Source organism: Leucoraja erinacea, chromosome 5 (assembly GCF_028641065.1).
Source record: "Leucoraja erinacea ecotype New England chromosome 5, Leri_hhj_1, whole genome shotgun sequence".
Taxonomy (NCBI): Eukaryota; Metazoa; Chordata; class Chondrichthyes; order Rajiformes; family Rajidae; genus Leucoraja; species Leucoraja erinaceus.
In genome coordinates, this window is record NC_073381.1 from 66365539 (window position 1) to 66509717 (window position 144179).

General features: G+C 41.8%; 1 pseudogene; it reads left to right on the plus strand.

The window, feature by feature from the left end:
* The first annotated feature begins 11189 nt into the window (after nt 1-11189).
* On the plus strand, nt 11190-98506 carry LOC129697667 (dynein heavy chain-like; annotated as a pseudogene).
* Nucleotides 98507-144179: the final 45673 nt, after the last annotated feature.

Here is a 144179-nt window from a genome sequence, read left to right on the forward strand (position 1 = left end):
ATCTTTAAGCATATTGTACCTAACCTGATGAATGTCAGCTGCCACTTGTTTTTTGTTTTATTTCGGATGTCCAACATATGCATTTCTCTAGGTTTGTTTTGAGGCAATGGGTATGTTTGGGCATAAAAGGTACCTTTCAGAAAGAAACATTCTAAACCTTTGCTCAGCAAGTTATGCTTATCCTTAAAAAAAGACCCAATGTGCTGGAGTAACTCAGCAATACAAAATGATAGAACTTTATTTATCCCAGGAGGGCAATTGATTTGCCAACAGTCATAAAACACAATATACATGAAACATGAAATTAAAGTGATGAGTGGAAAGGATTGGGGATGTGCAAAGATTGAGGGGGGGGGGGGAGGAAGGGAAAGAGGAGTCAGTCTACCCCACAACGGAAGGGGAGGAGTTGTACAGTTTGATAGGCACGGGGAAAAAGGATCTCCTGTGGCATTCCGTAGATAGATCACATTTCTGGTCGAGACTCGATTATTTTCAGATTATGGTAATCCTTACATACCTACTGATAACAGATTTGGTTTAGTGCAGCTCATCAGGTAATTTGGAACATTTGAATAAAAATGATTTTGGGAGAAGCCCAAAATATATCAGCATATTCAAACCCTCATCCTCTATAATCTTGATCGCAGCCGTAATGCTGCGTGGGCGGATTAAATGCCTCCCACAGAGTTTGAGGAGGAAGCAAATGATCTAATTTTGTATCCAGCGGCAGGAGTTTGGGAGCAGGTTCTGCTCCCTGCCTATCAGACCCTTGGGACAACTGGAGAAAGAAATATGAGGGAAGTAATTACCTTAAAATATGGCTGCTTAAATGAATGTAATAAAGGGTAATGTAATGAAACTCCTTTCTCTGGAGAGTTTCACTCTGTTTTACTTCAGTGCCATGTTAGCCTCTGAATCCAGATTTAGACTTTTTAAATTATACAAGTGTGAAGCAAAACCTCTTTGCGCTGACATTACAGATGGAATATTTGCGCATCATCTGAATAAGATTTAGCTTTGATGAAATGTTATATTCTTTTGTGATATCTTTAAGTCGGACTATAGCTATTACTATGAAGAACTTTTAGATAGAATTGAATAATTACTTTAGAACTAGAACAACAGAGTCCATTTGTCATTATAATGCGACAAGGTAGACATCTGAATCAGTGATTATTTTAGGGCACTCTGCATACCCTTAAACTTAAATGATCTGCTCTTGAACGGAATGAACATTTATCAGCGGTCTACTTTGTCCTTCAGCTTCTGGAGAACTTTCAAGTTGAAAGAAGTAATCAGCACATCTGAAGGGTTCTCAATCAGAACTATAATCTAATCATGGCAATAAAAGTTATCTAGCCCTTAGTCGTTTGTGAATGGTTTGCAATTTTCCATTAATAAATCTTTTTAAATGGAATTAGAAAATCATTACCTACAGTAAATAGACAAGTAAGCCCACAAATTAATATCATTGACCAGAAACATTAGCTTTGTTGCTCTCTCCATAGATAGTGTTTGACCTGCTAAGTATTTCCTGCATTTTATTTTTTTATTTTAGATTTCCAGTTGCAGTATTTTTTTCTTTTTTGAAATAAATGCATCCTTCCTCTGCAGTAGACGTAACCCAGGAATTTCTCCAATTTATAAAAATGATATATTCACCTCAACAAATTTAAAATGACATCTGACTTTTCAATGTATGAAGTTCCCCAATAATTACTCTTTGCGCAACATTTTGAAACCATGATTATTGCAGCACAGGCCTCCATGATTCCCTGCAGGGCAAAATAGAAGAAACATAAACTGACAGCAACCACATGAACCTTGAACTAATGTTGACAGATGTTGAAGCAGCATCTGCTACTGCAGTGGCTTTAATTTCCTCTGTGTACTATTTTTAGTACTCTGATTAACCAGTTCCTTTTAAGAATCTGTCTCTGCTATTTGGACATTGTTATTAAGCCATGATGGTTCCTGGTATTGGCAGTGTTTGTACCAATTGGCAATTATGAATCTCTATGCCTCCTTCAAGATGACGTTGCCACTGAAAAGACAAAAAAAACATTTTTTTTAAATCATTCCATCAATTTAAATTGCCAAAAAGCAACAAGACACACAATTACATAAAAAATTGACATAAACATCTGCCACAGCAGCCCCTCCACATACCCCACTGTGATGGAAGGCAATAATAAAGTCTTATCTTCTTTCTTCCTTTCCTCCCGCAGTTGGGGGAGTCGAACCATCCGCAGCCAGCGATCGAGATCCCTCGTCGGGGCGGTCTAAGCTCACGCTTCGTGGCGGTCAAAACTCCTGCGGCTTGGAGTTCCTGAATTTGGTCCCTAAATATGGACCGCGAGCTTCACGATGTTAAAGTCCGCAGCTCCCACAAGTTGGAGCACCAAAGGCTGACCCCTGGCAAAGGGATCGCCTGCTCCAAGTTGTTAAAGTCCACAGACTCCCTGGTTTGGAGCTCTAGATGTCCCAGCAAGAGGCCACCAGCTCTACGGTGTTCGGCCGCAGTGCAGGCGGAGATACAACACGGAAAAAGTTCCATCTCTGTCGAGGAAAGGGATTTAAAAAAAGTTTCCGTCTTCCACAATCATCTATCATGAACAGATCTACAAAATCATATTTCTACAATGCTACGGCTGCACAGGACTGATGATTACTAAGCCAAGAATAAATCTCACTTATCAATAACTTTCAGCTACTACTCTTGCAAGTCCCCAAATCACTTGGTGGCTGAAACCCCATTTATAGCAATGCCTTTCATAAGTTCAAAGGAGCAGAATTAGGCCATTCTGCCCATTGAGACTACTCCACCATTCAATAATTTATCTTTCCCTCTCAACCCCATTCGCCTGTCTTCTCCCCATAATCTTTGACACCCTTACTAATCAAGAATCTGTCAATCTCTGGTTTAAAACTACCCAATGACTTGGCCTCCACAGCCGTCTGTGGCAGCTTGTGATGTAGAAGTGCAAAGGTGAAGCAAATCATTGTGTTGCTGAAGTATAAATTATGAATTTCTAACAACCAAACAAAATCATTTCAATTCATGGGTTTCATACAGATTCAAGCTGGTGTAAATGTTTGTCCACCGTGACTCTCCAAAAGCAATATCACTTACTTAGTTGAGAAAGACACAAAATGCTGGAGTAACTCATTGGGACAGGCAGCATCCCTGGAGAGAAGGAATGAGTTACATTTCAGGTCGAGACCCTTCTTCGGGCCAAAAATGTCATCCATTCCTTCGCTCCAGAGATGCTGTCTGACCCGTTGCGTTACACCATCATTTTGTGTCTATCTTCAGTGTAATCTGCAGTGATCTACATATGTAATCTGCATCTGCAGTTCCTTCCTGCACATTCTTACTTAGTTGTGTGTTTAGGCAGTGACAAAAGAGGCAAATGTAACTTTATAGTGTTATTGGTAAGTTAGATTCTTTATCTCTTATAAACTTCAACCGAACAGAGAGGATTGAAGCTTATTTGCAGGGGGACAATAGTGAAGGAGCGGCTTTGGTCATAGCCTCACTAATAAGCTGATGCAGTATTTGACTGATACATATTTAAAATTGGAAATGCAAAAATAAGTTTTGGTAGGTGTCTAAAACATGTGACATTCAATCACCAGTTGGTTCTTACTTCTATAACACACAGCATATCTTGGTTATTTAATAAAAAGAATTTACTTGCTTTACTTTCTTTGACACTATTGTCATGCCCATCATGATAAAAAAAAACCCTAATGAACTAATGTGGAATTTCGAAGGTACACAAAAAAGCTGGAGAAACTCAGCGGGTGCAGCAGCATCTATGGAGCGAAGGAAATAGGCAACGTTTCGGGCCGAAACCCTTCTGGAATTTCTCTTGTTTAGAAAAATGTACTGCTGTTTATAAATCAACAACATTGAAGAGGCCTTGCAAGTTAGTATCTTGGAAAGTGCATCACAAAGTTTAATTAAAACCCAGAGATTCAGGTGACTTTGAAAAAAATATTTTCTCTTATGACACCCTATGAACAACATTTTAATGTTGATTACTTTCTTTAGTTAATTTCTTCCTATATTATACATTCATATATGCGCACATATGTTTATATGTTATAAAAATGTGTACCTTGCTTTTTGTATATATTGGAATTAATATCAGAAAAAAATTAAATTCTTCATTAAACATAATTAAATAGTATTAAAATGAAAATCTTTTTTTTTAACATAACCTACACTATATGCTAATTAATACCTATCACCAGATGCGTTTAGTGCTATAATTTAATATCTGGTTTCAGGTGTTTGTAATCGGCTCGAAGTCGCCTGTCATGAATTATGTCTTCTTCTCTGCTCCATGATAAATTAATACGTCCTATACATTAATTTATTTTTGAACATCATCGCTTTATCAATATAATCAATGTTTCTAATTAATTGCAATGGAATACGTGTGATGTTCATCCACTCTGCAGTGGTGTGTGGTAGTTCTAAATATAATGTAGTCAACAACAAAACCTAAATACCACGAATAGAAATCAAAACAATACATGCTGAATCAAATCTTGCTGTTATTAGATATCTAAATGTGCAGCATAAGTTACATTAAGCCATATTAAAAAAATGTAGATGCTAGGAATCTCAAATAAAGCCAGAAAATGCAGGACAAACACAGCAGGTCATGTAGCATCTGTGGAAAGAGAAAGAGTTACTATTTTAAATCTGAAACCCTTCATCAGAACTGGGAAAGAGAGAAAACTGAAGAATGCTCCCGATCCGAAATGTCACCTATCCATGTTCCCCAGGGATGCTGTCTGACCTGTTGAGTTACTCCAGCACTTTGTGTCCTTCTGTGTAAACCTACATTTGCGGTTCCTTGTTTCTACAAGAGAGAAAACAAATTGGCCTACATCGCAAATGCGGGTGGTCGGTGGGGATCAATGGTGGAAGGAAGAGGCGGTTACATTATTTCACCCTATTAGAGGTTTTCTTGCTTCTCCTTTTTCAAATGAACCCCACCCCCTAATGATTCAAGCTTGTACTGTATGCCAGCAAGTTGTGGACCTGCCTAAATGACCTATTTTGCCTTACTCCTTTGAGAACCCATGGTATCAAAGGGCAGATACTGGCATGGATGGCAGGTTGACTGGATGGCAGAAGACAAAGTGGCAATATCGGATGCTTTTTCTAGTTGTCTGCCAGTGACTAGCCGAGTTCCGCAAGGGTCGGTGCTGGGGCCGCTACTCTTCACGTTGTATATTAATGATTTGGACGAGGGGATTGAAGGCTTTGTGGCAAAATTTGTGGATAATATTAAAATAGGTGGAGGGTCAGGTAGTGTAGAGAAAGAAGGGACACTGTAAAAGGAATTGGACAGATTGGGACAGTGGGTAAAGAAGTGGCAGATGGAATATAGTGTAGCAAAGTGTGGAGTCATGCATTTTTGTAGTAGGAACAAAGACGTAGACTATTTTCTAATTGTGGTGAGAATCCAGAAATCGGAGGTGCAAAGGGACTTAGGAGTGCTGGTGCAGGATAGTTAATCTGCAAGTTGAATCGGTAGTAAAGAGAGCAAACTCACTGCTAGCATTTATTTCAAGACGGCTTGTCTATAAAAACAGGGATGTAATGTTGAGGTTCTATAAGGAGCTGGTAAGCCTGCATTTGGTATATTGTGAGCAATGTTGGGCACCAAATCTGAGGAAGGATGTGCTGGCTCTGGAGAGAGTCCAGAGGAAGTTGACTAGAATGATCCCAGGAATGAGTAAGTTAACTTATGATGAGCGTTTGTCGGCACTGGGATTGTACTCGCTGGAGTTTAGAAGAATGGGGGTGGACCTCATTGAAACATACAGAATAGTGAAATACTTGGATAGTGTGAATGTGGAGAGGATGTTTCCACTATTGGGAGAGTCTCGGACTAGAGGTCATAGCCTCAGAATTAAATGACGTTATTTTAGGAAGGAGATGAGGAGAAATGTCTTTAGTGAGAGGGTGGTAATCTGTGGAATTCTTTGCCACAGAAGGCTGTGGAGACCATTTAGAAGTTTGAACTTTCATTGATGCAACCAAGTATTTTTTGAAGAAAATCACCACAGGAAAATGAAGAAATGGAATCAAGAAATTGTCATGGCACAGAAGGCACCTTTTGGCTCATCAAGTCAATCCCAGCTTCTTACAAAGCAAATCTGTTAGAACCATTATCCCATTCTTATCCTATGCTCATGAAATAACATCAGGGACATAAATCTGGCTCAGATATATTTACAACATATTAAGGATTGACACAGTGCTGATTATTTCTTGACATAATTTGTGCCTGCTTCTGAATACCTTATAATCTTGTAACATTTTCCTATTATAGACACAAAGTACTAGCATCATTCAACGGTGTCTACCTTTGATTTTTCCAGCATCTGCAGTTCTTTCTTAAGCATAATTGAACGGGTCAGGTGCCCTTTATGGACGACTATCTGCATACCTTGGGTGTGAAAGCAAAGAATGTCACAGTGACAATAAAGTATTCATTCATTCAGACAGCCTAGCCTCTCTGGAGAAAAATGATGTGACATTTCGGGTCGGGACCCTTCTTCAGACTGGCCAGACCAACCTATGTAATTCCAACCCAATGCGTGGAGAAGGGTCCCGACCCAAAATGTCACTCATCCTTTTTCTCCAGAGATGATGCCTGACTCGCTGATTTATGCCAGCACTTTGTGTCTATCTTTTGCATAAACCAGCATGTGATTGTAGACTTTAGGAGAGCTCCCGCTCCCCTCCCCCCACTCACCATCAACAACACAACAGTCACATCTGTGGAATCATTCAAGTTCCTTGGAGCCATCATCTCCAGGGACATTAAATGGGAGGCCAAATAGAGGATGTACTTCCTGTGGCAGCTGAGAAAACACAATCTGCCACAAGCAATGATGGTCCAGTTTTATACTGCCATCATAGAGCCTGTCCTCACCTTCTCCATCATGGTCTGGTTTGGGTTAGCCACCAAGCATGACATCCGGAGGCTGCAGCGCATCGTTCGATCAGCCGAGTAGGTTGTTGGCTGGAACCTTCCCCCCATTGATGAACTGTATAGAAGTGAGATCGACCGATTGACCAAATGGTGCCAGCACAATAACCTGGCTCTCAACACCAGCAAAACCAAGGCACTGATTGTGGACTTCGGAAGGGGTAGGATGGGGACCCACAGTTCCATTTATATCAATGGGTCGATGGTGGAAAGGGTCAAGAACTTCAAATTCCTGGGCATGCATATTTCTGAAGATCTCTCCTGGTCCCAGAACACTGATGCAATCATAAAGAAAGCATATCATAGCCTCTACTTCCTGAGAAGATTACGGAGAGTCGGTTTGTCAAGAAGGACTCTCTCTAACTTCTACAGGTGCACAGTGGAGAGCATGCTGACCGGTTGCTTCATGGCTTGGTTCGACAACCTGAGCACCCAGGAGCGGAAAAGGCTGCAAAAAGTTGTAAACACTGCCCAGTCCATCATCGGCTCTGACCTCCCTACCATCGAGGGGATCTATCGCAGGCGCTGCCTCCAAAAGGCTGGTAGTATCATCAAGGACCCACACCATCCTGGCGACATACTCATCTCTCCGCTGCCATCAGGTAGAAGGTACAGGAGCCTGAAATCTGCAACATCCAGGTTCAGGAATAGCTACTTCCCCACAGCCTATGCACTTTATCTGTGTATTTATGTGTGTATATATATATTCTATTGTATATGGTCACACTGATCTGATCTGACCTGTATTTATGCCTAAAATCTTCTGTCGTGCTACAGCAAGCAAAAATTTCATTGTCCTATTTGGGACACATGACTATAAACTCTCTTGACTTGACTCTTGTGCACTGCGAGGGCTAGGAAGCAAGCGGGTAAGATCATCTCTGACCCATCTCACCCTGGCCACAAACTCTTTGAACCACTTCCCTCTGGAAGGTGACTCCGGACTGTCAAAGCTGCCACAGCCAGACATAAAAACAGCTTATTTTCCACGAGCAGTAGCTCTACTCAACAACCAAAGGTCTGTAGCCTCCTTTTGCTCTGGTATTCTATTTCATTCATCACATGTTTAAATGATAATGTTTTATTCTTAATTGTTTACTGCATATTGTGTTGTTACTTGCGAGCAAAGCACCAAGGCAAATTCCTTGTATGTATACATACTTGGATAATAAAATGTATTCAATTCAATTCAATTCAATGTGCATTTCTTTGTTTCAACGTTTTCCTATTATTTGTTTTAAATGTTTGATAATAGGGATAGTGACCGAATCTAGCGACTGAAAGATACAGAATCTGCTTGGATCACAACCTACTTTGGTTTTCGTGTGAATTGGGCGTGCATGGAGGTTGTTGTCCTGAGATACAATGGTTCAGTGGTTCAATAGTACTGTATTGTCACATGTTCCTTGGTACAGTGAGATTCTTTGTTTGCATATAATTCAGTAAAATCTTACTATACACAAGCACAATCATACCTCAGTACAAGTGTGTAAGAATAGTAGGGTACACTGAGGCAGTACACAAGTGGCACCATGTTTCCAATGCCATCCTGCATACTTTAAGTTTCAACGGTCTAGGGCCCTGTACAACTGCAGAAGGACCTCTTTGCTCCTATACTCAACTCCTCTTGTTATGAAGGCCAACATGCCATACGCTTTCTTCACTGCCTGCTTTACCTGCATGCTTACTTGCAGTGACTGATGACAAGGACCCCCCAGATCTCATTGTACTTCCCCTTTTCCCAACTTGACACCATTCAGACAATAATATGCCATCCTGTTTTTGCCACCAAAGTGGATAACCTTACATTTATCCACATTAAACTGCAGCTGCCATGCATCTGCCCACTCACCCAATTTGTCCGTCACCTTGCATCCTCATAGCATCCTCCTCACAGTTCACAATGCCTCCCAGCTTTGTGTCATCTGCAAATTTGCTAGTTACTTTTAATCCCTTCATCTAAATCATTAATGTATATCGTAAATAGCTGCAGTCCCAGCACCGAGCCTTGCAGTACCCCACTAGTCACTGCCTGCCATTCTGAAAGGCATCCATTAATCCCTACTCTTTGTTTCCTGTCTACCAACCAATTTTCTATCCATGTCAGTATCCTACCACAATCCCATGTGCTCTAATCTTGCCCACTAATCTCCTATGTGGGACCTTATCAAATACTTTCTAAAAGTCCAGGCACACGACATCCATTGGCTCTCCCTTGTCCATTTTCCGAGTTACATCCACAAAATATTCCAGAAGATTAGTCAAGCATGATTTCCCCTTCGTAAATCCATGCTGACTTGGCCCAATCCTGTTACCGCTATGCAAATGTGCCGCTATTTCATCTTTTATAATTGACCAGCATAAACTCCATAATGCTCCAGTTTGAGCAGAAACCTCAATTATATTGCTGAATTCCCAAAGCAGAGAATTATGCACAAGATGGATAAAGACATGATTTTGAACCTTCTGTTACTAGCCTATATATCTTCTATCAAATAAACCAATGTTAACATATGAAATAATAGGAAGAATCTCACATGTAGACTTTCATAACTGTCAAGAATGATTTCAATTGTCCTTATTTTCTCATGATCTTTTCTCTTTAGAAATATTGAAGTGAGAAATCTTGATATCATGGACTCTAATATTTTCCTACACTGGGACGTTGATGTGGGATGAAGCACTGCCAGACAATAAGCAACATAATCAAATGTAAAGATCCCTTGATGTATCTCATTCTACAATAGCCACGATGAAGATATCTGTGTCTGACACCACTGATCCATTTGCTTCTTCTGTTTCAAGGCTCCAAGCGAGTTCTGATTTATGGTCACTTTTATACAATACTCAAACCCAATGAGTTAAGGCACATTACATCCAATTTTCATGGAAATAAAAAGGTTTGTCGTGAGAAGCCTTTTCATCTCAGTGGGCTCTTGGACTTGAATCTATAATCAGGGTGTAATAATAAGTATCTTGTCTGCCTCACAGGATGGTGAAGTACTTGTAATAAAGCAATATTATAACATATGTTATAGACTTTCTTCTGTTTGAAAATCTTCTTTACTTGTTGCAAAATAAGTTAAGAAATTCTAGGCTCTTCAGTATTGTTCCTTGTCATTTTTATATTTATAAAATGTTAAAAGTTACACCGCAGCTTCTGAACAAATGTGTTTAGATAGTAATAGAAAATGCTATTTTGCACCAGAATAGCAATGTGAAGAATTGCTGCCATCAACTCAGGGCTACACAAGCACTTAATGTGAAGAGGGCTACTCCATCTTCACTTCCATACAATTCCTTTGAAACAAGAATTGCTGCCAAGGGGCCAACAGTATTAAAGTATGGCAACCTGAATCAATATCGACTTCACATATCAAGACAAGGCAATTTCACAAATAGCTCTATTTTTTAAGGAATTGTGTCATCCAAAGTGGAGAATAATAATACTGAAGATGAGGACAATGAAACGGGAGACTAAATCTCCCTTTGGATTTTCTGTATGTACAATAAGTTACTGTAATGGTTGCTTCTCATTATCTCTGTATTTCAAACCATCTACTCCTTGCGTTGGATACAAATAAGGTCATGATACAGGAACAACATAAAATGAAGACTTTCCTTTTTTTCCATTTCCCTTTACCTATTATCTGTGCCTTGTTCTTTTATTCCAGCACAACGTGTTCTGAAAGGAAAATCCGATTCTCTTATCATTGTAGACCTGGCTTCTGTTTGAGCATAATCAGCAGATCTATTTGAATTATGAAGCTTTCTCATGATTTTAACTTTTAGGTCCTCAGAGCGAGAAGAACTGCTTCCAACTTTCGGTAAAGTCTGGAAGACAGATTTGTGTTTTGTTATGTTTTGATTCCACTCTCGGATACCTCCACCGAGGCCTGCACCCGGTATATGGCAGCCCACTTGATCACCCGGTTCAGGGTGCCATCCGACATAACCACGGACCGAGGGGCCCAGCTCACCTCTTCCTTGTGGTCGGCCCTGGCACAGCTCTATGGCGCCCGGCTGCACCAGACGGCCGCCTATCACCCGCAGGCTAATGGGCTGGTCGAAAGGTTCCATCGGCACCTTAAGTCAGCGCTGAAGGCCCAGCTTACGGGTCCTGACTGGGTGGACCAGCTGCCCTGGGTCTTTCTGGGTATCCGTTCCATGCCTAAGGAGGATTTGGCTGCTTCCTCGGCTGAGCTCGTGTATGGCTTGGCCTTGCCTGGGGTTTTCCTGCCTGCCGCCCGGGGACAGGAGGTTTCAGCCCCGGCGTTGCTGGCCGGCCTTTGTGAACGGATGCGCATGTTGGCTCCCGTTCCCACTTCCAGGCATGGGTTGTCCGCGGTACGTGTGCCCGCGGTGCTCCAACTGTGTGCCTATGTTTACATCCGCAGGGACGTTCACCGCTCGCCACTGCAGCAGGTCTATGAAGTAGGTATGTTACAATACTTACCTTCAGCGGCGCTGCAGTTCTGCCACTGGCCGTGTGCGCGACTTTGGCGCCTTTGAGAGGGGGGTGGGATTAAAATGCCGTTTTCTCCTACCTGTCGGAGGCGAACTTTCTCAGCCTGTTCAGCTGCTGAAGAAAAATTGATCCGACATCCGTTCTCTGAAGTTTTGTTAAAACATCGCTGGACAATTTAATGGCTGGAGTAAAATAAATATCGACTTCTAACGCCGTCACCACCTACAACGGGATGGATCTCCCGTACGGGACAAATAAAGGTAAGCCGTTTATTTAACATATAAACTTGCTTCTTAGGATTACTTTAATCCAAGTTTTATGATGCAAAAAGGTGATTTAGGCCACATACGAACCGGCAGTGTTTTTCCTGCTGATATGGGGTTTCAATTCACCGCAAATGCAACATTCCAATTGTCGGGTCCTTGAGGGCCTGAGCTATAGGGAGAGGCCAGGCAGGTAAGGACTTTATTCCATGGAACACAGGAGGTTAAAGTGTGGTCTATTAGAGGCGTGCAAAATCATGAGTGGTATTGATAAGGTGAATACGTAGAGGATATTTCTCCCCCCAGGTTAGGGTAATCAAGAACTGGAGGAGATAAGTTTAAGATGAAAGGGGACAGCCACACCAACTGCAACAAGACCTTCCTATTCTCTATCCTCACGTCCCCCCCCCCCCCCCCCCCCCCCCCCCCCCCCCCCCCCACACCCATGTTTTTCCCAAAGACCACAAGCGCCATTTCCTTTTGTAACAATAACAGTGGACGGTAGATTTTGTGGCTTTACGGCGCTGCGACCCGGGTTCAATTTCCGACTACAGGTGCTGTCCGATACGGGATTTGGATCGCTCTCAAAAAAAACTAAAGCCACCAAAGTTCAACAAAATCCCACTCGCAAGATGATTTAAATGGCAATTAATTTACGGGAATTAAACACAAAATTCCTTCCATTTGGCCTATAAATTAATGACAATGAGAATTAAAAATCATTGTTATATTGTGAATTCTTGTGTGAATGTTATTTGGACACTTAGGCTATATACCGCCTCCTGCCCCCCACTGATGGAACGCTCCTCCGTTGGAGTCGAGTGGGGGACAGGTTTCTTCAAGAGCCTCTTTTTGTTCATGTTCATGTCTATGAAAACAAAGCAGAAGGCTCCCCTTGCCAACGAAAAGCCGACCTCAGAGTAACTTACTTGACGGTCCGTCTTTTAAACTGTAGCGGGACCGCCTGACTCCCGCGGCTGTTGCACTGCTGAACGCAATGCCGCGCATGCGTGCTGAGCGGCCTCTTCATGTAGTCACTCACGTGACTCCGAAGTAAAATGTCAAAAGCCCAAATATACCCTTAAGGGACATATCAAATAATCTAACTTATTTTAATTGGCATAAAGAAGTCAAAAAGAGCACAAACCAACTCTATTTGGAGTCCAATTATTCTCTCCTCAGATGATGCCTGATTTGTTGATTGTTTCCTGAATTTTCTGCTTTTGTTCCATTTGTGACTCATTCAGTGATCCTGTGCATCAGTGGATCAGTTAAATAACCAGCATTGAAAGAGCAGTGAGCTGAGTATTTTCTATGACTCTGTAATGAATGCTCTTCTATTATTAGTGAGCTGAAGTGTTTGCTTCCATTTTATGTCCTTGATTAAGATGCCGAATATAATGGAAATATACCTAAATGAACGCAGCCTAATTTATTTGTGCTTGTGTCAGGTTTTTGATTTTCCCTTTATTGCATCCATTTGTAACTGGAGCATCAGACACTCCATGCGACGCATTCTATCTTTATATGCTTCGACTGCTTTTTTTGGTACAGTGTTTTGGAGCCTTGTTAAAAGATTTACTTGCATTTTTATACTCCTTATGTGCATAGTGTATGTCAAAGCACTTCATAGATTATAACTTCTACTTGCTATAATTTTACAAAAGTCATGACTAATTTTCTTTGTACAGCAGAATTCCATAAATTACATCGATATAAAAAATGAGATAATTTGATCAGTAATAATTTAATTGGGTTTATAGGCAGATTGGCTTGGTAAAATTGTAAATTGTCCCTAGTATGTATAGGATAGTGTTAGTATATGGTGATCTCTGATTGGCGAGAACTCTGTGGGCTGAAGGACCTGTTTCCATGCTGTATCTCTAAACTAAATTAAAATAAACTAAACGCATTACATTGATGAATAAATGTCATCTGAGAGTCCAGGAAGGGCCCTCATGCACACTTCCTCTGAAATGTCAGTCACATTATGTGCTCAGATCCCAGGAGTAGAATTTGAATCCACATCCTACTGAAGGCAGAAAGTTCATTCGAAAAAGTGGACCTTTTTTTGTTTTATTCCTTAATGCAATTTTGTTCTTCATGTGCCTGGAATTCATTGTTAAAATAACATTTCAGATTTGTGTTTTTGTACTAGAAATCTTTCTTTTCATATTTGTCAGGCTCTTCAAAAAATGAGCCTCATCTCCCTCAGGGCCAAATAGTGCTGAATCTTTACTGTCGAGGGTTTGAATAATGAACACTTGATAGTATTTGGATCCACCTATGATTCTGTTGGATTGGGAAAGGCAGAAAGCCTTTATACTTTATCAAAGTCTCAGACAAATTTATTGAGCAAATAATTGTATGGATGGATTGATGGAAAATTGCACTCGATCGATTGATGGAAATTTGAGCTTGTAATTAGAATATCAAAAATAACAAAAGGTCTTTCCACAAAATGATGTTCAATGTAAAATTAACTCATGAAAGATTGCATTGTACTACATGTGATGGATCAATGCTTTAGTTTGGTTTAGTTTAGAGATACAGCATGGAAACAGGCCCTTCGATCCACAGAGTCCATGCTGGCTAGTGTTCACCGTACACTAGCACTATCCCATTCACTAGGGACAATTTACAATTTGTCAGCCAATTAACCTACAAACATGTATGTCTTTGTAACGTGTGAGGAAACCATGGCTCCAGGAGAAAACTCACGTTGTCATGGGGAAAACAGAAAAACTCCGTACATACAGCACCCATGGTCAGGATCAAACCTAGATCTCTGACACTTTGTGAGGCAGCAACTCTAACACTGTGCCACCATGCAGCCCTTGGCCCACCCTATTACAGAAAACGTCAGAATGACTTCTGATGGTGCCACACTGCTCAAGAACCTTTCCAATTATTTTGTAGATTTCCCTGAAAGCAAATAATGAAACCATTTTATAAACCTTTATAAATCTGTAAATCAAATTCATATATACCTTAAAAGTGTGCTAAATATATAATCTTTGCTGTGTTTTATTGGGATCATTTTAAAGTTGAGTACTGTCATTTAATTTCCCTGGATGAGTGTTAGATATTCTTCCATTCCATGGGAATGACCCACAAGCATATACTAGGAAAGTACTTTGAAGTGATTATCAATAAAGCCACATTAACATTCGTGATTCACTGTGATTCACTGTGCATTTAGTTTAGTTTAGTTTAGATGAGTTTAGTTTAGTTTAGAGATACAGCGTGGAAACAGGCCCTTCGACCCACCGAGCCCACACTGACCAACGATCCCGGCACATTAACACTAACCTTTGTACACTAGGGACAATGTTTCACATTAACGCTAATTACCCACAAGCCTGTACATTTTTGGAGTGTGGGAGGAAACCAGAAATCTCAGAGAAAACCCAAGGAGGTCACAGGGAGATTGTAAAACCTCTGTACAGGCAACACCCGTAGTCAGGATCAAACCCAGGTCCATGGCACCGTAAGGCAGTAGTTCTACCGCTGAGCCACCATGCCTCCAATTCTTCGTGGCCCGGTGTAATTGATAACAATCAGTGATCAAAAGATGCCATGACTCCAGAGCCATGAGACCAGCAGCCTGAACTTCCTTCAAAGCTGTTGGAGGTGACCCCAAAGACTGTGGGTGGCATCTAATTAATGCAGCGGTCCAAGAGCTGCCCGCTCACCTCAGAAGAAGAAGGATTATTTATTTCTATAGTTGATCCTGAAATGTTGTTTCCCAGTATACCACTAGGAATATTGAAAGAGCAAACTACCAGACTCAGAAACAGCTTCTTCCCCTCTGTTATAACGCTTCTGAAGAGTCTTTGAGTAAACTAGAGCATTGATTGATTTGCCTCTATCCCATTGCAGATATTGGACTTTGTCTACTATTGAACTATTGGACCTCTGTATCTTCCTCCTTTGCTCTACTTATTGTACTGGAGTTAGATTGAATTTATGCATGGTATTATCTGATCTGATCGGATAGCTGCAAAGCTATCTATCTAATTGGTTTTCACTATACCTCAATGTACGTGACAATGATAAGCCTAAACATAAAAGGCCTCAATGCCTTGCAGAACAATTGCATGCATGTGGGTGCTGCACTGCCCAGTGTTCTCTGACATTACAATCCTCTGGGTGGCCAGGTAACGTGCTTTGCCGTAAGACTTATTACATGTGCCTAGATCATTGGAATAACTTTGGCATTTCCAGAAGATTGACCAAGTTGTTTGGACGTTTATTTCAGTGAGATCTTGCTGGCCTGGTCTCCCGACCCAGAACAGTTGCATGCAATTTACCATACTAATACTTACCTACTTTGCTGGCCCAAAGCACCAATGTTGTGCTGGAGTTGCTCTAATCGTGAGATCTCTCATGGTGAAGAGTGGAAACCGCATCGCCTAAACTGCTTTGCAAGCATTGACGGCCACTAAAGTTCTACCCCCAGCTTCAGCCGGCTGTGAAAGCTGTGAGCATCATTTGGCAGTGACATTCAATGATAACTAAAAATGATCAAGCTTCAAGAAAACAGTTATAAATTATATTATTCTTTAAACTTGACTACATTGCTTTAGAGATATAGCACGGAAACAGGCCCTGTGGCCCACCGAGTCTGTGCCGACCAGCGATCACCCCGTACACTAGCACTATCCTACACGCGAGAGCCAATTTACAATTTGCAGAAGCCAATTATCCTACAAACCGGTACATCTTTGCAGTGTGGGAGGAAACCGGAGCACCGGGTGAAAACCGACACAGCCGCAAGGAGAATGTACAAACTCTGTAGTGATAGCAGCTGTAGTCAGGATCAAACCAGGGTCTCTGGCACGTAAGGCAGAAAATATACTACTGTGCCATTGTGCCACCCCACAACTGGCTCTGCTGGCAAAGTTTGTCAAGAGAAAAGTAGTAACACCTATAACACATCAATAATTTAAAAAATACATTATCAGCTTGACACTTTTCTTATGAAAGATCTCACTACCCCAGTTGCCCCTCGATCTGTAGCCTTATCATCCTGGTTGGGGTCAGTGGAGCTTTGGGCTCCACACTGGATCTAAAGTGGCATTGAACTGAGTGTTGATGCCCCAATGTAAAAGCTGCAGTCTCCCCAAGACTAAGCTCTCCTGGAGCAAAAACAGGTGTTTAAATGATCAAAATTCAGGGATTTTGTGTTTTTTACACCACATTTAGTTTAGTTTAGTTTAGAGATACAGCTCAGAAACAGGCCCTTGCCAACCAGCGATCCCCATATATTAACACTATCGTGCACACACTAGGAACAATTTTTACATTTACAAAGCCAATTTACTCACATACCTGCACGTCTTTGGAGTGTGGGAGGAAACCAAAGATCTGGGAGAAAATCAACGCGGTCACGGGGAGAACGTACAAATTCCGTACATAAGCACCTGTAGTCGGGATTGAACCCGGGTCTCTGGCGCTGCAAGCGATGTAAGGCAGCACTGTATTGGTGCGCCACCGTGCCACCCTGAAACTCCCAGATTTGTTTCCATTTAAAAGTAGATAACTCCATTGTGGCAAAATCTTTCCCACGCAGTGAGTTTTCAATGTTAGCTTTTCTTTTACAGTCTAAGACATTGATCAGGCTTGGCATTGTTTTCAGTCTATCTAAGAAGATTGCTGGAGACTGTGGGTGATCTGGAGACTGATAGGATGTACTCAACACTTGTGATTTGCAAGATGATTACATGATACTGATCTGGTGAGGGGCCCATTAACTTCATGCAATGGCTGTATAATGTTTGTTTGTGGAGGGAAAAAAACCTTTGGGTTTAAGCACAGTGGTGTTGGGAGTCAACTTGAAATGTAGCAGACTATGATGCCCAGCATATTGAAGATCATAAGAAAGACCTGAGGCTATCAAAGAGTTTTGCTCTTTGATGTTTAAGTGTACTTTTGAAGATTTTTATCCCCATCAGATAGAATGCATTAGGCTGTAAAACAAAATGGCTTATTACCTTGTGATCGTGGCCTAAATCAAAACTATTTTAATGTTAATTCTTAGTTTACTGTGAGGACAAAAGATCCCATACATTCAGAAATTAATTCAGAGATGCTGGAAGCTGCCATCAATGTTAATGTACAAAGAGCAAAGTGTCTTCTGATCTGGGGACAATGACAGAATTGCCATTTAATAAATATTTATTATTAAAACTTTCGGACTAGACTTTAGGAGAGCTCCCCCTCTCCTCCTCCCACTCACCATCAACAACACCACAATCACATCTGTGGAGTAATTTAAGTTCCTTGGAACCATCATCTCCAGGGACCTTAAATGGGGCGGCTACCATCGACTCCACAGTCTACAAAGGCCCTATAGAGGATGTACTTCCTGCGGCAGCTGAGAAAACACAATCTGCCACAGGCAATAATGGTCCAGTTTTATACTGCCATCACAGGGTTTGTCCTCACCTTATCCATCATGGTCTAGTTTGGCTCAGTCACCAAGCATGACAATCGGAGTCTGCAGCGCATCGTTCGATCAGCAGAGAAGGTTATTGGCTGCAACCTTCCCTCACTCGACGAACTGTACACTGCAAGGACCAGGAAGAGAGTGGGTAAGACCATCTCTGACCCCTCTCAACCTGGCCGTCAACTCTTTGATAGGGAGAATACTGATGTTCCTTCCTGAGCCCCCATTCGCTGTGATGGTATTTCAGTCTCAGTCACAGAGGCCGATGTCAGGAAATCCTTCAGAGGGTGAACCCTCGAAAAGCGCCTGGACCTGATGGTATACCCGGTTGTGTTCTAAAAATCTGTGCGGACCAACTGGCTGGAGTTTTTACGGATATTTTCAACCTCTCACTTCTGAGGTCTGAGGTCCCCGCCTGCTTTAACAGGGCATCAATTATACCAGTGCCCAAGAAGAGTAAGGTGACGTGCCTCAATGACTATCGACCAGTGGCACTAACGCTGGTGGTGGTGAAGTGCTTTGAGAGGTTGGTCATGGCGTAAATCAACTCCTACCTCGATAAAAACCTGGACCCACTGCAGTTCGCCTACCGCCACAACAGATCTCACTGGTGGATGCGATCTCACTGGGCCTCCACTCTGCTCTGGACCACTTGGACAACAAAAACTCATATGTCAGGCTGTTATTCATTGATTACAGCTCAGCATTTAACATAATCATCCCCTCCAAGCTGGTTACCAAACTCGCAGAACTGGGTCTCTGTGCATCCCTCTGTAATTGGATCCTCGACTTCCTCATTCACAGACCCCAGTCTGTTCATATTGGTGGAAATGTGTCAGCCTCGATAACAATCAGCACGGGAGCAACTCAAGGCTATGTGCTCAGCCCCCTGCTGTACTCACTCTATACTCATGACTGTGTAGCCGGATATAGTGCAAACTCCATCATCAAGTTCGCCGATGACACCACTGTTGTGGGACAAATCACTGATGGGGATGAGTCAGAGTGTAGAAGTGAGATCGAGCGACTGTCCATATGGTGCCAGCACAATAACCTGGCCCTCAACACCAGCAAAACCAAGGAACTGATTGTGGACTTTGGAAGGAGTAGGATGGGGACCCACAGTCCCGTTTATATCAATGGGTCGATGGTTGAAAGTGTCAAGAGCTTCAAATTCCTGGGCGTGCACATCTCTGAAGATCTTTCCTGGTCCGAGAACACTGATGCTATTATTAAGAAAGCACATCAGCACCTCTACTTCCTGAGAAGATTACGGAGAGTCAGTTTGTCAAGGAGGACTCTCTCTAACTTCTACAGGTGCACAGTAGAGAGCATGCTGACCAGTTGCATCGTGGCTTGGTTCGACAACTTGAGCGCCCTGGAGAGGAAAAGACTACAAAAAGTAGTAAACACTGCCCAGTCCATCATCGGCTCTGACCTCCCTTCCATCGAGGGGATCTATCACAGTGGCTGCCTCAAAAAGGCTGGCAGTATCATCATGGACCCACACGATCCTGGCCACACACTCATCTCCCCACTACCTTCAGGTAGAAGGTACAGGAGCCTGAAGACTGCAATGACCAGGTTCTGGAATAGCTACTTCCCCACAGCCATCAGGTTATTAAACTTGGCTCAGACAAAACTCTGAACATTAATAACCCATTATCTGTTATTTGCACTTCATCAGTTTATTTATTCATGTGTGTATATACTTATACTATGGTATATGGACACACTGATCTGTTCTGTAGTCATGCCTACTATGTTCTGTTGTGCTGAAGCAAAGCAAGAATCCCTATCAGGGACACATGACAATAAACTTTCTTGAATCTTGAATCTTTGAAGTACTTCACTCTGGAAGGCGACTCCGGACTGTCAAAGCCTCCACAGCCAAATGTAAAAACAGCTTTTTTTTGCAGGAGCAGTTGCTCTACTCAATAGCCAAACGTCTATAGCCTCTTTGTGCTCTGATATATTATTTCATTCTTCACATGTTTAAATTATAATGTTTAATTTTTAATTGTCTACTGTATATCGTGTTGTTACTTGTGAGCAAAGCGCCAAGGCAAATTCCTTGTATGTACATCATTAAAATATCCCATAATTAGTCCTTCAAAGAATCTTTAGATCAAAGTTTACTGGGATGTTGACATAGACAAATCATCTTTGAAACCCCATTGCAGATTTTCAGTTAAAGTGCATGCATTCCATGAAGGCTGCAGATTTAATGTGACACACACAGACTACGTTGCACAAACGTCTATGGGGGATCATTGAGCTACAACTAGACAAGCATGCAAATATTGAGATAGACACAAAATGCTGGAGTAACTCCATGGTGGCATATGGCACTGCGGTAGAGTTACTGCCTTACAGTGCTTGCATTGCCGGACACCTGGGTTCGATCCCGACTACAGGTGCAGTCTGTATGGTGTTTGTGCGATCTCCCCGTGACCACGCTGGTTTTTTTCCGCGATCTTAGGTTTCCTCCCATACTCTAATGACGTATAGGTTTGTAGCTTAATTGGCTTTCTATAAACTAGTGTGTGTAGGATGGTGTTAATATGCGGAGATTCCTGGGCGGTGTGTATTCAGCTGGAAAGGCAGCATCTCTAGAGAGAAGGAATGGGTGACGTTTCGGGTCAAGACCCTTCTTCAGACGTATTGCACTATATATGCAAATTCACAGATGTAAACATACATACAGACTGTAAACCAGGTACTAAAAAGACCAGACACACACATTACACTACATAAACACATGTGTGCACTCATATTATCATGCATATATGCACAGACCTCTCCCCCACCACCTATTCACATGTAAATATCCATACAATATATGATTTCTATATTTCTTAGCATTGAAAGGTCAGAAATATTTTTTTCCTATTTTACCAACAACATGTATGTAATTTTCTAGCCCAAAACATGTTTTAAATATTCTCTGTATCACAAACAAATTAGATATTCATCAGTAGCTTTTCAAGGTTGGGGTTCTGCAATTATTTTAAACAGTAGATTTTTCTATATATTACAAAGGTATGGTTATAAACATGTGGCCACCAAATTGGACTAATGCTAATGGAAAAATTAAGCAAAACACAAAGTGCAGGAGAAACTCAGCGGCTCAGGTAGTCACCCTGGAGGGAATGGATAGACGATGCTTCTGGTTGAGTCTGCAGAAGGGTGGTGATCCAAAACAATGCCTATCCACTCCCTCTGACCTGCTGAGTTACTCCACCTCTTTGGGTTTTGCTCAAGATCCCAGCATTTGCAGATCCTTGTGCCTCAATTTCACTGATGGGACTCAGTTATCAGTTCAGCGGGAAAGGAGCCTTTATGTGGAGCCTTTAGGAGGTAATATGTGTGATTGACGATCTGCAGGGAGCAAATAGTCCTAAGATTATTCACCCTGTCTGTGGTGAAAGATTGGTGGAAAGCCTTGGAAAATTGATGCAATTGCAGTTTTTGCTCTTAAATTATGAGAGGGAAAAAAATGTGAGGATTTCCAGACACATACCATACAATACAGCTGAAAGATAATAAATCCTACTAGCTCCTGAGATATAAATATAATTTTTGGAGAAGAAGCCGATTGTAGTTAGCATACAAAATACTGTAGTCACAAAATGTAGTCATAGAAAGGTTGTTTCCCATTTGTGTGGGCATTAGACAGATAGAAGATAGATTGAATCTTTATTTGCCACGCGACCAGGGTTGGTGGTATTTGGGTTCAGTACATGATGGTTACACTGTTTTAGTCACATTAACATAGAAACATAGAAACATAGAAACATAGAAATTAGGTGCAGGAGTAGGCCATTCGGCCCTTCGAGCCTGCACCGCCATTCAATATGATCATGGCTGATCATCCAACTCAGTATCCCGTACCTGCCTTCTCTCCATACCCCCTGATCCCCTTAGCCACAAGGGCCTCATCTAACTCCCTCTTAAATATAGCCAATGAACTGGCCTCAACTACCCTCTGTGGCAGAGAGTTCCAGAGATTCACCACTCTCTGTGTGAAAAAAGTTCTTCTCATCTCGGTTTTAAAGGATTTCTCCTTTATCCTTAAGCTGTGACCCCTTGTCCTGGACTTCCCTAACATCGGGAACAATCTTCCTGCATCTAGCCTGTCCAACCCCTTATGAATTTTGTAAGTTTCTATAAGATCCCCTCTCAATCTTCTAAATTCTAGAGAGTATAAACCAAGTCTATCCAGTCTTTCTTCATAAGACAGTCCTGACATCCCAGGGATCAGTCTGGTGAACCGCCTCTGCACTCCCTCTATGGCAATAATGTCCTTCCTCAGATTTGGAGACCAAAACTGTACGCAATACTCCAGGTGTGGTCTCACCAAGACCCTGTACAACTGCAGTAGAACCTCTCTGCTCCTATACTCAAATCCTTTTGCAATGATAGCTAACATACCATTCGCTTTCTTTACTGCCTGCTGCACCTGCATGCCTACCTTCAATGACTGGTGTACCATGACACCCAGGTCTCGCTGCATCTCCCCCTTTCCCAATCGGCCACCATTTAGATAATAGTCTGCTTTCCTGTTTTTGCCACCAAAATGGATAACCTCACATTTATCCACATTATACTGCATCTGCCAAACATTTGCCCACTCACCCAGCCTATCCAAGTCACCCTGCAGTCTCCTAGCATCCTCCTCACAGCTAACACTGCCCCCCAGCTTAGTGTCATCCGCAAACTTGGAGATATTGCCTTCAATTCCCTCATCCAGATCATTAATATATATTGTAAATAGCTGGGGTCCCAGTACTGAGTACTTAGTGCTAACACTAATATCAACACAGATCACAGTAATAAAGTGCATCCATACCACATCACAAATCACAAATCTCACCAACAAAACATAGAGCAAAAGAACAGACAAAGACCATAGACAAAACACTATATACATCAAAAGTCCTTAGTATTGTCTGTTATTGGAGGGAATTGAGTGTTCTTATTGCTGAGGGGAAGAAACTGTTTTTAAAGCGGGTGGATTTTGTAGCAAGTGACCAGAGGCGCCTCCCTGAAGGGAGAGACTGGAATGAGATTAGTCTTAGATTAGGATTAGTTCCATGACCAGATTAATTAAACTGTCTGAAGATTCCTGAAAAGCCCTTTATATCTCTTGAATAACTTCTAATAATAATGCAAGTTATTTTAAAACGCCAGTCAAAAATTAGTTGCCAAAGAGCAGAGCATGTGTTGAAGCCTGGCTTTATCAGATTTATTCAGAAATCCCTGGAACTACCAATTTAAAGGTAAGCTTTATTATAATCTTGCAGCAACTAGCAGGTGGCCTGTTCCACGATGCGAGTTCACCCAAGAGCTCTCCAGTGTTAAATAAAAATCAAACTCGTGGTACCTCATCATAAGTATTTGTTTACTCTTGGAAAATTTTCACACTGTTGATAAACGTCACGAGTTTCCGCGTTTCCCAAGTACCTGCTGTTCGCATTACGAGCCGCTACGAGACATCCATGAGCTCCAACGTACCCGCTACGTACATTCTATGTACTTACCATGAGTTTGATTTTTTTTTAAACTCGGGAGAGCTCTTGGGTGAACTCGCATCGTGGGACAGGCCCTTTAAAGGAGTAATGATTTTTTTACACCATTGAACTATTAACATACTACATGTTTATTCCCAAAGCACCTGGTACATAATCCATCTGTAACATTCACTGTCGGCCTTCAATTTTTGTAAAGGACCAACACCAACTCACCTCCTGTTCAAAAGGACCACAGATTACACTAACAGAGAATGTTTCACAAATTTAAGATACACAACCCTGCTTCTCTTTTTAAAACAAACATATGTTTTATTTTCCAATGAACAAGTGAAGGATGAATTTAGTCTCACTACAGATTTACAAATTATTGTAGGTCATCTCAGGGTATTAATCACCCTCCTCCTCTACCTTCAGAAGGAGCAGTCTCTCTTCTGAACATATGTGGACCATTATGATCAACAGAACACATCTTCTGGAGTACTGATTACTGCTGTTTTAAGAGATGTTGCTGCAGGTGCTGATCTCACTCATGACTGCTGTTGTTATTATTGGTGCTATTGAATGCTTTGATGATTATTGTATGCCAAGAAAATAATCTTCATCATAATCCAGATGCCACTGTACTTTGAACCCCCTATTCTATTGGGAACTGACAGAATTGTATGTGAGTTTTTAATAATCTTGTTTATGTTCCACCATGATAAAAAGGTTTGATTGCAATAAAATCTTAATACCGTCTTTATAAGGAAACTAGACTAAGTGGGACCCGTTGGGTCCCAGCATCACACGAGAGGGCTGGTCCCCGAACGTAATATTCCACCTCTTCACCAATTCCAATATTGGTGGCCCGTGGGGGGGGGGGGGGGGGGGGGGGGGGGGGGGGCTTTCTGGAGCGTTAGTATGGGTGTTGTGGGCTGAATGGACTGGTTTCCAGTGGGTTAGTATGGGCATTGTGGGCCGAATGGATTCTTGGGCTGGCAGCTCAGCCACTCAAGCCTGTTGTGCTGGCAGCTCACTCACTCATGGCTGATGGGCTGGCAGTTGACTCACGGCTATTCCTTGAAATTCCATTTTAAGCAGGGTGCAAGGCCACCAAATTCAAGTGCAGTTTCTTACCACTTCAAGCAGGGTGCAAGGCCACCAAATTCAAGTACAGTTTCATACCATTTCAAGGAGGGTGCAAGGACACTAAAGACAGCGAGTCATGACCTCTCTCCCTCCTCCATCTTGCAGAGACTGAGCCACGCCCACACTTCTGGGTTTTAAAGTCCCCCCCCCTCCCACCAGAAGGGGCATGACCTTCACGGCATGATTGAGAGGAGAGAGAATCTCAACATTTTAATGCACTAATAACTCTTATTTTTCATCGATGGGAAAAATCCTCAGCACCTGATGAGCGGAGGGAGACTCTGAGTAAGATGGCCAAAAAATCACAGCCGTACGTGGTAGATTATTTTCTTAAATCAATATAAAGAGCAAACAGAAAATGGTCAAGATTAGACTTACAATTACATAGAAGGCAAGGCAACTTTAATTAGGCAAGGCAACTTTAATTAGGGAAGGCAACTTTAATTAGGTAACACAGCTTTAGCATTTCCAAACCAAAGGCAATACAGCTTTAGCATTTCCAAACCAAAGGCAATACAGCTTTAGCATTTCCAAACCAAAGGCAACATAGCATTAGCATTTCCACACCAAAGGCAACACAGCTTTAGCATTTCCAAACAAAGGCAACACAGCTTTAGCATTTCCAAACCAAATGCAACACAGCTTTAGTATTTCCAAACTATATTTTCAAACCATATTAAGGGCACTGACAGGTCAGTAAAAACCACTCACAGTTTAGTAAACATGTGTTCAATGTTATTCACAGCTCAGACTGAGAGATGTGACCCTGTCGCTCCCCCATCCTCTTGTCCTGCGCAGCGGAGGGGGACTCTGAGTAAGATGGCCAAGAATCACAGCGGTAAGTGGCAGCGTTTTTTCTAAAATCAATATACAGAACAACAGGAAGTGGTCAAGATCAGACTTTTAGTAATATAGGTATAACAGTCACTTTTCCTCCATTTTCAAAAAGGATCTTCCCTGCCGTGGTTGTATCCCAATTTGCAGTCCCTTATACTTTCACTCAGATGGTGGTGGGTATATGGAATTAGCTTCCAAATAAGATAGTTGAGGCAGGTACTAGTTTAGTTCAGTTTAGTTTAGTTTACTGCCAGGTGTATCAAGGTACAGTGAAAAGCTTTTTTGTTGCATGGTATCTAGTCAGCGGAAAAACTATACATGATTACAATCAATCTGTCCACAGTGTACAGATACTGGATGAAGGGAATAACGTTTAGTCTAGATAACGTCCATAATGTGGGCATAAGTGAATATCATGGTGGTGCAGCAGTATAGTTGCTGCCTTACAGCGCCAGAGCCCTGGGTCCCGGGTTTGATCCTAACCACAGGTGTTGTCTGTACAGAGTATGTACGTTCGCCCTGCGAGGGCTTTCTCCGTGTATTCCGGTTCCCTCCCACACTACAAAGACGTACAGGTTTATAGGTTAATTGGTTTGCTGTAAATGTAAATTGTCCCTAGTATGCGTAGAATATTGTTAATGTGCAGGGATCGCTGGTCAGTGCGGACTCAGTGGGCCGAAGGGCCTGTTTCCGCACTTATCTCTAAACAAAACTAAACTAAACTAAATGTCTAAGATAGGCTGGGAGTCTCTAATGAGGTAAATGATTGGTCGGGACTGCACTCTAGTTGGTGATAGGATGGTTCACTTGTCAGATAACGGCTGGGAAGAAACTGTCCCTGAATCTGAAGGTATTCGTTTTCACAATTCCAAACCTCTTTTTTGGACAATTACATGAATAGGAAATATTTAGATGGATATGGTCCAAACACAGGCAGGTGGGACTAGTGTAGATGAGGCATCATGGTTGTCAAGGGCAAGTTGGGCCGAAGGGCCTGTTTCCAAGCTGTATGACTCTATGACTGTGACTCTTGTGTAACACATAATAGTAAAAATAATGGATATAAAAAGAAATACAACTTTTTTATAATATTTGCAAGGACGAACTATTAATTATGTACATGTTTATTCTCAAAGCTCTTTGTGCCTACTCAGACTGATTAGTAGTTAAATTATTGGAAAGCAGGTAAACCACATGACTCTCCTGCCCCACAGGATCATGGGTCACTCCAAATGTTTTGTACGTTTGAATATATACTGCATTACTGTATTTAGTAATTTTGAGATGTGAGCGATTCTCACCAAAGCAGCTTTAAGTAATTAATTAAATCTAGAATAAATGTACGGCATTAGTTTGGATATGGATTTGTGCCTGGAAGGTCATGTTTGACTAATCTTCTTGAATTTTTTGAAGAGGTTACTAGGGAAATTGACGAGGGTAAAGCAGTGGATGTTGTATATATGGACTTTAGTAAGACCTTTGACAAGGTTCCTCATGGAAGGTTGGTTAAGAAGGTTCAACTGTTGGGTATAAATGCAGGAATAGCAAGATGGATTCAACAGTGGCTGAATGGGAGAAGCCAGAGGGTAATGGTGGATGGCTGTTTATCGGGTTGGAGGCAGGTGACTAGTGGGGTGCCTCAGGGATCTGTGTTGGGTCCTTTGTTGTTTGTCATGTACATCAATGATCTGGATGAAGGTGTGGTAAATTGGATTAGTAAGTATGCAGATGATACCAAGATAGGGGGTGTTGTGGATAATGAAGAGGATTTCCAAAGTCTACAGAGTGATTTAGGCCATTTGGAAAAAATGGGCTGAAAGATGGCAGATGGAGTTTAATGCTGATAAATGTGAGGTGCTACACCTTGGCAGGACAAATCAAAATAGGACGTACATGGTAAATGGTAGGGAATTGAAGAATACAGTTGAACAGAGGGATCTGGGTATAACCGTGCATAGTTCCTTGAAGGTGGAATCTCATATAGATAGGGTGGTAAAGACAGCTTTTGGTATGCTAGCCTTTATAAATCAGAGCATTGAGTATAGAAGCTGGGATGTAATGTTAAAATTGTACAAGGCATTGGTGAGACCAAATCTGGAGTATGGTGTACAATTTTGGTCGCCAAATTATAGGAAGGATGTCAACAAAATAGAGAGAGTACAGAGGAGATTTACTAGAATGTTGCCAGGGTTTCAACAACTAAGTTACAGAGATAGGTTGAATAAGTTAGGTCTTTATTCTCTGGAGCGCAGAAGGTTAAGGGGGGACCTGATAGAGGTCTTTAAAATGATGAGAGGTATAGACAGAGTTGATGTGGACAAGCTTTTCCCTTTGAGAATAGGGAAGATTCAAACAAGAGGACATGACTTCAGAATTAAGGGACAGAAGTCTAGGGGTAATATGAGGGGGAACTTCTTTACGCAGAGAGTGGTGGCGGTGTGGAATGAGCTCCCAGTGGAAGTGATGGAGGCAGGTTCATTGGTATCATTTAAAAATAAATTGGATAGGGATATGGATGAGAAAGGAATGGAGGGTTATGGTACGAGTGCAGGCAGGTGGGACTAAGGGGAACAAAATTTGTTCGGCATGGACTTGTAGGGCCGAGATGGCCTGTTTCCGTGCTGTAATTGTTATATGGTTATATGTTATATGTTATATGGTTATTAGTAATGGTGACCACAAAATCATAAGGTGGTTGTAAAAATCTATTTGGTTTAATAATGTGATTCAGTGAACAAAATTAGCCTACTGTTATAATCGAACCTCTCGTGTCTCAAATGTGGTTTGACTCTTAAACAAAGCACAAATTGCTGGAGTAACTGAATGGGCCAGGCAGCATCTGTTGAGCCTTCCCAACCTGAAACATCGCCTATCCATTTCCTCCACAGATGATGCTCGACCCACTGAGTTACTCCAACATTTTGTGTTTTGCTCAAGATTCCAACATTTGCAGTTCTTTCTGTTTCTGGTTTCACTCTTAACCGTCCTTCCAAAATGGAATAACAAGGCCCACAGTTCTAGGGTAAATGGGAATGGGCATTCAATGTTGGCCCTGCCTCATCCCATGGATGAATTTTAACAAAAAGGCACACAATGGACTTTTCATATCTGGCAAGCAGTCCATATGATATCAGACAATGGCCTCTGCATGGGATGAATGTTGACAACACTCTCTGCAGCAGCTTCTTCTTGCCTTGTCTCAGTCAAAATGGATGCTGGACAAGATTGCCAAAAATCGCACTGGAAATTCCACTCACACTTGGGGTGAAGTGCTCGAGGGCCAAATGTTAAGCAGTACACTCATGGAATTTCATCTCTCCATTGTATGTAAGGCTCAGCTGCTGCTGGAAGATTCTGGGAATGTTGTTGTTTATGCAATGGGTATAATTAATGTATTGTTCATGTCAGCATTTATCATTTAGTTTTAGTTTACAGATACAGCGTGGAAACCGTGCCAAACAGCGATCCCCGCACACTTACATTATCCTACACACACACGGGACAACTTACAATTATACCAAGCCAGTTAGCCTGCATACCTGTACATCTTTGGAGTGTGGGATAAAACCGCAGATCCCGAAGAAAACCCACGCAGGTCGCGGGCAGCAGGTAAAAACTTTGTACAGACAGCACCCGCAGTCAGGATCGAACCCGGGTCTCTAGAATTGTAAGGAAGCACCTCTACTGATGCGACACATGCCACCCAGTTCTGTTAAAAAACAATTTCAACTGCTTTGAAGTTATTCTTCCAGGGTAAATTTTCAATTGATGTTGTTCTCAGTTTATTGGTATAATAAGATGAACAACAATGTGGCTGTTGGCTCATTCATAAGCTAATGACAGAATCTTATAGCTCTGCAGAGTAATTTTAGCCAGTCTTATCAGAACATCCTGCATAAAAGTTAGTTATTATCCATTTATGGGAGATATTTCATCAGGCATTTGTTTGCTTTTAGGGATATAGGCACACATGAACCCATTGTCTCTTTTCCTCTCTCACTCTCAAACACATGCATGCATGCACATGTACAAACAAATACACGCGCATGGGCTCATACACACACACACACATACACAAACACACACGCACATACACACACACACATCAAGCATGTGGACCGGACTTTGGACTTTTTCTTTTGTAAATGGCACCAAAATATGGTGGCAGGTTCAAGAATTTCACCGTGCAGTGCACACATAACAATAAAGAAACATCATCGCACCATTGTATCATCCTCATCACCATATTTTAATATGCATTTTTTCATTGTTTGTAAAGTTACTTATCTTTGCATCATTGAGAAATCTGGATGTAGGCTTCAATCCTATTGTCAAAGTCATTTAAAATGACAGCATATGGTTCCATCTCTGAAAGTCATGTTAGATAATTTGAGATTCAACTTTAGTCAATACTCCTGCAGAAGGGCACATTTTGAATGCTGTCTGGAAGTTCATATATATTTCCATGTCCAAAAGAATGTTATAATGATTTTGAATGACAAGGACTCCCCTTTACAAATCTATGACATTTCCTGTAACTGATGAAAGAACTGCAGAAATCTTGGAGAAATAGTGCAGACATTGTATTATTGGCATCATGGTGCTGGCATAATGTTTGGCACAAATACTGTGGGCTGGAATGTGTAGGAAGGCAATTGCAGATGCTGGTTTAAACCAAAGATAGACACAAAAGGTAGGAGTAACTCAGTGGGTCAGACAGCGTCTCTGGAGAAAAGGAATATGTGATGTTTTGGGTCGAGACTCTGCTTCAGACTGTGGTCGTCTGTGTGCTGGGTGGGCTGTTGTTGTGCTGCACTGTTCTATGTTCTATGTTCCATGTTCTATTAAAGTTGTGGTGGAACCAGCTGAATCTTTGCTGGAATTCAGCTTTAAAGGGGCTAAGCTGTCATACTATTATGCATAAAAGACACTCTTCCTTTCCCAGGCTCAATTCTGAGTCAAAATGGTCTCCTAATCTAAAACACATTATAAATGAGCACCATTGGCTGCTTCGACCTTAAATATTTATTTTACTTTACAAGGTTATAATAACACAATCAAGGTATTAAAATAAAGAACTGATTTCACATGCTTTCTTATCATGCTTCAGAGAAACCTCTCAACGAACTCTGTACATTATTAATGACTTCATGGAATGCACAAACTAATTTTCTGGAGATAACTCCAGCAGTCACCTTCCAGATACAAGACTGGACCAACATCTTGAACATCTTAGTATAGGCTAAGAAATGCATCCCTGGTCTTCTTCATATAGTGCCAAAGGATTTGAACATGTTGAAGTAAATGAAATAAGAGCTGGAAGCTGTATATTGGGTGGCTGGCGCTATCTTGTCTGCTGTTATGTGTTATTGCCCAGTGTTGATTTTAACTCTCAATATAAGGTGGGTATAATGGTTGTTGACATTTGTTTACATCTGTTCGGCTACTAGCAAATTATGTTCATTGCCAAAAACAAAATTTTCAAAAAAAATTCATTTTTAATTTTAAGGAAGAAATTCGTTATAATCTTTTATTTAAATTACTACGAGACCATCCTACTTAAAATACCATGACGGTGACCTTTCTGTTGATATGATGTATTTGTTGTAGCATTATGTTTGATTATCTATCTTCAGTTAGGGGTGACATCTGAACCCACATTGGGGATCTTTGTTATCCTTCTGATAAACACATTTCAGCTCCTGCTATCTCAGATGTCTTTGATGCATTACTCTGAGACCTAGTTCACAGTCAGAAGATGGATGATGAAGAACTGGACAATATAAAAATTTAGACTACAAAGCTTTAACTTCCACTAAATCATTTCTTCTTTATTAGCTGAAAGAGCTATTGTACTGAATGACAGAACTGGGAAATATTTCAAAATCTTCCCTACCCTAGGAGCTTGAGTAAAATATTTAGACTGCTTTTAAGAATTTATACTATCTTGGCAGATTATTAATATCATGTGTTACATAATGTTTAAAAAGCAAAGGCAACAGAGACGCCTTTTTCAGATAACAACTTCCTTTCAATGTATTTTAGTGTCTCTACTGTTTGTATATTCAGTGACAGCTGGTTTAAACTCCAAATAGTTCCATTAGTGAGAAAAGTCTTCACAACTTTTTTCTATACTCCAGCTCAACATTAAGATGCATATATGTCAGCAAAATGTAAGCTTTAATAACTGGATTCACTTTATGAAAATGAGTTCATTGAGACAGTTCTATAGCAGTAACGCTTAGTCTGCAGTTTTAGACCGATAAAAATGTATTTGGTGGGTTTGTATTTTACTTCATCTCCTGACTCTCATTGTGAAATTATTTCTCTAATGGCAGCTTCTACCTCTGTATCTTCAGGAGAGAAAGTATTGTAAAACAGAGTATTTCAGCTCACTGGGCAAGAAATGCTGGGTCAGGCCCTCTTTACAGATGTGCCTGTCAATCAAGGAATAAAATGAATAATATTCTATGCATTGTTTCCTGAAACATTGATGCTGATGTCAAAATCTTTGTAATTCAAACAAATATAATTGTACTGCCATAGAAACCACATTCACTAAAATGAAGCTTCCATTGGAGTACTGAATGAAATAGTTTTAATCAAGTAATACATATTTTTATTAAAATTAAACATTTATTCGAATGTGTGTTTTATTTGAAGATCTTCCCATTTCTTCATCATCATCAACTATCCTTAAGAAGATGGTCAGTCACTTGAACCACTGAGATACTTCCAGAGTACTGCTAAACAGGAAATGTATCAGATTGGACTGAGCAACAATGAAAGAAGGGTGTTATATTTCTAATTCTGAGTGTTATGTGATTTTGAATTGAATTGAGTTGGATACTTTATTGTCACATGTGCCAAGACAGTGAAATTCTTTGCAACCCTCGCCACATAAAGGGAGCTGACAAAGTTATAAAGTATTCCGCACCAGGTCCAACCTTGTTCTCTCCCCCTTCCCCTCCCTCGTGGTGGTTCCCCATGCCGGGTCCTCCTTTGTTCTCTCCCCTTCTCCCTCCCACACGACGGCCCCCCTTGCCGGGTCCTCCTTTGAGAGGAGACCATTTTAGAGGAGAACTTGATGTTTCCCTACACCATTTGCCAAATCAGTGCTGCCGGTTCAATGAAGATACCTTTTTTTCCAATCTCTTACCTCGACGGAGATGCAATTTTTTTCCGTATTGTATTTCCGTCCCCACTGCGGCCTAATATCGTAGAGTTGGCGGCCTTTCCTGGAGACCGACGGCTGCTCCAAGCTACGGGAGACTGCGGAACTTTAACATCGCGGAGATTGCGATCCCTTTGCCGGGAATCGAAACTCCAACCACGGGACCTGTGGACTTTAATATCGTGAAGCCCGTGGTCTCTGGTAAGAAGAGGCCGATTCGGGAGCTCCATGCCACGGAGAGAGTTTCAAACGTCCCGACGCAGGAGTTTCGATCACCCCGCCAGGGGCTTTGATCGTTGGCTGCGGGAGCTTTGATCGCCCCGACTGCGGATGGTTTGCCTGCCCCGACCGCGAGGGAACAAAATGGAAGAAGATTGAAGATTATTGCCTTCCATCACCGTGAGGAAGGTGGAATCCACTGTGATGGATGTTTATGTTAACTTTTATGCGGTTGTGTGTCTTGTTGATATTTACTTAGTATCGCTGTATGGTAACTCAAATTTCACTGTACCTTAACTGGTACATGTGACAGTAAACTGACCTAGAAACCCTGAAGGAAGTAGAGGTGTTGGTTTGCTTTCTTGGCCGTTGTTTCAATGTGGGTAGTCTAGGAGAAAATGTTAGTAATATTCACTCCTAGGAATTTGAAGTTTTTAACCATCTCTACTCCGGTGCCGTCAATGCAAACTGGGGTGTATGTTCCCACTTCGCTTCCTGAAGACGATCACTATCTCCTTTGTCTTGCCGACATCGAGAGATAGGTTGTTGTCTCAACACCGAGACATGAGGTTCTCAATCTCCTTCCTGTACTCCGTCTCATCATTATTTGATATCCAGCCCACTATGTAGCATGATATCCTTGCTCCTGCATTCAAATCCTTTTGCTATGAAGATCTTTCCAATGGATGTGATTACCTTCATATTCCCTAACATATCCCACCAGTCCCATTCTCCCTTTCCTAATTCCTAGTATGCTGTAACTTACTCTCTCACATTTGTTAATTCAGTTTTATATACAAAGTTTTTAATACAAGTCCTTGGACGATTTTCTTTTGATAAATATATATCATACATTCTAACATGAAAGAACATCTAATGACAACTGCAACTAATTGCATTTGGCATTGACACTCATATATGGAAGGCTATTGTTGAGTCCTGCTCCATTAAACATTCCCATATTACTAGTTAATTTCCTATTGAATTTGGTCTTATCAAAGCCTCTCAGTAGAGGTGTCTCTAGCCTGGTGATGAAGTAGGCTGAAATACTGTTCAAGAAACCTTATCATTTAGGCAATTATAAATGGGCATGACTGCCTGCACATCTTGTGATCCATTAAAAGGCAATTAGACAGTTCACAAGGGGTTTTATAAAGTGAAATTGACAAAGAAACAGGCAAATAATATTATACCAGAGCAATGGCTGTGGAGAATGTTAGTTTGCAAATATTTTGAATAATCTCTCTAGGTAACGATAGCTTTGTGAATGTCATTAAAACAAACATAATGTCAAATTTCTATTTCAATATCTGCTACAATTTGTTCTTTGAACACAGGCTTATTGCAACAACAGGCTTGATTCCTCTTCTGGTGTTATGTTCATGGTAGCGTAAAAACTAGTTATGACAAAGTTTTTAGTTTTGAGAAACTAGATCTAGTGTGAACGGGCTATTGATGATCAACCAACCAATGGTTTATAATTTGGCCCAGAATGTTAAGGGGATAGCATAGAAATAATGGATATATTTGGTATTATTTTCTTGAATTGTGTGGACCTTGAAATAATACAAACTTCGTGCAGGATCGAACCTGGGTGTCCGGTGCTGCAAGCGCAGTAAGGCAGCAACTCTGTCGCTGCGCCACCGCCACATTCACCTCAATCGTTGAGGCTTTCCACATTCCGGATGGCACAGTAGCACTGATGGTGCAGCTGCTGCCTCACTTTGCAGGAGACTCGGGTTCCATCATGACCTTGGGTGCTGTTTGCGTGGAGTTTAGTTTATGTTAGTTTCGTTTATTGTCACATGAACCGAGGTACGGTGAAAAGCATTTGTTGAGTGCTAACCAGTCTGTAGAAAGACTATACATGATTATAATCGAGCCATCCAATGTTTAGAGCAAGATAATGTCCAGTAAAGCCTGATTAAAGATAGTCCAAGGATATCCAGTGAGGTATATATTAGCACACTTGCATGTTCTTCCTGTGACTGTGTAGGTTTCCTTGGGGTGCTCCGGTTTCCTCCACATCCCAAAAATGTGCGCGTTTCTAAGTTAATTGGTCACTGTAAATTAGTCCCTCGTGTGTAGGAAGTAGGTGAAAAAGTGATATTTTTCTGGTGTCCAGTTATTTCATCATTTAGAGTCATTGAGTGATACAGTGTGGAAACAGGCCCTTTGGCCCAACTTGCCCACATGTCCCAGCTAAACTAATCCCACCTGCCTGCGTTTGGTCCATATCCCTCCAAACCCGTCATATCCATGTACCTGTCTAACTCTTTCTTAAACGTTAGGATAGTCCCAGCCTCAGCTATCTCCTCTGGCAGCTTGTTCCACAAACCCACCACTCTTTGTGGGAAAAAGCTACCCCTCTGATTCCTATTTAATCTTTTCCCCTTCACCTTAAATCTATGTCCTCTGGTCCTTGATTCACTTACTCTGGGCAAGAGACTGTGCATCTATTCAATCTATTCCTCTCATGATTTTATACACCTCTATAAGATCACCGGTCATCCTCCTGTGCTCCAGGGAATACAGTCCCTACTCAACCTTTCCCTAAACCACAGACCCTCAAATCCTGGCGACATCCTCATAAATCATCCCTGTACCCTTTCCAGCTTGACAACGTCTTTCCTAAAATATGGTGCCCATAACTGTACGGCTGCATGGAGTTTGTACGTTCTCCCCATGACTGCATGGGTTTTCTCCGAGATCTTTGGTTTCCTTCCACACTTCAAAGACCTCCAGGTTTGTAAGTTAATTTGCTTTGGTACAAGCGTAAATTGCCCCTAGTGTGTGTAGGATAGGGTTATTGTGCAGGGACCACTGGTCGGAGCGGACTCGGTGGGCCGAAGGGCCTGTTTCCGCGCTGTATCTCAAAACTAAAAAAAAATGGTATGACATCAACATAAGATACTGAAGGGAAAAACTCCACTAGTAAAGTAAAAAAATCATGGTCAACAAATGAACACTTGACAACATCGAGCTGATTAAATGGAGAAGTAGAACTCAAGGGAATTGGGAGGGCTCCAATTAAACAAAACAAAAGAGAGTACAAAAGAAAACTTCCAATACTAATTGCAAAAGCTTTCAGAAATATATTAAGTGAAAATGACTGGTAAAGGGGAATTATAGCCAATTAAATGCAGATGGAAATGTGCCTGCAGTTGACATTAAGAAGTCGTTAGATGAATACCCTTGGTATGCAAGTTTTCAGTGGGGAAAGTGAACAAAATATCAACAAAGAATCCTAAAAATAAATCAAGAGAAACAACTTATATGATTTAGTGTAAGCTTTTCTTTAAAATAAATGGTAATTGATAAATTATCCAAGGCATTGGTACTTGTATCTTGTGCCTTATGAATCACACCTATGTTTTTGAAAGAAATTAGAGCCAAATTCAGGAAACAAGAATTTTAATGTAGAAATAAAGAACAGCAGATGCTGGTTTATATCAAAGATAGACGCAAAGTGCTGGAGCAACTCAGCGGGGCACGCAGGATCCCTGGAGAAAAGGCATAGGTGACATTTTGGGTCGGGACCTACCATCAGAGGGTGGTGAATCTGTGGAATTCTTTACCACAGAAGGTTGTGGAGTCCAAGTCAATTTCTTGATTAGTACGCGTGTCAAGGGTTATGGGGAGAAGGCGGAAGAATGGGTTAGGATGGAGAGATAGATCAGCTACGATTGAATGGCGGGGTAGACTTGATGGGCCAAATGGCCTACTTCTGCTCCGATCATTTATGACCTTGTGACCTTCTTCAGAATTTTAATGTGCTATCTTTCTACGTGTCAAATCTTATCTATTGATTAATTTTTGCTTGGGCTTTTGACAATCAGATTTTAATATGCTATAATTAAAAATGTAAACATGGAAGTGGGATCCATTGGATCATTCCATTGAGGGACCAGCACTGGCAAAATTGAATGGATAGCTTCCTCCTGTGCTACATTAGTTAACATTTCCACTGGACAGAAGGGTCTAAATCCTTGCCCATACAATTGATATAATTGAATTGAATTCATTTTATTAGCCAAGTATGTATACATGCAAGGAATTTGCCTTGGTGCTTTGCTCCATTAAATGTTTTAATCATCCAATGAAATGTTTAACAAAATTATATACAGTAAACAATTAAGAATAAAACATTATAATTTAAACATGTGAGGAATTAAATAAAATACCAGAGCAAAAGGAGGCTACATGCTTTTGGTTGTTGAGTAGAGCTACTGATCGTGGAAAAAAGCTGTTTTTATGTCTGGCTGTGGCGGCTTTGACAGTCAGGAGTCACCTTCCAGAGGGAAGTGGTTCAAAGAGTTTGTGGCCAGGGAGAGGGGGGTCAGAGATGATCTTACCCGCTCGCTTCCTGGCCCTTGCAGTGTATAATTAATTGATAGGTGGAAGGTTGCAGTCAACAACCTTCTCGGCTGATCGAACGATGCGCTGCAGCTTCCGGATGTCATGCTTGGTGGCTGAGCCAAACTAGACCATGATGGAAAAGGTGAGGACAGACTCGATGATGGCCGTATAAAACTGGACCATCATTACCTATGGCAGATTGTGTTTTCTCAGCTGCCGCAGAAAGTACATCCTCTATAGGGCCTTTTTGCATGTGGAGTCAAATAATTAAGAAGAATTGGCAGTGGAATGGCATATACCCTATCTATGTATTCAAACTGCTTCCAAATTAATTGGGATCATTTTTCTGAAGAGCAATTAAGAAATTGCATTTGTAAGTGTGTAGTACTTGGACCACTTTAGTTTAGTTTTAGTTTAAAAATACAGCGCGGAAACAAACCATTTGGCCCAACGAGTCCGTGACGACCAACGATCACCCTGCAGATCCTTCACACTAGGGTTAATTTACAATATTTACCAAAGCCAATTAACCTACAAACCAGTACATCTTTGGCGTGTTTGATGAAACCCACATGTGGAGCATGTGGAAGAATGCACCATCTCCTGACACTGATCCCAGGCATACAAACAATGTAGCCTGCCCACTGACATGGTTGAGTGAAATTCAATACTGGGGACATTGGCCTGGGGGATGTCGCTGAGCTTAACTCACCTTTCCTGCCAGTAGATTTGGAGGATTCTGTGTTAGAAGTATTAATATTATCTTTGAAGTGTGTTGAAGTGCCTGTGGCAGGTAATCCATTAGACTCAAGTGGCATAGGTATAAGAACCTGAACCGGGAGGCTGAGGAGAAAGAAACAGGAATAGACAAAGATAGGAAACAAAATGACATAAATACAAAGCATGGAAATCAATCACGAGAAACTAAACAAGACCACCATGTGAAATAATTCCAAGATGATTAGAATATTAAAAAGACAAGCCTGAAGAATGACCAATTAAAGACAAATCATTAAATATATTCTAGAAATTTGATGTTGTTCTTAGAGCTAGCGAGATTAAGGGATATTTGGAGAAAGTTTAGATAGGGAATTGAATTTGGATAATCTGCCATGATTATATTGAATGGAAGAGCAGACTTAAGGCCAAATGGCATCCTGCAGCTACTATTTTTCCATGTTTCTCTATTACCACAAAGCTTTCGCTTTGAATCAAGGAATTTAGTTTAGAGATACAGTGTGGAAACAGGCCCTTTGGCCAACTGAGTCCACGCTGACCATCAATAACCCGTATGCTAGTTCTATATTATCCCAGTTTAACATTACGCAGTCACAGGGAAAACATACAGACTCCGCACAGGCAGCACCTATAGTCAGGATTGAATCCGGGTCTCTGGCACTGTGAGCCAGTAGCTCTACCACTATGCCACTGTATCATCATTTATTTGAGCAAGAAAATGTTGGAGGAACTCAACAGGTCAGGCAGCATCTGTGGAGGTAGATGGACAGATTATGTTACAGATCGAGACCGTTCCTCAGTCACCCATCTATTAGCCTCCCACCGTGCTGCCAACCCTTTGAATTCCTCCAGCACTTCTTTTCCATTTTCTCTGTTCCAAAGTCTCGTCTGTTGCGCCTCGAAGGAATTATTTGCATTGGAATGTTCAGAGGACGTGTAAAGCATCACAAAGCACCCATCTGAAGAAGGGTCTCAACGCGAAACGTCACCCATTCTTTCTCTCCAGAATGCAGCTTTCCCGCTGAGTTACTCCAGCATTTTGCGTCTATCACAATATTACTGTTGTTTCGTTGAATCATTCTCTACTATTGGTTATGCTAATTGACCAATAATTGTCTCCAAAACTGAACTTTAATTTCAATATTCCTTCTCTAAGTTCAAGATATTGAGTCCTCTAACCAGTGATTCCTGTCACAACTGTTTCACAGAGCACTTGAAACTGCAATTTCCTATCTGCACTCACTTCCTCTCCTAAGTGATCTGTAATGTTTATCCATAACTTTAATCTATGCTTAGGTGCTTAAAATGACCTTGAGATTTTCAGTCCATGTATCTATTACTTACAAACCAACAGTAACTCAATCATCTGTCCTAAATTCATCAGCTTGATCTAATTAATCAATAAACATTTTTCAAAAATTGTCAGTTAAAATAGTAAACAACGGTTGGTATAACTTTGCATCATATTGTATCCTTAGTGGTACGTGTAATTAGCATGGAGATAAAAAAAAGGTGGTCATTGTGCACATTTTTTTTAAATGAGAAAAAAGGCCAAATTGCATGGGATGCTTCATTTACTGGAGAGTTGCAAATGGAATCAGGTATTGCCAATCATCAAAAATCGGCCCCACTTTTGACCTCACAATTGTAGGGGAGCCATTGATAAAGCAACTGATGGCCAGAACAAAAAAAAACAGAAAGCTGAAAGTACTCAAGCAGCGTCGGCAGAGGCAAAAGGTATATTAAAGTTTTTGATCGAGAATCGATCTCTAAGAAGAACAACAACTTTTTGAATGTATTTAATGACCTGTAATCGCAGTTTCAAGTGTCATGTATTTAATCATTTGGCTTTAATTTTTTGGTCGAGATTCTGCAACAGGACTGGGCCTGGATATTGCCTTGAGAAATATCAGTGGTATTATTCTGGGGCTGGGGTTAATGACCTTCAGCAACCAGAACCACATAACTTCTTGGGCGCAAGGCATGACGCTAAGCATTGGAACATTTACCCTTTGATACCGTTGAGTTCAATTTTGGCAGAAACCTTGATGCCGTTCTTGGTGAAATGTGCTTTGAATTCAGCCCTTTAGTCCTTGTTTGGATCGAGGATGTGATGAAGTCTGATGCCAAGTGATCTTGGTGAAGACCAAGATGGGCATTATTGGGCTGATTATTGGTGATTTAAAGGCACCGTCAATGACACCTTCCATCACTTTGCTAATGATTGAGATTAGCTAGACTGGATGTGTCATGCTTTTTTTTTAAGAAATGCAAACCTAGGCAACTTTCCGCATGATTGACTGGATTATCATTCTACTGAAATAACGTGGCAGGGGAGCAGTGCAGATCTAAAGTGCAGATCTTTATTACTGTGACTGCGATGTTGTTCAATTCTATGGCCTATGTTATATTCAGAGCTACCAGTCATTTCTTGATATAAACTGGAATAAATTGAATTAGCTGACGACTGGTGTGTATAATGTTGAAGATCTCAGGAGGAAGCTGATATGGATTGTCCTCCCGTATGGATTGTCCATTTCAACATAATTGAAAATACTCACATGATGGCAATACTTGAATGAGTTCACAAGTTATAGCAGAATTAGGCCATTCGGCCCATCAAGTCTACTCTGCCATTCAATCATGGCTGATCTATCTTTATCACTCAATCCCAATCTCCTGCCTTCTCCCCTTAACCCCTGACACACATACTAATCAAGAATCTATCAGTCTCCACCTTTGAAATATCCACTGACATGACCTCCACAGTCTTCTGTGGCAATGAATACCACAAATTCACCACCCTCTGACTGAAAAAAATCCTCCTCATCTTTCTAAAGGTGCACTCTGGTCCTAGACTCTCCCACTAGTGTAAACACCCTCTCCACATCCACTCTATCCTGGGCTTTTGCTATTTGCTATAGGGCCTTCAGCTAATAGATTGTGGTGTTGTACACTTCTGTAGCTGCAAACAGTTCATAGCACTTCATGAATGCCTAGTTTTGAGCTAGCACATCTGTTCTGAGTGACAAATATAATGTCGCTCAAACTGATGGAGGAGGTCCTTAATGTGAAGATGGAACTTTGTCTCCATAATGCTTTGAAGAAGCTATCCAGTATTAAAGTTAAATTGAAACCAGTGTTGACCATAGTGGTAGAGAGAGCAGTAGAAAAAGACAACGTTCGCAACAGGATCAAATAAGCTGCTGCCCTCATTACAGTCTTTCTATGGAAAAGATCCAGGAGAAATTTGTAGAGTATACCAAATGATTCAGTTGGTTGTTCAATGAGCACAACGCTTCCAACTGCTTTTATAAAGAACATACATGCGTCTTCATTGTCCACTTTCCAAACAGCAAACTCAGTACGGGAGTTAAATTCAGGTGATTCTGCAGATTATTTTTAAGTGACTAGATAAAAAATGATCAGGATTAACCTTCCTCAACTAAAACAATGCTTGGTCACCACTTAAGTAAGTTTAGAACAGCAGTATAGAATATTTTGTTAATTTTGTTCGAGGCAAGGGAAAGGTATTAATTCATCATGAGGAACCTGCAACCCTGATCTCTTTATATTTCAGTTGCCTCATTAGAGGCATTGAACAGGCATATATATTTTTTAAAGCACTGATTCCAGCTCCTCGATGTGATATTGTAGTCATCAACAGCCAAATAACAACATCACAAAGCAATTCCTTGAAACAAACTCCACGGGGTTCCAACTGAAGATATCACAGCAAAGTATAAACATATCTTTAGTGGGAAAGGTCACTCCCATAAATATAATGCTACAAATATAGTGTTGATGTGAGTAAACACTCATTCATTGACTGGCCTGCCAGGATGTTTGGAAGATAATTGCCTGAAAATTCATTGATGTCTAACATGAGTTTACGTATGGGACCCATGATAATGTCTTTCATTGTCACTAGAGAAAGCTTTTCATTGGTAATATTGAGCGACGCTTTGGAAATATAAGCTAAATGATGAATGGTCTTATGTGTGCATAGTAACTACGTGATGTTAGCCACACAACTCATGGGCGGCAGCGGTAGAGTTGCTGCCTTACTGTGCTTGCAGCGCCGGAGACCCAGGTTCGATTGTGACTATGGGTGCTGCCTGTATGGAGTTTGTACGTTCTCCCCGTGACTACATGGGTTCCCTCCGAGATCTTCAGGTTACTCACAGACTCCAAAGACATACAGGTATGTAGGTTAATTGACTTGGTGTATGTGTAAATTGTCCTTAGTGTGTGTTAATGTGCGGGGACTGGTCAACGCGGATTCGGTGGGCTGAAGGGCCTGTTTCTGCACTGTATCTCTGTATCTCTAAACTGAACTAAACAAAACACACCTGACCTGTGTGAAGCCAAAGTGGAAGCTCTTAAAGTGGCAGTGCTCATCAGCAACTGCTGGGGCTAACCAGTGGATGGCTTTCGGTGAATTGATGTGAAAGGTGCTAATGTTCTCTAAAAATCCATTGTCCTCTATACAGTGAGTAACCCATGATCACAGACCACTTCATGGAAAATTCCAAAGATTCACTCCTTTCTGGTGAAGACTTTTCTTGGCAGCTTTACCTAGAAGGGCTGACCCCTCATTTTAAGACTGCAGCCCTTGTTTCTGGTCACCCTAACCATATAATATATCAGATTAACATCTACTATGGCAATTCTCCAGGGAAGTCTCAAATTTGTTTTGTCATTGCAGCTCTCCTGACTCCATAAGCATCAGTTATACTGAATTCAACAACAAAAGTATAATTTTACTTCGGAGTCATGTGAGTGACTACGTGAAGAACCCCGCTAGGATGCATGCGTGTCATATTGCTACACGCATTGCAACGAGTCACAGCAGGGGGAAGGACGATCCCCTTAAGCGGCAGAATCAAAAAGCCGACAACAGCAGGTAAGGGACTCTGCGTTTTTCCAACTTACCTTGCAGGTGGAAAGATGGACAGAGCGACTAGAAGGAAGGCTGTGAAAAAGCTGGAGGGGGAGAACCGCGGAGTTGCGGGCAGCCGACGGCACGCCAATCTCCCGAAATGGGAACAGCTGTGCCCGACTTCGCACCCGCACCGGCCAAATCCACACCTCGGCCGGGCGGGAAAGTGAAGCAAAAGACGGATCGAATGCCAGACTCAGACGAGTCTGATGTTGAGCAGCCGCGAGCGGCCAGTGCCCGTGAGCACCGGGGCCGGTTGGAGTGGTTGCAGGATGACGAGCAGCCGCGAGCGGCCAGTGCCCATGAGCACCGGTGCCGGTTGGAGCGGTTGCAGGATGACGAGCAGCCGCGAGCGGCCAGTGCCCGTGAGCATTGCAGCCGGTTGGAGCGGTTGCAGGAATTGGAGCAGCCGCGAGTGGCCTATGCCCGAGAGCATAAGAGCCAGTTGGAGCGGCTGCTGGAGGAAATCCTCCAAAGTGGCAGACTCAGGGAGATGGTGGCTAGCCACAGTGGGCAATCAATAAGCCCCACAGCAGTACCCCTTGTGGGGCTGCATAGTGTCTCTTCCTCATCAGAGGAGAACACGGAGGATCAGTTCTGGGCTGACCCTGAACAGGGCAGGGGACAACATACCCCCAGTAAGCCTGGGGTGAAAGAAGACATGCTGGACATGGTGACCCAGTTCTTCCAACCAGACCAAACTGGGCAAGACCTGGGGCCGAAGATAGCAGCTAGCATTGATTATATGTTGTTTAATCAACTACAGGCACTGGCTCTATCAGACACCATGGCACGGCATTTACCTCCAGGTAACTGCAAGTCATTAAATGTTCCGAGCGTAAACCGGTGCATCTGGAAATATGTGGGGACAGCAATTCGAACCAGTGATTTAAAAATTCAAAAGGTCCTAAAAGTATTAACGGCAGGAATAACAGCTTTTGCCCGAGCTTTGAAGGAGCAAACATGACCCAAGACCACCAGGATGCACTGGCTTTACTGTGCAACTCACAGTATGAGATGAATAACATTAGAAAAAGTGCAATCCAACCAGCATTGGGCCCCAAATTTGCCGGCCTCTGTAAATCAGGAACCTCCAAACCGCCAATTCTACTTTTTGGAGGGGATTTACCCAAACAAGTCAAGGAACTTGATGAGGAGGCGAAAACACCGGGGCTCATAAAGGCAGCAACCAAAACCTACTACGGCCAAAAATATCAGCCCTACGGACCCCCCAGACGGTCAACATAAATCGCAGGTAGCGCAAAAACCAGGAGCACCCAACAGCGGTCTTTTTTAGGCCATGGCCCAGACCGACCGCCCTGGAAAATGCGCAAGTCTTCAACCCAACAACAGACCCAAACAATGGCGCCTCAACGTCCACGGAGGATGCCGAAGAAATAACGCACCTACCACTGGTAACCATGGAGGTAGGTGGGTCTGGTTACTTAAAAATTAAAGCGAGCACGAAAGTTGGTGGGAGGTTACGATATTATTTGGATGCATGGAACAAGATAACTTTAGACACTTACATTCTAAGCAGTATCCAGGGTTATACCATAGAATTTATACTAAAACATAACCCACCAGTACAGCATGCACCGAACCAAATGTTCGTACTCTCAGGCATAGAAAAATCTAAAGCACATGCTGAACTACAACGACTATATAAAAAAGGAGTAATTGAACACACCCAACACAAATCACAGGAATTTGTGTCCAATATCTTTATAAAAAACAAGAAAGATGGTGGTTGCCGCATCATCATCGATTTGACAACTTTAAATACCATTGTGCAATATATTCATTTCAAAATAGAAACCTTTGTTACTGCTAAGCAATCAGTTTCCGAAGGCTACTATATGGCAAGCATCGATTTAAAAGATGCTTACTACACAGTACCGATAAGAGGTGACCACAGATGTTATTTGAAATTCAACTGGATGGGACACCACTGGCAATACAGGGCATTACCAAATGGGCTAACGTCAGCCCCCAGGTTATTCACAAAAATTTTGAAACCAGCCTTGGCGTTACTACAAAAGCAAAAACATATGGTAATGGCATATCTGGATGACATATTTATTGTTGGCAAAACTTTGGAATTGGCTAAACTAGCAGTAACAGCCACGAAACAATTGTTTGAAGAACTGGGATTCATCATCCATCCAGTTAAGTCTAAATTAATGCCTTCAACAAAAATGGATTATCTGGGGTTCACCATTAACTCGGTTCTCATGTCAGTGACATTGCCGATAGAAAAGGTTACAGCCTTAAAAGAGGTTTGCAGCTAAATCATTGACATCACCAAACCTTCCATTAGACTGGTAGCCAGAATGATTGGGAAAATAGTGGCCGCATTTCCAGCCACACAATTCGGACCTTAACACTATCGTAATTTACAGAGAGCAAAAATAAGAGCACACAAAATGAATGGTGGCCATTTTGACAGGCCAATTAAGCTACCCACAGAGGCCATAATAGAACTAAAATGGTGGGAACACAACATCAAGTATTGTTCCAACCCACTAATTATCACCAACCCGTCTATGGTACTACAAACTGATGCCAGTGCACTTGGTTGGGGAGCCACCAATTCCATCTCGAGCTGTGGAGGGAGATGAAATGCACAGGAGGCATCATTATTACAAACACTGGGCATAAACTACCTGGAAATGTTAAGTGCATTCCATGGCCTTAAGTCATATTGTTCGGGGTTAAATCACCAGCATGTTAGACTACAAATTGACAACACCACCATGGTAGCATATATCAACCATATGGGTGGAAATAAATCTACATCATGTGACAATCTGGCCAACACAATTTGGCAATAGTGTATCCAGAGAGATATTTGGATATCAGCTGCCTACTTACCAGGTAAACTAAATTTAGTGGCAGACACCAGGTCACGCAAATTCAATGAAAACACTGAATGGTTGTTGGATAAAGATGTATTTGCTGAAATTACAGCACGGTATGGAACACCAGATATCAATCTTTTCGCATCCAGGCTAAATCACCAGTTACCAAGTTATGTTTCATGGGAACCAGACACTGGGGCAGCAGCTACAGATGCATTTTCGCTGCATTGGGGGAAATTGTTTATTTATGCATTCCCTCCTTTCTGCCTCATCAGTCGGGTACTAAGGAAAATACAAGACTCTGCATCTAGGATTCTTATAGTACCCGATTGGCCTACTCAACCATTGTTACCAGTGATACTAGACATGGCATTAGAACCATGCATCACCATTCAACATAGACCAAATTTACTGGTCCATCCAGTAACACAAGAAAGTCACCCCTGTCATAATCATACCAACTTATTAATTTGTAGAGTCTGAAAGCGCCTCTACAACACATGGGACTGACGGACCGAACAATGGACATGATTGCATCGGCCCACAGACAGTCCACCAAAAAACAGTACTTGGTGCACATCAAGAAATGGGGGAAGTACTGTCACAACAATAACCTCAACCACAGATCCAACAACATTCTGTCTGTTCTGGAATTTCTGGCTAGCCTCCATTACGATGAGAGGCTCAGCTATAGTGCCATCAACTGTGCCAGAAGTGCTCTGACAAACTACCTGTGGCAAGGAACAGAGCGGCATTCTGTAGGGACACACCCCCTGGTAACCAAACTAATGAGGGGCATTTTCAACACGAATCCCCCAAGAACCAGGTACACCCAAATTTGGGACGTGAGCATTGTATTGACCATGTTGAGAAACTGGTCTCCACCAACAGCTCTGTCCCTACAGAAACTAACAATGAAAATGGTCATGCTGATGGCTTTGGTCACGGCACAAAGGGTCCAGTCGCTACAAAAACTAAGGCTGGACAACTTGACTATTTCATCTGGGAATTTGACTTTTCATATCCATGACTTAATTAAACAGAACAGACCGGGAAAAGCAGGGCAAAAAATAGAATTCAGGGCCTACTCGACGGATGATCGCCTCTGTATAGTAACTCACTTACTATTATACATAGAACAGACAAGAATCATCAGAGGGAAAGAAATGGCACTGTTAATTAGCCACAAACAGCCACATAAAAAAGTGACAGCCCAGACCATCTCACGATGGCTAAAACAGGTCCTAATAAAGGCAGGAGTAGATACTAACGTTTTTAAATCTCACTCCACCAGGGCTGCAGCCACATCAACAGCAAAACAGTTGGATGTTCCTATGGACCAAATCCTGAAGAGTGCAGGATGGTCAACGGAAAGAACGTTCCAACGATTTTTATCATAAACCGGTCATAGAACCTGGAACATTTGCAGAAACACTTTTAAGTTCTGTAATATGATTTTACCCATAAATAGGGGACTATGATTTGGATTTAATAAAACATTTTTCATTGTTCAATATCGTATTGATATCTAATGATGTTAACACTATTCTCCCCACAATCAAGGCAGAAGTGAGGCATGGACTCGTTTCCACGGCATGAAATCACAGAGCTTTAAAATCTTCACGTAGTCACTCACGTGACTCCGAAGTAAAATAGTAAGATTAAACGAGAACTTACCAGTAATGTTGAGGGAATACGTGCCCTCCACTCCCGCCCTTGATCATATACTCAACGGGTATCTCTTCTCTAATCTTACTATGTTTAGTCATTATAGTTATCTGTGATTCCACACCGCTGCTTTGAAGAATGACACGCATGCGTCCTAGCGGGGTTCTTCACGTATTTCCTCAACGTTACTCCTCATAAAATAAAGATCAAACTTCAAACTGGTAAGTTCTCGTTTAATCTTACTATTAATAGTGGCAACACACTGAACTGCAGATGTTGAAATTTAGAGTAAGACAGAAAATGATGGAGAACCTCAGTGGGCCACAGAGTATCTATGAAAAGAATGCCATTTCGGGTCACAACCCTTCTTCACACTGATTGCTGTCGGGGGGGAAGTAAGCAGAAAAACAGGTGGGAAATGCAAGACAACGTGTGGCATTTGATAGATGGCTGATTGATATGAATACACCTAGCAATTGCAGGTCTTTGCCTTGCTCCCGCCTCTTTCCTAGCTTTTCCTTCCTACTGGAATCAGAACAAAGAAGTTGATCTGTAATGTTGCCTATCCATTCCTTCCACAGATGCTGCATGACCCGCTGAGCTGCTCTAACACTTTGTATAGTTAGTAGTGCATCCTTCTAGATCTCACGTGAGTGGGATGTTTTCTTTATTGGCCTTGCTTTTCTGTGGATATAGAGGTAGTAGCCAACCACAATACACACCACCTTTTTATTATTCCTTAATTATTCCTTAATAATACCAACGACGTAGGTAGAAAAAGAGAAGAGGTCCTTAAAGAAGAATTTAGGGAGTTAGGTAGAGAGTTAAGGAGAAGGACTGCAAAGGTAACAATCTCAGGATTACTGCCTGTGCCACGCGACAATGAGAGTAGGAATGGAGCGAGGTGGAGGATAAATGCGTGGCTGGGGGACTGGTGCAATGGGCATGGATTCAAGTTTCTGCATCATTGGGACCTCTTTTGGGAAAGGTGTAACCTGTACAGAAAGGACGGGTTGCACTTGAACCCGAGGGGGAACCAATATCCTGGCGGGGAGATTTGCAAAGGCTACTGGGGAGACTTTGAACTAGAACGGTTGGGGGGAGGGACTCAAATAGGGAAAGCTAGCAGTCAGTATGGGAGGTAGGAGGCAGAGAAGGGTAGCACTCTGACCCAAAATGTAGGAGAGAAAGAAGAAAAATATAATAAACAGAGAATAAGAGGGGGTGGGTTTCTTAAATGTGTATATTTTAATGCTAGGAGCATTGTAAGAAAGGTGGATGAGCTTAGAGCCTGGATTGACACCTGGAAGTATGATGTTGTGGCGATCAGTGAAACATGGTTGCAGGAGGGCTATGATTGGAAACTAAATATTCCAGGATTTTGTTGTTTCAAGTGTGATAGAATTGGAGGGGCAAGAGGTGGAGGTGTTGCATTGCTTGTCAGGGAAGATATTACAGCAGTGCTTTGGCAGGATAGATTAGAGGGCTCGTCTAGGGAGGCTATTTGGGTGGAACTGAGAAATGGGAAAGGGGTAGCAACACTTATAGGGGTGTATTATCGAACGCCAAATGGGAGCGAGATTGGAAGAGCAAATATGTAAGGAGATCGCAGATATTAGTAGTAAGCACAAGGTAGTGATTGTGGGAGATTTCAATTTTCCACACATAGACTGGGAAACACATTCTGTAAATGGGCTGGATGGTTTGGAGTTTGTAAAATGTGTGCAGGATAGTTTTTTGCAGCAATACACAGAGGTACCTACTAGAGAAGGGGTGGTGCTGGACCTCCTGTTAGGAAATGAGACAGGTCAGGTGGCAGAGGTATGTGTTGGGGAACAGTTCGGGTCCAGTGATCACAATACCATTAGTTTCAATATAATTATGGTCAGGGTCAGAACTGGACCTAGGGTTGAAATTTTTGATTGGAGAAAGGCTAACTTTGAGGAGATGCGAAAGGATTTAAAAGGAGTGAATTGGGACATTTTGTTTTATGGGAAAGATGTGGAAGAGAAATGGACGACATTTAAAGGTGAAATTTTAAGAGTACAGAATCTTTATGTCCCTGTTCGGTTGAAAGGAAACAGTAAAAAGTGGAAAGAGCCATGGTTTTCAAGGGAAATTGGACACTTGGTTCAGAAAAAGAGAGATATCTACAATAATTATAGGCAGCATGGACTAAATGAGGTGCTTGAGGAGTATAAAGAATGTAAAAAGAATCTTAAGAAATAAATTAGAAAAGCTAAAAGAAGATATGAGGTTGCTTCGGCAAGTAAGGTGAAAGTAAATCGAAAGGGTTTCTACAGCTATATTAATAGCAAAAGGATAACGAAGGATAACATTGGTCCATTAGAGAGTCAGAGTGGACAGCTATCTGCAGAGCCAAAAGAGATGGGGGAGATATTGAACAATTTATTTTCTTCGGTATTCACCAAGGAGAAGGATGTTGAATTATGTGAGGTAAGGGAAACAAGTAGAGTAGCTATGGAAACTATGAGATTCAAAGAAGACGAAGTACTGACACTTTTGAAAAATATAAAAGTGGGTAAGTCTCCAAGTCCGGACAAGATATTCACTAGGACATTGGGGGAAGTTAGTGTAGAAATAGCAGGGTCTATGACAGAAATATTTCAAATGTCATTAGAAACGGGCCGGAGAATTGGCATACTGCGCATGTTGTTCCATTGTTTAAAAAGGGTTCTAAGAGTAAACCTAGCAAATATAGACCTGTTAGTTTGAGGTCAGTGGTGGGCAAATTAATTGAAAGGATACTTAGAGATGATATATATAAGCATCTGGATAAACAGGGTCTGATTAGGAACAGTCAACATGGATTTGTGCCTGGAAGGTCATGTTTCTTCTTAAATTTTTTGAAGAGGTTACTCAGGAAATTGATGAGGGTAAAGCAGTGGATGTTGTATATATGGACTTTGTAAGGCCTTTGACAAGGTTCCTCATGGAAGGTTGGTTAAGAAGGTTCAATTGTTGGGTATTAATGGTGGAGTAGCAAGATGGATTCAACAGTGGCTGAATGGGAGATGCCAGAGAGTAATGTTGGATGGCTATTTGTCAGGTTGGAGGCCAGTGACTAGTGGGGTGCCACAGGGATCTCTGTTGGGTCCACTGTTGTTTGTCATGTACATCAATGATCTGGATGATAGTGTGGTAAATTGGATTAGTAAGTATGCAGATGATACTAAGGTGGTGTTGTGGATAATGAAGTAGATTTTCAAAGTCTACAGAGAGATTTCGGCCATTTGGAAGAGTGGGCTGAAAGATGGCAGATGGAGTTTAATGCTGATAAGTGTGAGGTGCTACATCTTGGCAGGACAAATCAAAATAGGACGTACATGGTAAATGGTAGCGAATTGAGGAATGCAGTTGAACAGAGGGAATCTAGGAATAACTATGCACAGTTCCCTGAAAGTGGAATCTCATGTAGATAGGGTGGTAAAGAAAATTTTTGGTGTGCTGGCCTTTATAAATCAGAGCATTGAGTACAGAAGTTGGGATGTAATGTTAAAATTGTACAAGGCATTGGTGAGGGCAATTCTGGAGTATGGTGTATAATTTTGGTCGCCTAATTATAGGAAGGATGTCAACAAAATAGAGAGAGTACAGAGGATATTTACTAGAATGGGTTTCAGCAACTAAGTTACAGAGAAAGGTTGAACAAGTTAGGTCTTTATTCTTTGGAGCGCAGAAGGTTAAGGGTGGACTTGATAGAGGTCTTTAAAATGATGAGAGGGATAGACATAGTTGACGTGGATAAGCTTTTCCCACTGAGAGTAGGGAAGATTCAAACAAGAGGACATGACTTGAGAATTAAGGGACAGAAGTTTAGGGGTAACATGAGGGGGAACTTCCTTACTCAGAGAGTGGTAGCTGTGTGGAATGAGCTTCCAATGGAAGTGGTGGAGGCAGGTTCGATTTTATCATTTTAAAATAAATTGGATAGTTATATGGACGGGAAAGGAATGGAGGGTTATGGTCTGAGTGCAGGTAGATGGGACTAGGGGAGAATAAGTGTTCGGCACAGACTAGAAGGGCCGAGATGGCTTGTTTCCGTGCTGTAATTGTTATATAGTTATATGGTTATATGATATAATTGTTGGAAATCTTGTTACTGCTTAACTCTAATCACAAGCAATGTCAGGCAAAATATATTGATATGATTTGAGTATTGCTTACCAGGCCGCATTTATTGTCCTTACCTAATGTATTGAAGAAGGGTGTGACTGCTGCAATCATACTCCAAGACAGCACCCTGGCCACACTCTCATTTCATTCCTGCCATCAGGAAGAAGGTATAGGAGCTTGAAAACTGCAACGTCCAGGTTCAGGAGCAACTTCCTCCTAACACCCTTCAGGCTATTGAACACAATGAACCAACTAAACTCTGAACCACAAACATTGATACATCAAGGGACTTGGGGGCATCTTTTTTGTCTTTGCACTGTACTGTTTGTTTTTGTATATTGAACTTATTTTTGTTGTTTATTATGAAGCATAATGCTTACATATCTGTGTGCTACTGCTACTGCTGCTGCAAGTAAGAATTTCATCGTTCTGTTTCGGGACATATGACAATAAAACACTCTTGACTCTTGATTCTAGATGGGTAAGTCATTTCAGGATTCAGATCCAACAGCGGTCAAGGATTGCATGCTCCTTGTCATTTACCAGCATGGGCCTGAAGCTCACTGCACTATTTGACAAAACAGATTTGAAATTTGCAAAATACCCAGCGGATTTGTCTGGGTAGATGTTAATCTCGTTAGGGTGAGCAGAAGCAAAGGCTCCCAGTCTTAAAATAAAGGGTCAGCCATTCAGGATAAAGCTGACAAGAAATGTCTTCACCAAAGACTAGTGAATGTGTCAAAGATCGATGCAGGAGAGAAACAGGCATATGGCCACTGAGCCACCCCAATCATTAAACACCCATTTACACTAATCCAACACCCGTCACATTTTAATTCTCCCACATTCCCATCTACCAAATTCTATTTCAGAACCTTTGCTTCTGAAAAAATTAATTGAGGTAGCGCTTTATTTTTAATGTTACATAAACATAAACCAACATTGTTTCAATGTGTCTCTTTAAATGTCTACAGTAAGATGCTGCAGATGTTCTATCAATCGGTGGTGGTCAGTGCCATCTTCTATGCTTTTGTGTAATGGGGTAGCGGGGCGAAGGCAGCCAGCGGTCGCCAACAGAATGAACAAACTCACCAGGAAGGCTGGGCTCCATCCTGGGGGCGGAGTTGAATTCATGGGAGGTGGTTTTGAAGGGGAAGATGCTCCTTAAACTGTGCAACATCTTGGACAATACAGATCACCCCCCTCCATGACGCACTTGTCAACCTGAGGAGCACCTTCAGCAACAGACTGGTTCCACCAAGATGCAGCACAAAATGCCACAGGAGATCCTTTTTCCCTGTGGCTATCAAACTGTACAACTCCTCCCCCTTCTGTCGTGGGGTAGACTGACCCCTCCACCCTCTCCAATCTTTGCCCCCCCCCAACCCCAATCCTGGAGTTTCAACCCGTCACTTTAATTTCATGCTTCATGCATCTTGTAGTGTTTTATGACTGTTGGCAGAACAATTTCTCTCCTGGGATAAATAAAGTTCTATCGTATCGCATCGTATTGTATCATATTAAGTTTTCACTGATGCATGGGAATTCACCAGCAGTGCAGGCTACAAGTTGAAAATATAAAATTATCATTCTTGTCCTGCCTGAAATTAGTTGCTCAGGGGATTGAAACCAGAGCCTTCTTATCTATATACCTCAACTGCTCACTGTAGATTGATTATACAGAATTGAATTCATAGGTTGGACAAACAAAGTTGATAGCATCTAGATCCAAAACTTCAGGGAAAATAGCTCTGTGAGACAAGTTGAAAAGCACACAAAGGCAATCCAGTTCTATTTATCTCTACTCTTTGGTTGATTCAAACATTGTGCTGTGTAATGTGAGGAAGAGTGTGCCATAAGTTGCAAGAGAGGAGACAAAATATAAGTGAAATCCATCCGACTAACAACTAGAGAGCAGTCCTGAACTATTAGCTACCACTGGAAACCATCGGACTATCTCTGTCTTTGATCGGACTTTACAGGCTTTATCTTGCATTCAGCATTGATCACATTATTCCCTTTATCATGTATCTGTGCACTGTGGGTGGATGGCTCAATGTCATCATGTATTGTCTTTCCCCTGACTGGTTAGAACACAACAAAAGCTTTTCACTGTCCCTCAGTACACATGACAATAAACAAAACTCAACTTAATCTAGGACATTTCATCGCACCCAAATATCTGTGTTTGATAAACTGTAGTGACAATGCACCAACAGCCATTAGGTTATGTTTCTGCTGCAATATACTTCAATTGCTTCCAATGTCCAAGACATTCATGGGTTAGGAGATCATTTCAACTTGAATGACAAATTCAGAGGTGAAAATAAAGCAAATTAAGGTCTGGGTCTCTAAAAGTTGAGGCATGGGTCTCATGAGTTTGTGGAATAGGAGCAAGATCTTGGGGCCAATGTCTGAGCATGGAAGATTGAGAGCAAGATCAGTGAGGTCGTTCACAGTGTCATGTGGAATGGGGTTCAAGAATTGATGCTGATGAAGGAAGTAACATGCATTGTGAAAATGTACTTGTCCTAGTAGTTTCCATCATTGAGCAGTCCCAGAACAACTTGATCTGTTTTCTTCCACCAAAAGTATTATTTTTATGCTCCAAAAGTATAGTTGCACAGAGGTTATTGCTGAACTGTGCATGGCTGGCAAGGAACGTCTGGGGTGACCAGAGTGAAAAGAAACCAAAGGTGCCCGTTGAGATTTCCAGTATGAAAGGAAATATTATTTATTACATTTTGCTTTGGTAAATCTGATTTTTCACAGAATACTGCTGTAAAGAAAATAATGTTACATGATTGAATTTCCAGGTCAGCGTGTCTTAAGGTGCAGTTTGATTATTTGGAATGGTTTTTGAATCCACCTGTCAACTATGTTTCATATCTACTTTCAGAGTGCAATATTAGGTCTGCCTCAGGACCAACTTTGGGAAAATGTAATGCAGTTATACTCATCTATATTGCATCGAGTGACTCCTTGATGCAAAACCTCAAACAAGAGAAATGTATAAATATTAAATGTTGTGCAGAATTGAAATGGAGCATTTGTTTGTAAGCTATTTTCACATCTCTGGGACTAAGATCCAATTGGTCGAAGCACTGAATGCCAATGTGCCTTAAGTTTGGCATGAATGGATTGTCATTGGTTTGGCAGTTTCGTTTTAATGCATGTCAGATAGGAGTGGAAAGAAAATGAAAATGTCACGGCACTGTAGCAAACCGTGCAGAGCTGCCTTTCTTGTCGTTTATGGAGACAGTATTATAGATACAGCTCTACAAATGTGAGGGCTTACCTGCAGCAGTAAGGAGATTGAATATGGAAAGGCATAAAATGTATTAGGATCTCCATAAAACTCACTGAATGCCACCTATTTTTAACAAGAGATGCCATGCAGTAAAAATAAATAGGAAGTGTCACTTTAAATCAGTGAGACGTGACAGAACTGACAGCAATGCAACTGACCAGACCTGAACCTAGAAGAGATTATTTTTTGCTGCTTGTAAAAAATTATGAAAATACTATCTGTACACTGAGTCAATCAATGCTAGATTCCTATTTTCATTCAGTCCATCTCTTGGCTGGCTTTCCCAAAATGATGCCACTGGATAGATTGTCTTGACAGAGCTTTGAACTGTAATGTTCTTAGCTTTGAGGTAATATGAAGGTCAGGGGTAACCAAAACTGCTGGGATCATCCAACAAATTGATGGATGAGGAAAAGTTGACCAAATATCATATTCATTGCCTACGTTTGTGCTGCATTGTGATAATAGAAAAAATTGCATCAAAGAAAAAGCACATTCAAAAGTGGAGATTAAAAAAATTCCTTTGTATAAACCCACCAGTTTATTTCTATGGGCAATTATATCATCCAGAAGCTCAAATTCATGACTGATCTAAGACCTTGTTAAAATCACAATTGTGGCACACAAAAGATGAAATATGGCCCAAGTGTGATTGCAATTTTGCTGTCATCAAAACATAATTTGATTGGTACATCTCAAGGAAGGTATCAGGTTAACAGAGCACAGATAAAAGAATATCCTGTGACTTTCCCTTGATGTCCATTTTGCATAAGTCCTTGGTAATGCAAATTGCTGAACTCCAAATGGTCTTGCCTGAAGGGAGAATGTATACTTTACACACTCTCATAAATATTCATCACAAAAAGAGGACAGGAATCATTTTGTCAAGCGTAAAGTGAATAATTACAAAAAGATGATTGCCTGGGTCTGTGCATAATTTGCTAGAAGATAGTTACTGCTCCAAGATTTAAAATGGGTTCTTCTGAGTAAAACCAAAAGTAATTGGTGACATAAGGTTGACTGTCCGGTGGAATTTGCAGAGCAGCTTCTGAATTTGCAAACATATTAGTGTTAACTTATGTGCAGTTTTATTACTAATGTTATATTATTAATCAGTAGCCTAGACTGAAAGAATGAAAAATTAACTATAGGGAGACATCCTTCCACCATAAAGTATAGTTACCGGGATTAGATTATTGCTGAAAATTCCATAAATCATAATCATAATCGTAATATTTTAGTCAAGTGTATTTTGCAACATACGAGGAATTTGATTTGCCATACAGTCATACCAAAAAAGCAACAAGACACACAATTATATAAAGATTTGACATAAACATCCACCACAGCGGCTCCTCCACATTCCCTACTGTGATGTAAGGCAATAAAGTCTTATCTTCTTTCCTCCTTTCCTCCCGCGGTCGGGGGAGTCGAACCATCCGCAACCAGCGATCGTGCTCCCACATCGGGGCGGTCTAAGCTCGCACATCGGGGTGGTTGAACTCCTGCGGTTTGGAGTTCCCTAAATCGTTCTCTCACCTGAGACTACGTGCTCCACAAAGTTAAAGTCCGCAGCTCCCGCTGGTTGGTGCACCAAAGGTTGACCCCTGGCAAAGGGATCGCCCGCTCCAAGATGTTAAGTCCGCAGGCTCCACGGTTTCGGAGCTCTAGAAGTCCCAGCAAGAAGCCGCCAACTCCACGAAGTTAGGCCGCAGTGCAGATGGAGATACGACATGGAAAAAGTCGCATCTCCGTCAAGGTAAAAGATAAAAAAAGTTTCCCCCACCAACCCTCACAAATACAAAACTAGGATAAATCATAACATACATTTTACAACAAACTAAAAACACAAAGAAGGAAAAAGACGAAGACAGACCTTTAAAGAAATGAGGAATTGTCTTTCAGATGAACTGGAATATTTGAAGTCATCAGCAACAAGGGTCAAGCAGAATCATGGCAGAGGGAAAAGAAGCACAGGTTATACTTAGGCATAGTGTGTCTAATTCTGCCCAATTTGTCCACACCGACCAACATGTCCCAATTACATGTCCCAACCTACCTGCGTTTGGCCCATATCCCTCCAAACCTGTCCTATCTACCTACCTGTCTAATTAGTTCTTAAACATTAAGATAGTCCCTGCCTCAACTACCTTCTCTAGGGTTACGTCAAGCAGTACCAAAAAGTACTTTGTGATTATATTCTGTGCATCACCTAGCCAGCAAGTGGAACTTAGTTTAGCCTGATGGAGTCAAGTATACCTTACAGATGATCAATGACAAGATGTGCAAGTTGTTCAAGATTTTTCTGGAGCATGTGATGTAGGATGTGGTCAAATACACTAAGTATTTGAAATGAAAAATAATTAATGGATGTGGTGTTGGCTCTGAAAAGCCAGTGCCACACTCTTTGTAGTTTCCGCAGCAGTAGAACTCCATCCTTTCCATCTAGTACTGATGTATCAAAAATGTTAACATTAATATTGATTCAATTATTGGCTTTTGGCAGATCTTAAGTTGACAGGTTTGTGTACTCTGGAATTTAGATGAATGAGAGGGGGTCTTATTGAAACATATAAAATTATTAAGGGTTTGGACACGCTAGAGGCAGGAAACATGTCCAGAACCAGGGGCCACAGTTTAAGAATAAGGGGTAAGCCATTTAGAACGGAGATGAGAAAACACTTTTTCACACATAGAGTTGTGAGTCTGTGGAATTCTCTGCCTCAGAGGGCGGTGGAGGCCAGTTCTCAGGATACTTTCAATAGAGAGCTAGACGTCACTTGCAGCGTGTGGAAGAATGGCGTGCAGAGCAGACCCATTGTGATGTCTTCAGCGAAAGACAGTCGTTTTTAAATTCTATTAAAGTTAATTTTTGAACATTTTCAGTAATAACTCGAGAAATAAAGCATGACATTTTCAGATAAGGCTATTTTGGACTACAGGGGAAACATTTCTAAATATGTAAAAAAATTACCGTTACCATGTCATTTTTTCACGAAGATGTGATTACACACAAATAAATACACATCCAAGATCAGAGTTTAAAAAATATACTAGACCAACTGGGACCCATTGGGTCCCATCCCCACAACGCGCGGTTGTGGGAGGGGGGGAGGGGATGGCGGCCTGCGGCATTACACACACACATACTAACAATTCCCCTCACACACATACACTAACCCCCACCCCCCCACACACACACACACTAACCACCCCCTTGATATTATTATTAATTTGCTCCTTTTACCCCATCCCCCGCCCTATCAACTCACGCATAGCCCCCAACTCGCAGGCAAGGCTAGAGACGGAGAGGGAGAGGGAGTAGAGAGAGTGGGCAGAGATGGCAGAGGGCAGAAACAGAGAGGGCAGAGGGCAGAGACAGAGAGGGCAGAGAGAGAGAGGGCAGAGGGCAGAGACAGAGGGGGCAGAGGGCAGAGACAGAGAGGGCAGCGGGCAGAGACAGAGAGAGCATAGGGCAGAGACAGACACAGTGAGGGCAGAGGGCAGAGACAGAGAGGGCAGAGAGAGGCAGAGAGGGCAGCAACAGAGGCAGAAAGAGTGCAACGACAGAGGCAGAGAAATGGCAGAGACAGAGGCAGAGAGAGGGCAGAGACAGAGGCAGAGGCCGAGACAGGGGCAGAGAGAGGGCAGAGGGAGGGCAGAGAGAAGGCAGAGAGAGGGCAGAGAGGGCAGAGAGAGGGCAGAGAGGGAGAGGGCACCACTCCACCACTCATCCATAGGTCCCAATACGAACCACTCCCTAGCGAGGTGGGGGCAGAGAGGGAGCACCCGATGACCAAACCGAGGACCCATGCCAAGGATCAGACCCAAACCGAGGACCGGACCTGCGCCGAGGACCGGACCCAAGCCAAGCCGAGGCACGGGCAGGCGAGCGTTGACCAAAGGACCACGAGTTGGGCTGCTGCAGTCTTCAGCTATGATCTTTGGTCTTCAGTCGATGGCCTAACTTCATCTCCGGCTGCGTCTTTTCAATAACAGGGGGGAGGGTGACGTCACTCGCACTGCGTGGAAGAACGGCACGCAGACCCATTGTGACACCATCAGCGAAAGGCAGTCGTTTGTATATTCAGATGTTTTGTCAGATTTTGGAACATTTTCAGTAATAACTCGAGAAATAAATCATGAAATTTTCAGATAAGGCAATTTTGGACTTCACGAGAAAAATGTCTACCGGAATATGTAAACATTTTACCGTTACTGCGTTGTTTTTTGCGAAGATGTGATTATACACAAACACATAAACAAACACACATCCAAGATCAAACTTTTAATAGTTAATAGATAGATAGGCCTAATAACTTCCATCTGTAAGCAAATTAAAACATAATTGCAATTTAATAATCATACAAGAATTAACTGAGTTTTTAAAATAATTACTTTATTAAAAAAAGGTTAATATATTCTTTGGAGATTCTTTATTGGAAGGAACAATCTGATAATGCTAGAGCTTGGAAAATCTGCCATATGCAAAACTGGGATCACACCTCCCAAACACTTCAAAGCTGTCCTGACAAAATTGTGACATGTTGTGCTGCCGTGTCATGAATGACACGAGTGTAATTCTGACCTCCAGCTAAAACTGACTTTTATGTATGTAACTATGTTTAGTCATGGAGTCATAGAGTGATATAATGTGGAAACAGGCCCTTCGGTCCAACTTGCCCATATCGGCCAACATGTCCCAGCTACACTAGTTCCACCTGCCCGCCTTTGGTCCATATTCTTCCAAACCTGTCCTATCCATGTACCTACCTAACTGCTTCTTGAATGTTGGGATAGTCCTTGCCTCAACTATCTTTTCTGGCAGCTTGTTCCATCCACACACCACCGTTTGTGTGAACCACCTGCTGCATGAAAATCTACCTGGGAGGCAACTAACAGATGGCCTCCTAGGATAAAAGGACACCACATAAATGTAAGACTACTAGAAGGTCTTTGAATGTAGCGTGGAAGGGGGAAGATCCTTATACTGTGGTGCAGATGACAGATTTGAATAAAGAATTGCCATAGGGAACCAAAAATACAGAGATAAAAAAAAGTAAACTTCAAGCAGTTGATAAATACTATGCTCAAATAAATAATTTATATTTTCTTCAGACAAGCAAAGCTCTACCCATGCTCATAATTCTCTTGTAAGTCTTTCAAACTATGGAATTGTTTTTAATATTTGTAATTCATATGGGAAATTTAAATTCAGCTTTCCGCACATTTGAATTTCCCACATCAATTGTGAGCACTAGTGAATTGCAATGTGTCAGCAATAATGAATTTACCAACATTATTATCATATTCTGGACATCTATATCTGAACATAAGAACACTATAGATATAATTTGAAACAGTAGCATGCAATGCAGCAAGATTAAGCTTCACAATTATGCTGTGTAGCACGCCAGCCAATGAGAAATATAAACCAGGATGTAAGGTTAGGCATACATTCAAGGAGAAAATGTAAGACCTATTCTCAGGAATTTAAATGAGCTTTGTGCATTCTATGATTGAGTATACTGTTTCGTGAAAGAAGCAGATTTAATGAACTGAATATTCCCCTATTTTCTAATGTTGCAGATGTATGGATAAGAACTCCCCAATAGTGCCATTTTTATAAACAGCATCATATTAGCGAAGAATCCAGTATATATAACAATTAACAGGAAGAAAATGGGGCTCCGACGTGGGGGAGGTGTGTGGGAGAGCTGGGGTTCACACACACTCGAGTTTAGAATCCTCTGCCCAGGGGATAAGTCTGTGTTTGCTTGTGTCTTTGTTTGTTCATTTGTTCCGGTGAAGGCGCTGTACACACTGCAGCCAGCCAACAGTCGCTTGTCTATTTCTTTTTGATTACATTTTTAATTTCAAGTTTTTGTGTACCTTGTGTGTTGTGACTGTTGGCAGACCAATGTCCCTCCGGGGAAAATAAAGTTTTATCGTATAGTATCGTATCGTATGGAAAGAAGGGTGGCAAGCTAGTTGAGCCGCAGCGTCAGCTTCAGAGATCAGTGCTATCTGGATGGAATCTGCACATTTTGTTCTGTGACTGTGTGTGCGCTTTCTCTATCTGCTCCGGTTCTCTCGCACATCAGAAGAATGTGTGGGTCTCCAGTTAACTGACCACTATAAATGACTACAAATGGGTAGGCGAGTGATAGAATGTGGGGAAAAGTGTGAGTTGTTGGGAATGTGTGGAGAATAAAATGGGTTGGTGTAGGATTGATGTAAGCATGAGTGCTTGCCGCAAGTTGGAGGGGCAAAGGGTTTGTTTCCATGCCTCCATGCCTCCTTTTGACATACGACTTCACAATATTTTTGGCATATAATTGAAAATGTTTAAATTCAATAGCTATGGAAATGAGGAGAAATGTATTTAGTCAGAGGGTGGTGAATCTGTGGAATTCATTGCCACAGAAGGCTGTGGAGGCCAAGTCAGTGGATATTTTTAAGGCTGAGATAGATAGGTAGATTCTTGATTAGTACAGGTGTCAGAGGTTATGGGGAGAAGGCAAGACAGTGGGGGTTAGAAGCAAGAGATTTCAGCCATGATTGAATGGTGGAGTAGACTTGATGGACCGAATGGCCTAATTCTACTCCTATTCCTTATGACCTTGTGACCTATCAAAACAGAGATGGCACTTGTAATGTGCCTTTAATTAATCCTATCTGCATCAAGGGATACCGTCCAGAACTATTTTGCTTTGTGCGCCTGCTAGGGCTGTTACTTACTTACAGTGAGGGGACAGTTCCATGAGCAGGTATTACAAGTAGAGTTAACTTGCATTGCATAATCAAGGACGAGTTGTACCCCGGCCATTCCTTCTTATCCCCTCTCTCATCAGGCAAAAGGTATAGAAGTTTGAAAAGGTATAAAAAGTGTGTGTCGGGTGTAGAGGTGGGGGGGGGGGGGGGGGGGGGGGGGGGGGGGGGGGGGGGGGGGCAGAGGAACAACTACAGGACTGTTTGGAGTCTGTAGACTGGGCAATGTTCAGGGAGTTGGCAACGAACCTGAACGAATACGCCACAGTCGTAACTGACTTCATAAAGAAATGTGTGGAGGACTGCATCCCTACAAAACCTTCCAAGTGTTTCCCAATCAGAAACCTTGGATGAACTATGAGATTTGCACTCTGAAGACCTGACACCAGGCATTCATGTCTGATGATACAGTGGTCTACAAGAAGTCCAGATATGACCTTAGTAAGGCCATCAAAAAGGCCAAAAGGGACTTCTGCTCCAAACTGGAGGATGAGACAGATGTTTGGCAGCTGTGGCGGGGCTTGAATGCAATCACCTCCTACAAGGCGAAATCAGGAGGCAATGTCGGGAAAGCATCACTCCCTGACGAGCTCAATGCATTTTGCGCACGCTTTGATAGGGAGAATACTGATGTGCCTTCTCGAGCCCCCATTCGCTGTGATGGTATTTCAGTCACAGTCACATAGGCCAACTTCAGAAAATCCTTCAGAGGGGTGAACCCTCGAAAAGCACCTGGACCTGATGGTAAACCCGCTCGTATTCCTCTGCGGACCAACTGGCTGGAGTTTTTACGGACATTTTCAACCTCTCACTTCTGAGGTCTGAGGTTCCCACCTTCTTTAAAAGGGCATCAATTATACCGGTGCCCAAGAAGAGCAAGGTGACGCGCCTCAATGACTATCGACCAGTGGCGCTAACGCCGGTGGTGATGAAGTGCTTTGAGAGGTTGATCATGGTGCAAATCAACTCCTACCTCGACAAAAACCTGGACCCACTGCAGTTCGCTTACCGCCACAACAGATCAACGGTGGATGCGATCTCGCTGGCTCTCCACTCCGCTCTGGACCACTTGAACAACAAAAACACATATGTCAGGCTGTTATGCAATTGGATCCTCGACTTCCTCATTCACAGACAACAGTCAATTCGTATTGGTGGAAATGTGTCAGCCTCAATAACAATCAGCATGGGAGCACCTCAAGGCTGCGTGCTTAGCCCCCTGCTGTATTCACTCTATACTCATGACTGCGTAGCCAGTCATAGTGCGAACTCCATCATCAAGATCGCTGACGATACCACTGTTGTGGGATGTATCACTGATGGGGACGAGTCAGAGTACAGAAGTGAGATCGACTGACTGACCAAATGCCCTCAACACCAGCAAAACCATGGAACTGATTATGTACTTTGGAAGGGGGAGGATGGGGACCCACAGTCCCATTTATATCAACAGGCCGATTGTGGAAAAGGTCAAGAGCTTCAAATTCCTGGGAGTACATATCTCTGAAGATCTTTCCTGGTCCGAGAACACTGATGCAAACATAAAGAAAGCACATCAGCGCCTCTACTTTCTGAGAAGATTACGGAGAGTCGGCATGTCAAAGAGGACTCTCTCTAACTTCTACAGGTGCACAGTGGAGAGCATGCTGGCCGGTTGCATCGTGGCTTGGTTCGGAAACTTGAGCGCCCTGGAGCGGAAAAGACTACAAAAATTTGCACTTTATCAGTTTAATTATTCATGTGTGCATATATTTATGCAATGGCATATGGACACACTGATCTGTTCAGTATTCGTGCCTACTATGTTCTGGTGTGTTAAAGCAAAGCACGAATTTCATTGTCCTATGAGGGACACATGACAATAAAACTCTCTTCTTGAACTCTCAAACCTCCAGATTATGGGGTAGTTTCTTCCCAGCTGTTTTCAGGCAACTGAACCATCCTTCCAACATCTAGAGAGACGTCTAAGCTAGACCATTACTATCTTTGATCAAACTTTACTGAATTTTATATTGCACTAAACGTTATTCACATTATTCCGTTTATCATGTATCTGTACACTGTGGATGGCTCGATTGTAATCCTGTTGCCTTACTAGACTCTGAAACTCGATAACTCTGACAACGTTAGCCTACACTTTGCAAAATGGAGGTGCATGATAAACTGCAAGTAGTGAAGGGAGCTGCAGAAAGAGCATCAGCAAAGATAATGGGAGGGGGGTAAGTGGTTGCAGTGATCAATGCCAGAAGTCAAGTACCAAGGATATTGGATGTGTTGCTACAAGAAGTTCAATGAGCTTAAGTGCGTTGTCAATGCCACATCCCACCAATGGCATAACTGGCCTCAGCCCCAACAATCATCCAGAAACAATTTCCATGAATCTGGATTCTTAGTTAACATAACATATACTATTCGACGAGAGTTCTGCCTGCTTTGATGTTCTCCTCCCCTCTCCGACGAGAGTTCTGCCTATCTCTCTACGCATCACTCTCTATATCTCTCGTTTCACTTTCCCCTGACCAGTCTGAAGAAGGGTCTCGACCCGAAACGTCACCCATTCCTTCGATCCAGAGAAACTGAGTTACTGCTACATTTTATATCTATCTTTGGTTTAAAGCAGCATCTGCAATTCTTTCCTACACATAGATGGTTCATCTCTTCCTCACAGAGCTGGCACTGCCACTGCTCACGCCACATAGCTGTACACATTTGTTACCAATCAACCATGGCTGCCTCAAGCACTGACACACTTCCCTCTCTCAACAGCACACATTCAAAGACAGCAGCATTTGGACAGGAGATGGGAACAGATGAATAATCTTACTTGAGGAATAAACTGTGCTGGTTATCAGTGAAGCGACCTCTGCTGAGGTTGTGTTTGGCAGTGGGTTTGAAATTGGTGAAGATTGTCATATCTAATCCTCTTTTGCAGTTTCACTTTATCCTCATCTCACAATCTCTTCTGATTTGGAAGCTGCTGCTGGTGTGATTCACTTTTCTTTTCCCCTCATCACAATCTTGCTCACCATTTATTTAATACTCCAACCTCCACTTTAAATACGGGCACGCCACATAACAAAAGTTAGCCCTGAAACAGGATTACCTCTAAGAATTAATGTGGGAGATTGCAGTATGAGCCAGATTAAACTTAATGGGCCAAATTGACCTCCCTCGATGTCATGACAAAATAGCCCGCATTGACCCGTGACCAACTCTTACCCTAACACTATCCTACACACTAAGGACAATTTCATCAAAGCCAATAAACCTGAAAACTGTACATCTTTCGACTGGGGGTGTGTGGTTTGGAGCACCTTGAAATAAACCCACACAGTCACAGGGAGAATGTACAAATTCCGTTCAGACAGCACCCATAGTCAGGATCAAACTCGCTTTGCCACTGTGCCACCCATGATTATTCTTGATGATTATTTATTGTCATTTGAGTTACGTGAATACTACTTGCCACCTTCACCCAATGCTGAATGTTCAAATCTTGCTCCAGACCTCATGGACAGCCTCATTCACTTATAACGCCAGTGAACTTTGACTGATGTGAAGAGTTATTAATTGAACCCATAAAGGATGTCCAAAGGGAGTCTTGTGCTAAATCCTCCTATCTAAATTTGCTTTCCTTTTCCTCCTCCTTCTCCTATCTTTCAGTTCCTTCCTTCCCCAATCTCTTCTTTCTCTTCCTTCACCTTTCATTTTCTTCCTTCTCTCCCTGTTGTGCAGCTGTGGCTTTGGACCATATTACTACAAGGTAATACAGAGCTGCAGCTGCTAAACCACTCTACACATGAGATCCTTTGCCTCATGATTCTATAGAGCTTCGCATAAACAGACAGGTAGCTCTGCATCTCTTAATATAAGTAATCTGCTTTGATAATCGAGGCACCAACTGCAGTTGGAAGCCAGGGTGTCAGATGACATCACTTGTTCCCCACAAGCCAAGGTGGTTGACAGATGCACCATACAAAGCATTCTGTGGGGATGAACCACAGCTTGGTAAGGGAACAGCTCTGCCTAATACCACAAGAAATTGCAGGGAGAGATGTAGCTATAGCCTGGTCCATCACAGAGACCAGACTTCCCACCATTGACTCCATCTACACTTCACGATGCCTTGGAAAAGCAGCCAACACATTCAAAGATTTGTTCTTGAACCCCAGTCATTCCTTCTTCTCCCTGCCCCCATCCTGCAGAAGGTACGGAAACTTGAGTGCACCACCATACTTGAGAACAGCTTCTTCCCCTCTGTTATCACATATCTGAACGATCCTTCCATAAGCTAGAGCACTGTCCAATTCACCTCTACCCAATTGTAGATATTGGACCTGATGCACTACAATACTGAGAACAATGTTCTGCTCACTGTATCATCCCCTTTGCTCTAACTACTGAACTTAATTTTGACTTGATTGTGTATATGTATGGTAGATCTGATCTGTTTGGATAGCATGCAAAACAAAGCTTTGTATTGTATCTTGATCCACATAACAGTAATAAACATAAAAATATGATGGTTCAGTTGACCATCTCAGAATATATGTAATATATGAGCTGTTCGGGTATTTCGAACTGGACCATGAATATCTGGATGAGATTGTGGAATATTTAGAGAAAGAAACCTCTTGTGGTTATTGAACAAGTTTAGGTTCTGGTGTGATCCCTTAATGAAGAAGGTGCTGCCAATCACTCTTGAACCTGAGGGAAGTGTCTTATGCCTGCAAAGTTATGCAAACTCCTGCTCTCCCTTCAAGGACAATTAGACAAATTATTCTGCATTTTCTGTTCTTATTTCAGACTTCCAACATCTGCAGTTTAAAAAAATATTTTAATGAGATGAATTGTTACATATCTCTCATCAGCATCCTCCACTTCCACTTTATATAAAGGGAGAATGTACAATAAATGTCTGATCTCATTGCAATTGTTTGCATCACTGCTTCTGAGGCATCTTTTTAGTGAACAGGGAAACCATCTGGTGACATGGAACATATTTGTGTCTCCATCAAAATAGATCATCTAGTCAGTGGTTCCTTTGGTGTACATACTCCAGCTGTTCCCTTGTCAATGTTTTGCCACATTGCCAAAACTTCAAATGTTAACCATGATAAGAAGCTCCAGCAAAACACACTATTTCTATCCCCAATGGATAGCGTTTGCAAAATAATCAATAAGAACTCTAGGCTCTCCATATGGATGTTGCCACGAGGTTCCATGTCTGGAGGACAGTTCAGCCCATCTGTACAATTTACTTACAATATTGCTGTAGTATCTTTGCTTGAAACAAGGTAAATATAATGATTTTTAACAGCCTTTTTCTAAACGTTACAGTTATTATTGATGCCAGGCTTGTTGATACTTGAGAATAGAAGCAGGTTTAAAGACAACACAACCTCTGTGGAATGCTTGACAAGTTTAAATAAGATCACAGTTCTCTCGTAACATTAAAAGTTAATGACAAAGGGAGCAGAGGCCTGTGCCAGTGTTGAAACATGCAGGTGTTTTTTACTCCATTTTTGATTAGGTGTGGACTCCAGTGTGGCTATCGCTCAGTCATGGCCAAACTCCGATCATATAATCATAATAATCATAAACATACTTTATTAGCCAAGTATGCTGTGCAACATATGAGAAATTTGATTTGCCCCATACAGTCATACAAATAAAAAGCAACAAAACACACAAAATACATTTTAATATAAACATCCACCACAGTGAATCCTCCACATTCCTCACTGTGATGGAAGGCGAAAAAAAAGTTCAATCTCTTCCCTTCTTTGTCCTCCTGCGGTCGAGGGCATCGAGACTTCCGTTGACTGGATGATCTTTGCTCCCGTAGCCGGCAGTCGGGCCCTCCGCGTCAGGGCGATCTAGCTCCCGCATCAGGGGGATCTCAGCTCTCCCGCGCCGGGTGATTGTACCTCAGGTCGGGGCTGGTCGAACCTCTTGCCACTTTAGAGCTTCCCGACATCAGTCTCTACCCGAGACTGCGAGCTCCACGATGTTGAAATCTGCAGGGTGGAGCGTCGATCCCAGGTAGGGAATCGCAGGCTCCAATGGTAAGTCCACGGCCCCGCGGTGGGGCTCAAAGTCAATCTCAAGAAAGACCGCCAGCTCCATGATGTTAGGCCGCAGAGCGACTGGAGATACGATCCGGAAAACAATCACATCTCCGGCAAGGTATGAGATTGAAAAAACTTTCACCCTCCCCCTCCAACTCCCTCCCTCTCCCTCTCCCTCTCCCCTCCCCCTCCCCCTCCCCCTCCCCCCCCCCCCCCCCCCCTCCACATAAAACAAACCAGAGAACATTAACACATACTTTTTAAAACACACTAAATATACCAAAAAAGACAAAAAGACAGAGTTGGCAAGGCTGCCATCTCTGATGGTGCCACCAGTATATCACAGCTGGCATGGATTATATAACAGATATAATGAGGAACAAAATGCAATAGGTTTTATATCAAAATCATTGCAAAATAAAGAAAAAAATAACATCCATTAACTGGTAACCTAGAAAATATTACTGTAAAACAAGGGAAGTGGAAATCAATGTCAACTGGCTACTCTTTCCCAAAATCAATATTTAGAAATATACTAATGCATCTTCTAATTCTTACGTGTATTTAGAAACATCTCAAGTTTACAGTTCATTTTCTATACCCCTTGCAAAAAAAATTAACCCATTATGGCCTTTAAATTAATTCTTTAACACAAAGATGGTCTAAAAGACTGTTGCGTGGTGGTCTGGACCCAATTTGATCCCATATATGAGTGGTTTTCACGTGCCCTTAGTGCACGGATTTGTTCTACATCATGCAGTAGTGAGTTTGTCTAATTAATAACTTAATCACACAGGCAATGTTGATGAACAAGCTGAAAGCAGTTGGTCATTTTGAATCTTTTTTGTGTAACATCACTCAGACTTTACTTTTACTATAGATTTTTAATTCCATTGCACAGTGCACATAACTGAATCAGCCTGCCGGTCGGTTATCTCTGCAGCTACTGACAAGATTTCTAATTAATTAATTGGAATTAAACAATATCAAAAATGTTTGAATAAACATTAAATCTTACTGCGTTCAGTGCATCTATGCACTGAAGACAGCAATGGCTTCGACCAATCTCAGGTCATTCAATGTATCTTCCCAGCTATGCTTTGTTCCCATCCCATTATGAATGGTGGCTTTGCACATTTTTGAAGAGGCAACAACAGAATCTGGAAGTGCAGATAATATTAGTTTAAAAAAAGCACTGCTGTTATATATGATGGTGAAAAATTCAAAGGAATTTTGAAGTGTTGCTCTTAACAACTGCTAACAACATTAAGGCCACTTACTGCTAATGGTATTCACTCCACAGCAGAAAGTGGCATATGTTAATTATATCCATTATACAAGACAGAAACGTAGAGTATTGAACACAGGGATGGGCCCTTCTGTCCACAGTGTCCGTGCCGAACGCAATGACAAGTTAAACTGAAGAAGGGTCTCAACCCAAAACTTCACACATTCCTTCCCTCCAGAGATGTTGCCTGTCTCGCTGAGTTACTCCAGCATTTTATATATATGTAAATTTAAACCAGTATCTGCAGTTCTTTCCTACACAGCCAAGTTAAACTAATTGCCTCCACCTGCATGTGGTCCATATCCCTCCATACACTGTGTTTCCATGTGTCTACCCAAACGTCTGTTAAATGCCACTATTGTTTCTGCCTCTATCGCCACCCTATCAGCACATTCCAGCACCCACCACTATGTAAACAATCTTGACCTGCACATGTCCTTTCAACTTTGTGCCTCTCAATTATGACCTACAAACGAAACAATTGGTCAATATTGCCTGCCCTTGCGACAAATTTTTGCAAAACATGATTTTTAAAATCCTAAGTGATAGTTGAATGCAAAAATCTTGGAAAAATGCAGATTAATGGGCCTGTCCTACTTAGGCGATTTTTTCGGCGACTGACGGCGGCTGTCATAGTCGCAGCAGGTCACCGAAAAAAACGGTGACTGGACTAAAAGCAACTTCAGAAAGTCTTGCAAGGAAATAAAACTATCTGAGGTGCTCAACTCAGCAAGATTATTGTCACATTCACAAAATAGAATAGCTGAGCTATAAAGATCACAAGGTACTATTGTAAATAGGATCAGAAGAGCAGATAAACAGCAGGGCAGAATCTTTACTCAAAACCTTTAACAGTGAACAATTGGCAGCATCACCGGGATAGGCAGCTCAGAGTAATGCCGTTATTGTGGTCGCAGCTGCCTTCACAATGCTGAACATCCACCTCATGAGATCTAACCATTGAGTAAATCCAGTGTGCCAGAACCCTCAGATGGTACTGAAGCTTACACATATGTCAACGACAATTCACATTTGTTAGAGTTTCAGCAACAGAAAGTAGTGAACATTTGCTGAACACTTGGGAATCAAGGTACTGGTTGTTTAAGTAGAATCTGGTGATGTGAAATGGCCAGATTGTAATCATGTATTGTCTTTCTGCTGATTGGACAGACCACAACAAAAGCTTCTCTCGGTTCACGTGACTATAAACTAAACTGCAACAAACCCACAATAATCTTCACTATTGTGCTGTTCTAACTCAGTGATGAAATGTTAGGATATTTTCTTGCAATTGGACTACATCCTTAGGAGTGCTGGGAACATTTTAATTTCAAACATGATATTCAAATCCAAGTTTATTGAAACACGTTATACCTAAACTTAAGTGATTCTATTATGTGATGCTGTTTTGAGTTTTGATCCAAGCATCTCTTTTCAATGCAGGGATCACATATGCAGTGCCTACAACCTAAAGCCACTAAACCACAGTCACACAGCAGGGAAACGGGCCCTGATCTCACCTCATCCATGTCGACTAAGATACTCCATTTCTCCATGCTTGGCCCATATTCCTCTAAACCTTTCCTATCCATAAATGCTGTTATACCACCTGCCTCAACTGCCTACTCTAGCAACCGCCACCCATTGAGTGAAAAATGTTGCCCTTCAGGTTCCTATTAAATCTTGCCCCTCTCACCTTAAACCCATGTTCCCTGGTTCTTAATTCCCCCACTCTGGGTAAAAGACTGTGTATCCATCATATCGATTCACCTCATGATTCCATGCACTTCTAACAGGTCACTCATTACCTGAGAAAAAGTTTCAGAACAGTTTATAAGCAATGCAGTAATGAACAGAATGCCTCAAATTGTGACACTGTGAAAATAAACCAACACAATATGCTATTCCAGCAGCAATCCAATCACTAAAATGAAAACTGATTATCAGAGATGATAATGACGATCCATGATTTGCAACAACCTCATAATGCTCTTTGATCGCTCTCAACTCAAATCCTGAGCTATCAGCTAATTACAACATCATTTCGCAGTTGTTAACAGGATGCATTTTGCATATTGCCATACTGCATATAGACCATCATGAAAAAAGAACACATTTAAAGAAGATTTGGTTTGTAAAATTAGGTTGTTCTATTAAACTTGCAACATCAAAAAATTACGATATAGAGTAACACAGCACGGAAACAGGCCCTTCGGCTTAACTCATCTAAACCCATCTAAGCTGGTCTCATTTACCCACATTTGGCCCATATCCTTCAAAACCTTTTTATTTCATGTACCTGTGCAAATGTTGTTTAAATGTTGTTTTTGTACCTGCCTCAAGTATTTCCTCTGACACTTCGTTCCTTAAAAATATCCATTGACTTGGCCACCACAGCTATCTGTGGCAATGAATCCCACAGCTTCACCACCTTCTGACTAAATACATTCCTCCTCATCTCCTTTCTAAAGGTTTTTCTCATTTTTTCTGAGGTTATGGCCTCTGGTCCTAGACTCTCCCACTAGTGGAAACATTCTCTTGACATTCACTCTATCCATGTCTTTCACTATTCGGTATGTCTGTGTTATATTCAACAACATAACAACAATTACTTATTTATAAATGTATCAATTTCCTAGGCTTCATTCATTGCAAGATCATGTGTTGGTGACTCTGTCATTAATATAGTAGAGAAATGTATGCAAAAGAGAAGCACAATGTCTCACAGCACCAGAGACCTGGGTTCGATCCTGACCTCACGTGCTGTCTGTTGTAATTATTCAATTATTAAAAAATAATATTTACACTACAATAAAAGTATGGGCCCGGTTAGCAGAAGGCCTGTTTTCCGCGTTGTTTCTTTCAATCGATCAATCAATCAAAAATTAAAGAAACCAAACCATGCAAAATCAAGGCAGGAAAAGCTTTTAAGATTTTCACGCAACATTCAATGACATGAATTCTGTTGGCTACGGTTGTGTTTGCATAACTTAAGGGGCTGTCCCACTTACGTGTCCTTGGCACGCAAATTACGCGACCTCGTGGTCGCGTTGAGCCGAGATGGTCGAGCGAAGGTCGGGCACGATTTCATGCGTACGCACAGCCGTCTGGAGCGCGTGATGTCATTTGAAGATGGACACAAAGCTGGAGTAACTCAGCAGGACCGGCAGCATCTCTGGAGAGAAGGAATGGGTGACATTTCCTGCGAGACTCTTCTTCAGTCCCAGCGGTCTTGTCCCGAAACGTCCCTCATTGGTGCCCTCCAGACAGGGCGTAGTCCTGCTGAGTTTCTGAATTTTGTGTCTATCTTCAATTTTCTTGCCCCCCCGCTCTGGGAGGAACGGCCGTGAGCCCCAGGCCGAGTCTGGCGATCACCTGTTTCTGCTGTTGGGGTGAAACATTGCATGCCAGGGTCTTAGCATTGTCCCACTTTGGCCGTATTCCGTGACAGGCCGTTACGATGAAGATTTCGTTTTGCAAGTTTCGGAGCCCCAGCATGTGGGCCCCACAAACATACCGCTCTGCCTTCTAATGGGACCGTCCCCGCGGCCATATTGCCCATACGCCTCAAGCGACCACGAGTCGCAATTTGTAAGCCAGGGACCGTAAGTACAGGCCCTTTATGCTTTTGAGTTTCCCAGAGATACCATGAGAGATGGATGTTCATCACCCATGTGAATGTGATCAAGCTAAGAGGAACACCATGAAAACTAGAGAAACAAATGAGATTTTTGGCAGGAGGGTACAGTTATTGTGAAATAGAATAACTGCACGTGAGCAATCAACTGCATGGCACACAGCTATTAATTGTTTCCATATTTTCCTATTAAGAACTCTGTGTGTGTCTTCCCTTTAAAAAACCCTGCATGTCATCGGCAGCCATTGTGTGGGAGGATAGGACCCCTCTTTTGGCCTGTAATCGAGTGCTTTACATTGAAGAATCATGCCAAATGGATCTGATGACCTGAGTTCTTCTGCCTGAGATGAAGCACACCAGAGAAAACCCACGTGTAGGTCACATGGAGCGCTTCAGGGGGGGAACTGCCAGGCTGTACTTAGAGACAGCACCCACTGTCATTTAGGGTGGGAAAATCGAAACCTGGGATCTCTTTTGGCTGTAAGTAGCTTTAACTCTACCTCTGTGCCAGTTCTTCTGTACCAGATGAAGAATTCTCTCTTGGAATTCTCACTAGAATTCTTTCTGCAACGGTCCTACCCCAAAATGTCACGCATGTTGCGTTGTTTGATGCTGTGGATCTAAACAGTTTGAAGCAAACTTGCCTGTTCCACCTACTCTTGGGGGGGTATGAGCATTGCCAACATTGTATTCTGATGGTATGATGCAAGTTTAGTTTAGTTTAGAGATACAGCATGGAAACAACCCCATCGGCTCATTGAGTCCATGCCAGCCAATTATCATCCCTACACTAGTTCTATGTTATCCCAATTTCGTAAAATTACACACGGGGAAATTTAGAGAAGCCAATAACCTACAAACCTGCATGTCATCGGAATGTGGGAGGAAACCCAGAGAAAACCCACGTGGTCACAGGGAGAACTCTGTACACACATCACCCACTGTCAGAATCGAACCTCTCTGGTGCTGTAAGTAGCAACTCTACCTCTGTGCCACTGTACCAGTGCAGGCCGCATTTGTGGCTGTGGCTACTTGAAGCTAGTTGGTGTGATGAGTACAAATTGGATAAAGACATAATAAACCACTCAACCACATGAATATGGTCTGCCGTTCAATTACATTATCGCTGATCTGAATGTAATTTTAAAGCTGATCATGTGATGACTCTTCACCTACTTACTAATCAGACAACTATCTATCCCTGCCTTACAAATATTCAGGGATTCGGCTTCCACTATCCTTTGAGGAAGAAAAGTTAAAAGACTCACAAATCTCAGAGATAAAAGTCCTTCCGCTCTACCCTAAATGGGCCATCTTTTATTTTCGGCATTCTTCCCCACAAGGAAACATCCTGTCCACTTCAACTTTGGCAGGACTCTCAGGGCCTTATCAACTTCTCTCTCAAGCCCCTGTCCCACTTACGTGTCCTTGGAACGCTAATTACGAGACCTCGTCACGTTGAGGCGCGACGGTCCTGCGAAGGTCGCGTGCGTCTTCATGCGCCCGCACAACTGTCTGGAGCATGTGACGCCATTTGAAGATGGACACAAAATGCAGGAGTAACTCAGCGGAACTGGCAGCATCTCTGGAGAGAAGCAATGGGTGATGTTTCGGGTCGAGACCTGAAAGAAGGGTCTTGACCTGAAACGTCATCCATTCCTTCTCTCCAGAGATACTGCCAGTCCCGCTGAGTTACTCCTGCATTTTGTGTCCATCTTCAATTTTCTTTGCCCCGCTCTAGGAGTAGGGCGTATCCGAACCGTAACGGCCGTGAGCCCCAGGCCGAGTTCGGCAATCGTTTGCCGGCTTCTGCTGCTGTTGGAGGTGAAACGTTGCATCGCGCCAGAGTTTTGGGCCTGTCCCACTTTGTCCGTCAGTTATGCGACAGGCCGGTGGCGCACGAAGATTTTGTTCGGTACAAAATCCCGGAGCGCCGCGTGATACCACGCACAACTCTATACCCCTCCACGTTTCTCAGTGGGACCAGCCCCGCGTGCCCACCGGATGTCCGTGCACCTCAACGAGATGACGAGGTCGCGTAATTTGCGTGCCAAGGACACGTAAGTGGGACAGGGCCTTCACTTTTCTAAACACCAGCAAATAGAAGCCTAGCCTGCCCAGTTTTTTTCAGAAACCAACTTATCCATTAATGTGTTTAAAAAGTATGTGATAATGTTCTCTGGTTTGTTTTATGTGGTGGGTGAGTGGGGGGGGAGGTAGGGGGAAACTTTTTTTCAATCTCTTAACTTGCCGGAGATGCGATTGTTTTCCGGATCGTATCTCCAGTCACTCTGCGGCCTAACATCGTGAAGCTGGAGGCCTTGCCTGGGATTGATGTTCCAACCGCGGAGTGTGAACTTTTAAAATCAAGGAACTTGCAGTCTCGGCTTGTGACTAACGTCGGGAAGCTCCAAGCCCCCCACCCCCACGATGCAGGAGCTTGATCGCCCCGACGAGGAGGCCCTCCACTGGCTACAGGAGTAAGATCGTCCCGTCAATGGAAGGTTAGAGGCCCCCAACCACTGGAGGACAAAGAAGGGAGAATTCACTTTTTTTCGCCTTCCATCACGGTGAGGAATGCGGAGGAGTCACTGTGGTGGATGTTCATGTTAAAATGTATTTTATGTAAATTATTGGTATGACTATGGCAAATGAAATTCCTTGTATGTTGTAAAACATACTTGGCTAATAAAATATGATTATGATTATGATTATGATGATTATGTCACTTTCACAAGGGAGTTATAAGCTAATCAACCCAAATCCCCTGAATTCATAACATACACTGAACTATACAATTGAAAGATCCAATGTCGGTGAGAAAGTAATGATCACATTCAGCAATCAATTTTATATTGAAATTTAATTATATAGTACATAAAAAGTCCAGCAATGAAACTGGACTTCTAAGCATACATATTTTCATCTTTGATTGAATTTTAACAGGAAACCAGTTGACATACCCTGTTACTGAATTTACAGTAGTTTAATAATTTATGGCAGTTTTTATTGTGAAATTTATAACCAACATTGTGAATATTTTAAACTGGATACATAACATTAAAAAAAACTGCTGGAAAAAACTCAGTAGGTCGAACAATTATGGTGGCAAAAGGATGGTCAACATTTTTGGTCGAGACACAGCACCAGGGCTGAGAGGGCAGAGGGAAGAGAGCCAGTATATAGAAGTGAGAGGGATGCATGATACAGGAGCGGGTAGTTGATAGGTAGACAAAAGTGCTGGAGAAACTCAGTGGGTGAGGCAGCATCTATGGCCAAAACCCTTCTTCAGACTAATGTAGGGTGAGGGGGGGGGGGAGGGGCGGGAAGAAGAAAGGAAGAGGAGGAGCCAGAGGGCTGAGGGAGAGCTGAGAAGGGGAGGAGACGGCAAGGGCTACTGGAAAAGACTGCCCAAGCGGAATATGAGGTGCTGCTTCTCATTAATTTCCGGTGGTGTTCTCTCTGGCCATGGAGGAGGCCCAGGACAGAAAGGTCGGATTCGGAATGGGAGGGGAAGTTGAAGTGCTGAGCCACAGGGATATCAGGTTGGTTAAGACGACCGAGCGGCGGTGTTCGGAGAAACGATCGCCAAGTCTACGCTTGGTCTCACTGATGTAGATCAGCTGACATCTAGAGTAGTGGATGAAAAGGATGAGGTTGGAGGAGGTGCAAGTGAACCTCTGTTGCACCTGGAACGACCGCTTGGGTCTTTGAATGTAGAACTAGATGAGGGGGGAATAATGGGCAGATGGAGCCAAGCAGTGTGGGTAGGTGGAGCAGCGACAAAGGTTGGTGGTTGAACGGTGGAACCAGATAGGGCACAATGTTATAGGAAATATGTTGTCAAGCTGGAAAGGGTGCAGAGAAGATTTACCAGGATGTTGCCAGGACTCGAGTGACTGAACTATGGGGAGAAGTTGTGCATGCTGGGACTCTATTCCTTGGGGTGCAGGAGAATGGGGGTGATCTTTTAGAGGTGTATAAAATCATGAGAGGAATAGGTCGGGTAGACGCACAGAGTCTCTTGCCCAGAGTAAGGTAACCGAGGACCAGTGGGCGTAGGTTTAAGGGGAGGGGGGAAAGAATCTGAGGGGTAACTGTTTCAGGCAAAGCGCGATACATGTATGGAACGAGCTGCCAGAGGAGGTAGTTGAGGCAGGTACTAATCACAATGTTTAAGACACATTTAGTCAGGTACATGGATAGGGTAGCTTTAGAGCGATATGGGCCAAACGCAGGTAGGTAGGACTAGTGTAGACGCTGGCCGGTGTGGGCAAATTTGGCTAAAGGGCCAGATTACACCAGTAAGACTATAACTCTACAGTTGGCAGTTGGAATCAGAATGGGGAGAGAATAGGAAAGGTCAACATAGGAAGAAGAGTTCAAGAGAGAGTTCAAGAGACATTTATTATCACATAGGTTGAACAACTTAGGGCAGGTTGAACAAGTTAGGGCTTTATTCTTTGGAGCGCAGAAGGTTAAGGGGGGACTTGATAGAGGTTTTTAAAATGATGAGAGGGATAGACAGAGTTGACGTGGATACGCTTTTCCCACTGAGAGTAGGGAAGATTCAAACAAGGGGACATGACATGAGAATTAAGGGACTGAAGTTTAGGGGTAACATGAGGGGGAACTTCTTTACTCAGAGAGTGGTAGCTGTGTGGAATGAGCTTCCAGTGAAGGTGGTGGAGGCAGGTTTGTTGTTATCATTTAAAAATAAATTGGATAGTTATATGGATGGGAAGGGAATGGAGGGTTATGGTCTGAGCGCAGGTATATGGGACTAGGGGAGATTATGTGTTCGGCACGGACTAGAAGGGTCTAGATGGCCTGTTTCCGTGCTGTAATTGTTATATTATATGGTTACATGCACCAATTGGTACAGTGAGATTTGAATTACCATAGCCATACAAATAAAAAGAACATAATATACAATAGAATTAAACATAAATATCCTCACACAGCAGAATCAATGTTTCCCACTGTGAGGGACAATAAAGTTTAGTCCTCTTCCATTTAGCCCTCCACCGCGATGATCGGAGCTCCGGCGTACACTGGTGAGAACAAGAAAGGCACACCGGGTGAGTAAGGGACTTCCAGAAGGCTTTCGACAAGGTCCCACATAAGAGATTAGTATACAAACTTAAAGCACAAGGCATTGGGGGTTCAGTATTGATGTGGATAGAGAACTGGCTGGCAAACAGGAAGCAAAGAGTAGGAGTAAACGGGTCCTTTTCACATTGGCAGGCAGTGACTAGTGGGGTACCCCAAGGCTCAGTACTGGGACCCCAGCTATTTACAATATATATTAATGATCTGGATGAGGGAATTGAAGGCAATATCTCCAAGTTTGCGGATGACACTAAGCTGGGGGGCAGTGTTAGCTGTGAGGAGGATGCTAGGCGACTGCAGGGTGACTTGGATAGGCTGGGTGAGTGGGCAAATGTTTGGCAGATGCAGTATAATGTGGATAAATGTGAGGTTATCCATTTTGGTGGCAAAAACAGGAAAGCAGACTATTATCTAAATGGTGGCCGATTGGGACAGGGGGAGATGCAGCGAGACCTGGGTGTCATGGTACACCAGTCATTGAAGGTAGGCATGCAGGTGCAGCAGGCAGTAAAGAAAGCGAATGGTATGTTAGCTTTCATTGCAAAAGGATTTGAGTATAGGAGCAGAGAGGTTCTACTGCAGTTGTACAGAGTCTTGGTGAGACCACACCTGGAGTATTGCGTACAGTTTTGGTCTCCAAATCTGAGGAAGGACATTATTGCCATAGAGGGAGTGCAGAGACGGTTCACCAGACTGATTCCTGGGATGTCAGGACTGTCTTATGAAGAAAGACTGGATAGACTTGGTTTATACTCTCTAGAATTTAGAAGATTGAGAGGGGATCTTATAGAAACGTACAAAATTCTTAAGGGGTTGGACAGGCTAGATGCAGGAAGATTGTTCCCGATGTTAGGGAAGTCCAGGACAAGGGGTCACAGCTTTAAGGATAAAGGGGAAATCCTTTAAAACCGAGATGAGAAGAACTTTTTTCACACAGAGAGTGGTGAATCTCTGGAATTCTCTGCCACAGAGGGTAGTTGAGGCCAGTTCATTGGCTATATTTAAGAGAGAGTTAGATGTGGCCCTTGTGGCTAAGGGGATCAGGGGGTATGGAGAGAAGGCAGGTACGGGATACTGAGTTGGATGATCAGCCATGATCATATTGAATGGCGGTGCAGGCTCGAAGGGCCGAATGGTCTACTCCTGCACCTAATTTCTATGTTTCTATGTTTCTATGTAAGTCACATGAAATTGTGAAATTTCCGTGCCTTTAAACAGTAGGCTTCCCAAAGGAAATATGAGGTGCTCTTCCTCCTGTGTGCATTTGGCCTCACCATGGCAGTGGAGAAGGCCAAGGACAAATCGGTCAGTGTGGGAATGGAAAGGGGAGTTGAAAAGACATGCAATCATAAGCTCAAGATGGATTTAAAATTGTGATTGATAATGACGATCTTGGAAAAAAACATGCTTGACTGAAGCTTGAAAGAATGTTGCTGGAGGCATCAACTCCAATATCCACAGAAAGAACTGAGGGCTCTTAAAATATGGATTACTGTGACCTGCACACAATCTGCCAGGTAATCCGCCATTAGTCTTTGCCAGTGAATCCTGTGAGATTTTGTAGAATGCTCAACAAAAACCTGAAATTATAATTCAGAAACATTATCAGCAAACTGATTTTAGCTCCCCAGCTGTTCCCTTTAAAAACTCAATGCCAGTGTTCAATCCTGTTTGCAATTTGATTAATGTTTCAACCAATATGACTGCATTTTAAATGACTTAGACACAACAAGGTCATGCATCAAATTCACTAATAGATCCTTAAAAATATTGACACAATACAAGCTGTTGGGAAGAGGGAAAGATGTACTCACCAGCTTTTTACCCACAGTACATTTTCCTCCAGATCCTGTTATTAAAATCAATTTAAGCATTCCTTAAAACTGATAGTCAGTTAATACAGGTAAATGTAGATGGTCACTCAGCCAGAACACTGTCCTTACCACTCAAGTGCACTACTTGTAAAAGTATATCTAAATTTAATTAGAGTAGGTTACAAAAAAAAAACGCGAGTGAAGGAATTTAACTGTATGCTACTTCGATTGCCACTTCAGGTAGACAATGTGCTTGATAACACAGCAGTAAAGCTGTCACATGGTGATTGTCCAACGAGAAATGTTCAGTATCCATCATCTCTACCATCTGGTTTACCACTTTAGAGCTCAGTAGGAATAATATCATTAATTAAAAATAATATATGTTAATGAATGAAGTACTTTCTTCATATTATGCCTAGGGAGCAGGTCTAAGTGCACATAGTCTAAGTGTATAGCCCAATTAATGTGCAAAGTCTCCACGTATTTCCATTTTTCTTGCTTATTAAAACTGATTTTTTTGATGACTGATGAACTAATCCAAGCTGTTTCTTCTTCTCTATCCTTAGTAACCCTCAGATTTGGCATAACTCCCAGAATACAATGTGCAAGAATGCAAGGAAGGAAATTAAAAAGAAAGATTTTCACTTGTGTAGCAACTTGTCTCATAGGAATCGTTTTACATGCAGTAAATTAAAGTAAGTGGGTAATGATTGTTACTTTGGAAGGTCAACGATTGACCCAGCTAATAGTGGTTGCTGGTGGGATGTGTGACGGGGAAGTACGCAGGCTACCTGGGGCATTTACTATTTCCCGAGCCTTTTATAATAGTCTGAACCCTTGAAGACATCATTTGATTCATCTGCCACAGAAGTGTGTGCATGTAGTTTGGGTACATAATTCGTTGAAAGTAGTACCACAGGTTGATAGGGTGGTCAAAACGGCTTTTGGCACACTGGCCTTCATCAGTCAGAGTATCGAGTGTAGAAGTTGTGAGGTCATGCTGCAGTTATATCGGATATTAATGAGGCCGCATTTAGTGTATAGTGTTCAGTCCGAGGGAATATGTTGTCAAGCTGGAAAGAATACAGAAAAAATTTACAAGAATGTTGCCTGGACCCGAAGGCCTGAGCTAACAGGAGAGGATGAGCAGTCTAGGAGGATGAGCGGTGATCTTACAGAGGTGTACAAAATCATGAGAGGAATAAATCGGACAGCATCTCTTGCCCAGAGTAGGGGAATCAAAAGCCAGAGGACATAGGTTTAAGGTGAGGGGCGAAAGATTTACCAGGACCCTGAGGGGTCACTTTTTCACACAGAGGGTGGTGGGTGTATGGAACGAGCTGCCAGAGGAGGTAGTTGAGGCAGGTAATATTGCAATGTTTAAGAAACATTTGGACATGTACATGGATAGGACAGGTTTAGAGGCGTATGGACCAAAAGCAGGCAGGTGGGACTAATGTAGATGGGACATGTTGGTCGGGGTGGGCAGGTTGGGCCGAAGGGCTTGTTTCCATGCTGATCCTTCTATGACTCTATGACTCTATAACTGGTATGTAGTGTGTGCTCTGGCAAACTTCTACTTCCTTATCCATCCACCAATAACATACTTTTTTCCAACGGTGACTACATTTCAACATTCACAAGTGGATGTCATAATCAGGAGGATTCCGAATTAAGAGAAATACGTTCTCTCTTAGTTTAGTTTAGACACACTGTGGAAACAGGCCCTTCAGCCCAACGAGTCCGTGCCGACCAAGAATCTCTCATACACAAGTCCTACCCTACACACTAGTGACAATTTACAGAAGCCAATTAACATGCAAACCTGCACATCTTTGAAATGTAGGAGGAAGTTGGAGTACCTGGGCAAAATCCACATGGTCACAGGGTGAACGTACAAATTGCATACTGACAGCACCCATAGTCGGGATCAAACTTTGGTCTCTGGAGCTGTAAGGCAGCAACTCCACCGTTGCGCCACTGTGCCGCCCCGGAATCTTGACTTGCCAGATTGCATTCAGACAGAGTTATGGATCTTCCAGGTGGCCCACCTCTCTTTAGCCTCAAGGGATGCAGTTCACCCTGATGCCTGGTACCTATGTCTCCAAGTCAGACCTACTGGTGGCAATAGCGAGTGTGTCGTCTGCAATTGTGAGGTAACTTTCACATGCCTTGTGGCATTAACCTGGGTGATGTGGCTATACTGAGAGCATCTGTTGACTTTTATCTGCTCTGTTCGATTGGCAATAGTTTGTGAATGTAAGGTGGTGATTAACCAGCAGGATGTGCAAATTGTTGATGTTTGAAAATCACGGGCTAACTTAGCATTCGGTGTTGGCTTGAGGTATTTTGCAATTTAATAATAATTACCTGATTTAATTGAGAAAAATATTTCAAAATATAAACCAAAATATTGTATTCATCTTTACGTGTTTTATAGTCAAAAGCTTTGAGCTTTTTACAATGCTGATATTAAATGAGATACAAGTGCATGGGCCAAAGAAAAATGGCAAATTATTGAATGTAGTTATGCAAGGAATGAGCTGATTTAAATGTTGGCCTTATTTAAATACAAAATTGCTGCGCGCTCATTATAGCTGGAAGCCCTTGTGAAGGAATGGTCTTGCTATCTAGCCAAAAGATTGGAGGAGATGGCAGGGACATTGATCATAGGAAAGGACAATATCTCGTAGGAGCCACCCTTGAATGAGCATTTTTGCTCCCTCTGACCCTCAAGGTAAGGTATCATGGTATTTTAAAATCCAACTAGCTGGGCCTCCTCCGCTTAACATCTCTCCTTTGGTAACTTTCTGTGGACTGCTTGGCAAGCAGATAGGGCTGCAGAGCTAGTGGCCCATACGGCACAATCAGCCCCTATGGTTTGGCTGCTGATGAGGCCCTGGAAGGGCAAGTGCAATACGAACAGATGGACTATGCGGCTGCCAGATTTTACACCCACAACCCTTTTCTCATCAGGATTAAAATTGGTTCTGTGCATCCAAGTACTTAGCGCAGACTTTAAACTTAGAATCACGGAATGATGCAGAGCTTGATGATGCCATTCAGCCCTTCCAGTTTATACTAAGTCTAACGGAGCACAGCCACCTGATTACATGAAAATCAAAAGAAAAAAATGCAGATGTAGGAAATCTGAAAATAAGAGCAAAATCTGCTGTAAACACACAGCTGGTCAGGCTGCATCTTTGGGAAGAGAAACAAAGCTAATGTTAGAGCTTTGTTTCTCTTGCCATGCTCGCACTTGACTTGCTGAGTATTTCCAGCATTCTCTTTTTATACACCCTTAATTTACTCCCTATAATTTCCTCATATGTTTTTGATACTTTCACCCCTGGTTATTTACTCATTTCCATTCAATGGCGACTGCTGAATATTTACACAGCGCCCCAACTAACCACATACACTGTACAAGAATTGATTCTCCACTTTGCCTCTGGTTCTTCTGCCAGTCATCTTAAATCTGTCACACTCAGGCATTAGACACAGATCCTCCTTATTTACTTTAAGCCCTTCATTTGTGAAGGAAGTTCTTTAATAGTAATTAAAGTTTTATTTGCTTCTAAAGAACATCCTAGTGAAATCTCCTGTCCCGGCTTATCTAATCTTTCCATATATCTATGAAGGTTCACCAGACTGATTCCTGGATTCATTTCATATGAAGAAAGACTGGATAGACTCGGCTTGTACACGCTAGAATTTAGAAGATTGAGGGGGGATCTTATAGAAACTTACAAAATTCTTAAGGGGTTGGACAGGCTAGATGCAGGAAGATTATTCCTGATGTTGGGAAAGTCCAGAACTAGGGGTCACAGTTTAAGGATAAGAGGGAAGTCTTTTAGGACCGAGATGAGAAAATCATTTTATACACAGAGAGTGGTGAATCTGTGGAATTCTCTGCCACAGAAGGTAGTTGAGGCCAGTTCATTGGCTATATTTAAGAGGGTTAGATGTGGCCCTTGTGGCTAAAGGGATCAGAGGATATGGAGAGAAGACAGGGATGGGATACTGAGTTGGATGATCAGCCATGATCATATTGAATGGCGGTGCAGGCTCGAAGGGCCGAATGGCCTACTCCTGCACCTATTTTCTATGTTTCTATGTTTCTATCTAAAGTTCCTCATCCTGAGTCTAACAATAAATTGGTTTCCTCTTCATAGTTTTACACTTGTTCTTAAACTTGGTGCTAGGACTGGATACAGTTTTCCAGTAAACCTTTCTTTGCATTCTCTTCCTCTATGTTTAAAGCCTAGGATCGCATACACTGCATTATTATCCTGTCTTAACACTTTTAAAGATTTACATATAAACTCAAGAGTCAAGAGTCAAAAGTGTTTTATTGTCACATGTCCCAGACGGGACAATGAAATTCTTACTTGCTGCAGCACAACAGAATATGTGAATATGTAAACATTGTATATAACGGGAAAAAAAAAGAAAAAGTTCAATAAATAACAAATATAGTGCAAATAACAAATAATAATGTAGTATTTTGCAGTTCAGCCCTCAGAGCTTATTCGTTGTTGTGTTTAATAGCCTGATGGCCGTGGGGAAGAAGCTGTTCCTTAACCTGGACGTTACAGTCTTCAGGCTCCTGTACCTTCTTCCTGATGGCAGTGGTGTGATGAGTGTGTGTCCAGGATGGTGTGTGTCCTTGATGATTTTGGCTGCGTTTATGTGGCAGCGACTACGATAGATCCCTTAGACGGTGGGGGGGGTCAAAGCCGGTGATGGAATGGGCTGTGGTCACAACTTTTTGTAGTCTTTTTCGCTCCTGGACATTCAAGTTGCCAAATCAGGCCACAATGCAACCAGTCCGAATGCTCTCTACCATGCACCTGTAGAAGTTTAGGAGAATCCTCTTCGACATGCTGAATCTCCGTAATCTTCTCAGGAAGTAGATTCGCTGATGTGCCTTATTTACAAATGCATCGGAGTGCTGGGTCCAGGAAAGATCTTCTGATATATGCACGCCCAGGAATTTGAAGTTATTGACCCTCTACACCATCGTCCCGTAGATATAAACAGGATTGTGGGTCTTCATCCTTCCCCTACTAAAGTCCACAATCAGTTCCTTGGTCTTACTGATGTTGAGAGCCAGGTTGTTGTGCTGGCACCATTTGGTCAATCTGTCAATCTCACTTCGATGCTCTGACTCGTCCCCATCTGTGATTCGTCCAATCACAGTGGTGTCATTGGCGAACTTGATGATGTAGTTCGCACTATGACTGGCTACGCAGTCATGGGTTTAGAGTGAGTAAAGCAGGGTGCTGAGCACTTGAGGTGCTCCCGTGCTGATTGTTACTGAGGGTGAAGTGGTTCATCCAACTCGAACAGGCTGTGGTCTGTGGATGAGGAAGTCGAGGATCCAATTGCAGAGGGATGCACAGAGGCCCAGTCCGTGAGCTTGGTAAACAGCTTTTTTTTAAATCAAAAAATGTATACAATTATTAAAAAATAATATTTACAATACAATAAAACAAACCAGAACCCACCACTTTAATACAATACAAACAAATATCCTAAATTAACTACTATACAATTATGATACAATCCTTATTGAGGAAGCATACAACCCCCTGCGGTGCCCAGCGGTCCCGGAACTCCCCCAGGGTGCCTGTGGACAGGGCATAGTCCCTTTCTAACCCCACCCGGGCACGGACGTAACCCCGGAAAAGGGGCAGGCAGCCAGCTCGGGTAAAGCCCTCCATCGTCTGGCGCCTTGACTCGCGAATGGCCAGCTGGGCCAGGCCCAGGAGTAACCCAACCAGGACATCTTCAGCCCTACCCTCTCCCCTAGGCACAGGGTGTCCAAGGATGAGGATGGTGGGTGAAAAATACAGCCAGAAGGCAAGGAGCAGCCCCTTTAGGTATTAAAACAGTGGCTGCAGCCTCACACACTCCATGTACACGTGGTACACAGACTCTTCCAGCCCGCAAAAGTGGCAGGCGGCTGGCGAGTCTGTGAACCGCGAGAGAAACAGGTTGCAGGGAACTCCTCGGTGCAATACCCTCCACCCCAGGTCCCCAATGTAGAGGGGGAGAATCCCTGCGTAGAGGGACCCCCACCGGGGCCCCCCTTGGTAACCAGCTTTTCTTTTTCTTTTTTTTTAAATCAAAAAATTTATTCAATTATTAAAAAATAATATTTACACTACAATAAAACAAGCCAGAACCCACCACCATAAATACAATACAAACATATATCCATAAAAAACTATTATATAATTATGATACAATCCTTATTGAGGATACATTCAACACCCTGCGGAGCCCAGCGGTCCCGGAACTCCCTCAGGGTGCCCACAGACAGGGAGTATTCCCTTTCTAACCCCACCCGGGCACGGACGTAACCCCGGAAAAGGGGCAGGCAGCTGGCTCGGGTAAAGCCCTCCACCGTCTGGCGCCTTGACTCGCGGATGGCCAGCTTGGCCAGGCCCAGGAGCAACCCAACCAGGACATCGTCAGCCCTACTCTCTCCCCTACGCACAGGGTGTCCAAAGATGAGGATGGTGGGTGAAAAATGCAGCCAGAAGGCAAGGAGCAGCCGCTTTAGATATTCAAACAGTGGCTGCAGCCTCACACACTCCATGTACACGTGGTACACAGACTCTTCCAGCCCGCAAAAGTGGCAGGCGGCTGGCGAGTCTGTGAACCGCGAGAGAAACAGGTTCCAGGGAACTCCGCGGTGCAATACCCTCCACCCCAGGTCCCCAATGTAGGGGAGAATCCCTGCATAGAGGGACCCCCACCGGGGACCCCCCTCGCGACCGGAAGGCAACACTGACCGCCACTTAGTGTCCGGATGGTGGACCAGGGCGAGGAAGTGCTGGGTGTGGAGGAGGAGCCTGTACAGGACACGCCTCCCTGCGTCTTGGAGGGAGACGAAGGGTGTCGAGGAAAGGCGGCTCAAATTGTGTGGGACCGGCTCCCGGGATGGATTACGGCGCCTGGGTCCGATTAGTACTTCAGGCTGAGCGGGGGCTTGCTCAACCACAAGTACTCCACACGTTTGAGCCCCCCGGTCACCCGGTGGGGTGGGACAAGGACCGCCTGCTCTCACGCCCGGGCCGTCACCCTCCGCCGGCGGAGGTGGGGCCTGGTCAATGGCAACCAGGTTCCATTGGTAACCAGCCTGGAAGGGATGATGATGGTATTAAACGCCGAGCTGTAGTCTATAAATAACTGCCTGACGTAGGTGATTTTATTGTCCAAGTGGTCCAGTGCAGAGTGGAGAGCCAGTGAAATTGCATCTATCATTGACCTGTTGTGGTGGTATGCGAACTGTAGTTGGTCAAGGTTCTTGTCGAGGTAGGAGTTGATGTGCACTATAAACAACCTCTCAAAGCACTTCATCATCACAGGCATTAGTGCCACTGGTCGATAGTCATTGAGGCACGTCACCTTACTCTTTTTGGGCACCGGTATAATTGATGCCCTCTTAAAGCAGGTGGGAACCTCAGACCTCAGAAGTGAGAGGTTGAAAATGTATGTAAAATCTCCAGCCAGCTGGTCCGCACAGGTTATTAGAACACGGCCCGGGTACACCATCATGTCCAGGCGCTTTCCAAGGGTTCACCGCCCTGAAGGAATTTCTGACATCGGCCTCTGTTACTATGACTGTAACACCATCATGGTAAATAGGGGCTCGGGAAGGCACATCAATGTTCTCCCTATCGAACCATGCGTAGAACGCATTGAGCTCATCAGGGAGTTATGTTTCGCTGTCGTTTGAGCTGCCTCCTGATTTTGCCTTGTAGGAGCCTTGTAGGAGGTGATGGCATTCAAGCCCTGCCACAGTTGCCGAACATCCATCTCATCCTCCAGCTGAGAGCAGGTCCTTTGGCCTTTTTGCTGGCCTTACCAAGGTCATATCTGGACTTCTTATAGACCTCTGCATCGCCAGACCTGAATGCCCGGGATCTTGCCTTCAGAAGAATGCGGATCTCATGGTTCATCCAAGGCTTCTGGTTAGGAAACACTCGGAAGGTTTTTGGTGGAACTCAGTCCTCCACACATTTCCTTATGAAGTCTGTAATGACTGTGATGTATTCATTCAGGTCTGTTGCGGAGTCCTTGAACATTGCCCAGTATACAGACTCCAAAGCAGTCCTGGAATTGTTTCTCTGCCCCCCCCCCCCCCCGACCAGCTCTGTACAGTCCTCACCTCTGGGGGTGCGCTCTTTAATTGCTGCCTATATGCAGGAAGAAGCAGCACCACTGAATGGTCGGATCTTCCGAAGTGAGGGCAAGGGATAGAGTGATAGGCATCTTTGATGGCTGTATAGCAGTGGTCAAGGGTGTTTGGTCCTCTGGTGCTGCAGGAGACATGTTGGTGGATGTTAGGGAGCGATTTCTTCAGGTTTGGCTTCGCCAAACACCTCCGCTCAGTTTGCAATAACCAACCTGATCCCCCGGTGGTTCAGCACTTCAGCTCCCCCTCCCGTTCCGAATCCGACCTTTCTGTCCTGGGCCTCCTCTATGGCCAGAGTCTCCCACAGCCCACTGCCTCTGCTTTTTCCTTTCTCTTTCCGCCCACCCCCCATCCCCATATCAGTCTGAAGAAGGGTCAAGACCCGAAACGTCACCTATTCCTTCGCTCTATAGATGCTGCCTCACCCCCTGATTTTCTCTAGCATTTTTACCTAACTCCGTATAGTCAGGATTGAACCCGGGTCTATGGTGCTATAAGGCAGCAACCCAACTGCTGTGCCACTGTGCAGGCCCTTAAGTCTTCTGGAGTGAGGGGCTTGGAAATTCTCAAGATCCATCAGAAACTGCCTGTGCCAGGAGGTGCTAACGACCTTTAACCAGCTCCAGGCATCATTGGAACTCCATTAGTGGTTTCTATTATATTTGTGGTGGTTCTATGGTTTTCATCGCAATGTTCTGCTTTTGCTGTATTCTTGTTCCATTACTAAAGTGGAACCAACATCCCTACATCCATTTCCTCACAATTTACGAGACAAGGCACGTGGATAGGCAGGGAATGGATGGATATGGATCATGTGCAAGCAGAGATAAGTTTAACTTGGCATCGTGTTTCACGCAGACATTGTGGCTGAATTGCCTGTTCCTGTGCTGAACTATTCTAGTTTATAGTTTATGGCAATATGGTGATATGGGTGCTCATCAAAGATTTTTTTTTTTAATGCAATAGAACAATGTGCTGGAAGAACTGAGCTTGTCAGACAGCATCTGCAGAGGGAAATGGACAGATGATATTTTCAAGTTGGAACCCTTCTTGTGTTTTTGTGAATTCTTAATATGAGGTTTAGTGATCACATTGCACTGACTAGAGTGAAGGAGAAGTTATCGGCAGCTGGTTAAACTCATTTACCTAAGATGACTTTGCCTGACTGAATTTTATCTGAACCAGGAGCAAAAGCTTTACCACAATCTGCATTTCTAAAACATGTCTTGTAGAAGTCCTAATTTGGAGATGATGTAGTGCTGGTGCATTTGCACCTATCTGACTGCAAACACATGATGGTGCCATAAAACTACAATTAGTAAATGAATCATGTACCATTTTATCTTTGTTGCTGAAAATCAAAGCCTGTTGAGTGCGAGTCAATGTATTCAATGGAAAAAAGTGACTGTTCTCTGAGGATAGGATGCCTTAAGCAAGGAAACTTCATAGCCTCTAAATCTCCAAAGATTAGTTCATTGACGATGCGCTGTCTTCATGTGGGATTATCTGTCAGCACTCCTGCAGCATGGAGCAGTTGCCAATTCCGGAAATGAATTAAGAAAACACAAGAATAAAGATAAGTCTAACACTGACTCAGCTCCCCTCCCATTAACCTCTTCCTTAACCCACAGTGGTCATTATCAGCAACTCATGACACTGGCTGTATACTTTAGTACTGGTTCCTTCTATTCAAGATTGTTGAAAACTACGCTGCTATTATTTTGGTTAAAATGCAAGAAACACACAATTCCAAGGACAGAACTAATCCTTCAATTATGGATTAAACAGGGAAATTAACAATATTTTTGCAAGCTTGAATAAGATTAGATGTAAATGCAAGGCTCAGAAAGCAGGCAGCACTTGGCATACACACAACACAATAACCCTGACTTTGCTGACCTTAAAAGACAGGAATTAATTTCCACGGTAATTCGCACTAAATAGAATAAAAAGCTGATTTCTAACCCAGTATTGCCCACTGAGCAACTGAAACCCGAGTTACTTGGCAACACAATCCTGTTTCACGGTACAGAACAGTGACGGCTCTATTAAAGATTCAAATACTTTGAGCAGAGCTGAATAAATGGATGCTACGGGGCAGAGATAAGCTCTGTGGGTTAAATCCAGCCCTGAAGTTAGCCTGAACAAGCCTGCCATGCTCTGTTAATGATATGTAAAAATAAACTGGCCTCGCAAATGAAGGAAGTCAGGAACGAACACAGGGAAGTAAAAAAAAGGATAATGAACAAATCTGAAGTAAAGGTAAAATGAGAAAGATAAGAAACCAAGCATATAAAAATGGCTCTCTCCACCCCTCCTCCACGCTAGTTCTCAGACTAGTTTCACTGTCCTTCTGATTAATTTTACTGTTTGAATGCCTCGTTGTCGCCTTCCCCCCAGCCAACAATGAACTATTCCATATTTCCTTGAGCATCGTCTACTTTGATCTGTTGTTTTCACACCTTACCTTCCATATCTCTCATTTCCCTCACACCCGACTCTCAGTCAGAAGAAGAGTCTCGACCAGAAACATCACCCAGTCCTCTCTAGGGATGCTGCTTGCCCCGCTGTTATTATAGCATTTTGTATCTTTTGTGTAAAAAAGACAACTGGAAAGATAACAATTAATAAAAATGCTAAAGGAAGGTTATGTAAAATTTATTCCGTGCAGTTTTAAAAGCACAATATCCTGACACTGACTTCAAGTAATATATAATATGCCAAATTTCTCTATGTCAAAGTGTCATTCATATTAATAGTAGGACATTCAAATTGCTTAACAATGAAAAAAAAGTGAAAGGAGGTGAGTGGAAATATATCAGATGACTTAAGTGCATGGAATAAAAATCATGGGAGATGTTAAAGGGACCTGAATAAACTGGAAAGAAGGGAAAACAAAAAGAGTTACAGTAAATGCGTGTTTGGTCCACAAAATATACATGAGTGGAAGAACTGGGAAACTATCCAAAATCGATGAGAGCAGGGAAACGTCTGATCAATATTGATTATTGTGTGATAAGGGTTAAGCAAAATATTAAATATTACAAATATTACACATGAATATTTCACAAATTCCAAAATGGCATTCAACCCAGGCATATATTTGCGTGCCAGCCACAGAAGCAGGTCTACAAACTCATATTACAATTGCTCCACATTCTTAAATCTCTATCTATACACTGTCAATGGATCGATTGCAATCATGGATTGTCTTTCTGCTGACTGATTAGCATTCAATAAAAGTTTTTCACTGTGCCTGTGACAATAAACTAAACTGAAACTATTGCTTGGTATAGTTCAGTAATTTGAAAAAACTGAATTTGAGGAGATGAGAAAGGAACTCAGGAAAATGGGGAAACAAAGAAAAAGAACAACACTTGAAAACATATAAAGCCAGAAGAAACAATAGAATGAATGGGTCTAGAGTAAATATATCCTGTCAAAAAGCTACAATATGCAATATGCAATATATAATATACAATATACAATATATAATATACAATATACAATATGCAATATATAATATACAATATACAATATGCAATCTGTAATATACAATATACAATATATAATATACAATATATAATATACAATATGCAATATGCAATATACAATATATAATATACAATATACAATATATAATATACAATATACAATATGCAATATATAATATACAATATACAATATGCAATCTGTAATATACAATATACAATATATAATATACAATATGCAATCTGTAATATACAATATACAATATATAATATACAATATATAATATACAATATGCAATATGCAATATACAATATATAATATACAATATACAATATACAATATATAATATACAATATACAATATGCAATATATAATATACAATATACAATATGCAATCTGTAATATACAATATACAATATATAATATACAATATATAATATACAATATGCAATATACAATATATAATATACAATATACAATATACAATATATAATATACAATATACAATATGCAATATACAATATACAATATACAATATATAATATACAATATACAATATACAATATACAATCTGTAATATACAATATACAAATGTAATATACAATATACAATATACAATATGTAATATACAATATACAATATACAATATACAATATACAATATACAATATACAATATACAATATACAATATACAATATGCAATATACAATATACAATATACAATATGTAATATACAATATACAATATGCAATATACAATATACAATATACAATATACAATATACAATATACAATATATGCAATATACAATATACAATATACAATATACAATATACAAATCAATATACAATATACAATATACAATATGCAATATACAATATACAATATACAATATACAATATACAATATACAATATACAATATACAATATGCAATATACAATATACAATATACAATATACAATATACAATATAATATACAATATACAATATACAATATACAATATACAATATACAAAAAAACAGCCAATATGGATGAATAAAGAGATAAAGGCAAAATTGAAATGGAAGTAAATGGAAGTAAAAAGCAGAAACGAGCAGAATAACAACATTGTCTAATTATTTTGTCTCATTAATTCCCAGAAAATCTAATATGGGTAGCTCTAAATCTAACATGTTATTTAAACAAGGAAATGAAAAAAAGATGTAGGGAACTGTAAATCAGAAAGGAGGAGATAACTGATAAACTAATCATACCCAAGCAAGACAAACCTTTATTTCGGACGGATTTCATATGCACATAATAAAGACGTGGAAAGATATTATGGGCTGAATTCTGACGGATAGAACTAACATTGAGTGATAGATTCAACATGTTCTGCTATTTGTTTGGAACACTCCTGAGATAAACACTATCTTGGTTTGCTCCAGGTTTTGCTTGTGCAAAATGTAATGGATTCTGTAGGTAGCTAGAAAACTAAAAATTAAATCAGGCCAGGAACATCTTAGCTATTATGGCTACCTGGAAGGTCTATATCAACCCTTTTGAACCCATAGAAGTTTCATTGAGTGTACCTGAATTCTGAGGAAGAAGAGTAAAGACTAGAAGTGTAGGAAGGAATTGCAGATGCTAGTTTAAACCAACGATAAACTGGAGTAACTCAGCAGGTCAGACAGCGTCTCTGGAGAAAAGTAATAGGTGACAAGTAAAGTCTTGACCAAAAATACCACCTATTCCTTTTCTCCAGAGATGCTGTCTGATCCGCTGAGTTAGTAAAGACTAGTAGTTTTGCAAAGTCAAGGGCCTGTTTCCACGCCGTATCACTAAACTAAACTAAACTAAACTAAACTAAACTAAACTAAACCATACACCTTTGGTAATCTATCAACATTTATCTCATATTTGTTTTCCCTACAAAATGTTAACCTCTTGCCTTTCTGCAAAATAAATGTGTAAAAAAATAAATATTTCTAGAGGGCATAGCTTTAAGGTGAGAAGGGCAAAATTGAAAGGAAATGTGTGGGGCAATTTTTTTGCATAGAGGCTGGTCGGGAACTGGAACACACTGCCAGTGATGGTGGTGAATGCAGATATAATAGTGGCGTTTAAGAGGCTATTAAATAGGCACATGGATATGAATAGAAGGAGCGATATGGATTACCAGGCAGAGGAGATTAGTTTAACATGGCTACAGGCTTGGCACAACCATTTTGGGCTGGTGGGGCCTGTTCCTGTGTGGTACTGTTCTAAGGTACACAAAAAAGCTGGAGAAACTCAGTGGGTGCAGCAGCATCTATGGAGCGAGGGAAATAGGCAATACTGTTCTATGCCTATCATATTAGTTTCTTATCATGGTCACACAGGTCAAACACGGCTTTGACCAATTTGAATAATGATCTAATAGTAAAAAGTACAGCCAAAATCAATATGTTTGCATTTCTCCTGATGCCATGATCTTTGCACAGTTTAGTCTTTGATCTAATTATTTACACCCCTTATTTCATGTGAAAATCAACTATTATTACAAAAAGTACATTTGCCTTTGGGTAATCATTTGTTGGAGGGCCTGAAGATTATTGTTAGGAACAGAGTTATGTTTATCCCAACCCCTGATTATAGATACAAAAAGAATTAAGTGTAGCAAACACTCCATAGTTATAATGAGAAGCAGTAGCTCTTTAAAGCTGTTATTTCAGCCCTTACGTAATCAAACTGCTGACCAAGATGATTTTATCTATTTTTCACTTGAATAGACCCCATTAAAACCAATATGAAGAGCTAGCTTTGCAAAATGTAACAATAATATTGAATGTAACCTTCACCACCTAGAAATGACAGTGTAAAACTGTGTAATTACCTTGTCAGGGCAGCAAAAGGAGGACCTTCTAATATAGCAATTGAGTAAGCAAAAACAGCATTTACAGTGATCTAATCCTCCCATTTTTAAACACTTTCTACCTTTAGCCTGAACCTACACGGTGCACTTTACAATCTCCACTTACTCCTGGAAATGTTTCATGACTCACATCCCTATGTATATTCAGATCGGAGAGTATCCTATTATCACTTGCTGCTGAATCTTGCATATCCACAAAGGTCAGTGCAATGTGGCCTGGTCTAATGGTTGTCACCAACAATAGACACAAAGTGCTGGAGTAACTCAGCGGGTCAAGCAGCATCTCTGGGAAAAAAAGGCTGGGTGAAGTTTGGGGTTGGCTCGGAAGAAGAGTTCCAAACCAAAACATCACTCAGCCTTTTTTCCAGAGATGCTACCTGACCCACTGAGGGGAGAGAGAAAGAGAGAGAGAGAGAGAAATAAAAACTTTATTATGAACTTCTGTTGCTCATTCACGTTGTGTAGAACTAGTTAAATATTGCACTCTCATCTACACTGACAGAAATAAAAGGACAATATGACATGATTTTTTTATAGATTGAACGCTACAGCATGGAAACAGGCCTTGTGACTTAGCAAGCCCATGCTCACTGCCTATTATCCATTCACAAAAGTTGTGTGTTATCCCACATTCGCATCCACTCCCTACACCAAGGGTCAGCAACCTACGGTCCCCGGGCCAAATGCAGCCCGTAACCCGAACTCATCCGGCCCGCAGGCATATTTCACTGTTCCGATCGGGGTTGTGAGTACCCTGTGGATGAGTGAATATGAGTATTTGAGCCACCGCCTTTAGGACAGAGTCAAGGCAATGGTCATGTTCGTGAGCGCCCGTAACTAGGGGCCAGTGCTCCGGGTGGTGTCCGTGAAGGGGCGGGATCTATGTGAACACGTTATTTGATGCCTGCCATCCGGGGTGTGATGGGGGCGGGATCCATGTGTACACGTGATAGATGTGGCCTGCCATCTGCTCACAGACATGCGTCCTGGTCCCTATGCAGAACAAGGTTGCCAACCCCTACCCTACACACTTGGGGAAAAGCTACCATGTATCCATGTTCTCCAGAGACGATGCCTGACCCACTGAGTTACCCCAGTACTTTGTGTCTTTTTTTTGTAAACCAGCATCTGCAATTTCTTGTTTCTCAGTTTCAACTTGCTTGATAACTGCATTCTTTTAAAATTCTATCCACTAACCAGGCCTTACAATTCTATCCACTAACCAGGCCTTACAATTCTATCCACTAACCAGGCCTTACAATTCTATCCACTAACCAGGCCTTACAATTCTATCCATTAACCAGGCCTTATAATTCTATCCACTAACCAGGCCTTACAATTCTATCCATTAACCAGGCCTTATAATTCTATCCACTAACCAGGCCTTACAATTCTATCCACTAACCAGGCCTTACAATACAGCTGTACTCCTCCCTATATTCCCGCTGGCACCACCACACTAACTCATTTACTTCAGTTTAGCTCCACTCTTTTCAATCTTTGTTTTGCACCATAAGACTTGCCTCATTGCCCAAGACTTTTCCACTGCCCCATTGCCCAAGATTTAATAGGAATCTGATGGGTAACTTTTTCACACAAGAGGCGGTGGGTGTATGGAACAAGCTGTCAGAGGAGGTAGGTGAGGCTGGTACTATCCCAACATTTAAGAAACAGATAGACAGGTACATGGATAGGACAAGTTTGGAGGGTTATGAACCAAACACTGGCAGGTGGGAGTAGTGCAGCTGTGACGTTGGCCGGTGTGGGCAAGTTGGGCCGAAGGGCCTGTTTCCATGTTGTATGACTTCTAAGTGAAAGGTTCAAGAGTTAGCTTAGCCAAATGCACCATATGCCATATTCAATGCATCAGTTACCCATATCATTAAGCACCCAAATTGCCACTAGCTGGTTAACACCATATTTTACAACATTTCAAGTTTTTGTAAAAGAACATACATTGTGCAAGGCAGCATATATTACAGTGATATCTTCTGCTGAACCAGACAGATTCCTCCCCAGGGCATAGAGCCTCTGCTGGCCTCGGTAGTGAAACGATGCATCAACATATAATGGTTGGTCTCATGGTACAATTCTTAAAATGGTACCATCCAATGTTATACATGGTACACCTATGCAATAATCCCCTGTGCACTAATTTTGGTTTGCAATAGGATATAGATCTGACGTTCTGCATGAATTTTATGTCATAGGCTGTTTACTTGTGACAAAAGTATACTATGGAATTTTCAAAGACCACTATTACAAGGCAATGGGCTGAATTCTACAATCAATGGCAACTACCCACAATCACCACTGACCCACAAGAAACATCGGAAGTACATTATTCAGTTCCCTGGCAATAAACACCCACACCCAAGACCACCTAATCCTCTGGGGTTAAGTGGCAGGGCCATTTAAATCACAAAACCATCACACATAGGTGTCAAAACATGCCCTGGCCAAAAATCACTTTAAGAAAATTTAAACTTCTTATACCCTGCCTCCAGACATAGCAAGTCTGTAAAAATACAATGTGTAGGATGCAGGTTTAAACCTCTGGTGTCAGTGGTTATAGGGAGAAGGCAGAAGAATGGGGTTAGGAGGGAGAGATAGATCAGCCATGATTGAATGGCGGAATAAACAATGGGCCGAATGGCCTAATTCTACTCCTATCACTTATGACATGAAACCGAAGATAGACACAAAATGCTGGAGGAACTCAGTGGGACAGGCAGCATCTCTGGAGAAAAGGAATAGGTGACATTTCGGGTCGAGACCCTTCTTCAGACTGAGCTTCAGGGGAAAGGAAAATGAAAGATGTAGACAATATTGAGAGATATAGAACAAATGAATGAAAGATATGCAAGAAAGTAACGTCCTGGGAGTTTTATTGTCTGTAACCCGCTTTCATCAAGCCCACGCCTAACAATGGCCTGTATCGTCTGTTAAAATACAATGATTGTTTTAGAATAGTCCTACTATTCAGAAGCAATCAGAAGCATTCAAAAACATTCCAAAGCCATTTCAGCTTATTTAAACTGTTAAAGTATTGGAAAATGTATTCAATGTTGAAAAAAACAAAAACAATAAAAAAATTGTGAACAAAGTTCGTACATGTTTAATAAAGGGGCATTGTCCTGATGCATGAGTTCTGTTTCCCTCCCCCAAGATACTGCCTGTCCTGCTGAATAATTCCTGCACAGTTCGCATTAATTACTTACATTTTGTGCTGTCAATTCCTTCAATTAAAATTTATTGGGTCTCTCCTCTCTGGTGCAGGTTGTATGGATGGATTATCCAGGAAAGTTTCGGCAAATTTCCACAACTGTAAACGCCTGCATTGGACTTCATGAGTCTTGGCAAAACTATGTGCAGAACTGGCTACGACTTTGGTTTTTCCATGTCTGTGAAGATATCCCAAAGTTGTGGTCAGTTATGTGATCATATGCCAGCAATTATGTGGGTGAGTGTTACCTCTTTTCATGTGTTCAGCTTTTTTCCAGCAGGTTTTTTTAACCTGGATTTGTTTTGATGCCCCCGTGTAGTGGGTTTGTGATGCAGACAGCTCTGCTGCCTTCACATTAAGCTTCAAGCTGCCCAGGCAATTTAAGATAAAATGAGGGAATCAGAAAGGTAAGTGCAGACATTGTGTGCCGGGCCATTTACTGAGATAACGTAAGTTTTTCTCTATTTTCTTTCTAATCTACTGTTGATTACAGCATGCCTGTTGGAGTGCATTAACCTCACCAAATTAATTTTGCTCTTGGATTTGTTCTTGGAAGAATAATGTAAGGAAGGGCAAGGTGCATGTTAGTTATTTCCTTATGTAGGAAGGATATGCAGATGCTGGCTTACACCGAATGTTGGAGTAACTCAGAAGTGAAGACACAAAATGTTGGAGTAAGTCAGTAACATCAGATTGGGAATCTCTGTCTGAAGAAGAGTCTCAACTCAGAACATTACCTATTCCTTTTCTCCAGAGTTACTGAGTTACTCAAGCATTTTGAGTCTATCTTAGTTATTTCCTTGATGTCCACAGAATGCCACAGATGAATGACAGATTTTTTTTGCTTGTTTGCTGTCTCCTGGTTGAACGTTAAGGATTATTATTTTAGAACTCCATTGAAATGGAACATAAACATAAGTAAAACAATATTCTGGAGTGTTTCCCAGTGAACCTTAGTTTGCCTCTGGCCTTCTGGAATTCCCACCCTCACACCCTTCAGCTACCTATTTATCCTATAATATAATACTTGCATTAATCCTCGGGTTTCTTTTTTTAACCACTTTATAAAAGTTTATGGTTAACTTCTTCCCACAGCTCCTTAAATAAATATTTAAATTAGTTCTTCATGAGTTCATAAGTTCATAAATGATAGGAGCAGAATTAGGCCATTCAGCCCATCAAGTCTACTTTGCCATTCAATCATGGCTGATCTATCTCACCCTCCTAATCCTATTCTCCTGCCTTCTCGCCATAACCCCTGACACCCATACTAATCAAGAATCTATCTATCTCTGCCTTAAAAATATCCACTGACTTTGTATCCACATCCTTGTGTGTTATGTCGCTCCTGATGAGCCTGTCCCACTTGGGCCATTTTCAGCGGACTGCCGGCGACTGTCAACTTGCCGACAGTCGCCTGAAAAACTGGGAACTGGAACAGCAACTGTCGAACACACACAAAACTGGCACACACACACACACACACACACACACACACACACACACACACACACACACACACACTGTCACACGCACACACACACACACACACACACACACACACACACACACACACACGCACACACGCACACACGCACAACCCCCCACACACACACACACACACACACACACACACCCACACACACACACACACACCCACACACACACACACACACAAGCACATACAAACACACACACACACACACCAACCCACACACACACACACATTCACACACACACACACACACACACACACACACACACACACACACACACACACATACACACACACACACACACAGGAAGGTTGGCACACAAACACATTAAGACGGGCTAGCAATCAGGAGTGCTGCCTGAAATTCACACAGTGCAAAGCCAAGGTGATACAAACACACACCATGATGAACAGGAAGGTTGGCGCTGTAATTAAGACGGCTAGCACAGTGGTATAGTAGGAGTCCTTTAAAAGAGGAGGGAAGGTGGGGAGAGGGGTGGGGAGAGGGGGGGGGGGGGGGGGGGAGGGGGGGGGAAAGGGGGGAGATGGGGGGAAGGGGGAGAAGGACGGAGAAGAAAATTGAGACAACTTTTAAGAAGTCAGCAACTTTTAATAAGCCAGAGATGCACAGCTGTGAAGTTCGGCAGACATTAACATTACCAGTCGGTTCTCCTTGGTTCTGAAAACTACTGCTTACGTTTTTTTCCCCCGATGAGCCAATGAAATTCACTGGTCAGCACCAGCTATAACCTACGAGAACCTTCGACCGCCTGGCAACCCATTAAGACCTCCTTGCGACCCACCTACGGCTCGAGAATTCTCGCTACTCTCCATGGTGGCTTCATTCTAGTTGCCGCAAATTTTTCAACAAGTTGAAAAATTCTCGGCGACCATAATGAGGCCGCGACTTGTTCCCAGAACATGGGAACTCCTTACGACCATGAAGGCGACTCCCTGGCAACCACCCGCGAACACGTGGCGACCATGTGGCAACTGCATAATCTCCTGCAGTCGCCTAAGTGGGACAGGCCCATAATGCTTTCATTCTAATGGGCGGCAAAATTATTTTGGGCGGCACCATAGCACAGCTGGTAGAGTTGCTGCCTTACAGCGCCAGAGACCCAGGTTTGATCCTCACCATGGGTGCTGTCCGCATGGAGTTTGTACGTTCACCCCATGGTGGGTTTCTTCCTGGTTTCCTTCCACGTCCCAAAGATGCACGATTTTGTAGGATAATTAGTTCAGGTTCATTATAATAGGGAGGCACGGTGGCGCAGAGGTAGAGTTGCTGCCTTACATCAAATGCAGCGCCGGAGATCCGGGTTCGATCTCATCTACGGGTGCTGTCTGTACGGAGTTTGTATGTTAACCCTGTGACCTGCGTGGGTTTTCTCCGAGATCATCGGTTTCCTCTCATCGTAGGATGTACAGGATTTGTAGGTTAATTGGCTTAGTAAATGTAAAAATTGTCCCCAGTGGGTATAGGATACTGTTTATATGCTGGTCGTAGCGGACCCGGTGAGCGGAAAGGGCCTAGTTACAGCAGACCCGGTGGCCAGAAAAGGCCTGTTTCCACACTGTATCTCTAAACTCTAAACTAATCTCTAATTTCTGAATGCTGAATATTTATCATAGGCGATTCCTATTTAGAAGCTTCTGTTTTGATCACTCCAAATTTAATGATCCATTCAATTCTCATGTAGTGAGATATAAATTAGCAGTCAATTTCACTTAAATGCCTTGTAACACTGCAGGGAAAAGCTGTGTGCTGTAACATGGTCCCAGGAGATCTGTGGACTATTATTTGTCTACATTTAAAATTATGTATGGAAGTTTCAAGGAACATTGTTTCACTCAAATCTCTATTATAACAATTTAGAAATAAATCAAATCATAATTCAGCAGTCACTCTCACCGCAGTGAGACTATATTTTGAACGGGAAGCAATCAAAAATCATAGCGCTCTTGCAATTTTCAGGCCACCATTTTGAGCATTCAAGGTTTGACTTGGGAGACCTTAATTATGCCCGAGTTGATGGTGACACTGGATTTCCAGAAGATGTTGTGTCAGCTATCATATTACTACTGATTTGCACTGAGGCAGGCAGTTGCTAATAAATGACAACTTTGCATCTTGATAACTAATTGTGATTATCTGTGTGACTTGTGTAGTGTATCATGTGGTTATTTAGCTGCTTCCAGTTCTTGTCATGTGTTTCACCATGAAAATGGGGACTGATATTGCATTGCATTTAAGTTATCAGAACTGTCCCAACTAATAAAGAATGTAAAAAGAATCTTAAGAAAAAATTAGAAAAGCTAAAAGAAGATATGAGGTTGCTTTGGCAGGTAAGGTGAAAGTAAATCCAAAGGGTTTCTACAGCTATATTAATAGCTAAAGGATAACGAGGGATAAAATTGGTCCATTAGAGAGTCAGAGTGGACAGCAGGGGCTATGACAGAAATATTTCAAATGTCATTAGAAACGGGAATAGTGCCGGAGGATTGGCGTACTGCGCATGTTGTTCTATTGTTTACAAAGGGGTCTAAGAGTAAACCTAGCAATTATAGACCTGTTAGTTTGACGTCAGTGGTGGGAAAATTAATGGAAAGGATACTTAGAGATAATATATATGAGCATCTGGATAAACAGGGTCTGATTAGGAACAGTCAACATGGATTTGTGCCTGGAAGGTCTTGTTTGAGTAATCTTCTTGAATTTTTTGAAGAGGTTACTCAGGAAATTGATGAGGGTAAAGCAGTGGATGTTGTATATATGGACTTCAGTAAGGCCTTCGATAAGGTTCCTCATGGAAGGTTGGTTAAGAAGGTTCAATTGTTGGAGGCCAGTGACTAGTGGGGTGCCACAGGGATCTGTGTTGGGTCCACTGTTGTTTGTCATGTACATCAATGATCTGGATGATGGTGTGGTAAATTGGATTAGTAAGTATGCAGATGATACTAAGATAGGTGAGGTTGTGGATAATGAAGTAGATTTTCAAAGTCTACAGTGAGATTTATGCCAGTTGGAAGAGTGGGCTGAAAGATGGCAGATGGAGTTTAATGTTGATAAGTGTGAGGTGCTACATCTTGGCAGGACAAATCAAAATAGGACATACATGGTAAATGGTAGGGAATTGAAGAATGCAGGTGAACAGAGGGATCTGGGAATAACTGTACACAGTTCCCTGAAAGTGGAATCTCATGTAGATAGGGTGGTAAAGAAAGCTTTTGGTGTGCTGGCCTTTATAAATCAGAGCATTGAGTATAGAAGTTGGGATGTAATGTTAAAATTGTACAAGGCATTGGTGAGGCCAATTCTGGAGTATGGTGTACAATTTTGGTTGCCTAATTATAGGAAGGGTGTCAACAAAATAGAGAGAGTACAGAGGAGATTTACTAGAATGTTGCCTGGGTTTCAGCAACTAAGTTACAGAGAAAGGTTGAACAATTTAGGGCTTTATTCTTTGGTGCGCAGAAGGTTAAGGGGGGACTTGATAGAGGTCTTTAAAATGATGAGAGGGATAGACAGAGTTGACGTGGATAAGCTTTTCCCACTGAGAGTAGGGAAGATTCAAACAAGGGGACATGACTTGCGAATTAAGGGACTGAAGTTTAGGGGTAACATGAGGGGGAACTTCTTTACTCAGAGAGTGGTGGCTGTGTGGAATGAGCTTCCAGTGAAGGTGGTGGAGGCAGGTTCGTTTTTATAATTTAAAAATAAATTGGATAGTTATATGGATGGGAAAGGAATGGAGGGTTATGGTCTAAGCGCAGGTATATGGGACTAGGGGAGAATACGTGTTCGGCACGGACTAGAAGGTTCGAGATGGCCTGTTTCCGTGCTGTAATTGTTATATGGTTATATGGTTATATGGTTAAAGCTCCAAATCTGCAAACAGCGTATATTTTTGTCATGAGGTTCATATTTATTTCTCTTTGACTCATTGATGCCATAAATCTTACAATAATAAGATGCATAGTGGATTTGACAGATTGGAAGATTTTCTCAAATGGGCAACTTAAATGTATCTTACTCAGCACTAATAGAATTCATGCATGGTTCTTCAATATTAATTATTGCTTTTCCCTTTTACACCTTTCATGTACAATATGCATCCCTTCCCCAATTATATCTCATCCCCAAATCTCCAATTAGCTCAGAAACTGCACAAAAGTGCACCATGAGATCACAAAAACTGGTTCAAGTAAGACTGATTCATTTGATTACATTTTGCTAGAAGAGATAGGCTCCTTTCTCCTCATTACTCTATCCAGCTGTTTCTTAAATGAGCCCAGTGAGCGGGTCTCAGGAACTGCCCATTCTATCAGTTGATCACCTGCTGTGCCGAGAAATGATTGCTGCTGTCTAAAATAAAATTGGCTTTCACAACCTTGAACCTGTGCTGTTTAGTTCTGCAGCCTTGGGATATCCAAAAATGCTGTTTTGTATTAGCCAATAAGTATCCTTTTTTCAGACTGGCTGATCTTAACCTATGTGGTGGATGGCAGACTTTGAGCATGGAATTCGAACAAGCTCGTTATTCACTGTATTGATCTTTGCAATATAAATTAACAATCTGTACTTGCAAATCTTTCCAATGTTCTCTCCAAAGATTTGATATTTTTCCAGAAGTGTGGTGGTGCTTTCAACTGAGCTCAATCCTCCAGTGTTTTATAAAGGTTTAGCAAAACTTAATTAACATTATCTTTTATTTTAGGCCACGATTAATAAAGCCAATGAATGAAGCACAGCTTTTTACTGACTTTTCAGCTACTGCTGTCACCTTCAAAGGTTTGTGCATGCACAACCCTCAAGTCTTACTTGGTTTGGTCTTGCATAGAACATTATAGAGTCTCTTGCACAGAGTAAGTGAATCGAGAGCAGAGGTTTAAGGTGAAGGGGAAAAGATTTAATAGGAATCTGAGGGGTAAACTTTTCACACAAAGGGCGGTGGATGTATGGAACAAGCTGTGAGAGGAGATAGTTGAGGCAGAGACTATCCCATCATTTAAAAAACAGCTAAACAGGTATATGGATCATGGCCGTCCAAAGTGGGGTGTGATGGATGCGTCACCCAGCACACGCCTCCCCAACCCCGTGCTGCTGGCCCTCGTCCTCCCCCCCCCGTCCACGCCTACCCCTGCCGGCCCCTCGCCTTCCCCTGCCCCGCCCCTCGAAGTCTCCTCCCCCCCCCCACCGCCAGGCCCACGCCATTTCCCCCCCCACTGGGCCCACGCCTCCCCCACCACGCCGCGGGACCTCACCTCTCCCCCGCTGTGGGCCCTTGTCTCCCTCCTGTCAGGCCCATCCCCCCCCCCCCCCCCCTGCCGGGCCCATGCCTCCCCAACCCCGCCAAGCCCATGGAGGGAGAGAGTGGGAGAGAGAGAGGGGGAAATGTGAGGCGGAGGTGTGGGGAGAGAGAGGGAGGGGAGGTAGTAAGAGAGAGAGAGAGAGAGAGAGAGGAGAAAGGGAGGAGGGAGGAGGGGAGAGAGATGGGGGAGGGAGAGAGAGGTGGAGGGGAAGAGGGAAGGGGAGAGTTAAAGGGAGATTATCTTCCGTGAGATTGCAAAATTAAGGTATGTTTTAGAGCAATTATTTTTTCACCTCCATATGAATAATATCAAACAATTGGAACTGCTTTATTTTCTTTAATAACAATACTGAAAAATATGAATTCCATAGTTTGCAGAATTCGTTTTGCATAATATTTTTTAATATAATTTGAATATTATAAAAATCTGCATGTTTTCAGGGTCATCAAGGATCTGTCTGCAGTAATGCAGCAGTCCATTGATGATGTTGCTGATGTGGAAGCGAGGCAGAAGATGGAGTTAGAACAGGGGTGGGGAACCTTTTCATGTTGGAGTGCCGCATTAAGTTAACTGGAATCTAATAAGGCTGCATCCAAGAAACTTCAATTAGATATACTTCAAAATGTACATTATTTTGTAAAAATCTAACTACTATGTACTAACTTCAAGAAAATGAAAAAAATGTGTTAATTCTAAAGTTAACTAACCCTTTAATGACTTTCTTGTGACTGCTTTTTGTGGGAAACCATTTCAATATTTGGTTGCAACATGGAGGTACGCAGTTTCAGCTGGTCTTCTAGATGGGTATCCATCATTTGTGACCTTAAGGGCGTCTTGATTTGGGTTAGGTAGGAGAATGTACAGGGCTCGAAATTAATGGTTGCCCGGTTGCCAGTGGCCACCTAAAGTCCCGCCGGGCAACCTAAAAGCCATGTCATTTTGCCCGGCTTGGCAAGCAAAAAATAAAAAATAAAATGCCGATTGTGAATTCACGATCGGCATTTGTTTGTTTTTTTTGCGATGGGTGCGGTCGCACCCCCCTTTTAAAAAAAATCCAGAGTGAAAAGATGTTTCTTAAATTGGGGCGCAATATTTTTTTATTCTACACCAGGACAGAGGGAGCCTTGCCGTTGGGCTCCTTGGCCCTCTTGCAGCCATACAGCCATGGATGACCCTGGCATTGCGCTCAATGACAGAGAGGGCAGGGGCTTGTTCTGCATGGTTTTTTTTCAAAGGTCTTGTGAGAGTCTCGGCCAGGCGACGTGACTCACAGCGCGTGAACACAACCTGCAGCCGTTGTGACGTCATCACATCATCAGCCAAAGCGATTTCATTTTCAAAGCTATTTGAAATTTTTGAACATTTTAATTAATAACAAGAAATAAAGGTCGAAATTTTCAGGTAGGCCGATTTTTGACTTCACTGGATAAATCTCTACAGGATATGTAAAAAGTTATTGTCAGGGTGTCGTTTTTTTTAGCAGTATGATTACACACACATACGCGCACATGTGTGCACACACACACACACACACTCATCCAAGATCAGAGTTTTATAAGTATCGAGATATGATTGAATCAAAATCAAGAATTATAAATTCACATTTCAAAAATGGTTTCACAATTCAGTAGTACTGATTTTCAGTATTCTGTACTGATATTTGAGAATACATGAGGTTGCATGCAAAATACTGATTTTCAAAAATCCAGTTTCTATGTAGTACATTCTATTGCATTTATGTGAAAAATACCGATTTCCCCAACAATAAACTTCTGAGGTCAGAGGTTCCCAACTGCTTTAAAAGGGCATCAATAATACCGGTGCCCAAGAAGAGCAAGGTAACGTGCCTCAATGACTATCGACCAGCAGCACTAACGTCTGAGGTGATGAAGTGCTTTGAGAGGTTGATTATAGCGCATATCAACTCCTACCTCGACAAGAACCTTGACCCACTGCAGTTTGCTTACCGCCAACAGATCAACAGTGGATGCGATCTCACTGGCTCTCCATTCCACTCTGGACCACTTGGACAACAAAAACTCATATGTCAGGCTGTTATTCATTGACTACAGCTCAGCATTTAATACCATCATCCTATCCAAGCTAGTTACCAAGCTCTCAGATCTGGGTCTCCACGCATCCCTCTGCAATTAGATCCTCGACTTCCTCGTCCACAGACCACAGTCTGTCCATATTGGTGGAAATATGTCATCCTCGATAATCAGCACAGGAGCACCACAAGGCTGCGTGCTCAGCCCCCTGCTGTACTCACTCTATACTCATGACTGCGTAGCCGGTCATATTGCGAACTCCATCATCAAGTTCGCTGACGACGCCATTGTTGTGGGACGTATCACCGATGGGGATGAGTCTGAGTATAGATGAGAGATCAAGCAACTGTCCATATGGTGCCAGCGCAATAACCTGGCCCTCAACACCAGCAAAACCAAGGAACTGATTGTGGACTTTGGAAGGAGTAGGATGGGGACCCACAGTCCCGTTTATATCGATGGTTGAAAGGGTCAAGAGCTTCAAATTCCTGGCCTTGTACATCTCTGAAGATCTTTCCTGGTCCAAGAACACTGATGCAATTATCAAGAAAGCACATCAGCGCCTCTACTTCCTGAGAAGATTACGGAGAATCAGTTTGTCAAGGAGGACTCTCTCTAAATCCTACAGGTGCACAGTAGAGAGCATGCTGACCGGTTGAATCGTGGCTTGGTTCGGCAACTAGAGCGCCCTGGAGAGGAAGAGACTACAATAAGTAGTAAACATTTCCCAGTCCATCATCGGCTCTGACCTTTCTTCCATCGAGGGGATTTATCGAAGTCGCTGCCTCAAAAACCCTGGCAGTATCACCATCCTGGCCACACATTCATCTCCCTGCTACCTTCAGGGAGAAGGTACAGGAGCCTGAAGACTGCAATTACCAGGCTCAAGAGTAGCTACTTCCCCACAGCCATCAGGCTATTAAACCTGGCACGGACAAAACTCTGAACATTAATAACCCATTATCTGTTATTTGCACTTCATCAGTTTATTTATTAATGTGTTTTGTAGTCAATGCCTACTATGTTCTGTGTGCTGATGCAAAGCAAGAATTTCATTGTCCTATCAGAGACACATGACAATAAACTCACTTGAACACTTGAACTTCATCAGTCTACCCAACACAATTCCTGCCTAATGTGAATTTCCTTCAGTTCCTCCATCACCCTAGGTCCTCTGGCCACTAGTACATATGGGAGATTGTTTGTGTCTTCCATATTGAAGACAAATCCAAAATACCTGTTCAACTTGTCTCCCATTTCGTTGTTCCCCATAATAAATTCACCTGTTTCTGTCTTCAAGGGTCCAACTTTGGTCTTAACTAATTTTTTTCTCTTCACATACCTAAAGAAGCTTTTATATTCCTTTATATTCTTGGCCTGTTTCCACACTGTATAATTATTGGACTTGCCATTAAAGTGCCAATAGGTTCAGGATTCCTATCTATGCACATATTAAGTGGAGTCTCAAAATTCTTGACCATAGTTCATAGTATTTTTTTCGAACAACCGTCTCTACAATGAAATTAGCTGCAGGACATGAAACTGTTGCAATTCTCCACTGAAGTAACGCAAGCAAAGGGAGCCATGCTAGATCTGATAAAAATAGCTCTCCATCATTTCAAAGAAAATGAATTTGAGGAATGAAGATTTTTACTATACTTTGTTTAAAGATTTTTGGAAGTCTTTAAATGCATCATGGATCTTAAATGTATATGTTTATTTTGAGAGTCATACAGCACGGAAACAGGCCCTTTGGCCCAACATACTCCAGGAATACTGTGCCACTACTTTACGGAATCAAGGGATATGGGGAATAAGCAGGAACGGGGGAGTACTGATTTTGGATGATCAGCCATGAACATATTTAATAATAATAATAATAATAATAATAATAAATTTTATTTATGGGCGCCTTTCAAAAGTCTCAAGGACAACTTACAAAAATTTAGCAGGTAGAGGAAAAACATGTAAGGGGAATGAAATAAATAGTAGAGACATGACTAGTACACAAAGTAAAGACAGAATTCAATTCAAAACACAATATGAGGCAATTAATGCACAGATGAAAAGGGAGGGGGACGTGGGGCTAAGGATAGGCAGAGATGAAAAGATGGGTCTTGAGGCGGGAATGGAAGATGGTGAGGGACACGGAATTGCGGATCAGTTGGGGGAGGGAGTTCTAGATCCTGGGAGCTGCCCTGGAGAAGGCTCTGCCCCCAAAATTGCGGAGGTTGGACTTGTGGATGCCAGTGCTGGCTCGAAGGGCTGAATGGCCTACTCCTGCACCTATTTTTTTATATTTCTATACGACACTGTGGAGCCTGAAGCAAGATTCATCCAGCAAGTTCTCACAGGGAATGTAAATAAAGTGGTGAACTTGGACAGAAGCATAACTTTCAGAAACCTCCAGTTCCATATATGAGGTAGTTAAAGATTGTAGGCAAATGTTCTTCATATACTTCTATTAGAATCCTAACATTCATTCCACTTTTTCTAATTTACTGATCACAAAGCTTTCTACTGCCTCTTCTTATAATAATAATAATAATAATAATAATAATAATAATAATAATAATAATAATAATAATAATAATAATAATAATATATTTTATTGTCATTGCACATATGTGCAACGAGATTTGGTATGCAGCTTCCATCCGATGTCATAACTTAACAACTAATAACATTTAGATTTAGATACCCCGAGAAACATAACAAGATTTATAACAAGAACAGTAAAACAGTGAAACAGTCAAAACAGTCTAAAGTGCAATTTATCTACCTTTTTACTGAAGGCCAATGTAAAATACTCATTTTGGATTTCAACCATGCTTTCCGTCCACTTTGGTAGCAAAAATGGAAAGATGTAATGTTTTGTAAAATGAGATGTCGAAAGGTGTTGTTATTCAGAAGGACCTGACTGTCCATGTACATGGATCGCTGGAAGTTAAAATACAGGTTCAGCACACAATTTGGAAGGCTAGTGAATTTGAGTACCAGAGCAGAGAATGGACAAATTACGTTTCGGCTTGGAGCCCTTCTAAAGACTGATTGTGGAGATAGGAAAGGGGGGGGAACTGGAAGCAAGAAAAGACTACGACAAATTAGGGCTGGCAACAGATGGCATCAGGGAGGGTGGTTCTGATGGGCCAATTGTTGGCTAGGAACAATGTGGTCCCAAGATTTTTCTTCTTAACTTTTATTAGGTTTGCATTCTCTCCCTTCATTGTGTTAGGTCTTATTTATTGTCTCATATCATTATTTTGTTGCCTCATATCACAGTTTTATTTGCAGCAGTGCATCTGTTTCCCCTGTATAGTTCATCCTATTTGTACAATATTCATTACTCTGGCACTGTCTCTTCTTTCAGTCTTTTTATATGACATCTTCCGACTCAAATGTTTTATGATGGCACCTATCATTTCTCCCCACAATGATAGGTAACTCCCCATGAGACTGATGACCTCAGATGTACTGAGGTAGAATCTGTCCGTCCCGAACAAGTCGCAGAGCTCAGAAGCAAAATGAGTATATTTTGCAAGTAAATTGAAACCACCTTGTAATGTTACAGGTCATAATAAAGCATTGGCACTTACCATAAAACAGACCAATAGTCTGTTTCACTTAATGGCTGCAAAGCCACATCTGAAATTAAGCAAATTGATTATGGTTCAGACCCGATCTCTATCTTGTTTCCACGCTGCAATAATTCTGCAAGCTCAGTAACTAAAACAGTCACATAATGTATTCACACCAGCAAACATCTCTATCTCAAAGAATTAGCTACGGTCAGCATTGAAGAAAAGAAACCTTTGCATAAAACAACAGCAAGCAAGTCTTGGAAAATTGTCTTGCAGGAAAGTAAAATATTTTGAAAACCTGAACTGGAACAGTTTGATTGTTATATATGGCTCTGTGGATAATCAGTCTTTAATCAGCCTAGAATTGAGCAGTGTGAAACATTAAGTGCTTATCTTCGGATTTCACCCTGTCCGGTTTACAGAAATCTAAAATAAAGGATTGGGCAGTCACTGCGCTCAGTCTGAAAAATTAATTCCTCTCAATTTCCACCAACCCTTAAATATATGTCCAGCCCAATTTCCCATGTTGCCTTTCTGGGTCCCTTGCTATCGGTCTGCTCCAATACATTGAGGCTAATGATCAGATCAGTCATCAAGAAGCAAAAAAAAAAGCAGATGCTGCAAATTTTTAACCCTCTCCTTCCCTTTCTCAGGGAAACGGTTAACAATCAATATTCATTATAGTGCCACAGGGTCCTCGGCTATTTTGACTATATCTCCACCCTCCCTATATCCAGTGAGAACTTCAGTCTATTCTTCTTGTTTCTTTGATGCTGTTTGTTCAGATCTCAATACAACAAATTTCACACATGGGGCTGTTGTTCTGCAAGTCCATTACCTTCAAAATAATGACAACAACAACCCATATACCCCTTTCTTCCAAAGGGATCATTCCCTTCCTGACTCCCTGATTCACTTTTCCATTTCCACTAATACCCATGCCTTTTATCAAGATGACATCCTATACAGCAACAGAAGATACAAACTGACTTTTTACATTCTCTCTTTCCACAATTCTGAGAATAAAATGCTTTGCCTATCAATGTATCTGTACTCATTTGAGAGTATTACATTCAATGCTAATGATATAGTATCCTCTGCATTGTTGAGATTGGGTGACTGCTTTGCAGAACAGTGTGAATACGATACGATACGATACGACGATACGATACGATACGATACGATACGATGGCACTTTATTGTCAGCCCGAGGTCTGAAATTTGCCTGTAAACTTCCATTTGCCTGTCGTTTTAATTTTCCACCCCACTCCCATTCTGAACACTGTCTTTGGCCTCTTGCATTCTCCCAAAGAAGCCTGACTTATTTTCAAGCATGAGCATCTGACCTGATTTGATATATTATATATCAGGTTGCAATTAATAGTTTAAAATGATCAATTTTCCGATTTGCATAAGAATGATGATCAGCAACCTGAAACAATAACCATATTTTCCTTCCCTTTATAATTCTGAATAGAATGAATTAGAGGGGCCATTAGAGCAGTTTATAAACTACAACTCAGTCACAAGTCTCAGCTCATTTTCTTGTCCGAGAATTATAGAAATATGTGTGTTTCTGGAAATACAGCACTCAGTAGTGAAACTGAAGGTCTCCAAACTTCCAGGTTATGTTCCTGTTTTTTATGTAATATCCCCATTGTTTCATATCCTGTATTTTAAGTAGTATAGAACATACAGAACTCCCAGGGGGTGCTGCATGATGGCAGCCTCGCTAACAGTCTGTCTGTCTTTTCGTCTTTTTTTTGTTATTTTTAGGGTGTGTTAAAAGTTTGGGTTAATCTTCTCGGGTTTGTTTTATGTGCGGGGTGGGGGAAAACTTTTTTTCAATCTCTTACCTTGTCGGAGATGCGATTGGATTGGTTTCCAGATCGTATCTCCGGTTGCTCTGCGGCGTAACATCATGGAGCTGGAGACCTTGCTTGGGACTAACTACCCAATGGCATCGGGTGGCAGCCTCTCCAGCAGTGGGTCTGTCATTTTGAACTTTTTTTGTTTTTTTTGTAATTCGAAATGTATGTGTTAATGTCTCTCGGTATGTTTTTATGTGGGGGATGGGGAAACCGTTTTCAGTCACTTACCTAGGTGGAGATACAACTTTTCTCCTAGTCACATTTTCGCCCTTGGATTGGTGCGGCCTTCCCCGGAGACAGCTCAGAACTTCAGCAGCAGTCACGGTATGGACTTCTATCATGGAGCCAGAAGAAAGGCTCCTACTGCCGGCCTGCTGACTTTAACATCATGAAGCCGCGTTTTGCGGAGCTTCTAGCAGCAGGCAGGGAGCGGACTTTACCATCCTGGTGCCAGGGATCCCTTGCGTGGGTTCGCCGGAGAAGAGCTCCGACCGCTGGCCTGTCTGCGGCCTATAACATCGAGAAGCCGCGGTCTCCGGTAAAAAAGTGGCCAATTCGAGCATTCCAAGCCGCGGATTGTGTTCCATCCATCCCGAAGTTGGAGCTTCGATTGTCCCGACGAAAGGGCTTGTACGTTGGGCCGTCCGTAGCGGCGACTGCAGAGGGTCGCCACAAACACGGTTGAACAAAAGGAGGAAGACTGACTGAACTCTACTACCTTCCATCACAGTGATCACTGTGGTGGATATTTATGTTCTTTTAATTGTGTTGTATTCTTTTAATTGTATGGCTCCATGGTAATTCAAATATCACTGTACCTTAATTGGTGCATGTGACAATACATGTGAATGTGAATGTGAATCTGAATCTGAATCTGACTGTAATGAGTGGAGTCGTACACACATCAAAGCACAACACATATTTATTAAAGTCCACTTACAGCATTGGTCTGCAGAATGTTACAGTACCTAACAGCTACTCAGACTGAATTACGTAAGCAAACTCTTGGTAATATAAATCGCTTACTAGGCGGAGCAACTACTGACAAGCACTACAATTGGTTGGTAGGAAATAACCAATCTACACTGACTTTGAGCCCCACCGCGGGGACGTGGACTTACCAACGGAGGTGATCCCTTGCCTGGGATCGACATTCCAACCGCGGCCTATGGATTTTGCCACCGAGGAGCTCGCAGTCTCGGGTGGAGACCGATGTCGGGAAGCTCCAAACCATGCAGAAGGTTTCGACCAGACCCGACCCGAGGCCAGATCGTCCGGCGAGGGAGAGCTGAGAGAATCCCCCCCCCCACCCCCCGATGCAGGAGCTTGGGCCCAAGGGCCCAAACGCCGCCAGCTATGGAAGCCAAGATCATCCCGTCAATGGAAGGCTCGAGGCCTCCAACTGTGGGAGAACAAAGAAGGAAAGAGATTGAACTTTTTTTTGCCTTCCAACACAGTGAGGAATGTGGTATGAGTCACTGTGGTGGATGTTTATGTTAAAATGTATTTTGTGTGTTCTGTTGCTTTTTATTGGTATGACTATATGGCCAATGAAATTCCTCATATGTTGTGAAACATACTTGGCTAATAAAGTATGATTATGATTACGATGATAGATTATGGTGTAGAGCCAAAATAATGAGAGGAAGCAAAAATAAATATATCTGTTTTTATAAAGACAAATATCAGATATATACCCCATTTTTCAAGCAGGATTTCATCAAATCCTTAGGCTAATTTATACCAGAATGATTACATTAATTTTGAAAAATAAACAACTCTATGTAAGCCAAATTCTGATTATGCTTATGATTTTTATTATTTATCTCCCGATTAGATGGATTTCTGATGCCCCACATTTTTGAAGCACAGCGTGAGTTGCAGTGTCCATTTGGTCAAGTGTGAACTGTGTGAATTAAAAGCAGAGTAACCGTTTTTATATTTATTGTTTCTTTTTTATTGTTTATATTTTGCGTTTAAGCTTATAGTGAAATACTTAATAATGAATAGATCTTAAAATCATGAAATAAAACTCTAGTTTGCTCACCTATACTATATATTTCTCATTCTGTAGTCCCTTTCATTTTTTGACGTTGTCAATGTTATGAAGCACTTGTGGTGATTTTAAAAAAAAATTAAAACAACGCGATTTTAAAGACCCTGACGTGGGCTAGAGCCTCGTGGTGGGTTATGTGCCGACATTTTGTAATGGAGTTTAAAAATCAGTATAAGAGGCAGTATCCCATATGTCTTGTATCTCTTATAAAAGTTTAAATAAATCTGTTTTTTTTCTTCAAATTTTGAAAGTATTAAAATGTGGCCAAATTTTGGTCGATTTTGATCACAAATTAGCTCAAAAGGATCACGTAGGCCCATTTTTAATGCTGTGGTATTTCATTATGATTTAATAACTTTCAAATTTGGTCACAGGTTGGTACCCTTATTCATGGAAACATCTAACCAGAGTATAAAAGGAACTAATTCAGCCCATTGAGCTTGTTATAGATATTTGATTTGGCTTGTCCAATTCGATCTTTTCTCCATTGACCTCTTATTGTTTTCTCCATTTACCCAGTACTCCTATATCACTTACATTGACACCTAATCCACTATCCTATCAGACACACGTCACAATAACTTGATGTGAAAAAATTATTTCCTCATGTCACCTCCAGTACTTTTGAAAATCACTGACTGCTCCTCTCCTACCTACTTGCTGTGAAAACCATTTCTCTTTATTTACACTATCAAAAATCATTCATGGCTGTGAAGACCTCTATCAAATCTTCTTCTGGCCATCACTGGATTTAGGATCAAAATCTCAAAGCCATGTCTCTGCGCATAATTGAGGTCTCTCTCATTCCTGGTATTGTTCAAGTAAATCACTTCTGCAATCTCCCCAAAGCTTTGACATCCTTCCCTAAAGGGTCAGTGACTGAAACTGAGTACATTATTCCAGCTGAGACCTAATCAGTGTTTCATAAAATGTTTTGTCATGTCTTCATGAACACATCGAGACACAGCAGTGGCAGACATTTATTACAAGGCAGCAGACCATTTACATGTGGGGATTCTAAGCTACTGTTGCAAGCTAAGTATTTAAAGTAACATTACACTGTTAGAAAGAAAATACATTGCAAGACTCTCCTGTTCAATGAAATCTGACATGGACAATGGAGAAAAGTCTGTTCCAATACATGTTTAACATCACTCCCTCGGTTGTTATATTCTATTAATGAAACCAAGACTCACAGCTTTTACACCTATTTAACCTTGTCCTGCTACTTTCAATAATTCATGCATATATATCCCCAATCTTGTCGATTCTGCCTGCTTCAGAATTGTATGATTTAACTATATTGCCACTCTTCAACTTCCTGAAATGTATCAATTTTAAACATTAACGCTCATTTAGCAGGTGTCAGTCATTCGGGCAGCTTTTCTGTGCACTACTGGATTCTTTCATCCTCACTGTTCATTTCATTTCTGAGTTTTACTCTTTGAAAAAACCCTAAATCCATTACTACATTTATGTAATTCTATCAAATTGACCAACGATCCTTGATCCATCCCTGAGGTACACCACACTATTCCCTTGTCCCTTCTGAGACAACTGTATTACCACTATTGTATGTTTTTATTTTCTCTTGTCCAATTTTGAGTCTGTTTGCCATTAACTATGTACACAAGAATTCCTATTTTCTTACACGTCTATTTGTGGTTCTTTGTCAACTGTAGTTTTCTCATCAATCTTCTTGGTTTGTTTATCAAATAACCTAATAAAATGGGAGCTGCCCTTGAAAAGACCAACGTTGACCTTTATCAATTCACATGTTTCCAAAACCGAATCAGTTTATCCCAGATTATTGGAGGAGAAATTGTAGCCAATGAGGATTAATGTAATTAGAGGCTGCTAATACCTTTTCCATTACTATGATGGAGTTAAGACAATTGCAAAGTATTCACATTGCAAAACTAAGCCCTCAGCTATTATTATGGTTCCTTTGTTCTCCCTTTGTCTGTACATTCACTCTTGATACATTTATCAGAACAAAACATCAGGGTTTCACTTTGTGTCAGTAGCTGATCCTATTCTCATATTCCTCCTTGGGCCTCTACTTTCTTTTTTTGGATCTTCTCTGCGTTTTCTATATTCAGCTTGGTTCTCTAATGTATCAGGAAGCTTGCATTTGTCATCGGACTCCTTTTCTGTCTTGATTTAACCTTGATATCTTTAGTCATCTCGATTCTGATGCCCTTCCTTTCCATCTCCTGGGAATGTGCCTTGTATGTGGCCAGACATTCCCCACTTCACAAATCTGTAGTTATTCAGTTATTGAAACAGATTTTATTTCAGACATGAGGCCATTTTGCATATTATATATTTACCAGATTGTTATATTGTCATATTAATTTTTTTTTAATCTATTTATTTGTTCATTTATTTATTTATTTATTTATTTATTTATTAGAAGTACAATAAGTTACAGTAGTACACACCACATATATATTATTACATTCGTTGTACCCCTTCATTTTTTTAGCTCTAAGAAAGAAATAAAGGAAGTAAGGAAAGTGAGAAAGAGACGTGATAGTGTGAGAAAGTGTTGGAAAAAAAAAGCCCATTAGAAAAAGAGTTAGAGAAGAAAGTTTAGAAATAGACCCTAGAAAAGAAAGAAAGAAAGAAAGAAAGAAAGAGAAACAATTGCTCTATTATAAAAAAACACGCAAAAAGGGATATACCAACTTCATATTTTTCATCCCCCAATACCAGATCCTGGCACCATTTATTTTTTTAATTACTGTTGCACCTTATACTTGTAATAAGTCAATAAATGCAGACCACGCCGAATCAGCAAACTTAATATCATACTTATATAACACTATATTAAATATAAAAATACCTACAACTGACGGTATTAAAAGAGACTGGGAACAAGAACTAGCTATAAAAGTTTCAAAAGAGAGCTGGGATAAACATTGACTATATGTGCATAAAAGCTCGATTGACGTAAGACATACTCTAATTCAATTCAAAACATTACATAGACTATACTATTCAAAAAACAAAATAAATACACTTTTCCCTAACGTCTCACCCATTTGTGATAAATGCCAGTCTCAAGAAGCTACCATAGCGCACTCATTTGTTTTTTGTATAAAAATTCAAAAATTCTGGACCGAAATCTATGAAATCTTCACAAAATTATTTAAAATAAAACTGATACCAAAAGCAGAATGGATTATCTTTGGAATAATGGAAGGTAGTCCTGAACTTAACGTGTTTCAAAATAATTCATTTAATTACGGGCTAATAACTGGAAAAAAGCTTAGACTCAAATTGTGGAAAAACGCTCCTATACCAACAATAAATATGTGGATTTCAAATATGTTCGAAACATTACACCTGGAAGATATGAAACTCCTCCTTGCAGGCAAAGTAGACCACTTCCAAAAGACGTGGTCTGCATTTATTGACTTGTTATATTAAATTGATGTATCAAGAACAGAATTTTGTTTTATTGTCCATTATTCCGTAGTAATGATTGCATCCTGAATTCATATTTTCAAAGAAAGTGAATATGTTATAGTAACACCTCTATGGGGTGAATAATAGCTTGTATCAACTTCAAAACCAGCTTCTATTTAGTTAGTTCCTTCAATATAGGAAAAAAGCTAACAAGTGGAAAAGTTCAGGAAGAGAATTCCAAACCAGTGTGATGAGAGGCACCAAATGCATGGGGCTGTGAGTGGTGTTGGTAAAATTCAGAAATCTCAGAGTGGTTGAGGAGATTACAGAAACAGGAATGCAAATGGCATGAAATATGTCAAAAGTGATGGTGAAGACCTAATTTGGGAGGCATTGGGTTCCCAAGAATTGGAAAACTTTCAGGAATGATAGAAATACTTACAAAAATTCCAAGAATGGAACCTAATACTGAAGATTATATTTGGTGATGGAAGATGGGATAAATTGGCCTTAATTACCAAATACCAACGCTTAAAATGGGATTGGTATGTTGGACACTTGGTAAAATTCAGAAATCATAACGAGTTGGTCTCCAGTGGTCGTTTTTTTGAGGAGATTACATTGTAAAAAAAACTGTTTCAGGACTGGACGAGGGTTGGTCAAGACTATGAAATATTCCTTTTCTTTTTTTCACTATTTTCTCTCTCAAAAGTGATGGTGAAGACCTCACACACTATATTTGGGATTTTTCTATCCTTTACTATCTTCCCCAAGAGCGCATCTTTTTTCAATGTAACAAAAAAAAAAAAAAAATTTGTACATAAAATGTATTATGAAAATATATATTAGAATTTATGACTGTGCTTACTTTAGAATTTAGGCTTTAGAGACTTTAGAGAAACAGACGGAAACAGATCTTTCAGCCCACTGAGTCCGCGCTGACCAGAATTCACACGTACACTAGTTCTATCCTACATACCAGTAACAATTTACAATTTGTATCAAAGCAAATTAACTTACAAACCTGTACATCTTTAAGTGTGGGAGGGACCCGGAGCACCCAGAAAATACCCCACGCGATCACAGAGAGAACATACAAACTCCATACAGGAAGCACTTGTAGTTAGGATCGAACCTGCGTTTCTGGCACTGCAAGGCAGAAACTCTACCTATGAGCCACTGTGTTGCCCTTATTTAGCAAAGAGTGATGGGGAATAAATAAATAGAACTATTTCCATCGGTTGGCAGTGGAGCATTGAGGGAGGAAGGGTGTCAGACTGCAGAACAAGCTGAAAGTGTCACTGAAAGTGTCTTTGACAACAGCTAATCATCTCCTCTGCCTTAGCCCACTGCCATACCTGTCACAGGCTTTAATGAGGGTTTCATTTACAAATGGCTGAGACTGGGTCATAAACAGATTACATTGTTGAGCTAATCTTTCTGATACTCATGCTTGTGACTCCATTAAAGATCAAGTAAACGGGACATGATTATTTACAGCATACCATTACTTCAATTAAGAAAAGAGTAGAATGCCCAGGGGACTAACATCCACAAATCTTTAAAGGCAGCAAGACATGCTGATAGGCAGTTTATAGAAACAGGATCTTTTACTTTGCAAATAAAGGGATAAATTAAAGTAATTGCCATTGTTAATGACTGTTTTTTTAACATACTGGAGCTGAACTCTTGTATCCATTTCTGGGCATCAGACTTTTAGGAGAGGAGTTGGAGGAGATCAGCACATTAAATCTATGGACATGAGTATCTGTTGTGTTCCAAAGAAGCTTGGATGTTCTCCTTAGAGCACTGAAGATTAAGGGAAACTCTGTCAAAGATGTTCAAAAACATGAATGATTGTGATAAATAATTATGAGGATAAACTATTTTAAAATAGCAGGAGATTTGATACGATAACACAGATATAAGATAAAAACCAAAAGGAGATTAGAATAACATTTAATGCCATGAGTTGCAGTTTGCTGTGCACTGCATGGGTTGAGGGCAAAGACAGGTTTAATATAAACTCAAAAATGCAAAATGAAGGGTAAGTATTCTCAAGGTTATAAGATTCCATGGGGCTGCGTCTACATAGAAAGATTTTATGAAGAATTATTAATGACAGTATGTGCATGTATTCATAAATTAATATGCATTTGAGGAAAAGACATTGGATGGTGATGGTTCCCAAGAAAAATACATCCAGATTTTTTTACTTTATTTCCATCATCTATCTTCAGTAAATTCAGAAATAGTACTTTTTCTAAATGTCTAATTAATGATTGAATGATTGGCACAAAATAATTGATTTGATTCTTCTTACCATCTCTTTGCATAATGAATCATCTCATTGCTCTAGAGTGTTAATTTGTGGCATTTACCATGATCTTGACTTGACTTAATAGCTCCCTTACCACATCATTAGTGCAATGATCAATACCATATATCAGAGGCTCCTCCTTACTGAAACCTTGCTGACCAACCCTGGAATTTACTCTGATTGCTAACTATTATAAAATCTTCTTCTTATCGAGTCCACACACAAGATTAGAGTTGTTCAGCCAGAGCTGAACACACTTGCATCTGCATCTGCATACAATGGTGTCTGTCTTGTCGCTTCTTGTGCTTCTTGTGCGTGGTGGTGGAAAGATTGGTGGAAAGAGGGCCGCGACGTGAACACACTTTCCTTGACCCCATTATAAAATAATCGACCCTTGGTTATATTCATTACTCCTCCCATCTGAATTTTAAATCTATGTTATTTACTTTTTATCATTTTCTCTTTCAACATGATATAATCAGAGAGTGAGAAGTCGGGTAGAAAACTTTCTCTCCAGGAGGCTAGTGTTTAAGATGTTTACTTAAAAATATACACAAGAACTAGGGAGGCACTACTCCTTAAGTTTTCCTGCATGAAAGGAAATCCTTCAAAATCATTCTTCGAGTCATAACATCCTACCAAATTCGTGTTGAACTTGCAGCATGCTCGTACATTTAGAATGCATACATTTCCTTTCATTCTCTTTACTCTTGCATGAAATCTCTCAAGATTCTACCACTGATTTACACACAAGAAACAATTTACAATGGCAAAGAAATTGCACAGCTGTGCGTGTAGCCCAGTCCCTAACACTTACTAGCCCCCCTGACCCCATCCACACTTCATGCTGCCTCAGGAATCAACCAACATAGTCAAAGACCTCTGTCACCCTAGTCATTCTCTTTTATCTTCTTTCCTGTTGGATAGATAACACAGAAGCTTGAAAGCACATACCACTAAGTATAACCCCCTAAGTTTTATCAGCTGCAAATGTTGCATGTTATCTAAAACTCGATGACACAATGCCCTAGATCTGAGTAGGGCAGCATTAGCTTCCACCTCTGGCTGTGTTATCAAAACACCAAATAATCTGTGCTTGTGTATAAGATATGGCAAAGTATGCATCGTCAAGAATGATTCTCTGAATCAGCTAAATTGCCGAAAGCCAATCATCCATCTCAGACTGGGTAACTAAACACATGATCAGATTAGCCAAATCCTAACTTGATTTGGCATGCTCCATTTTTCTGTAATCTTGAGAAATATCAGAAATATACCCCTCTTGTTCTTGGGCAGACTACTCATCCTCTGTGAGATGTGACTGATTCCACTTGGAACCAACATTCCTCTATTGACCTCTATTGACCATACGGACAGAAAATGTTTTGCTTCTCTTGTCGCAGAAGATGCATTATCTAGTTATTCATACATTTCGCTGATAACATATAATCAGAACCTTATGACTGGAGCTGAATAAAAGGTATCCATTTGCAGATTGTGTTTCCTCGGCTGCCGCAGGAAGTACATCCTCTGTTGTGCCTTTTTGACTGTGGAGTCGATGGTAGCCCCCACTTAAGGTCCTTGGAGATGATGTTTCCCAGGAACTTAAAAGACTCCACAGATGTGACTGTGGAATTGTTGATGGTGAGTGGGGTGAGGGGAAGGGGAGCTCTCCTAAAGTCTACAATCAATTCCACTGTCTTAAGAGCATTGAGCTCTAAGTTGTTGCTATGGCACCAGGACGCCAGCTGTGACACTTCCTGTCTGTAGGTAGATTCCTCCCCATCCTGGATCAGTCCAATCAGGGTTGTGTCGTTCGCAAACGTGAGAAGCTTGACAGAGTTGTCTGTGGTGGCGCAGTCATTGGTGTAGAGAGAGTAGAGGAGAGGAGAGAGTATGCAGCCTTGCGGTGCTCCTATGCTGAGCATTTGCGGGTCCGAGATGTGCTTTCCCAGCCTCACATGCTGCTTCCTGTCTGTCAGGAAGTTGGTGATCCACTAACAGAGGGGTTCAGGCACAGTCAACTCGGACGGTTTGGAATGTAGTAGCTCTGGCACAATGGTGTTGAATGCAGAGCTAAAATTAACAAACAGGATCCTCGCATAGGTCCCCTGGCAGTCTAGGTGCTGGAGGATGAAGTGCAGGCCCAGTTTGACTGCATCATCCACAGATGTATTGGCCCAATAGGCAAACTGCAGAGGGTCCAGCAGGGAGTTTGTGATATTTGTCAGCTGGGCCAGCACAAGCCTTTTGAATAAAATACTCATAGTTTAGTTTAGAGATACAGCACAGAAACTGGCCCTTCGGCCCACCGAGTCTGCGCCGACCATTGATCCCTGCACACTAACACTATCCTACAGAGCTAGCGACAATTTTACATTTACACGAAGCAAATGAACCTACAAACCTGTATGTCTTTGGAGTGTGGGAGGAAACAAAAAAACTTGGAGAATACTCATGTGGTCACGTGGAGAACGTGCAAACTCGGTACAGATAAGCACCCATAGTCAGGGTCGAACGCATGTCTCTGATGCTGTAAGGCAGTAGCTCTACTGCTACTCCACCATGCCGCCCTCATAGTTAAAGATATCCAAGGAATGAGTGATCACTGCTGAGCAGAACATCAAATTCAATTTGTGGTTGAGAAACTTGGGTCTGAAACCAGTGTCCTGGATGTAGTAAACAATGTGCATTAAGAGGAAGGAGTGCATTTGAATTTCTAGCAGGCATTTGATAAGGTCCCAGACAAAATGTCACTGCACAAGGAAATGAAAACCAACCAAGGATGGAGAATCAGGATGAAATGGTAATTTTCTACTTGGCCAGCTGTAACTAATGGGCTGCCACAGGGATCACTGTTGGGGCCTCAACCATTTATAACCCATATTGATTACTTGGATGAAGAGGCACCCTGCTGTAGGAAGGATGTCATTAAACTGGAAAGGGTGCATATAAGATCTGTGTGGATGTTACCGGGTATATAGCATTTGAATTACAAAAAAACAGTTGTATAGGGGATTATTTTTTACCTTAAAGTGTAGTTGGTTCAGGGGTATAAATGTCTAAAAAATCATGAAGTGCTTAGATAATGTGAATAGCCATATTCTTTTTCCCCATAGCAGGAGAATCCATAACTAGAAGGCATTGGTTTAAAGTGAGAGAGGAAATATTTCAGAGGGACCTGAGGGGCAACTAGCAGAGGAAGTGGTAGAGGAGGTACAATTAAACCATTTCAAAGACATTTGGATAGGTATAGGAAGGAACTGCAGATGCTGGATGAAACCAAAGATAGGCTCAAAATGCTGATGTAACTCAGCAGATCAGGCAACATCTCTGGAGAGAAGGAATGGGTGATGTTTTGGGTTGAGGCCCTTCTTCAGATCACTTGGAAATGTAGATGGATAGGAAAGGTTTGGAGGGATATGGGCCAGACACAAGCAAGTAGTAGTAGCTGGGTTAGTCAACTTAGTTGACATGAATGATTTGGGTCAATAGGCCTGTTTCTATGCTGTATAATTCCATGATTTCATGATTCTAAGAACCCAATGGTGAGCCCAATAGGTCAGCGAGGCGCGAGGTGAGAAGGATCCAATGAGCCTGTAAAAAATATATAGGTAGGTTAAACGTCTAAATAGTTGGCAGATAGAGTTTAATGTGCGGCTCCACCTTATCAGCGTAAATGAAAAAAAATCAATTATGATTTGAACAGAATGAGTCTATCAAGTGTTGCAGTAAAAAGGGATTTGGGGCTCCTGGCATCTGAAACACTAAAACCTAGTATGAAGGTGCGGTAAATAATTAGCAAAATTATTTTTTTGACTGTGTTCGCAATGGCAGGGCTGTGTATAGCAGGCTGAACTATACTAATGGAGAGAAAATAAAACTGCACCAAAATCATGAATGAATGGCAGCTCTGCAGAGGGTAGTGTGTTTAGCCGAATGCACTCTGGGAACTACACTCGCCCCTCTGCAGGAACTATGCATCAGAAGGTGCAGATCCAGAGCCAGCAACATTATGGGGGACCCCCACCACCCCAGCAACGGACTGTTCCAGCTGCTACTGTCAGGCAAACACCTCCGCTGTCATGTTGTGAAAACAGAGAGGATGAGACAGAGTTTCTTCCCACAGGCCATCAGTACTATGAACTCTTATCTCACCAGGGACTAATTTATTGTACCAATTTACTGTTGTGTCTTTTTAAAATTGCTGTTTTTAAAAAAAAAATGTAAATACTGATTCTGTTCTATTCTGTTCTGTAGTTTTTGCACAATCTGCAGGCATTGCCACATTCATTTCACTGCACATCTTGTATGTGTATATATGACAAATAAACTTGACTTGACTTGACTTGACTTGAAATGGCTAATTCTGGAACAAATGGTAAGAAAGACCAGGTTACCTGAAGTAGAATAATTTAATATTGAGTCTGAAAGGCTTCCATCTACGTGGAAGGAAAGTGAGATGTCCCCCATGTTTGTGTTAGACATTATTGCACCAGTGTAATGCGGCACAGGCAGATACTGTATATCAGAGTTGGACTGGGAAGGGGAATTAAAATGAGAGACAAATAGAGGATCACTCCTGAGGACTGAAATCCCATATACTTGCCATTTTAATTGAATGGGTCTCAACACTATGTGGATAGGTAAAAAAAAAAGGGCATTGATGTAATTATAAATGCTACTTTAAAAAATATATATTTATTAGTCTTTACTTCTGAGATATTTTTATTGTTTTTTTAGAATAGGAGGTTGTCCATATCAGGGACTTCTCCTACAAAGTGAATCCTTGGAATTCTTTAACCCAGAGAACTGTGAAATAATTAAATGTGCAGGAAGGAAATACAGATGCTGGTTTACACTGCAGATAGATATAAAATGTTGGAGTAACTCAGCAGGACAGGCAGCATCTTTGGATAGAAGGAATGGGTGATGTTTAGGGTCGAGACCGTGCTTCAGACTGAGTAAGGAGAAAGGGAAGCACAGAGATAAGGAGTGGTGAGGTGCGAAAACGAGACATCAAAGAAGATGCAATCAAGGAAAATGTAGAATAGAATGTAGAAATGTAAAATATTTAAACGTGTTCAGGGCAGAAAATGACCAGACTTTTAAACTACGAGGCGAAAGCTGAAAAATTATTTTGATGTCAAGACTTTATTTCCTAATGGAGCAAGCTTGAGGGGCCAGCTTGCCTACTCTGACTCCTGTTTATCGTGTCCTTACATTCTTACTCTAATCAGATGTTTATTACAATGTGCAGCCTGATGCATTTGAAAGAAATGCAGAAATTACTGGGTTAGAGCTGGCTTCCTAACAACACCACTTTCTGCCATTTCCCCTCTGCTCTCAAACACATCTTCCATATCTTCCAAGTTCAAGTTCAAGTGAGTTTATTGTCATGTGTCCCTGATAGGACAGTGCAGTTCTTGTTTTGCTTCAGCGCACGGAATATAGTAGGCATTTACTACAAAACAGATCAGTGTGTCCATATACCATTATATAAATATATACACATATGAATAAATAAACGGATGAAGTGCAAATAACAGATAATGGGTTATTAATCCATCTTAAAATGTCAAGGATTTGATGATTTCAACACTACCTCCATTGCCTAGGTACAACGATTGAGGAAGGTTAGTTTATTCTCACTGGATTTTGGAAGAATACAAAGTTTTCCCAATGAAAGAACCTCTCTGTGTGATTGACAGTGCAGATGCTGGGAGGCTGACCCTTGAGCTGAAGGGACTGCAGCTAAAGGACAGGATAAAAGATTGGACATTTAGGACAGAAATTGGAAGATTTTCTTTCTTAGAAATCTTTCCTCAAGGATGCTCAATGATTATTTCTATTCAAAGTTAGGATGGGATTTTGATCACATCGAGAATCAGGATTCAGATAGGAAAGTGGACAAGTTAAAGGATAACCATGATCTTATTGAATGGAGGACTATGCTTAATGATCCATTTGACCTACTCTTTGACCTCACCCTCCTCCTGTTTCTTTGTCTTTACATTCTGATACTATGATAAATCCAAAGTTGATTTGGAAATAATTAACGTGCACTTTAAAGAATGGGCAGATATGTCATCCATTTAGTTTAACAAATTACAAGCAATTAAAAAAACGCGCACATACACAGTGCTGGAGTAATTCAATGGGTCAGACAGCATCTCTGAGGACATGAACAGGCGATGTTTCAGGTCAGGACACTTCTTCAGACTAAATTATTTTGCTCCTATCCTTTTAATTTTATTTCCTGGTCCTGTTAATTTGATACAACCTTGCATTATTTAGACCTAATTTTGAGAACAATGTATTAATATTTATCAATCATGTTAAATGGAGAAAATCGATAATCCTGTAGTCATAGGTCTAGTCGTAGTGGGGTCGCCATGTTATCGTAGGTAACCGTAGGTAGTCGTGATAGTCATAGGTAGTCTTAGTTAATCGCCTTTGCTGACCCGTCATTTTCATTGGCTCATTTCAAACAAAGGCTTGTAAACAGCAGCACGTGATGCGCTGTCATTCCAGTGCGCGATCATTGCGCAATTTTTCTTTCAGACGGTGTGAGACATGGCTCCGAGGAGAAGGCTTTAAGACTTTTTAACCTCAAATTGATGTATGAATATCATTCTTTTTCATAGTAGTCCCTCATGTCATCACTTATATCTCATATTTCATCCCTCATATATTTAGATGAAACACACACAAATGCAAGGAAGGAATGCACTGTATTTAAAGTTTGACTTTTCACATTTATTTTTGATGAAGAAAACAGACACAAGCACTTCAACTGCACTGCATTTAAAAGGATTTTATTTTTATACATCTCGATAAATCTAACACTAAAACAAACAATAGACTGAATTTAAAAGATCATTTTTTATACATTTAGATACATCTAACACTAGAACAAGCAATACATTAAATTTAAAGGAACATTTTTTATAAATTTCGATAAATCTAACACTAATGCAAGCAATTTAAAGCAATTTCACTGAATTTAAAAGAACATAATGTTTATAAACTTTGTAAAATCTAACGTCATTTTTTTAGGTGATCTTACGACTATAGAGTCGTAGCCAGTGGTAGCTTGTCGTAGCTTGCTTTCTGTGATCGTGGGTGTAGACATCTGTAAGTTGAAGGAGGTCGTCTTCAGTCCCCATTATTGGGTCACCAATTGTCACGAGTGCATCGGTGATTAAGTCGTAGATAGTCGTAGCTTGTCTTCTACATAGTCATAGGATGTCTTCTCCATTGTCTTAGGATGCGTTTGATACGTTCACTTATCGGTGATTCAACAAGACTATGACAGTCGACTGCACTCGCCAAAAAAGTTGCCTAAGTGGGACAGGACCTTTAGATAGAGCTCTTAAAGATAGCACAGTTGGGGGATATGGGGAGAAGGCTGCAGCTGGGTACTGATTGTGGATGATCAGCCATGATCACTGTGAATGGCAGTGCTGGCTCGAAGGGACGAATTGGCCTACTCCTGCACCTATCTATTGTCTATTATCTATTGTGTTTGTACTTAACATGTTTCATCACTTCCAAAATTAACAGCACAAAGTCATGTGTGATATATTAATCTTATTTTAATATTTGATTAATTATTTTGTTCCCATAATGAAAAAGGTAACCTTTTCTGTTAGATTCAATTTAATATTACTGCATTATTGTAATTAGCTATCTCATTATCTTGCTCTCAGTATCTAACTGCTCATCCATCCAAAGTCTAATTTACAATAATACCCTGGCAACAATACAATTATTGCAAATGAAAACACAAAGGAAAATAACAACAGGAGAAACCTTCTCAGTAACATCACAAAGCCTCATTAAATGTTAAAATTACACACAAACGTGTGAAATTATACCTGCAGGATATTTCTCATGTTTGTTTCAATTGTAATGATCCCAATTGCATACATTTCTAAAATAAAGAGCTTGAAACAATTTATCAAGATGAGTTTTGTAATATTGTTAGTCTGCTTTTAAGATTTGTTGCCTGATGTGGAAATTTTCCAAAAGCAAATTTGAAGAACCCATTATTGATGCCCAAAAAACTTTCCAGCGTCATGTTATGTGCACAAAACTAGATAATTTAATAACCAGGACTGAATAATTTTACAATATCATGCACAAGATGTTTTCAGAACAAACTATCAATTAATATATTAGTTTAGTTTAGAAATATAGTGTGGAAATGGGCACTTCAGTCCATTTGAGTCCGCACCGACCAACGATCACCCGTACACTGGTTCTATGCTACACACCAGGGATAATCGTTACAGTTGCCAATTAATCTGCAAGCCTGCACGTCTTTGGGATGTGGAAAGAAACTGGAGCACCCAGAGAAAACCCATGGGGTCACACGGAGAACGTACAACCTCCGTGCACTGTGCCTATATTGGTAAATAATGCTACGTGGTCTTAATAAATCTTGAACAGGTTTCCTCATCATGCAGGTTTTCAAGGTGAGCAAAAATAATTAGCAAGATTATTAACTGGAAATTTAAAATTAGATGGAAAGAGTATAAATTCACAATAATACGAAAGCACAGGAAACAGGGCTGGAAATAGACCTTGGATTTCATAAGCCAATTCTGCCATTCATTACGACCACTGTTTGATCAAGTTCAACCCTGTTTTATATTTTGTTTATTCCTCCAATCTTTTGGTTTCCTTTGTGTCTAATAGGCCATATATTGAACATACATGTCAATTGGGTATCCACATTCATCTGGTGAAAACAAATCCAAAGATTGACAACCTCTTATTTTTCCTTTGTTGCTTTTATAGTTTTCTTTTAGTTTTATGAAGTTTCTTGCCTCTTAGTCTTTCCTGTTTTTTGTTTCTAGGTTTTTGTCCAGGAAACGCTTGCCCCCTTGGGGTATCAACCAGCAACATGTTACATCAATTGTTGAATAACTCCCAGTTCCTTCATTGCTTCAGCCATTAAGATTTATTTATGTTTCTGTGGATAGCCTCAAACTCAACATATGGTATTTGGCCTTACCTGATTTTAGATTCCTAGTAGAAATTGCCTTTATTCCACATCATTAGACATATTATGAACAATAACAAATAATTGTTTGTCTATCAAAAATCAACTCTACCTCACTGATTATTAAATTTAATATTACAAGATACAAGATACAAGATACATTTATTTGTCACATGTGCCAGATGGCACAGTGAAATGAGATAACCATACAGCCATACAATAAAAATAAAGAACACAATACACGATAGAATTCAGCATAAAAACATCCCCACACAGCAGAATCAAAGTTTCCCACTGTGAGGGAAGGCACCAAAGTCAGTCTCTTCCTCTAATGTTCCCCAATGTTCACCCGTGGTCGGGGCCTCCCCGAGCCCTCCCCAGTCGCCGCTACGGGTGGCCCGATGTTCAGGCTCGCACCGTCGGGGTGATGTAAGTCCGACGTCGGGGCTGGGGGATGTCCTCAGCAGCCTGGACAACAGAGTCAGCCGCCTCCTACCTCCCAAAGTCCGCAGGCCGCGCCGGGCGGAGACTCATGCTGGTGGCCCTCTGCAAGGAGCCCCAGGACTCCGCGATCACGGTCAGAGCCGCCCGTGTTGGAAGTTCTCCCAAACCACAGCTCCATGATGGTGGAGCAGCGGCCCAACGCTCCGGAGCTCCAAACGACGACCCAGGTAGGCATCGCCCGCTCCGCACTGAATCCAGTGCTGTGCCGCCGCTGTTGTAGCTCTGGTCCGGTTCCCGGTCCCCGGCAGGAAAGGCCGCTCCGATCCAGCTGGTAGGCCGCGAGGTGAGGGCAATGACGCGGCTCGGAGAAATAGTCGCGTCCCCGCCAGGAAGCGACTGGGAAACAGTTTCCCCCTTACCCTGTCGCCCTCCCCCACATAGAAAAGTTATCTGTCCTCTTGTTAGCTCTGATATATTGCAGAAAATTATCCGGTATAAAGTTTCTGACATTAGCTCATCGGGATATTCAAAGCCTTAAGGGCCTGTCCCACTTGGGCATTATTTGCATGTCATTTACGTTGCATCATTTGTGCGTCATGAGCGCATGGCCCGTGGTGAGACGTGGTGGCGTAAGCAGTGACGCACGGTAATGCATGGCGCCCCAGGATTTGGGGATTCTCAAAAGTGGGACAGGCCCTTTATGAAAGGAAAAATCTCCAATTTAAAGCATTTCACCTTTACAACATGCTAGAAAGCAAAATGTGGCATATCTGCAACAAAAAAAGAGGGACCCTGTAAATAGTCTTCCCATCGATTAACATTTGCAGAAGAAGAAATAGAATTAATGTTTCAAGTTGATGGCCTATCATCAGAAATAAAATTGGTCAATAATCTGAAAAAATGTCTCCTAAATAAGGCTATGAAATTATCCAGGCATGAGTCAGAGTTGAATTTGGAATGATCTTATCCCCTCTTGTGGAAGAGGATAATGGGAAATGAATCATAGCTAAGCTTGATTGGACTTTTCAAACAGAGTGAATAAGAGCTGATAATGTTAAGTACACATTGAAATGGTAATGCACTCTATGAAATATAGTGGATCTTAGTGAAGCTTAGGGCAGAGAATCCTGTTCCAGGCTCCCAATTGGAGGAACAGCACCTCATATTCCGCCTAGGTAGCCTGCGGCCGGCGGCGGGCATGAACATTGAATTCTCCCAATTTTGCTAGCCCTTGCTGTCTCCTCCCCTTCCTTAACCCTCGAGCTGTCTCCTCCCATCCCCCCACCCTCGGGCTCCTCCTCCTCCCCTTTTTCCTTCCTTCTCCCCCCCCACCCCCTATCAGTCTGAAGAAGGGTTTCAACCCGAAACATCACCTATTTCCTTCGCTCCATAGATGCTGCTGCACTCGCTGAGTTTCTCCAGCATTTTTGTGTACCTCCCAATGTAGATTGACAACTTGTTTCCCTTATCCTTAACCAGTCTGAAGAAGGGTCTCGACCCAAAACGTCACTCATTCCTTCACTCCAGAGATGTTGCCTGTCCCGCTGATTTACTCCAGCATTTTGTGTCTATTCCCAAACTATAGTGCACATTGAACTGTATGACAAAAATTTCATTGACGCAGAGAGGAGAATGTCATTCCTTTTTGTTGCTTAAGGAATGAGTTGTGAAACAGAATGCATTTGGTTTTCTGCATATTCCATTTTGCCTCCTCAGTAATTGAATTCTCAGGGCTAGTAATGAGTTCCAAACTAAAATTGTATTGAGAGCATCATTTAAATTATAGGAGTATGATTTGCATGTTAAAATGGGGTTCCAAGATAGGCAGTTATTTTGGACACTTGGGGGTAACTCCATTCTTTTAAAATAGGGTTACTTGCACAATCAGCATTAATGGCCGTAAGAACTTCTGACCTCATTTTTAAGAACATTACTTTCTAGTTAACATCAGTCACAGCAAGAAAAATGGACTCGCAAGTGCCCAAGATTCAATTTATTGCACAAATGTGTTCATGTACCAAAGAAATCTTGAGGAATTGAAGATTGCGGAGTTTCGTGGAAATTTATGAGTGTGTGATTAAGTAGCTTGCATGCAATTTAAATAGTCAAATAAATAACACCGCCAACAATCTTTCAGATTTCAACTTCCACAATGTAATATTGTATTTCCTTGCTAAACCTGTTAAAAGGATGTTCGAGTATGAATAGTTACTATTGCTATTGTATAAGGTCAGGCTCACAACTTTGTGGAATTCACAAAACAAAACATTTGTAAAAGCATATAAAGATATATTAACATGGTACAATAAACAGTAAGGGTCTGCTCATTTGTCGGACATACTATTGTTCTCGATTAAATAACGGCTCCAGTCTTATTTGATTCACTATCAATAACCTTCTGCACTATTTTGCAAAAAAGAAGGATTGATAGACATGGTGGGCTGTTTGTATGGCTTATTAATATCATAACATATCTTACTGGCAATGGGAATTTTTAAATCTTGATGAAAAGCAGAGTAAGTAATCAGATGCCCTTCAAAATTTCCTATATTGTTCTTCAGAACTAAATTCAGTACAGGGAGTCTGGATATTAATGGGATTATCAGCTTCTGAACGTAAACATTTCCTGTCAATGCATTGCAATGGACATTGAACATGCGGAAATGAAAAGGGGTCAGTAAGTTGGCTGATTCCTATGTCTCTGCAGGATAAAAAAAAATATCTTCCTCATTCTAGATTTATGTACTAAGCAAATACCTGATGATTCACATGTACAGTTTTAACACCACCTCTGCCACAATCCTGAAGCAGGGCTTCCAAATAGGTATCCAGAGCTTTGAATCTAGTCGTGGCAGTGAAAGTCTGTGAAGCACAGTAGAGAGTATATTGACTGATTGAATCATAGCTTGGTTCAGCAACAAGAATGAAGGAGATTACAAAAACTGGTAAACACTGCCCAGTCCATCACAGTACTGACCTTCCCATCATCAAAGCGATCGATAGGAGGCACAGTCTCAACAAGGCAGCCAGTATCACCAAGCACCCTCACTACCTTGCCATGCTCTCATTTCACTCCTATCATCAGGAAGAAGGTACAGGAATCTCAGACTGCGACCTCCAGGTTCAGGAACAATTTGTTCCAAAAACTATCAAGTTATCGAACACTATAAACATCATCTATACTTTGAACTTGGTTTTTGTTTTATTTTACACTAATATTGGCTTTCTTTTAGTTGTTGAACTTTTTTCTGTTTGTTTATCACATTATCTAATAGGTACTGCATTTATAGACCAGTTATGCTGCTGCAAGTAAGAATTTCATTGTTCTGTTTTGGTACACATGACAATTAAACACTCTTGACTCTCTTGAAAGTTTCAAAGTTGCCCCTTTTTTCAGTTGCAGTCAATCACATCTTTGGAGAGTGGGAAGAAACCGAAGATCTCTGAGAAAATCCATGCAGGGAGAATGTACAGACTCGGTACAGACAGGCCCCATAGTTGGGATTGAACCCGGGTGTCCGGCGTTGGGAGGGCAATTTTCCACTTGATATCACTATGCTACAGTGCTGCTTATGCCAGATATCATAAGCATTGTTAATAAGTGATATTTTGTGGATTATCTCCAGGGGCGCCGGGGAGATGGCTGCCCTGCCGGCAGTCTGTTCATTTTTCCATTATTTTGTTATTTTTTTGTGTGTTAAAAGTTTGTTTGAATGTTCTTCAGTTTGTTTTATGTGGGGGAGGGGGAAGAGGATCGGGGGAAACTTTTTTTTTCAAGTTCCTACCTTGCCGAAGATTTGATTACTTTTTGGATCACATTCTCCGGCGCGCTCTGCGGCCTTCCATCGATGGAGCTGGAGGCCTCCTAGGACTGTCGTGAGTCCCACGGTGGGGCGCGGACTTAACATTGGAGCTGATCCCTTGCCTGTGATTGCTCCCACCGCGACCACCGCGGACTTTAACATCAAGAGCTCGCAGTCTTCGGGAGAGGCTAGTCGGGAGCTCCAACGTCGCAGAAGGTTCGACCAGCCTCGACGTGAGGATCGATCGTCCAGCGCAGTGAAGCTGACATCCTCCCGATGTGGAAGTGGATCGCCTCAACGCGGAGGGCCCGAAATACCGCCGGCTATGGGAGTCAAGATCGCCCCGTCAATGGGGCCTCGAAGCCCACGACCGAGGAAGAACCAAGGGAAGGGACAAACTTTATTTTGCCTTCCATCACAGTGAGGAATGTGTAGGAATAACTGTGGTGGATGTTCATGTTAAAATGTGTTTTTGAGTGTTCTGTTGCTTTCAATTGTATGACTGACCTAGCCAATGAAATTCCTCGTATGTTGCATATGTTGGTGAATAAAGTGTGATACTGACCTGTTCTGATCTTCTGCTTTGATTATTTTGACCTAACCCAGCTGGACTGTCAAGAGCTCGGCTTGGATGTGGAGTTATATCGTCAACTGTTTACATTATATCCATCTGGTATGTGTGTGTGTGTATATGTGTGAGTAAGTGTGTGTGTGGGCCCATTGTGGACATTTGAATTGTTTTAAAAATTGGAAACTAATTGTTATACATAGAGCCGACAAAATAGTGTCGCACAATTGAATGTCGCCCTTGCTTGCTGATGTAATGAAAAATAGTAAGATTAAACGAGAACTTACCAGTTTGAAGTTTGATCTGTATTTTATGAGGAGTTACGATGAGGGATTACGTGAAGAGCCCGCTCAGCACGCATGTGCGGCATACTTCAAAGCAGCGGTGTGGAATCACAGATAGACACAGTTATTGAAGTAAACATAGTAAAGAAAAGGAGACATCAGTTTATCAGTTTGACCCATATTATTGAGGGTGGGAGCGGAGGGCACGTAATCCCTCATCGTAACTCCTCATAAAATACAGATCAAACTTCAAACTGGTAAGTTCTCGTTTAATCTTACTATTTTACTTCGGAGTCACGTGAGTGACTACGTGAAGATTTCAAAGCTCTGTGATTTCAAACCATGTAATAGTTATTACTTCACTCACTGCCGAAGTCCTTGAGGGAGGAAGTGTGTTATCATAATCAACCAATGAATCTGTTTGTAGAAAAATACAATGGTATTTTTTAACAATAACAACAAATAAATTAAATTGCTACCCTGGGCTTAAATTAAATATTTGCAGTCTGTAAAAATTTTTCTGCAAATAAAGCAGGTTTTGCCAACAGCTTATTATAAAATTTCTGAACGGTCTTTCCCCCGACGATCCTGCTGTAACCAGGATGTGGTCTATAGGCACGTCCATTCTTTTGGCCGTCGACGTGGATGCTGCCCTGGTGCATTGAGATTTGTACATGTTAGTGTTTATCCCAGCAGCCTTTAGCACCTGCTTGAGCCATCTCGAAATGGTTTGGCTCATCACCAGACCATAAGGTTTTTTATGACTGACCCACAAGGCTTTTCATCTTCCTTGAATATTTTTGGTTGTGTCTATGTAGGACAGTAGGTGGGTCATGGCACATAACCGTGGTTCTGGCGGGTAAGCCCGGAATTCCACGACTGGATTAGGTGTTCCTGGTCTGCTCTTTGATCAGTCCCTAGATAACGACAGAAATCTGGTCTGGAGCTGTGAGCATGCTGTCCAGTCGCAATAGGCGTAGTGACTGGACCCTCTGTGCAGATACAAGTGCCATCAACATGAGTGTTTTGAGCATAGATTGTTCCAGGTTGAGGGATCTGGCTGGTGGCCATCCCCTGAGGTATGTCAGGACCACACTGACATCCCATATATGGGTGTACCTTGGTCTAGGGGGTTAGAGTTGCAAATACCCTTCATTAGTTTGACCACCAGCGGGTGGAACCCCATGGCCTGTTTTCCTGGAGCTTGTTTTGAAAAAGACAGACAGGGCACTTCTAGCTGTGTTGATGGCTCTGTAGCTGAGTCCTTCATCGTGGTGAAGGTTCGCCAGGAATTCCAGTACGTTGGTAACTGTAGCGGTTTAGTAGGTGGTCCCTGTATCCAAGCAGTACTTCTCCCATTTTTTGATGCTGGACAAGTGCTGTTTTTTAGTGGATGTTCTGAGGGATGCTGACATGGTATCGACGGTTTGTTATGATAAACCCAGTCCCAGAAGTGGTTTGTGCAGAATCTGCAACCCAGGAGTTTGATTTTTTTTTCCTTTTTTTCATGGCACGGGTGGCTTGTGCCTGACACTGGGTGTTAATAACTCTGGGTCACTGGGGAATACCATCGGAGTTTCAACAACCATGTCATGGAGTATTGGGAACCATGGCTGCGTAGGCCAGTCAGGTACTATCAAAATACCTGAAGCAGAGTCCATTTGTATTGTGCGTGGTACCCGACTGATGAGGCAGAAGGGAGGAAATGCATAGAAGAAGAATTTCCCCAATCCAGCGCGAACGCATCTACCGCTGCTGCCTCAGGGTCTGGTTCCCAAGCGACATACATAGGTACCTGGTGATTTAGCCTTGATGCAAATAAATCGATATCTGGCGTGCTATATTGCTTGATAATTTTTTACAAATATTTTGGGGTTTAACATCCATTCGATGTTGTCATTAAATTTACATGACCTGGTGTCTGCCACTGTATTTAGCTTACCTGGCAGGTAAGTTGCTGATAGCCAAATATGTCTTTCGACACACCATTCCCAAATTGTGTTGACCAACTTGTCGCATGATAACGATTTTATGCCGCCGATATGGTTAATGTAGGCCACCACCATAATATTATCTATTTGTAACCGTACATGCAAGTGATGCATATTTGATGCATATGCTTTTAAACTATAAAAGTCACCCAACATCTCTAGATAATTAATGCCCAATGTAAGTGGTAATGATGACTCTGGGTTAGTCCATCTACCACCTGAGCTGGATATGGAGTTAGTTGCGTGATTGTGCCAATTCAACTGTTTTGTCTCTTGGCAATGTTACAGTCACGTAGACTGAATTAATTGTGAAGCCCAAGTAGTCCATGATTGTGGATGGCTTCAACTTAGATTTATCTGGATGTAAGACAATCCCAGGGTTTCGAACAACTGTTTTGGTAGCTGATACAGCTGACATAGTCAATTCCATGGTCTTGCCTACTAGTAAGATATCATCAAGATATGCCATGACAATATGTTTTTGTCTTCTTAATATTGCCAGAGCTGGTGTTGGTATCTTGGTGAATAATCTTGGGCTGATGTTAACCCATTGAGTAACGCTTTAAACTGCCATAGCTGCCCCATCCAGGTAAATTTCAGGTATCTGCAATGATCCTTGTGAATGGTACTGAATAGTAAACGTCTTTAAGATCAAAGCTTACCATGAAGTATCCTTTGGGAATTAGTTTTTTGAAATGTATATACTTAACAAACATATTTAGTGAAGTTAAGTCAATGATGATGCAACATCCACCATCTTTTTTGGATTTAGTGAATATATTTAATACGAATTCCAATGGTTCATGTCCAGTTCAGCTTGTCCCTCTCGTTTTTCTTTAACTGAGAGGGAAAAAATACCCTCTGGGGTGAATGTTGAACTGGTGGCAATTTTTCTAGTATGAATTGAATTTTGTATCCACTAATGCCATTGAGTATATACTGATCACTCGTGATAGACTCCCGTGCTTCTTTAAACAGATATAATCTCCCCCCTGTTAGTATTAAGCCCCTATTTTCTAGACACTGGTAGGAACCAGACCCACCTACCTCCATGGTTATGGGTATTTCTTCTGTTTCCTGCCGGTCAAACGAATCTTGCACGTTGTCTGACATGGCGGTGATGTTGGGCGGGTGGTGCATTTTCCATGGGGTCCGCTCTGGGCCCTGGTCTAAAGAAGACTTCCGGTGATAGAATGCGGACCCCGAGCTTTCACCAGTCCCATATGGTAGACGTCGACTGATGGACGCGATGGGGTGCTGCTGCTTGGGAATTATTGTTTTTGGTTTGCTCGTCCTGGACTTGCCCTCATGAGACTGAAAGTTTTTTAAGGCCTCTTCCATATCCTTCATATGCTTTGCGAGGTTTTTGCCAAAGAGCAGTGGGTCTGGCTCAGTGGCTGGGGTTTTGCACAACCCCGCAAATTTAGGATTTTATGGCAGGTCTTATGATTTGTTTACGAAGGTTGTGGTCATCTCTGTATTTGTCCACGAATGAGCAAACGATGTGATGGCTGACGTCAGGAGCCTGAGGATCCGCTGCAGTTTTAGCTCCTGGTTCCGAATATTTGCCCCAACGTGCCCCCAGTTTTGGCTGCTTACAGCCGGCACTTTAAGGGACTCACAGTTCTCTGGAGCTGTATACGTTTCTAAGGCCTCATTGACCATCTACTCCTGTAGGGGCCTGTTGGAGAGGTGGTCAATGCTGGCCGCTAGTTTGGCCTTTAACGGCCTCTTGCACGTAGGGCTGCCATGTAGCGGTCCACCACACCCAGCAGCTCTTCCTGTTCCTGCACCCCTTGCATACTCCCGACATCTTCAGCCAGCTTCCCCTCTTCTTGACCAGCCCAGTCCTGGTCACCAAAGCTACCCTCGGGTAAGGAGGAAGCAATGGACAGTGCACAAGACACTGTGGAGGGAGTGCCTGAACTCCCACTGCGAGAGCGCCCCTCACGAAGTGCGTCTCGCTGGAGCTCCTGCTCCAGGAGCCGCTCCATGCGGCACAGGCGGCTGTCTCCCCCCCCCGTGCGGGTGCAGAGACGTCCCCGTCCGACAAGTCGGAAACCACTGGCCGGATGCTTCTTCAGTAGCTTTACTTCCAGCCCGCTGCTCAGGCGCTAGCGGGCTGGGCTCGGCACGGTGTCGGGGATAGCGGAATGTCCGGTAAGCGGTCCTTCTGCCTTGTTGCTGCCCCCTTCAGATGGAACGCTCCTCCGTGGAGTCGAGCGGGGGACAGGTTTGTCCAGAGCCTTGGTTCTCTGCCTGAAATAAAGCAGAAGGCTCTCCTGTGAAAGAAACCCCGACCTCAGGGTACTTACCTGACGGTCCGTTCTTTCACGCTGTAGCGGGAGCGCCTGACTCCCGATGCGGCCGCTGTTGCACTGCTGAACGCAATGCCGCGCATGCGTCCTGAGCGGGCTCTTCACGTAGTCACTCTCGTGACTCCGAAGGAAAATTAAATAGTTGGGAGGGCAATTTTCCACTTGATTCCAGTACTATTCATTTTATTTTAAATATTAATATCAATTTTATTTTGAATTATTTTGTATTAATTAGTTGAATTATTGTTTTATTGCTAGAATCCATTAATTTAATTTTAAATATATCCTTGAATATTGCTTTTACAGCTAAACACTGTCAAAAAGTTAACCTGCCTTCAATTGACTCCATTTATACCTCACGCTGCTGCAGCAAGGCCAGCAGCATATTCAAGGATGAGTTGCACCCTGCCCATTTCCTCTTTCCCCTGTTCCATCGTGCAAATGGTATAGAAGTTTGAAAACGCACAACTCCAGATTCAGGGACAGTTTCTCTCCAGCTGTTATCAGGCAACTTAGCCATTCTACCACACCTAGAGAGCAGTCCTGAGCTACTATCTACCTATTGGAGACCCTTGGACTATCTTTGATTGGACTTTACTGGCTTTATCTTGCAGTAAACGTTGTTCACATTATTCCCTTTACCATGTGCACTGTGGATGGCTCAATTGTAATCATGTATTGCCATTCCACTGACTGGTTAGCATGCAACAAAAACTTTTCACTGAAGATTGACAGTGAAATGCTTGAGTAACTCAACGGGGCAGGCAGCATCTCTGGAAAGAAGGAATGTTTTTTGAAGAAGGGTCTCGACCTGAAACGACCTAACGCCTGTCCTACTGAGTTATTCCAGCATTTTGTGTCTATCTTCAGGGTAAATTAACATCTGCAGTTCCTTCCTGCACAAAAGCTTTTCACTGTGCGTTGATACACGTGACAATAATCTAAATTCAAACTCAAAGCTGTCATACCAGCTCTGGGGTGGGCTTCCTATTTCTCTGCTGAAACAGGTTTGCCACGTGCTTACAGTCAGACTGCAGAGAGAAGGCCTCCAGTGCACTGGATCCTGTGGGTGTCGCTGTGGGCAAGCAAGGCTGTAGTGTTGACACAGGAGGGAGAGTGAGCGGCGGGTTAGATCGCGGATGATCCATTATACCACAAAGCTGAATTCTTACATTGTGCTTGCAATTGTGGCATTATTCTCATTTTTGAGCTTTAAATATAAATGAAGTCCAAGTCTTCCTGATCCTGTGGGATTATTGCTGATTAATTACCTCTTGCTCTCGTCGCGACCCTGTGTCATTAGACATTATTTGAATGAAAGTGAGTTCAGTTATTCTCAACCACAAAGGCCTTATTACAAAACCAGTACCAGCCTACTGACAAAAGAGTTTACAATCCCTTGATAACAGATAACATACTTAATCTACCACAAAGACTGAAGAGACAATCAATAGGTCTCAATGCTCAGTCCTCGGAGGTCAGTCCAAAGAGCAGGTGCAAGCCCTCATTCTAGGCAATGCCGGGTTATCATTATCTTTTCAAAACCAGTACCGCTTTAGTAACTCTACAGGAAAAGGCTATTGTTCCAATCGACAATCAAAGGATTAGGAATATATGGACCAAGATTCAAGCTGCCTTTGAAACCCAATACTGATCTCAAATAAGAAATACTGCTGGATGGCTTGGTTTAAATAGGCTTGTCCAGGCTTTAAAGGCAAGGAAAGGATAGTTTTTTTAAATACCATTTATATTCACAGAACAAGTTGAGTAGTTTTGTATCCTTGACATTCCCACAGTATTCTTTTAATCTTTATTTTTATTGCTATTCAGCAACATTCATTGCTTTTCATTATATAACGCACCACAGTGCTTTATTTGCTGTTGTTTTTTACAAGCAGCACTTTTCCCAATGATCTCTCGACCATGATAGCTATAGGAAGTCATTTTAACTTAGTATTTACATTTGTACGTTGAAAACACTCTAACATTTGTATTCTTCCTCCTCGCACATCTCAAATAGCGTCTTCCTTCTACTTGCATAGTCTACTCATCATTATTATTGATGAAATCCGCTTCCCAGCCAACATCTCCATCCTTGCATGGTCTCCAACCAAAACTGAATAAGATTGTTTGCAACCTTGCTATCACACGTGACACAGAGACGTGGTTTAGATTGTACACATGTGCATTGTAAAGATTGTTCATTTCACCCATTGTAACCCCATCTGATTTCCACAAAAGTCGCTTTATCTGAGTATCTGTTACCACGTCAAGGATCTTGACCCAAAACTTCACCCATTCCTTCGCTGCAGAGATGCTACTTGTCCCGCTGAGGTACTCCAGCATTTTATGTCTATCTTCGGTGTGAACCAGCATCTGCAGTTCCTTCCTACATACTACGTCACTTGACTAGTCCAATTTCTAATCAGCTTCCCTTGCACCACTACCTACAGAGTTCTCATTCAAGCTCAGCAGCCTGACACCTAACTTTCAACAAACCAAAAAGCACCCATCACTTATGACTGGCGCATAATTAAGCAATCTCTGAGTTTAAACTTCTCAACCTTGATTTCAAATGTGCATTTCTCAACCATTTTCAGCATTTATTCTCTCTTGCTTATATTTCCGTTCATTCTCCCGCAATGCTTCCTTTATTCCCTTTGTTTTCGATTTTCTTGAACTTCTACAGGTGCACTGGCTGCATCACGGCCTGGTTTGGCAACTTGAATGTCCAGGAGCAAAGAAGACTATAAAATGTTGTGAACACTGCCCAATCCATCATCGACTCTGACCTCCCCACCATCGAAGGGATTTACCGTTGTCACTGCCTCAAAAAGGCAGCCAACATAATCAGAGACCCGCACCCTCCTGGCTACACACTAATTTCACCACCTGCCATCAGGAAGAAGGTACAGAAGCACGAAAACAGGTTCAGGAACAGTTACTTCCCCACAGCCATTCGGCTACTAAACATTACAACCTCAAATAAGCTCAGAACTACATTGACTATTATTGTTATTATTGCACTAATATGTTTTTTTTTGTGTACTTATGTGTGTGTGTGAATGTGTTTGTATTCTGCTGTGCTGCTGCAAGTAAGAATTTCATTGTTCTATCTGGGGCATATGACAATAAAACACTCTTGATCTTGAGGGATTGGTTTATTTGCTGCAACGCTGCGTGACTCTTTCTGCTTTGCTTGAATTATACTCAGGGGGGAAATCATACTTATCACTTCAAATTATACCTGTGATCTGAACTAAGGAAAGAAGAGTCACAACATCGCAGAAAATAAAAAAAAAATCCAAATTGCATTGAATTGGGACAATTTGAATTAATTCACAACCTAATTTAATTCATTTCAGACTTGTTCACACGTGGATGCACTTATCCTATTAATAAACTAAAGAAATGGTGCAGTATATGCTCAAAGGAACAGTCTTAATTTCTTCTGTGCGTGCATATGCCATTTCCTTTTGGCATCAAAAGCCAAGTGTCATCAATTAGATCAACAATGATAATTTGCATTGAAATAAAGGCATTTAAATTAATCACCGCATTCAATGTATTGGTGACATTAGAGCAGTTTATCTTTGGGACAATGAACTGAGGCATAAGAAATTTTTAGCTCATTTTCTACCAGAAGTTGAGATGTCTCAATGCAGGGTGGTGCTCTGCTCCCTTTTTCACTCTCCATTTATGGAGTTTGTATGAATAAAGTGATAACAATATTTTACACCCTGCAATTAGTAATTGAAATAATCTTCCATAGGATGAACAGGTATGTTTATACTTTGGATCAATTGAGATGGAGCAATCTTTTGAAGTGGAAAGAGTTAAAACAATGACCACATTAATGAGACAACCTGTGGGACACCTAAAAAAAAATATTTGTCCTTAGCCAACCCCAGGCTCAACGCTGCCTGCAGGCAGAATATGTGACTCTCAAAACTTTTAAGGTCCAAATAATTAACAGAGGGCTCTGGGAGGAGATTATGAAATTTTATAAGACCTACATTTGCCTGCTGTTTTGATGAAGCAAAAGAAGGAGGAAAAAGAAATGCATGAAAGGATAAAGCACCCCTTGTGTAAAATGTGAGCTCAAGAAAGAACAATTCCATGTTGGAAGAGTGGTCTTCACTAACGTGACTTGAAAGGCCATGATCATCTAGATACTATCTTATCTGGCCTACCTTCAATAGGGCCTGAATCGTGCTTATCCTCACAAATCCAAATGGATAATTATTAGTAGCTTTCTCTGTAGATATTCCTCTCATTTCAGAGAGAGAGAGAGTACTAGGGCGGCACAGAGTTGTAGAGGTACAGCTCTACTTTACAGCGCCAGAGACCCCACTTCAACCTTGATTACGGGTGCTGTATGGAGTTTTGACCTTCTCACCAGGACCTGCATTGGTTTTCTCCGCAGTCTTCGGTTTCCTACCACGCTCAAAAGACGTACAGGTTTGTAGATTAATTGGCTTGGTGTAAACGTAAAATTGTCCCTAGTGTGTGTAGGGTAATGTGTCCAGATCGCCGGTCGGCGAGGACTCGGTAGACTGAAGAGCCTCTTTCTGCGCTGTATCTCTAAACTAAACTAAATTAGAATGTTTGTGCGCAAGTGCTTTTGCAAATGTGCACATGTATACATCTGTGTGTGCATGTGAATATGGGGTGGTGAGAGAAGGCAAGAAACCATGTGTCTCAATGGACATGCATGCTCCTTTTCACCTTTCTTGCAAAGCCCTTCTCATTTCATTGACTGTCACTGCCGGAACAACTAGTGAATCAACATCTCAGACCCACCATAAGTCCAGCTTCCTGAAACTCAAATTCCAAGTCCCAATATTTCCTTCCTGTTTTCATGCCCATGATATTCAATGTGAGCAGGTCCACACAATAACCGGGATTTCTCCAATATGTGCAGCATTGAATGTGGAAAATATATGCCCGCTAGCCATCCTTTGTGGGACTCATCAACAGTTTTACACTTTGCTGGAGCTTTGGAGCCAGCTATAAGTGTTCGGCGCGCGGACTTGAAGGGCTGAGATGGCCTGTTTCCGTGCTGTAATTGTTATATGGTTATATGGTTATACTACTAGGGTTAGGTGGCTGAGTGCTTCAGCCACTGGGACTGCTTCCTGCATCACTCTGCATATTTAGTAATAGGCAGCAAATAAATGAAACAGAATGATTTTATTCCTTATTGAGATCCAAGTGAAAATCTTCCAGCTGCAGACACTTTAATTGTTCCATTCTGGTAGCTATTAAAGACATACGAGTGCAAAAAAATTGAGAGCACCTTCATTAGACACTAGCAGACATAAGACAGGTTGACTATAATCTGTTTTCAGGCTAGATTAGGTTGGTGGGTAGCTGAAGAGTCTTGCAAGGATTATTTGGGGAAGTTCAGGGAGTCTGGTCTAAGCTGCAATTGTTAAATTGTATGGCTGCATGGGTGAGTGTTGCAAAGGGGTCAGATCCCCTTTACTGTGTCTGCTAGTTTAGAAGCTACCCTGAAGAGGCCATATAGTGGTAGCTGGCTGGTGGCTGAAGGTTATGAGGACGGGAAACAAGGCCAAGTACAGGATGTGGACGGAGAGCAGGTGGATCGAAAGAAATAATAAATGAGGTGGAGAGGTGAAAAAGTTGTGTGAAATGGGGAGAGGTTTGTGAGGGAGGGGGATAGAGATAGGGGAGGGGGATAGTGATAGGGGAGGAGGGATGAGCAAAGAAGGTGGCTGAGCCAGGGAAATGGGGGAATTGAGAGAGTGAGGTGAGAAGAGGGTTTAAGTAAATGGAGAGGGAGCTGAGACTGAGAGAGGAAGGAGTAAGTGGATGAGAGAAAATCGGTGGATGTGGTGCATTTAGATTTTAACAATGTCCCGCACAGGATATTTGGTCAATGAGGCTATTGTACAATAATTTGGAGAGTGATAAATTGGCAAGGATTTAAAACTGGTTATCAGACCAAAAGTAAAAAGTGGGAATATGTAGAGCTTCCACAGGTTGGCAGGTTGTGACTAGTAGGT